Below are 142779 nucleotides of genomic sequence, written 5' to 3'. Positions count from 1 at the left end.
TCCCAAGCAGATGCTCTTGAAAAGGGTTGAATTCACCAATTCTTTTGGTAAAATTATTTTCTTTTGATTGTACTGGTACAAGACAATTGCCAGAATATGACTAAAAAAAAACAATGGAAAACTAAGAACCATCATGTTAGTGTGGTTGGAAAGGCTGTCACCTGCATTAACAACACTGAGCAGTGGCAGAGTAGGAGGCTCCATCCAAAATCCTAGAAATGCTCAAAAAGCATACTCAACTCCCCAGATATATGAAGGAAACATCTATATTTTCGGCCTGACCACTCACAGATAGAGAGAACAAGGGACTTTTAATTGACAGAGCGTGCAGCAACCAGACTTAAGCAAAGAGCAGCTCATAAAAGGTGAAACAGTTAGATTCATAACCAGGATGAAAGGCAAAGGGAGGAGAGTGAACCAAACAGCCTTGTAACTCCAGTAACTTTTACGGTCTTGGGCAAATCTAGTGGGCAGTCTTCCAACCACAGACAGAGCAAAGACAGGGTAAGCAAAGGGACTGCTGCCAGAAAATGTGGTGTCATAAATACGGGGAGCCTGCCCATATACAGGGGACACAAACTACAGAGAAAACTCCCTGAATGCCATGATGAAAAAATATATACAAACAAAGAAATTGAAGGAACAAGAAACAAGCAGGCATCCAAGAGGTGGGTTTTTGAACTTACATTATCTCTGTGTGGCACAAAATGGCAAAGGAAACCACCAACCACAAAACACACAAATGAAAACAAATGTCATAAAATGGTTCAGGTTGGAAGGGATCTTAAAGATCATCTAACTCCAACGCCCCTGCCTTAGGCTGGACGCCACCCACTAGATCAGGTTAGCCAAGGCCCCATCCAGCCTAGCCTTGAACACCTCCAGGGGTGGGGCATCCACAGCTTCTCTGGGCAACTTGTGCCAGTGCCTCACTTCCCTTACAGTGAAGAATTTCCTCCTAATGTCTACTCTAAATCTATCTTTTAGTTTAAGACCATTCCCCCTTGTCCTATCATTATCTACACCAGTAAAGAGACCTTCTCCATTTCTTTTATAAGACCCCTTAAGTACTGAAAAGTTGCAATGAGGTCTCCCTGGAGCCTTCTCTTACCCAGGCTGAACAGCCCCAGCTCTCTCAGCCTTTCTTTGTAGAAGAGGTGCTCCAGCCCTCTGCTCATCTTTGTAGCCCTCCTCTGGACTCACCCTAACAGGTCCACATCTTTCTTGTGCTGGGGGCCCCAGGCCTGGACTCCAGGTGGGACCTCACAAGGGCAGAGCAGAGAGGCACAATCCTCTCCATCCATCTGCTAGCCACCCCTCTGTTGATGCAGCCCATGACGCAGTTGGCCCTCTGGGCTGCAAGCATGCACTGTTGGCTCATGTTGAGTTTTTTGTCCACCAGAAACCTCAAGTCCTTCTCCACAGGGCTGCTCTCAGTGAGTTCTTCTTCCAGGCTGTGCTCATGTCTGGGATAGCCCCAGGGCAGGTGCAACACCTAACACCTGGACTTGTTGAACCTCATTACGTTCATGTGGGCCCAATTCTCCAGTCTGTCCAGGTCCCTTTGGATGGCATCCCTTCCTTCTGGTGTCTCAACCTCACCACTCAGCTTGGTGTCATCTGAAAACTTGATGATGGTGCACTCAATCCTGAGTCTGTGTCATTGATGAAGATACTGAAAAGCAGGTCCCAAGATAGATCCCTGAAGGACACCACTCATCACCAGTCTCCACCTGGACAGGGAGCCATTGACCACCATGCTCTGGGTGGGGCTATTGAGCCAATTCCTTATCCATCAGATGGTCTACCCTTCAAATCCATATCTTTACAGGTTAGGATGTCATGCGAAACCATGTCAGAGGCCTTACAGAAGTCCAAGTAGATGACATGAGTCGGTCTTCCCATTTTGACTGATACAGTTACTCCATCATAGAAGGCCACCAGCCTGGTCAGGCATGATTTACCCTTGGTTGTTTCAGATCACCTCCTTGTCCTGCATGTGCCTGAACATTGCCTTCAGGAGGATTCATTCCATGATCTTGCCAGGTACAGAGGTGAGGCTCACCAGTCTGTAGTTCCTCAGGTCTTCCTTTCGATCCTTTTTAAAAATGGGAGCGATGTTTCCTTTTTTCCAGTCACTGAGGACTCCATCTGACTGCCATGATTTTTCAAATATGATGGAGAGGGGCTTGGCGACTACATCAGCCAAGTCTCTCAGGACTCTGGGATGCATGTCATCAGGGCCCATAGACCTGTAGTTGTGAAGTTGTGTCAGGAGGTCCTGTACTTGCTCTTTGCTTAGAGTGGGAGTGACTCTGCTCCCCCAGCCCCAGCCTAGAGGTTCAGGGACTTGAGAGATGTGGGTAGCCTGACCACTAGTGAAGACTGAGGTGAAGAAATTAAGTACTTCTTCCTTGTCAGTGAGCTCAATGTCCATAAAATGTCCATAAAGCTTGGTGGAGTACCAGGTGCAAGAGAAGGGCAGAAGTCATGAATATACTTGAAGCCAAAGGCCAAAAGCTGGACAGATCCTGGAACATGGCTCAGCGTGATATGCTACAAAGGCACCCTGAGCCTTTTTCAAAGAAAGAAAGTGAAATTGCAGCAAAACAAATCAAATCAAAATCATATGATGGGATGTTCACAAAAACAAAAAACATAACAAACAAAAACAAAAACAAACAAACAAAAAATAGGTGTAATTGAAGGAGAAGAGACAGGTTGAGATTTCAGGTAGAGAGCAAGAAAAACAAAGCCTCTACTTTTATGAAAATATATGACCCTAGCAACCCCTGAAACCAAAAGAAATGCTTCTCTTGTAGACAATTGGCAAACTGAATCTATAGCAGGAGGAACTAAATCTTCTGTTCCATCAAGGCAGCAAGAAGGCTAGTAAATTACCATGATGTTGTTTTTTTTTGATGGACTGGGATGTCTTCCAGACTTGTTACATGTGATGATAGATAAAACAGTTTGGCTGTTGTAGAATCTGACTCCCAGAAAATCAATTCCATTACAAGAGCAAAACAGCTAACAATGGGAGCCACAAAGAGAATGGAAAAGGAGATAGTATTGTCACAGAAGCCAAGAGTTGGACGAGTAGTATGGTACTCACTGAGAAACCAGGCAAGTTATTTGCAAGAGACCCACTTGCTTCAAACAAAGCAATAAAAAGAGCTCAGCATCAAAGGCTGAAGGAGAAATATAAACTGACATGACATCAGCAAAATATGTTGTCAACCAGAGCCAAGAGTGGATATTAATAAATGTCATTGGAGCTACTTCACCATATTTGGGATGTCATCAGGTTGATAGAAATGGCAAAGAATGACATTTGGGGTAAAAGCTGAGGGCAAGACTTTCAGTGTTACCAGAAAGATGCACAAACGATTCTTAAGAAGTTGCTTCACAGCGGGTGATGTTTTGGCAGCATAGATGCAATGATAGATTGGTGAAGGCTTCTGTGAAGCATAGCAGAAATCCCCACAGTCTGCTGGGAGCACCCATGGAAGTGGAAATGCAGCCAGGAGTGGTGTTGCATGCAGAAGCCCTCTGGTTTCTGGCCTTCTGGCAAGGTCTGTGACCCAATCTTGGGAAGTCAGCAGTAATAAAACAGATACCTACACTGAAGAGATTCAGTTGGTTTAGAGATTATCCAAATTTGTAAACTAATTACACTTCTCTCTTCTACCCTCCTATTTTTTTTTCTGTGTAAGTAATCTTTTATGATTACTGTTATACAAATGTGGCATATGGCTACCTCAACATGATGTAGCCATCTCATACCTCAGATGCAGCTTACCCATCTCAAAATACTGGGACGTGTACAGAAAGGTGTGACAGAGGCTGCAGAAGTGACAGTAAGTGGCTTCTGTATTGAAAGTCAAACTGGAACAGGGTCTTGCATGACCATGTACACGTGGAAATTACATGACAAGTTCATCCAACATGTCCAAGCATGGGAAGGAGGTAACCATGAATGACTAGATAACTTTTTAAAAAGTCATTACTATCAGCATCTGAAAGATTTCAACACATGCTATTGATATCAAAGCTGGCATTTAAACATGTACTTGAGAAGACTGAGATGTGCCTAGCTGGCTTCTTTTCTGAAAGAACGTTGTAACACGAAGCATGGCAGCTCACCAAAAATATGACATCATCAAATTGAAAGAAACATAGACAGCTGAATGACACAGAAAGCATCAATCAAGGTAGTTATGAGGCAACTTCAAGACAGAGGTTAGAAGGAGTCTGAGAACAAGTCCTATAAAACAGCTAATTGCAAGTGCTCCTGCCAGTCATTCTGCTGGGAGGGTGAATGCTCAGAATGAGGCATGATCTGTCTCTGAGGATGGGTGAGATGGGATGAGTGGACCATGACAACATCATATGTAAAAGGAGTCATATCACAGAAAAAGTTTTTCTAATGGACACTTTTGATGCACTCTGGAGAAAAAGCTGGGAAAGCAGAGATGCTGCAGCCAGCTTGACCATAAGACCTTGTGATCACTTCTGATGTATGTGGGAAAATTATAAGGCAATTAAAATAAATCCCCTCCCTAGCAGACCTGGGAGCATTGCAGGGATGGAATTTTTCATTGCAGCCATCCATTGTGTGTCCAATAAATACTGCTGTGCTCAGACTCCTGGGGACCAGAGACACAGGCAATGCAATTGTAGTGACTGTCCTGGACAATGCAAGGAAGATTCAGCTGGCTGAAGTCTCATGGTGTAGTTTCACAGGGGAAATCCAGGTTACTCAAAACTCCTTACAAATTACCCGTGTCTGGGAATTCTCTTGCATCCAATAACCACACGTGGAAGAGGGCTAGAAATGTTTTTTCATGTCTAACAGAGATTTGTGATTACTTGGGCCCAGCTTGCCACTTGCCCAGAATATTTCACTGAAGGCTCACAAGCTGTCAAATGAAAAGCAGTTATAGTTACTAAGATTCATTTAAAGTGCAAATAAATAAATAAATAAACAAATAATAATCAAAGACTCCTCCAAACATGTGGAAAACTCTTTTTGAAAGACTGTGAAACTCAGTGTTGCAAATTCCATCACTGCTCCAGCCACTGGGATGTGCATGAAGAACAGACAGAGAGGAAGAGGCAAGCAGGGGGGACTGTGTCTCCCACCAGGAGTGGTCTGAATGGGACCCTCCCCATCCCAGGGGGGAAACTTTGTCTAGGCTAGCCCATGGTAAGTCCCCTTCCCTGGGCTTGTGCTGATGCCTCTCCAGTCAGAGCACCAGCAAGAGGCGTCCAGAGGGTGCTTGCCCTCTCTTCCCATTTTAGCTTGCTGAGGTCACTTAGCTTTTCTCTTGATTTTTTTCTTTTTCTTTTCTTCCTCCCTATTTCTCTCTCTCTCTCTCTCTCTCTTTTATTATTTATTTATTTATTTTATTATTTTTCCTGAGGGGTGGGAACAATTACTTTTGCTATGAATGGACAGCAGAAAATCAATGGGAACAGTGCCCATAGGGGAAAGGCAGGCTGTAGGATAACCCCTCAGACATTCTCCCATCCTTGACTGCTCCAGCTCAGTATCCTGACTTAGATGTACATCTACTTTTTCTTTCTTTTTTTTTTTTTCTTTCTTTCTTTTTTTTTTTTTTCCAGGTACTTGTCCAGTATCCCCTTGAGCCCCTGTAAACCTTCGCTAGTTACTGCCTTGGCACATTCTTGTTTTATGCTCAAACACCGAGTGAAACCTTAAGTTTTTGCTTGATTCCTCTATGTGGGGAGTTGTAAAACAGCCTTTTCAGTGGAGAAAATCCTTGAAGTGGCTCAAGGCTCATGGTGTGTAGCTGCATTAATTTATAGAAAAGTCCTTGGTGAAGACAAGAAAAATAAAACACTCTAGATTTTTCATTTTATCAGATCGTTATACCAGCAGCTTCTCTTCAGATTTAGATCCTATCCCCACTAAGGAGAGTTTTAAAACTTTATACACTGAAGAGAAAGTTATATTCAAGTATAATCAAATGGCATTAATAGCTTCCATTTGATTTTTTTTTTTTTTCAGTGCTCCTGGACATGCATCTCATATTGATTTTTTTCTGAGAAGTCCTGAACTATCTGCTATGGAGGTGTCTGTTTACCACGTTGACCACCACTCGCCATCCATTGGCAGATGAAGCCCATCCCTAAATTCACCTAGGGCAAGGTTCTTTCCTTCCACTGCTGCTCTTGAGGGGGATTTGGTGCCACCCTCAGAGGGAGTGAACGTTAACGAGCCAGAAACGGCTGCCATCACAGGCGAGTGATATTGATTTGGGTTCATGACACAGGGATGTTAATAACTAGACAGGGGCAGAACCACTTTTTTTTTTTTTTTCTCCTCAACCTGTGGGAATTTCTAAGCTTTTGCAATTTTTCTGTATCTCATGTCAAGGCAGCAAGTTGAAATACTGAAAGCCCAGCCAAATCCTATCTCACTTCTTCCTTCTCGATCACGTTGTTCTAAATGCCTTTCAATTTCCGATGCATTTTTCCTCTTATTTTTTTCCCTCCAACTGCTACTGTAATATCCACCTTGCGTGACACAGCAAATGTCTAACTATTTCAAAACAAAACAAAATAAAACATTTGAATGAGATGTCTCAACAATATAAAAAGGCTTCTCCAAATATTTCAAGGCAAGAAACTCTTCTTATAAATGAAGAGATGGGTGCAATCAAGTGGGGACATGCTGAACCCCCTGCAGCCCTGGGCATCTTGTTGTCACCAGAGATCATGCTGTGGTTCTAGAAAGTCCTCTGACCTCCTGAGTACTCAGGGCCACTGCTTTGGAGAATTTTTTCAGTGACACCAGAAGCAGCAGTTTAACAGCGGATCTGTTTAATGGACATTTCTTCTATGACATCTCGCACACCAATGCAAGTTAAGGTAAATGCACCCAGATAGAATCAACCCATGTCTACTCTGTGTAAAATAGCATCTATCCATTTCCCATGCCTGCAGACTTTATTCAGCTCTGCAAGATAGATGCAACCAGCTGGACCAGAATTGTGATATTTGTGAATTGACATGGTCGAGTTTTTAAGCAAGCTCCATTCCTACCAGAGTCCTAAAAGAGTGAAACCATCCTGTGAGATAAGAAAAAGGAATGATAGCAAAAAAAAGACAAAAAAAAAAAAAAAAAAGACAAAAAAAAAAAAAGACAGAGACTGGAGACTCAGTATAATACTGATAGAATAAAAATGGTTTTGTGTACTGATGTCTTGGCTGAGTGCTGTGGCTTAGTGTTTGGGATGGGAAAGTGCTTGGTCTTGCATCTCTGGCTACCTGCAATAGTGCATGATGGTCTCCTGAGGTGCTTAGCAGAGTTTTAATTTGTTTGCTCAGAACAATTTATCTACCATTTTTGAACCTTACACACGCAAGGTTTCAGCAATTAAAACATTAAAAACCATTCCACCTCCCTGTTTCATTCCAATGTTGAAAGAAAAGATACCTCATATGCATTATTGAACATTGAAGACAAGCATAGAATTGAAAAACAGACAAGCCAGAACTAAACAAAATATACTTGGCAGCATACCAGTTATGCTCTTGCTCAGCTCAAAAAAAGCCTGGCTGAAATTGCCCTGTGATACCCAACTCGTGCTATTCACCATTTAGAAATCACAACCCAAGGAAGATCTTTGGCAGTGTTTTGTCAGCAGATAAGTTGGCTAAACATTAACCTCTTTTTTTTTGCAATCCCTAATCAGACGTTTCCATTCATACGACTGCTCTGTACTCTGAACCTTGAGTTAATGTGTCTCTGTTTTACAGGAAAGCTTTGCTCATGTCGCTTTTGGGCTCTGCAGACTTCCCAATGTGACCTCCTGCACCCAGCTCCGGAGGGAACACGATGCTGCCCCCACTTAGGTCACGTTAGTTAACAAGTTCGACTCAGATCCAACGGTTAGCTTGTAAAGCACGACTTGTGGCTTCCAACTGAAGATGACCATCCTGAAAGACTTTTACAGAGTGACAGGAAGCACAATTCTGAATTTCACAAGAGATGCACAAAGATTTTGCCAAATCCCTATACAGGAGAAAAGCAAGCCTGAAACAGATTGTTTGTCTCAGAAAGCAGACCCTGCCAGCAAAGCACCTACAAGCCCTCAAGAGTCTTCCATTAAAAATCAAATTGAAAACTAGACATTATGCACTGCAGCTTTTCTGGGTTGTAAGCTAATGTGGTATTTACTTTTTTATTTATTTTTAAAAAATAAGTAAGAGAGAAATATTAGCTCAATGTTGTAATTTTGTGGTACTAAGTGTCAAAAATGAAGCAGAAATAAAAGACATAATGGCATCCAAAGTGCTCGGTTTGCACAGCAAAGGTTGCATTTTCATTTCAGCAGTTTAGGATTGTTTGATGATTTCTGGGTCAAGCAGCACTGGTGCAGTTGAGCTGGTTGCTGGGCTGGTGCAGGGTGCAAGGATATAAAATATTCCCATAGAGCAGATCCTGGGCTCCCTGGTTCATTCTGGCACCCAGCCAGCAGCACAGGGTGAGGAAGAGAAGAGGACTGGAAGGCTGAAGACCAACTAATAATATCCTTGGTCTGTGCTGGCCTGCCTGGCATCCACGATGGTCTGTTGTCAGGCCTGGGCCAGCACACCCCAGGCAACGTGGTCACCGTCCCCTCTTTCCCTCCCCAATTCTGCTGTGAGTACTTGGGGCAGCTGTTTTGCTTTTGGTATCACGGATATTGGGACTAAAGCCCTTCGGGTTTAAGTGTGCTGCTGCAGACTTAGCCCGTCTTCTTGATGTCCTGGGAACCTCACTTTGCAATGCTTTTCTTCAGCTCCGGTTAGTCATTTTATTTTCCAGAGGAGAAAAAATAGCTGTGTCACAATTCAGTAAACCATCCCTATCCCACACAACACTTCATCACATACTTAACTGTAACTTTAGCACTGACCTGAATGAGATCTGAGCACAGACTCCTCTTGCTGTCCATGCTAAATCGTTTTCCCAAACAAGGACTGGCAGAAGGATCAATCCTGAGCTGAACTGGGGCTTTGCCAGCTTTTATTTCTTAGAGCTCAGCTGTTTTTTTGCTGTTGTTTAGGTTAAAACAAACAAACAAACAAAAATCCAACAGCATTGCAAGAACTTATTTTACAACACAAGAAAAAATGTATTTTTTCTGCTCTGCCATAACTCAGTAACAATGGAAGCGATGAAACTCACTACAAGGATTTATATCTGGCTGGAAGGCAGAGATGAACATTTTCAGCTCAAAAAGTGAATGTTCTTTAGACTCACAAAAGGTGAAAGCTCAGGGTGACAAGTGAGGCTGCCTTGTGGTCTCGCTGCAGGCCTGCTAGCAGCCTTCATGCAAAAGCTCCTGGGTAAAATAAGTTCTACTTACACACATTCTCTGGCAGTACACTTTTTTTGTAGAGGTCCTGCGAACATAAGATCACCAGTACACAGTTTACATTTATTTTTCCAGTGGTAGAGCTCCAAGCACATCTCTAACATGAAACAAGTAAGGGATAGCAGCAGAGTACAGGGTCAAATCCATCTCCATATTAAAAATGCAGCACTCGTGATTGCATTAGCTTTGGCTTGGTACTTGTAAAGACAGCATTTTTGGTTGTGTTACAGTTGTGGCGAGGATGGGCTCTCCACCAGCTCTCAGCAACCACAGCTCTCACCTGGGGATGTGCATTTCAGAGCTGTGCAAGGAGCAGCAGTAACAGAGAACCCCCCCCACCCCTCTTCCCACATCCTTTGCACATGCACTGCACCATTGAGGCAGAGCACTTGCTGCAGCACTGCTGACAGCAAGCTGCTTGTGGGTCTGTTGCACCCCTGCTCCTCTTGCTGGCACAAATCCTGGCTCAGTGGGCTGGGTCCCTGCCATGGAGCCCTGCAGCCTCTTCAGCTGCTGGTTCCTAAGGTGCTGCCCATGCTGGGGGGTTGCCTGGAGGCACTGAGCTCCTCCAAATTCCTCCTGTCATGCCTTGCTGACACCAGCTCTCCCCTTTCAGACCTCTAGAAAGCCTGCCTACAGCCTCTGTCATCCAGGGAGGTGGATCTGCTTCTTTGTGGGATCTCTTCATGTTCCTTTAAGAGGCTGGGTAAATAATTTCCTCCTCAGAAACCGTTCTGCAGCTTTACTTCTAAATCCCCTGTGACTCACTGCCCTCATGAACAGATTTCTTTAACCATTTTTTATGTCAGATACGATCTAAATTATATTTACATGTGTCCTAGGCTTCTGCTATGTAAAGGATTTCCAACATATTGAAGCGGAGCCTGATGACTGCTTAGGACTAAGCAGTATTATCTGATTTTTTTTTTTAATTTATTTTTTTAATAGTGTCTCAAGAATAGTAATCATACATTACTCTGCAGTAAAGCCATTATATAATGACCCATCTGTGGGAGAAGAATTCTCATGAACCTAGTGGTAACAAGGCGACCCATTTTAGCTGCTCGTCCCTTCCACGTGAAGTGGAAGTGCATGGCTGTGTTGCCCAGAATTGTCTCTCTAGAATTGCTGGTGAGAAGGAGAACCCTGTGGGTGGAGAATGGTTTGCTTGAATAGCACTTAGTAGGGATAGGCTGCATTGTTACAAATATCTGTAGCTGCTTAGATTTACCTCTCTGGTCACTGAGGGATCACAGAAGCAAATAGTGTCATTTGCAATCACAGGCTCCATCACTCTCCATGTGGGAGGGGACAGCGCAATTTTCACCAAACATCCTTTTACCCCAAGCTAAGAACTGTGTACAACTGATCAATAGCTTGGAAAGTAAAACACATCTCTTATGCAAATTAATAAAATCTCAAACCGAAGGATAAGCACAAAGGGTCAGTCTGTGATGTCCTTATGGGCAGAGAACAGCACTAAATGCGGTTCAGTGGAAACAAATAGTGGACACAAGGGACTATGGGTTAGCCAGTGTCAGTAAAGTACCACAGTCATATGAAATCACAAGAAAGAGAAAGAGAAAGAGAAAGAAGGGTCAAGTGAAGGGGATATCTGATATAGATTTGCCAGAGCTGTGTGGAACTGGGTGAGTTTTCCTCAGCAAAGGTGAGAGAAGCACTTTTTTAGGTATTTGGTGCTTGGCACGGTGACTGCCTTCTCTCCACAGACTGTCACAAAGACATCCCATTTTAGATGTACCCATCTGAAGCTATACAATATATTGCTATATTTGTTATCTGTACACGTGTGATACATAGCTGTGTGGTAGCTAAGTACTAGAGACTATATGTGACTACATGTTACTTGCTCTACAGTGGCCAGAATAACAGGTAGAATATCAGCAATAATAATGTAAAGAAGTTTTCCTCCTTCTCTGTGAGGTGCTTTTTGAGTTGGCTGCACTTCCTGGTGATCATAAGATTTTGGTTTGTTTGTTCTGGGGGGTATTTTTTGTTCTGAAAGTTCCCTCACTTGGCTTGCAGGTATGATTTATAGCTTGCTTTGTTTTTATGCAAGAGCAATTATTCATTTCCTTTTTGCATGAAAACTTTCATCTCCTCTTTTGTTCCTGCTTTCCTCTTCAGGATTGCAGTTTCAGATTCAAGAGGTCCTAGCAATAATGGTAAAATCTGCTGGTGGGAAGTTAGAAGACACAGAACATGAGGGCTAGATGCAGACTGCAGTGCTGATGGGGAAAATCAGCCAAGTGAACAACACCCATGATCCCACACCCACTGCTATGTGAGCCAGATATAAAGGTGGGGGTGAGGGGGCTGTCTGGTGTGTCTCCCCCTGGATGTGCATCTTCCCAGCAGGAGGCCTGAGGGTGATCGCTTGCAGGGCCTGATCCTTGTTCTGTTTGAGGAGCTTATTCTCTTTAACCATGAGGAGACTTAGAGCAAGCTTTCAGTACGTAAACAGTGAGTGATGTTAATCTCACCCGTGTTTATTTCACACTAAACTGTCTTCCTTCATTTTGCATGTCAAAGACAGACATCCTCCATTTCTATCCAACTTGGTGTGCCCCACCTGCAACTGCCAGCATTGCCCCAGACGTGACTGATGCCTTGAGAAGCCTTCTGAAGCTGAGTCCACAAGCTTTGCCACAAAGCATAAACTCTGATTTATCTCTGTGACCATGCACAACTGCAAATACAATAGCCTGTGACAAAAATAACCTCCTAGAACCCAGCCACAGCTTTTAATTCTGCAGTCATTTCTGAAGCATGAGGCACAGATATTCACTGTTCTGTTGCTGAGAGGTGGGTTTGGAGGTCAGTGTGTCCACCTGGGTGACAGCATACACAGCCCAGCAGAAAAGAACATTTTATCTTCCTCTAAGGCAAAATCCCCAAGTGAAAAAAGCAAAGAAGAGACCTAGAAGGATAGATCTAGGACATGCAATTGAAGGTGAGCTTGTCTGTAATAGCTTCAGAAGCATTCCCCAAACTTCTCAGCCTATGGAAAGTGCTTATGGATGCTTCAGGTTGGATGTGACAGACCTTAGCACTTGTCACACACCGTTGTTAGTGGTGAGGTATTAGCAGCTGCATGGAATGAATTTTTGTATTGACACAAAGCAGCTCCCTAGCCTGCTGCTTACAAGGCAGTTTGCAAAGCATACATCTGCAGCATCCCTGCACAAGAACAGGAGTTCTCCCATTTCCACAGCTGAGGAAATCGCATCACAGAGAGGCTGAGTGATTTTCCTTCAGTCACGCAAAGTCAGAAACAGCACAGGGACATCTGATTCATCTCCCTGGCTCAAGCCATCAGATAGCAGTCCTTGGGATGAAGAAAGCGTGCAGCATTTTCAGTAGTAGGTCGTAATTTCTCTACCACAGGGTAGATTGCAAGGCTGTTAGTAAATGGTATTTGTAAACTATAAAGGACACCATTTTAAGAGGCTAACAGTAAGTGAACCATCATTGTTAAATGATCGCTACAGTCTCCGCTCTTCTTGGTACTGGCATCATCACCGTGATCCACTTTGCCTTTCTGAAACTGTGCCATTTTTATCTCTTCTTGTCTCTAAGAATTCCTGCCACAGGTCATGCATGTAGATTTCTTGGTTTAGATAAATATTTTTTCTGGGGCTGTAGAGAATAGATGCACCAGTCAACTCTTACTCCCTACCTACGTGCTTCCAACTGCCTACTAATCCTGCCACGACTCAGCACAATAGGGCACACAGTCCCAATAAAGACCAAGATTTGACTGACCAAGATTTGCCTAACCAAGTTCTTTAATAAAATTAGAGAATTGTATAGAATATTTGAGAACTGTGTTGAATAGAAAGAATAGAAACAGAAATTGTATAGAATATTTGAGAACTGTATATAAAATGATGTCATCCTTTTTCCTTAAATACTCAGTTTGAGACAGATTTAAAACAAAAGATGTGGTGGGACATAAAAAAGAATCCCAAACCCATGACCTAAATAAGGAAATAAAGAGAAATAAGTAGTGCAAGGAGTGTTTTTAATAATGTAGGGATTCAGTTCTTCAAGCAGAAAGAAGCTTAATCGATTTTTAAATATTTAAACTAGGAAATCTACTGTAGAAAACTTTTCAGATAATTAATTCCATTAAAAAAGAAAACAAAAAAAAACCAAAAAAAAACTCAACAAACAAACAAACAAGCCCCAAACCCAACCACATTACCAGAGCTGTGGGTGCACTGGAAAGCTGGAATAATTTAAACCTGGTCTTGTAAGGGAGTCACGGAAGGCTCCTGACCACTTTCTGGGCCATTGCTTCCTCACACTTCCTGGCTTCCACTCTCTTCTAATTCTGTTGCCAGCTATACTTCTACCATTAGGATTAAAAATTTCAGTCTCCAAAACTCATAGTAGTTTCCCTGGGCTCCTAAGAGAACAAGACTATGACACTTATTTTGCATTCACTGGGAGTGGATCATGGAACAAGATTATGGCTTGTGGAGCTGCAAGCAGCTCTTTCTGACCCTATGCATATAGCTGTGCCTGGCATAGCTATATGCCCCTGGCATTTTCCACAGATATGTGGAAATCTCTGCAAAATTAGCTATTCATATCAGAAGTAGGCAAGGATGAGACTCATTGCTGTTTCTTTCTTATCCTCAAGCAAGAGGGGCACTCATGTCCAGTGTCCTAAGTACAGACTCACCTTGCAGAAGAGGCTATAACAGACATCATTGGAGCCAGTTTTGGTGATGAGAGACCATACTCTGAAGACCCTCTGGCACAAGAAGTAACAGCAACAGTCCTTCCACTCTGAGGTCCACCCTCCTCTTCATATTTTGCTTTCATTTCCCATTCAGCATACTAATAAGGAAAACATGGACACAATTTGATTACAAATAGTGGCTTTTATTCACACATATACATGTGTGCTCTGAGGAGACTCTGTTTATTTCTGTAGCATAAGAAAAAGAAGTCAAGATCCAAGGCTAGTAAAAGGAGTTCAATGCCTTAATTTTGTACCATCAGAATAACCATCCCAAGAAACCGTAACTTTCCTGGAGGAATGATTTTCTTTCCTGTATGATTTTCTATGGCAAGTCTTTCGATTACAAGGTGAAAGATTTTAAGGAAGCTGAAATGACATTACTCATCCATCAAATATAACGCCATTTGTCTTGCAATCAGTGCATTCAGGAACCTTCCTTGCTTGCTAAAAATTTCTGCTGGGGCTGGTTATTTTGGAGGATGAAGTCATCTACATTAGGCATATGCAAAATGATGAAGTCATCCACATTTCTCTGAGCCCTTTGCTTCGCCACCCTGTGGCACATCTGCTGCATGGTGAGAGCGAGGAACAGTTGGCACTAGCAGAAGAAAAGACGCATGTACGCTGCAGTATGAATGCTTCTGTTTGCCTGGGAGGCTCACTTCCTTCTGCTTGCTTCCAGATGTGGGGTGTTAAATGTGTTTTGGGGCCATTACAAGCTAGGCACTCAGCACTCAAAGCTCTTCAGCTGAGTCTAATGTTCATCTAATGCTCAGTCTTCACCTCAGGCAAAAGGGCCTGAGGAGCCAGACACCCTGCTGAATTATAATGTTTTGATGCTGCTGGAGCAAACTCCATTGATGAACAGACAGACAGTGAGGTTGTTTGCTCTTCTAAGTGTTTGTTACCCAGGTATTTATTGCTTCACTTGGTCTTTGTTCAGAGTTAAACCACACCCCGTTATTTTGGTGCTCATCCGAAGTACTGTCACTCAAAAGTTTCATTGCCAACCCTTTGAACAATTTCTGAACTGAGATGACTGTTAAATCCCATGAGCAAGCATGAATATTTTCTTCTAGACTATAGGTAGATGCTAACCTGCAATTGCTACCAAAAGTGTTGTAACACCACAAGTTGGCCTCAGGGCCTTGCGTAGTGGTCAAAAGATTTAAAAGAAAATATTTCTCTGGTTAGTTCATAATCACATTACTCACAAGTGCTTTGGAGCCAAACATAATTTATAGCCAAGTGCAAAAAGTGCTTCCAGGAGATGCCAAGCTTCTGTTTCGGAGACCCAGTGAGCCGCTTTCCTCATGGCGGTGTTGACAAACTCTGTCAGTAATGGTGCTCGTAGGTATTTTTCATCAGCTATGGCTGGAATGGGTTTGACTTACATGTGGTGACTCTGATTTCTTTCAGCACTTCTATGATGCCTGACTCTGCTAATGTGCTGAAATCTGGGAGACGGGGAAATATATCCCCTGGTGTGCTTTCTGTGCGGTCCCTCCCATGTTGAGAGGGCTTCTCCAGTGCCAGGTATGCCTGGTGAATATGTTTACCAGTCCATGACAGCGTGCGAAGCTGATTTCTGGGGGAATGGGAGAGGGCTGTGGAGTGGATTTGGAGGTCGGGAGGGACTGGAGTGTTGGAAAAAGTTTAACTGCTGCAAAGGCAGAACAAATATCTCCTTGCCTTCACACATCCACCACGAAGAATTTTGGGAAAAATTGGAGGATTTTATTTTTTTTCTGCATGAATGGTTTTGGGACAGCTTGCACTCCAGTGATAGCAATCCTGGTTGGTATGTAGCTATAATTCCCTATCAGCTTTTAGGTACCAGTGTTCAAGGAAGGGGGTGGCATTCCCACAGGTTGCACTTCAGCTATGCAGCAACCAAAGGGCATGTGGTAGGCTGGAGATGGAAGAAGAGGTTAACACACAGAAAAGATGTGTTGCTCTGCTGAGTTTTAGGGCACAAAGGGAGTAGTGTTATATCATAAAATGAATTTATATCCCCTCATTCATTCTTCCTGGAGTATAAAACACCCTAAATGTCTCTGCGCTTCTCATCTTATTGACAAGTATATAAAGAAGAACAGCAAATGATTAAAAGAGACCTGGTGTACTAAATAAATACCCCTCCCCCCAAATAAATAAATATGCTTGTGTGTGTATGATCTAAAAATGCTTTGGAATTGTTTTACAATAAACCAAATTAATTCTTTAGTATGATGCATTGGTATGTGAGGTTCTTAGCTTATCTGCTGTTGGAGATTTTATACTGCCTACCCCAACGTTATGAATACCAATCCTTTCTGAGTACCAGAGGAAGTCTGGGTACCTACTTGTTTAAGTATTTGCAGCACAAGCTGTTGGACTTATCTGGACATGTAGGTTGCTTCAGTTTTCCACTCATAGACTGAAAAGATCCATAACTAGACCACAAGAGTTTAATGAAAGGATAAAGTGTGTGTGGGGAAACACATTATAAATGAGATTTAGAACTTGTGTTTGAGAGCACCCAAACAGAAAAGCTGCACAAGCACATTGATTACAGTTACTGAGTTTGTGTTTCTCACCATAAACACAGCCTTTAAGACACCTTTCACTAAAGAGTGGCTTTCACAGTAATGCTCACCATCCTACTGTTCCTGTGCTTTTGTAGAAGAGGCTCTAGTCAGCCATTATAATGCCATACTTCATCTCTGTTGGACCTGATCAAGCCTTCAGTGTATGCAGTACAGCCTCAAAAACAAATTCCTACCTTCTGCTTGGCCCAAATGTGATCTTTCCCATGTGATCAGAAAGATAAGCTCAGTTCTCCTTCAGCAGGCTGGCCTTTAGGCTGTTCATCCTGTATCTTCTCCCCCTGCAACTGCTCTTTGCTGCCGGCTGTGCAGGTGAGTGAAAGGCCCCATATTTCAGAGACCCAGCACAACTAGTGCTGAATAACTTCCTCAGTGTAATCAATAAATGCCAATAAAGCAATGCATGTGTTTGCAGTATATGCTGTTACCTTCTGAACAATAAAACTTCCATTCTGTTGAGTATTGTATTCTTTCGAAATCAGGTCATGTTTAACTAACTAAATTGTAGTAATTCCATCATGAATTTGCATTCAGAAATAGCTGTGTCCTTAGCAGATTGGTGGCTCCTAAACTGGCTGTGTTATAACAAAGAAGAAAACCCAGACGTCTTTGATAGCAGAGAGGGTGAGTGATCACAGAATTCAGTAGAAAGGTGGAGCAGCCTGACTGTTATAAGGCAGAGAGACTCAAAGGTTAAATATCCATACCTGTGAGTTGGAGATTGCAGAGTTGCCTGCCATCAGTAAACATCCCTGTTTTTAAGGGAGGAATTTGAAGGATAAACTACTCACTGAAGGATTATTGGGCAGGTGGCTGAGGGTTTAACATATTTTTGGAAGAGGACAAGATGCCCCTTTGGGCATCTGTGTTTAACAGAGAGAGTGCTCTCTCTGAGCAGTGCTGGGGAGAGGAACACATCTACTGGAGAAAGGGTCTGTAGGTAGCTGTAGGCATAGGGTTTAGAAGAGCAACTCAAAATGATTGTGTAGGCAGGAGAGGCAGTTTCTGGAAGGAAATCCCAGGTTCAAGAAGAGAGGAAGCATTAGAGGAGTGATGGAAGCCTGTTTCCCTCAGCACTGGCACAGCAAGCAGTGAGCAAGCAGAGACGGGCTCTGTACAAAAGGAACAATTTTGGCTCTGTCACCAGCCTGTGCATGTGACTACAGACAAATCATTTTCTCTTTCCTGTGCTTTTTTCTTCTTCACATTGTGGAAATGCATCTGGCTGCAGGTTTGCATGGCTCCTTGCATGGGAGAGCCTCAGGTTTTCTGGGGCCTTCTGGCACCATGACAACTAACTATTACCTAATTACTACAGAAATAATAGAAAGGAGGCCAGGTCCAAGTACAGATACAGGCTCCTGACTGAAAGGCCTAGAAAATGCAGGTAGTACCGCAGAGGTAAAACTCAAAATGCCCATGGCCTGTACTAGTAAGGAGGAGTGCTCACCTGCTTTGAAACCTCTGGGTCTCCTTCCCTTTTTCTGTTTATTTCCCTCTTTCCATTCCTCTTACATTTTGCCTTGATTTTTATAGCTATCAGCTGACATCCAGCAGCTAAAATCTACACGTGTCATTTCCATCTACTGCTTGCACATTGCTTCAAACTGCCTCTCTAGCCCTGTTTCCATGGAAATGGAAACTAGCAGCGTGACCATAAAATAAGAGAAAATCATCAACAGAGAGCAGTCTAATACCTTTATCTTACTTCTGCTTAGTGGCAGCAATAAGGCAAATGATTTCTATCTAGTTCTATTTCCAGTGGTGGATCTCAAAGTACTTTCCAAACATAACTGTAGTTAGCTCAAAACATCCCTGAGGCAAATATTACTCCTATTTTATACCAGGCAAACAGACTTTTTAGACTTGAAGCTCCCTCCCCAGGTATATGCAGAGTCTTTGTTTCAGTCTGGGCAATTTAAGCACTGCACAACAGTGATGCATCTGACATGACAGGACCACGATAACGTGTTCAGTAATAGACACTATGGCTTCACGTCAAATCCCTTTCCCCCAAGAGCAATCTTCTTCCTAGATGTAGAAGGAAGCAAGAAGAACTTTCTTGGCTTCCTGGAATTAGAGATTCAAATTTAATAACACCAAAAATAACAAAACAAACAAAGAAAAGAGTATCTGGCTTTCGTTCCCATTTTCATTCTCAGAAAAAAATGAGATCAGTGAATAGCAAAACCTTTCAACCACCTTTAAAAACAATTGCTTATACCTTACGTCTGACCTTCTCACTTCCATTTCCATGGAAACAGAGAAGAAAAAGATGCAATAGAGTGGGGCAGAAAACAGCAAGGCAAGTATATGTTATAGTTCTCATGACTAGCCTCCAGTTTCAGGCTGGGTACATTTTAATCAGGGAGGTTTGAAATCTGATAGATATCTGCAGGTGGATCTCTGCAGTCTGAATCTTCACCAGCTAGTCAGATCTCACCTTTCACACTGCTCATATCACAATAAACTTCATTCATCAATAAGTCTTGGCAGCTAGGTCCTCGGTCACAACTAGGCCCTAGTGGAACAAATGCAGTGCAGCAGGTACATACGAGCAATGAAGTCTTAAACCAAGTCATGGATATACTGAAAATAATCCTGTTTGCCTGTCCATCAACCATTGCTTTACCTGTGCAGTTCTGTATTTCCAGTGGACCAAACATGTTGCTCTCATTTCATATGCCAGCTGCTATATGGGTTTCTTCACTTTCTGGGGTGATACAAGCATTGTAGTGGATGATCTTATCATTGTTGATAGTATCATGGATTAATGGTACCTCAATGGCACTTTTTCCTGTGGGTATTTGTTATATTTGCCCTCAGTGAAAATTTGCATGCACATCAACATGTCCATGTGAGGAAGCAGACTTGAGATGTAGGTTTCCCAGGTTGAAGAAGGCTCCCAGCTTCCCCTCTTTATCAGAGCTATGAGACAAGGGAAAGGGTCAATATGAGGAAGGGCTCAACATGACAGAAAATTCCAGAGCAATCTGTAATATGCAGCTGGAAACATTTAAATGGATCTTACCAAAAGGAAAAAACAAGGAAGGAAAAGTTTTCCAGAAATTTTTGCTGGTGTGGAGGTGGCCCACAAGGCTGTGTGCATGACGGGACACTTCTGCACAGACTGACAGCTGCAGAGGTCTGCCGGGGTTTGGCAGTTTGCCTGTGGGCATCATATTGCAGGGTAAATCAGCCGGGAAGCTTCCAACGACATCCTTCTAAATGAGGTGTATCCCCCAGGCAAGTGTTCAGTTATACAGAGAGAGAAAAGTGGGATGCTGGCTGTTAGGGCCTCACACAGTTCAGCAGAGCTCACTCTCATGAAAGACTCCTTGAGCAGGAAGCCTGTGTGTGCAGCCTTTAACCAATGCCATTGTTTTGAGATGCCGTAATTCTTCATTACAGCTGCTTTTGAAAAACTTCGGGTGCTCCTCTGCCCTCACTGTGGATCAGGCAGCCAGAAAATGGGGGGAAAATGCTCTGCAGCCAACAGCAGGCAGCTGTCGATAGTTCCGGTTAAAACACCCAAAGGAGCTCAGAAAAGGAGACTGAAGGATCTCAGTTTGCGAAGGGAAGCTGATGAAGACAAGGTAGGGGGAAAGATTCAGGGAAAGAAAAAACACTTACAGGAGTCCTGCTGGCAGGAGGGGTAGGGGAGAGCAGGTCACAGAGTATCGTCAGTCTTGCAACATACTTATTGGGAAAATGCAAATAAAGGGTAAATGAGGGGCAGTTGTGGTCTGGTTGTGGATATCCTGGAAGCAGACAAATAGGCCGACTTCGATACGTTATTAACCGGAATTATTCATTCCACCTGGATGATTAGCAAGTCTGCTTATGCCTGTAGCCCATTTGGTATTTCTTTACAGATCTCACAGGTAAATGCAGAATTGGTTACTTAGGTAAGGCATTTTGATAAAGGAACAAGGTAAACTAGCCAACTTGCTTACAATGGCTGCCTGCCCAAGGGCACTTGACACAGATTACGTTACACAAAGAAATAATTCAGATGTGACTCTGAAACAACCACATGACTACCACTGAACCTTTATTAGAAACCTTGTTAATTGTTTACATGTGCAATTGAAAAGTCTGTACTTCATTTTGGCGTGAGCAGAGCCAGTATATTCTCCTTGAACTTTACTCGGATAAGTCTGAGTTTATACTAAGGAAAGCAGATATACCTTGATCCATAGAGCTAAGAAGTTTTGGTGGGGTAGACTTAAACTGCAGAGAGCTAAGAGGTGGTGTTCTAGTCCAGCAAAGGAAAGCAGGAACTGCCTTACTCACTGGCTAATTTATTTATCTTCAGATATTGCATGGAAAGGGAATTGCTGTCCTGGGAGAACCTTTCATTTCTGGCACTTGAGAACGGTCAGGACAAGCCTGGTCAGAAAAGAGGTGCAGCTTTAAAACTTAACTCTTTTTTGAACTATTATTATTATTATTATTATTATTATTATTATTATTATTATTATTATTATTATTATTTCATTCTGCCCCATCTAACTTTTCAGTAACATGAGATCATGCCAATGCTGGCAGATTTTTTGCCTTGCCCAATGGAAACAGAGCCTGTAAGCCAAGGCACCCAGAGGTTCTTCTGAGACAGAGAAAATGAAGCTCTGCTTTTGGTCATCGTGATCATCTGCCCTGTGCCTGCTGGACCTGCACATACCTCCATGAGGGCATGACTCACCCAGAAGCTTGTCTTGTGATCCAGGCTCTCAGGGAGGCTTCTCATCCTGAATTACTCATGTTGGTCCTCCCACCATTATCACAGCTCCACAGCTCCACTCCAGATGTGTTTCCTTCGTTTTTGTAACTCACGCACAGTTACACTGTGCAGGCTCCATCGTCAACAGCAACAGAATTTTTAACTTGGTTATGAGTCTTTTTTATTTTTCATAAAAATAAAATAATAAAAATAAATTAATTAATTTTAAGAATAATTTGTTTCAGTCTGGAACACCAAATTCTCCACATACAAGAGATGAGTATATGTGACTGATAATGGCTCCTCTGCTTCCTAGCCTCCCCACTCCTCGCTCTGTGCCCATCTTCCTGCTAAACACATCTCCGCTTTTACACCAGTGGTCCTTTCCAGGTCATGTTCCCTTTGTCTGCCTTAGGAGGGGTCACAAAAATGCAGATGCCAAAGGGGGGAAGGCTGACCCTTAGGATGCCACCTTCCCTTCAATCTTTTTTAACGCCACAGAGGCAATGTTTACCTCCAGATCTGGACAGGGACACCTCTGCACTGTTTTAGGGGAGAATGGACCTCATTGCCACACACAGCTGAGAGTCAGTCCTGCAGGGAATGTGTGTCCTGTGGTGTGGGTCCTAGAGGGAAGCTGTCCTTTTCCTGTTAGGTCACCCCACGGCCATGCTTTATGCATGGTTTGGCCAGCTATGGACAGAACCCTGTCTTTGAAGGCTGTCAGACCTAAGCCCTAGCTTTCTTCCATGGCCTGAAATTCATTCATCAACATAGTAAAGAAGGCATACAGTGAAGAAAAGTATGTTAAATTTGAAGACATTTTTGATTGAATCCTCTTTTGGAAGCAACATGGCTTGTTTACTGGAGACAGACATTCAGAGGAGGGCATCGCCTCCTTCCTGAGACAACCCTGCTCATCCCTGGGCTGCACAAGCTCCTTTTAGACCTGTCTTGCTGTCAGACAGAGGAGCTCGGTTTTAACTTCTCCAAATCTCAGTGCCTCCAGGATGCTGTGGTGCAGCATGATGTGGTACTGCTGGGAGATGGCAGCAGAGAACCTCTGGCCATGCCCTGCTCAGAGAGCATAGCCATCAGATGCCAAGGGGGACAGGGCTGTGGGGCCATCCATCTCCTCAAAGAGACAACAGCAGCCTGCTTGCTCTGCCTTTCCTGGTGGTGTGGTTGGGAAAGTAACCTTGGAAATGCACTTAATTTTCGCAGGTATTACCTTCTGCTTCCAAACATTCTTCAAGAATCTTATCAGCAGTGCTGGATGGTTTTTGCGCTGAGCTGAATTGCCAAAGTAGCTATTTAGCTGGGTTGTGACTCAAAAGATCTGGCATCTATTCAATGCTCTGCCACCAAGTTCATCTGCGGGCACAAGCAAATCCCTCCTTCCTGCTGTAATGCAGAGGGGTGAACCGACAGAGATGTGGGGGGATTTAATTAACTAATGTTTTGCTTGTTCAGATACAGAAATCACCACAGTCCCTGAACACTCCGAGAGGAAGGGGAGCCAGTGGGAAACACTGGCTGTGCAGCCAGGACTGTGCAGCCCCAAGAGCTGAGAAAAGGAAGAAATATGCTTCTAGAAAGTTTCAGACAGTGCTGCAGCTACCCAAAGCCTCTGCAAATGCTTTAGCATTTATCAGGCCAGAGGATTTATCAAACCAATAATTAAGTTTATGTAAAAATAAGCAAGCAAATTGATATTCCAGTTTTGGTAAGATTGGCTGACACAAGACCCAGGTTTAAATGCACACCTCCTCAGTTGCCCTTCAGTCAATACATGCAAAGACCCTTGTTCCTTTTCTCCTGTTGTCCCAAAAGGCCACTGAGTACTGGAGAGCTTAGACAGCCAGAGAAACCTCAATAGAGTGAAGTGATAAGGAAAGTGAGAAAAGGGCCTTGTGAGGCCCCACCTGGAGTGCTGCATTCAGCTTTGGAGCCCCCAGCATGAGGAGGATGGGGTCCAGAGGAGGGCTACAAAGATAATCAGAGTGCTGGAGTACCTCTTATACGAAGACAGGCTGAGAGAGCTGGGGCTGTTCAGCCTGGAGAAGAGAAGGCTCCAGGGAGACCTCATTGCAGCTTTTTAGTACTTAAAGGGGGCTTATAAAAAACACGGAGATTGACTTTTTGCTCAATCTGATAATGACAGAACAAGGGGGAATGGTTTTAAAATAAAAGAGGGGAGATTTAGGTTAGATGTTAGGAGGAAATTCATCACTCAGAAGGTGGTGAGGCCCTGGCACAGGCTGCCCAAAAAAGCTGTGGATGCCCCATCCCTGGAGGCGCTGGAGGACAGGTTAGATGAGGCCCTGAGCAACCTGGTCTAGTGGGTGGTGTCCCTGCCCATGGCAGGGAGTTGGAACTAGATTAACTTCAAGGTCCCTTCCAACCCAAGACATTCTATGATTCTGTGAATGTAGACACATTACTTATTGTCTTTGAGAAAGCATCTTCAAAGTCTTGCTCTGACTCTCCATGAAATGAATCAGAGCTGTTCTCTCACCTCTCCAGCCTCAGACTGCTTACAAATGCTGACCAAGCAGTTTCAGCAGTGGGCACAGAGCTGACAGCATTGTCTGAGAACACACACTAAAGACAGTTCCAGCAGAGTAATTCTCTACTCTGCAGAAGATGTTGTGGGCAGGACTCCCAAACATGGCCAAAGACGCAGGACTGAACTACAGACAAACTGCTTCAGATACTCTTGAGCATTATTATCCTTCCAGGGAGTCCAGCCTGACTCCAGCGGTATTACAGAAAACAGGATTTCAGCACCAGGTATATAGACTTGGCCAAGGGAACAAGAAGCTTTTGCTACATTTGGATGGACCTGTTAATTCCAAATGCTTTCAGGGGAGGAAAGACACCTTCAAATAGACTCTTGCAGATGATTCAATGGATATTAGACTAACCAAGAAAGTCAGGAAATATTTTGCGCTGGAAGTGTGCTATAACTTAAAGCAGCCTCCCAAAAGTTTACATATTCCTCAAACTGTAATTTTTTCTTTCAGAACACAACATTTGTGTATAACATTTTTTGTGCGATTAAGGGTTGAGGGCACTTAGAGTCATTTTTAACAGGTTCCCTTTTCTTGTGACTTCTGAACCAAGGCAACCAGTGCAAAAGGTTCCACCAAGCCCTACCCAGACAAGCATTCCCTTCCTCTCATATCTCCACTCCGTCTCCGTGACCCTCACTATCAGAGTTTAATTGTCTATGCCTTCTTGCTCACCAGCCTAGTCTCCAGGAACAGGGGAAGTCTCCTTACCTCACCGTTTGCTAAACCCCACATATTGGCATTGATTGTATTCTAGGAGGTTGCTTACAAGTTGTGCCAGCACTGGCATTTTTTCACAGCATATCCTGTTTTAGCAGCTTTTTCATTCATTGCCCTGCCCATTTTTCTCCTCTCCTACTCCTCCACTCGCCAGCCTCCACTCCAGAGAACACTGTCTAATAAATAAAACATAGCAGTTGAAAATTTTTACTTAAAAACACAATCTATGTTGAAATTAAAACAGGATGGCCATTGGAAAGCCCTAGTACTTATATAGTATTTTTCCTATATCATGTTTTGCTAGTTCTTTCTTCTTTTTTAATTAATTAATTAATTAATTAATTATTTTTCTTTTTCCCCATCATGTTAATCACAGTGGACTGTGTTCAATAATAACAATGAATAACAATGACATGGAAATGGTTTTGGACATAGTAGGACACAAAGAAGTTAAACCATGCTATCCTGAAAGGAGTGTCATGGTTTTTAAAACTTACCGATTGTCTCTTATTTAAGTCTTTCGTTGATTAGAACCACCAGAATAAATGAATTACCAGATTTTGTGCACTTGGTCCTTCAGTAGATGTCCTGTCACTTTCAGAAAACACATTTTTGCCTGAAGGTATTCAGTTGCATGAATAACCTATTAACCCACAGAACATGAGGCTGGGCCAAGGTGAAACATCCACGTAACATTTCATTTTTGAGAGCATATCTTTCTTCCATTCTTCTTGGCTGTACTACTAGTCCCAGATATATTTATTTTTTTTCTTCTTCAATCCAGTGACAAAGAGAAAAATAAGCGATAGTATTTTTTCATCTCTTCCATGAATTTCTATGAATTACCTTGCCATAATCCTATTTCTCCTTTGTACAATAAACCAGCTGCTCTGATTCTGTTTGTGTACACATGATGTTAGGAAAAAAACAGTCAGCTCCAGACTCAGTTGTGGCCTCTCTGATTATGTTCTGATGGAGTCAGAGCATAGTTCAGACTCCATCCACTCCAACAAGGTGGAAATGAGGGGAAAATCATCAATGAAAGGCATTTTTGAAATTTGGCATGCTATTAAGTGGATTTAAGTCCACGGTGTTTCATAACATCAGGATTATCAAAACATATTATATTGATAGATTATGAGGAAGGAGAGGTAAACATGGTTTAACTAGTGAAACACCTCTGTCACCAAAGTGGAATAGCACTCAACAGACTCAGCATGATGTTGAAGGTTATTTTTTCAGTGCAAGCTGAGTCTAAATAGGCCCTCCCTGCTGCTGTAATCTGTATTAGTTGGCCACAGATTTTTCAAAGAAGATGAAACACTATTCGGTCCTGAATTTCACGTTTATTAAAAGATTTCATCTTCTCCTGTGTAATGTTTGCATCACAACACAAATCATCAGCTTGCTTTGACCCTGACACCATTTTATAGGCTTAATAATAATAAATCTATGTCCTGAAATAGTTTCTGCAGATTACAGCAATCAATCAAAATTCAGGGAGCCTTAAACCATTAATGTCATCGGCAATGATCCAGCACCCTGGGAATCCATCTAAATCAGCCATCATTACTGAAAATGCTCCTTAAGAGCCTTAAGATAAAGGTAGTATTTGGGAGCATAAATTGCAGTTCTATTTTTATCAGCCATTGAGAGATGATTTTCATAGTTGTTTTTTTTTTACTCTTTTTTTTTGTGTGTATCTGTTTTGAACAAGACAAAACCAGAACAATTCTTTCTTTTGCCTCATGCAGCTCTTTTGGTTATTGTAATAGAAAAATAAAGGCAATACATGGTAGATTGTTTTACTAGAGTTAAACCAAAGTATTTGCTATGTAAAGGAGTTTCTAGACTTTTTGAAGGAAAAGGAAATATATGCCATCTTATGCCCTTTGTGCACTGCATATTGTAACAGTCCTGGTTCAAGGCAGTGCTCCTCAAGGAAGGTCTGACCAGTTTATGGGGCTACAGATATTGACAGATCTGGTAACTTCACACTGTGGAGTTTATTGACATGGAGAAACAGTACAAGAGGACAAAGCAACAAAGCAACTTCACTGAGAGATATATCTGCCTTTTTGTCTTATGATTTTCTGTAGCCATCTATTAACAGGCTACCTGAAAGCACATCAGGCAAAATCAGTGGCAATAGTGAGATGTTGCAGAACTCAGATACTTTTTTTTTTTTTAACAGGTAAAATTCTCTTTATTTTGCAGTTTTCAGTTTCTGTGTAGTTTTAATTAAAAAGAAATGTGTTTGTATGTGATTTTATTTATTTGCTCATTTTTCCTTGTCTGTTGGGGTTGAAGTATTCTAGTAAAACAGAAGGGAGGCATGTAAGCACACAACCACATCTTGATCACATCAGTATAGGCACTGTGATCAGCATTGTCCTGAGAGCAGCCATCACATTAGAAAGATCAGAGCTCTGTCACTACTAGGGATGGTTTCAAGATGCTGTTGATGATTAGGCCTGGCCTCCCAAATTGACTAGAAGCTAGCTGATCCCCCTGCAGCCTAAACCGTAATGGAAGATATTGGGAAGCAACTTGGGCAGTTCAGCAGACTCAATCTTCATCAATCTGTATCTCAGCAGAGATTGATCTAGATAACTATAAAATATACTAGCAAACTCAAAGTCAGAGGAATAATTTTTAAGTCATGTTGGTACAGATAGGAATCAGCTAATTGGTTTGTCCCTGTCAGAAGAAATCTCTGAAAAGGGAACAACTTTTTTTTTTTTTTTTTTTCCAGTGGCCTAATTTATCCACAGGTTTAGTTGCCATTCTGTTGTTCATGCCATTATTTTTTCCCAAAACAGAGCAAAAATGAAGTTACTGCATGGATGATTTTGAATCAATACCTAAAAGAAAAGAAAAGAAAAAGAACACAAAGCCCTGCCTCAGAAAGCATGTTGTGTGTTTCTCTAAAAAGCAGCTTATTTTTCAGCTAATTCAAAGGAGATATATCTACAGACAAGTTTTCAGCCTCCCGTTTCATACTGAAAAATGGACTGTGTAAGAGATTAACCTTCTCATTCCCTACTTGTAAGGAGTACTTGAGTCTCACTTGGTGGTTCCTTGTTATTGCAACTGCTATAATTCCCTTGATAAGAGATTAGCTGCTGTTCTGCACTTGAAATATGACATTGACATTGTTCTCTGATAATGGTTCAAACCAAGCTTCAGGTATCTAGGGAAAAAGATTTCCACAGCTGACTCATTCCTAGTGAGAATTCTCTAAACTTTGCTCCCCATCACCACATATAAAATTTTGGTCCCACCAGAAGCATGCCAGGGTCCCTTCCCCGAAGCTTGATTATAGCCTGCAGAGTCTATGCAGTAGAGAAAGCTAGGTGTAATGGAAAACAACCAGACATTATTTCTCATCTGTTTTGTGAGTTAACGTGAGAATAATCTATGAAAATCATAATCTAAAGAGCATGCAGCTAAATAACCTTCTCTTGTTCTCCCCTTAACCTTGTATTTCCTAAAATGATACACTTGACCTTTTACGTCTTTTAAGTTTGATAGCAATATCTTTCAAAAACAGACAGGCAACTATGACCTTGACAATGTCAAATAATTTTATCTACCATTAGATGCCAGTCCTTCTCATTTAACTGATTTGCATTCGGGACTGCAGCTCTCCCTGAGCTAGGTGGCTGTTAATGGGGCCTGCTGCTGTGGCTGGTGATGCAATGAGCTATAAATGCAACCTTTTATTTTAGCTTTTACTATGCAAGTAAAACCAGTTACTGTAAAAGCTGTTTGGGAAAATCAGTAACAAAGACCATCAATTGAATAATGTGGCCCAACCTATGTCTGAAACTTTGCTACAGAAATTGCAGTTAAAGACTCAGGATGGGGACCAAAAAATACCTAAGGCCACGACTTTGAAGGTGGATAACTACTACTTTCATGGAGTAGAAGAACAAGCAACAATGTTCTTAGGTTATTTTCTGAGGTTATTTCCCATGCATACTAAACTGGGCTAACAAGGAAAAGCACATGAGAAGGAGCCATGTCGTTTCTTGGGGTTCATGAAAATTCACCACTACCGTGATTTGGGGGATGTTTTAGGCTCCATCTTTCTGCTGCTACCCATTTGAGAGGTAGGACAAATGCATATTACTCTGGGTTCTTCCTCTTTTGCATTTCTGTTTGTCAGTCAGGGCTTGTTTCAGTCTCTGTTCTATGGACTTAACAAATGGTTATGAAATCAGTATGTGAAGAGGTGTTAAGGTGCAGGAACATGCCATATCTGATCCCAAGACAACGATGAAATAGAATCACAGGATCACAGCACAGTTCAGGTTCGAAGGGACCTCTGGAGTTCACCTGGTCCAGCCTCCCTGCTCAAGGAGGGACTCCCAGAGCAGGTTGCCCAAGACCATGTCCAGTTGGCTTTTGACGATCTCCAAGGAGGAAACCCCCCAGCCTCTCTGGGAAACCTGTGCCAGTGCTCCATCACCTGCACAGTGAAGAAGTTCAAAGGGACCCTCCCATGTTCCAGTTTGTGCCCATTGTCTCTTGTCCTCTCACTGGGCACCGTGAGGCTTCTCTTTGAGCTTCTACAGATGTGAAGTCTTGAGGGACTCGAAATAAAGAGCAGTGCACAGAAAGGGCACTGGGATACACAACCATTATTCCTGCATACAAGTGCTAAGTCCTTCGTATCTGTTACAGTTGGAAGACAAAAACACCCACAGACCTGGGCAGTAACAGAACTCAGGGATGTGTCAGATAATGACCTAATCCACAAATGAGGTTAAAACCAGCTTCTTTCTGAGTTGTGTTTTATCTTCAGCAGAACAAGCAAAGGTTAATGAAATACCTATATTCTCCAAACAGGTTTGGAAAGATGTAAATCCCTGGAACCTCTTGGGAAGAACATTTGGACTCTGAACAGCTAACTCTTGACACAGTATCCCTACTCTCAAAGGAGTGTTATCTTATCATGGAGAACTGCTAATTTGCCCTGAGTTGTATTTCTATACAATCTAAACAGGAAGAGACTATTTCAGATCTGGGATGTCTGGTGTGTGGATTCCCTGTAATTACCAGCATTTAGTCTTTTGCTTAACCTTTGGCCTTCCAGTTCTGACTGCCTGCTTCTGTAAATCTGAGGGTTTTGATCTGTGAGCCCAACTTGCAAACTGAGAGATTGACATCAGCACAACAAGGGAGAAAAGACCAGCAGGATCACCTGTATGCACAGGATATTATATGGCATAGACAGTCCTTCTGGCAACTAACTCTGTTCCAGAGATTTCTAACTGTATTGGTTCTTTTGAGGAGCAGCCCAGATTCTGTCACACTGCACTCTGTTGAAATTACGTAAGAGAGATTTGTTATATCGGTGACTGTGTATATTACATCCAGCACATGAATTAGATCACGATCTTACGGATCTACATCTGATCTTTACAAATACTTAAATGTATTCAAGAGTATATTGCATGTAGTTAGCCATATACATACAATGTCTCTAAGAGCAGAACCTTAATTATTGGATACATTTAGCTCTGTCCTACATTCTTTCTGATTTATACCATAAAGCAAGTGTTAGTAAAAACTAACAATCACGTGGCCTTTCTGGAGATTAATGAAGCCAAATGAGTATAGAAAGACCTGCCTTAAAAGTATATGTTTCTTCCTAAACAAAATACCTGATCTTTCTAGGTTTGGACTAGTTTAATCTCAGCAGATTTCAGTTTCCAAATTTAAAAGTTCTACAACCTAAAATATTAAAAACTAGGGGAGGGCCCAGATCTGCTGGTGCCAGCACCATTGTGAAGCTATGCCATAAGGCACTCATTCACTAAATGTGCATGGCACGGCCTTGTGTCTCCTGAAGGTTAACAAGCCCTCAGGAATATCAAGTACCCTCTGTGGGAGCTGCTAGAGATGTGAGGTCTTAAGGGACTTCAAACAAAGCATACAGTTCTCAAATGGTGCTGGGGTACACAATAATTATTCCTATCTACAGCCACTAAGCCCTTCAAATCTGCTACAGCTGTAAGATAAAGCAAACTGGTAGGGTGTGTTGAAGAGAAAAAAAATGGAAAGTGGGCAAAAAGATAAGCATAGTCATGCAAATATGTGCACAGGAAAATGCTTCAGATCTCCTGGAGGCTTTTCTGCTCCTAACCTGAAAACCCAAATCTCTTCCTCAGGGAGCTGGTATTCTGTCTTAGCCTTTCTGACTATTTCCTTACTGGTTGAGGCCCAGAGAGAAAACGAAGTAGGTAGAGGTATGCTGGTGACCTGAGAGAGCAGTATTTACAGTATGTGTTTTATGGAGGCGATAGCTTAAATTCTTTTACTGCTTATGAGGTTATTTCTGAAAATGGAGGGAAGGATTACTACTTTAATTACCATTCTGTTGAACATCTGAAAAGGGCATTTGACCGTCTCCTAACTGTCCAGGAGGAACTGCTGGTTGTCCCTGGATTTTCAAGAGATTAGGCAAGCTCTCTGGTGACTGATATTCCACAGAACTGAGGAGGAGAGTTAAGTTCACTAATGAACAGCAGGATTAAATTATTTCCCAGAAAATATAAATCAGATCTTGCATTAAAGATTGTTATAAGTATCTCTTAGCCTTTCTTTTCTGTGTAGATGTGTCATTCTCATGAGGTTGAGGTGGAGTCTGGGTAGGTAAGAGTACAGGATAGTGTTGCCTCTGCAGCTGAAGAGTAACAGTCCATAGCCAGAAAATATTTCAAGCATTTAGACTTGATGCTGTGATGAGGATCAGTGTACCCAAGGACTAATGAGGCCTAAAGAACAGATTGGCTATAACAGCGAAACAACTTTCTTCGTCTCTTTTTGTATCCACATTATTCTAGATGTAATGGGAAGCAACCTCAAAGAGTCACTGCTCTGAAGTGTCTAATAAAATTTCTTAGTCACGCAGTTTGAAATGTGAAGTTTTTTCCTCCTTCAAGATAAAGTATCAAGTGGAAGCATTGTCTGTATTGTGGATGATGAATTCTGAGTGCAGTGAGGGAGCAGCACTGACAACCGCTCAGTGGAGTGTTTCTGAAAACTAGCTGTGGTTTTGAGTCACTAATTGTACAGCAAACCTGTGCTTGGCCTGGCGTTATGCATAGCTATTAGCTGAGATGTAACAGAGAAATGTATTCCATTCAGCATTTTATTTTTTAGGGCTTGCCAAATGTTGTGTAATTCCCAGTGGTGATAAATGGTTTTGAATCCCAAGAAGCCAACGTGTTCAGAAGGTGCTCAGTACTTCTCCTCTGGGGAGGCTGAGCTAACAGGCTCATTGCAAATCAAGTCCCAGAGCAGTGCAGGTAGGGAAGTGCATATCTGCAGGTGGGCAGAGGCTGAAAGGTCTTTAATCCCCTGATCAATATCAGCCCAGGCAAACTCATTTGCAGTACTGGGATAATGTACCACATTTCTGTTTTACTTGAATAAGTTTGTACAAGAAATAAATTTCCCTATTTTTCCTAATGTGCATGGCAGATTGATACGGGTAAACAGATTCAGGGGTTTGCTTCCTGGGTGCTGATTTCAAACCCAGATTGAGAGCTAAGACTCAGCTTTTTCATGGATTTAGACTCAGTTCAAGAAAGAGATGAGGACATGGTGGATTGTTCCTGATTCAGACCCAGGGTTTCTAAACATACAGGTGAAGTGGGGCATTGTCACTGCTGTAAACCTATCTCAAGCATACAGCATGATACAGATTTTCTGCAATCCGAAGACTTCTAGCAGATTATGATGTTTGTTGCTGCTGTGGTTCAGTTTCTCTTTGAAGTAAATAGCATTAATAACACAATATTGAAGCTAATAAAACAATTTCTTAGTCCATACTGGAATGATATCCCATGTTTACAGGGCAGTTCCCCAGCCATGCCCCATGAAGCATCCTCTTCCATGAGAGAGATTTTTCTGTGCTAGCCCTTTGGGTTCAGTTACCTCTGTTGCATTCCTTATGCTTGTGTTCACATGAACTCCTCCTCCACACAGCCCTCCTCGCCCCCCCCCCCCCTACACACACACACACCAGAGGATCTTCCTGAATGCTTTCTTTGAAAATCTAACCAAAAAATTATCAAGAGCAAAGACTCTCCCAGTCTTTCCTGTTACTCATAGCTTTAAAATATCTAAGCAGTTTATTTTAAACCACTGCTTGGTCTAATTCTGTCCCTAATCAAATTATTCTGCTGTTAGCTATTCCATCGGTAATCCTCACAAAATTGTTTCTTAGCTAAGCTGATTTGTAACAAATTCTCCTCCACAGGCTTATTTCTAGGGCCAGAGCTCTTGGTCCCTCCATCCTGACCCTGAGCTTTTAAAGTCTTGAACATTTCCTCTTGGGGTTGTGTTGCCTTGAAGTAGACAAGTCAAGGTGATGCTACTCTGCTGAATGGCTCCACAAGCAAAGCCTGCTTCACATGACTTCAAAGGCCATTTGCAACAGTCCTTGAGTTCCTCCTATACCACAGAGATCACTGTAAAGCTATCCACTGAGGCACCATAATCCACCAGTTGGGATGCTTCTTTTTTGCTACATCAGCAGCAATCACTTCTTTCATGAGAGTAAATGAAAGATAAATAATGTTCCTATTTGGTGGGAGAAAACTCAGAGGGAAGAGAAATCAGTCTTCTGCTCACCAGAATGGCTAATTGCTAATAAGCTTCTGTCTCTGAGTCAGTTTAAGAGCAAAAAGCATCTTTTTCACAGTGTAGTGGAGTAGTCTCACCATGATGCTGATAGATACTTGGAACAGGACTTTTTCAAGTGAGATCTCTTGTTAGTGCTATTAAAGTAGATAAATAGTGCCTATTAGGGTATATAAATAATTAAATGGATTTCTGAGTAGGATCTTGAACCCTGTTCTCCTATATTCCTGGTGAGAGATCTAGACACTGGGCCATCATATCCCTCCTAATTGCCTGTGCTTGCTCTGGGACTGTGAATGTTTAATTACTTCTACAAAGGTGAATAACTCCTACAGAAGAGGTTGGTATTTATGGGGTCTAGTGGTGATAATGGTTGCTGAGCTTACTGTGTAGTTAATATTACAATGCTGTTTCAGAAGTGCAGTGTCCTTGGTCATTTCTCCCATACACTACAAATAGATGTTTGATGATTATAAGGTCTATGGAAATTGGTCTTGCTAACATTCAGAGCTTTTTCTTTTTTTTTTTTTTTTTTTTCTTTTGTGTGTATAATTTTTCACTTTTCATTTCATATAGATTGGGTGTTGTCTCATGCCTTTGCTGAAACAGACAAAAAGAAGAAATTTGACAAATTGCAATGACAAACTTGCACTGGGTAATTTAGTACACACTCAGATAAATTCCTGCTTGCCTAATATATTGTGCTTGTCAGTTGTAATACTCAGCTGGCTGCAAGAAAAGAGGGGAAAAAAAAAAAAAAAGCAAAAAGAAAGAATCTGAGGACAGGATAGCCCATTTGTATTCCCAGGGAGGGATGAATTTGTTTTTGGTGTAAGAATGTTTTGGATGAATTGCGTCCATTTCTCCCCAGCACGACCCAGACTGAAGAGGTAAAAGTCATCAGTGAGGTTCCTGTGCACAGCCTGGTCTGACAGGCAAAAAGCTTCTGCATAGCTTCCTGCCAATTAACTCATACTCTCTCACAAGGCCAAAAATAAAGTAAAATGCCTGTAAGGCTACTGAATTAAACTGAGTAATAAAATAGGACAAAGTGGATAAGAACCATGTTACATAGTCTCTCATACGACAGTCATTCAGCTAGTGGCTCTTACAACTTCCAGCTGGGGCTTCATGTACCACCAAACAGGAAGAATTGGAATATTTGCCTTAAAAATGGCCCAGAATTAGATATAGTTTGGTCTCAGCATGACTCTTTAACTAAACAACAGGTTTATCAATGTCATGATTTACTTCCTCTTTCTTTCTTTCTTTCTTTCTTTCTTTCTTTCTTTCTTTCTTTCTTTCTTTCTTTCTTTCTTTCTTTCTTTCTTTCTTTCTTTCTTTCTTTCTTTCTTTCTTTCTTTCTTTCTTTCTTTCTTTCTTTCTTTCTTTCGTTCTTTCTTTCTTTCGTTCTTTCTTTCGTTCTTTCGTTCTTTCGTTCTTTCGTTCTTTCGTTCTTTCGTTCTTTCGTTCTTTCGTTCTTTCGTTCTTTCGTTCTTTCGTTCGTTCTTTCATTTGTTCGTTCATTCGTTCTCTTGTTCTCTCGTTCTCTCGTTCTTTCCTTCTTTCTTTCTCTCCTTTCTTTCTCTCCTTCTTTCATTCCCTCTCTCCTTTTTCTCTCCTTCTTTCTTTCCCTCTCTCTTTCTCTCTCTTTCTCTCTTTCTTTCTCTCTCTTTCTTTTGCTCTTTCTTTTGCTTTTTCACTCTTTTGCTCATTCTTTTGCTCATTCTTTCATTCTTTCATTCTCTCCTCTCTTTATCTCTCCTTCCTTCCTTCCTTCCTTCCTTCCTTCCTTCCTTCCTTCCTTTCTTCCTTCCTTCCTTCCTTCCTTCCTTCCTTCCTTCCTTCCTTCCTTCCTTCCTTCCTTCCTTCCTTCCTTCCTTCCTGTGTACAGAGAGTCCACTTAACTAGAACTTCTTAAAGTAACACAGAATGACAAAATAGGCAAATGTCAGGAGGTAATAGAAATTTCAAAATGCACCAGATGGAAATGTAATGCCTCACCTATGCTAATCCAGGGATGAACAGGGTGATTCTGATATGTTCCTAGGGCTTTTGCATTCTTCCTTCAACTCCAAGATGAAATTTACAATTATGGCTGAACACCAGATAAAAATGAGAAAAAAAAATCCCCTCAAAAGAGGAAGCCTCCTTAAGTGATTAGAAACTAGAAGGACTCAATTATCAGGAAAATATTTGTAACAATGGGAATGTTATTTTCATGCAACATGAGTTCTGAATATATGTGCAGGCAATTACCCAATCTATTATAGGCCACTGCATATTGGATGGCAGCTACCGAACTCTTGGCTTCAACATGTTTGTATAGAACAGTACCTTAATTCTTCTTCCCCTTTCTGTTAATGGGAAGAACAGCAGCTGGGAGGAACATTTGCTGTAGGCAGAGTGTAGACTGCATTAAGGATCAAACATTTAAGCAGAACATTTCAACAGGGATGCAGAACCCATTTAGATTTCAGCTGTGAACATGTTTAATCTTGTTTAAAACTGAGCCTCTTAGAATGTCTATGCAAAAGCAGGGAAATACTAGAAATTAAGCTTCTGTTTCCTTTTGAAGCAAAAGATCATAAGATCACAGTAAGAATATCCCCTTATTTGTTTGTGTTGACAAATAGTTACCATAATTTTAGTACATGTAGCTATGGTACTGTTCACCCCAGAGTTAAAATGTGAGGCTCACATCCTCCTGTGGAGATGGAATTCTGCCAGATTGTCTAAAACTTTTATTAGATCAGTTACGAGATCCGGGACACTTAAAAAATAGAAAAATAATATACATGAGGCATGAATAAGAATCAAAATTCTGGAAAAAAGCCAAAGTAGAACAACACCCCACGTTTTTGAAGGCAGGAGCCTAAATAGGGATGTGGAGCTGACCATTGCAGCTGAAGCTGTAATAGGACTAATCCTCAAATACTTAAAAAATTTGGAATTCAGGTCTGAATTATTTCAATAACTTTTTTCTTTTAATGATCTTATAGTTCCCTTAATAACAGCTTCCTTGGTTATCATTGCTTCCATTCTCAAAAAGCACAAGAAAACACAATATAAAAACACAGGGCAGGCAGTATACATATTGAATCAGTGGTAAATGTGTCTTAATGCCTATCTGCAGCTATGACCTGTAGCAGATTATTTGAAAATGAGTATAAATATAGTGTACACTAGCACTTGTCTTGACCATATTTCAGCTTTCAGCTAGACACAGTTTAAGGATTTCACTGCCTGGCAGTTGTAGCAGCATTTTTTGCCCAGTACTCCTAATGGATCTGTTTGTCATGAATTTGTCTAATCAATCATTGGTGTTCACAGTTCCCTGGGTCAAAGAATTTCACAGTTCAGCTATGTATTCATAGTCATTTGTTTTAAACCAACCACCTGTTAAGTCAGTTTGATGCCCATGGACCTTGTGCTTTGAGAAGCAGTAACTAAACTTTCTGTTTGCCTTCTCTGTCTTTCAGAAACAGTTGTACCTCTGTCACATCTCTTCCTCATCCTCTTCTCCACACTGAAGTATAACAGTCCCGCTAATCTCCCCACTCCGCAAAGCCAGTACACACCTTCAGCCACCTTTGTCATCCTATATAGGTAGCTTTGCTGTTTCATTATCTGCTTTTCAGGATGAGGGAGACCACAACCACATGTAATCTAAGATTTCCACTATGCTGAAACAGCCAAGTTGCTTACCAAATTCTGAATCACTCTTCTTTGGGCTGGGCATTATACAAAGGCTTCTAACAGATTATTGTGTGATAAAGCAACAGGCTTAGGTGTGAATCTCCATTGCCAACACGAGAAAAATAGGTAGGTACAGGACTTCTGTGCTGTGGCAGTAGCAGTTAGTGACTTGTCCTATATACCTGTCTACAATTAAAAAAGAAAGAAAGGAAGAAAGAAAGAAAAAAAAAAGAAAAAAGAAAAAAAATATAACTTTATACATTGCAGTTTTAGAAGAGGAAATGTACACCTCCCTTTGCCACTAACGAAGAAACTGCTTCCTCCCTGCCAACTCCCAGTTGTCTGCACAATGAAACAGCAACAGAAAGAAATGAACTTTCCTGATTCAGGTGACCATCACAAGCATGTATTTTCTTTTCTCCAGACTCAGTGAATGTGCTTTCATATCAACTGTTTGTCCTACCCTGAAACTGACTGCTGATGACAAGGCAAACCAAGCATCCAATTTGACTGCCAGTTTGGACTGTGCCTCCTTGCCCCGAGGTGATTTTTTAGACAGGCAAATGAACATGCAGAAGAATGTTTAAAAAAAAAAAAAAAAAGCTAAGGACATCATTGTGAGAACAATATTTAATCAAAGTTTATAGCTCAAATACAATGGACAAAGAGATCAAGAAACTCAGGTATCTGTAAGAATTGCCAGGCTCTTTAAGTGGGAGATGCAAGTTCTATTTTCCACTGCAAATACCATTCAGATGCACTGGGTGCATGCAGTCAGGCATACAAAGGAAAGAGATTTCTATGACACCAGTACAAAAACTCTCCATGGGAGCTTGTGGCAGCACAATTAAATGAGGCTGATAATTTACACTTTCTCACTTACAAATGCAGTATCATCAGTACTAGATAAATTATTGAAAAAGTTGTCAAATAAATTGCCTCATGGATATGATCACCATTTTGCTGGTTGAACAGCATTTAAACAGCTGTTCCTTCAGTGCCCTCCAAAAGGGATTATTTGAGAGAAGTTTTAATGTGACTCTTCTTTCACTTAACTTTCTTTAACGTATACCCTTGGTATAATTCTATTACCCCCTCAGGATTTTTATGCTTTACTTCTACTCCCAAGTAAATGATAGGAGAAAACTCTCCTATTCTGTGCAATGTATGCCTTCAAGACTAGGAGGCCAGAACAGTGATTTCTGTTCATTTGCATTTAATAAGATTGGTAAAGAAAGCAGAAACAATTTTAAAATATTTCAGCTTAGCAAGTAGGGGTTGGCTAATCAGTGAGTGGCAAGCCTGAATGCCAGCCAAATCTACCCATAGGAATTGGAGATAATTCTGGTGAGATTCCTGTGCTGGGATTAGATGAGTCAGTGAACCTAAAGAGATTTTAGGCGCATGCTGCACCATCATATGTATTAGTCCATTTCTAGTTCACAGAAATTTGTACTGGGGTTGGAGTATGCTGGAAGGAGGGGGTTTGAAACAGAAGACCCAAGGGTCTTTCTTTTCTGTTTTGCAACTTCCAATCTGTTAAAAGTTAGTTAAGCCATGGCATGTTTTCAGAGACATAAAAGCTTCTAACATATTTGTTGGCATCTTCATTGCTGCTGTGTTCAAATGCTCCTTTTTTCTGATTCAAAAAGCTAGGCAATATTGAACTTTTCAGTAAAAATGAGCCAAAATAAAAATGAAGATCTAACATACCTTTGAGATCTGTTTGGATAAAGCAGAGTTATGAAAACACCAGTCAAGTCTGGTTTCTGCGTTACAGTCAGATCTGGATGGGTTTGGTTTCCTGTTCTGTTTTTAAGTTGTATCTGTTCAAAGCAGAGTCTGTGATTTCTGTAAATGCATGAGATGGTTTCTCATGGCTGAAAATCCTCCCAGACTTTGGTCTTTTAGAATCCCAAGCCAGACTCGCATCACAGACCAATTAGGCCTTGAAAGGTGAGTGTTGACCTAAAAGTAGTTCTGATCTAGATGTCAATTTTTGAGCTGTAATACTTGGTAAAGGACCACGAAATCAAACTGCTTAGAGGAAAAACAACACTATCTTTACTGCTACACAATTACCTATCTCATCTTAAGTCTGTTCAGTTTTCAAGAAGCTTGGGTTAACAATTGAAGTAAGGACGTAAACTCAGTCTTCACTTGCTTCTGGTGAGTACCATAATGACTGGGCTTACTAAATTTTGTTTATTTATTTATTAATGTCAGTGAATATTTTTGTTCCTACAGAGTCAAACCACCAGTGGATTGAAGCTAATTCTTTAGTCAGGTGGAGAAAGCATTCACCTAGGATGCCTGATGTCTGACTTTAGCCGGTGCTCAATGGAGAGTCTCCTAAAGCTCACATATGCTAAGCGACGGCAAGCATGATCATTGTTGGCCAACATGCTGTATTAGATGGAAAATGGAGTCCTGCCTTTCATTTTGAACACTGAAGAAAGTCTGCTGAAATGATAATTCTTGTCAGGGTTTCATATCAAACAAGTCAGGGTTTTTAAGGAGAACTGTCCTTGCTGGACTATCCTTGATCAACCATAGTATATGTGCATGCTGAGCCTTACATTCCTGGCCTCTTTCAAGGGCCAAGATTAGATTATTTGTTAGGAATGGATGGAGAATGACAGTATCCCATTGGAGAGTGGGCCATTTATCTGACATAGGAATGTAGCTATGTATTATCAACTGTGTCAGTACTAACAAATACACCAATAACTTTGTACTGATAAAGACGCTGGGCTGGAAAATTAGGCTCTTAATGATCTGTAGAGCAAAATTAAAAAGATAAATAAATCCAAGCTTTTAGATGACTGTTTGAATAGAAAAGCTAATCATTAACAATGTTGTCATATTTCTGCACCTTGTCTCCTTCCCTTTGCGTTCACATAGGTCTAGGAATTTGATCGTCCGAAAACTGGCAGCTCAGGAAAATGTTGGAAGAAAAGCTTTTTTTTTTTTTTTATATATATATCTCAAGCTTTTTTTTTTTTTTTTTATATCTCACAGTCCCTCTCTCTCAGTGGGAGCCAGTTCTCAAAACTCCAGAGCCAGGTTTGTTTCAGAAGTTACAGAGGTGAAAGCTTGCAGAGAGACATCAGATATAAAGTATCTGCTGGGACTGATAGCCACAGGTACCCATTATTTTTTGGTGGGGAGCCTACAGTCAGCTAGTTCAGCTTCATGACCGTAGAGATTGAGCTGACACTAAAAAAAAAAAAAAATAAAAAAATAAAAAAATAAAAAAATAAAAAAGAAGCCATCTGCCTAGCTTCTTTTGATTTTTTTTTTTTTATTATTATTTTTTTATCTAGAAAGTTTTGAAGGTAGCAGCACAAAGAAGAAACCTTTTTTTTTTTTTCATAGACTTGCTTTAAAGCAAGGGCTACATGCATATTACCAAATCCAGCAGCACTTTTTTGAGTTTCTGAGTTTGAGAATGTTCTTCAGGTGTGTTCTGATTGTGTGTGAGAGCAAAAGTTAACAACTATGTTCCCTTGCAGCCACACTGCTACAGAACACAACCTAGGTGTCTGTGTATGTGCATAGGCAGCTTTGATCTGGTTTGGCTAGTTCCCCTGTGAGTGTCTGGAATATCAAGATTTGAATACAGTTAAAAAGACACTACTCTTTGCTTTTGGTTGGAGATGAAACAAGAAAACCTGATCTAGGAATTCCAGATACTTGCAAGAAGGATGGGACACGGTGATAGAGTTGTGGTAGATTCATTTTCCAAAATCCAGAACATCTTTTCTGGGAAACTCCTACAGCAGTTAGTTTCACTTGCACTTTTTACTTTACAGAAGCATGGATTTCCTAGGCTCATTACAAAGTCTGGGGCAGTTGCCACTTTTCACTAATTTTACACCATTTTTACACTTTTTTTTCCCCTATTTTTTCACTAATTTTACACCATTTTAAATGGACAAATTAAATTTGAAAACATGGGGAGGTAGTGTTTTGAAATAAGGACTGTTCATTTGTGCAGCCTGGCTAAGAAGCTGACTATGTACTCAAGTAGTCAGCTTGTCTTCAGAGCCAAGGCCATGTTACTGGTTGTGTTTAGCTACGTGCAATGCCAAGCACGCCCAGGTGTGCCCACAGATCCTGCAGTCGCAGTGTCTGCAGTGTAGACATGGTACGGGAGCATGTGCATTCACATTACTATAGATGTTCTAAAAAGCAAGGGGGGAAAACCAGGTTTTTGAGTAGCCACAGCTACAGCATTCCCCAGTTATAATCAATAAAAAGAGCTCTCGTGAAGCGTCCTGTTAGAGGGTGTGCTCTTCTGCATGTGACAGTGAAAGGAAGATTATTGTGAAAACAAGTTCGTATAGGGACATTAATGGCAATTTCCTCCCCTCTTCTGAAATCAGCTATTTTGAACCAGCATTACCGAGGAACTGTTACACAGAGCAAGCCAAGAGCGTGCATAAGCGCCCTTGTGAGTGCCTTGCTCTAACAGGCGACAGCATGAGCCCAGCCCCTGGCCGCACCCTGCTGGAAGCCCATGTGGCCCAGCCAGATAAGAGTCATTTTCTCCAAGGCGAGGTCTTGCTTGGCTGTGCCTGCCAGGAATAGTGCGGGAAATTGACCATGACAAGATTTCGGTTTCAGTAACGGTGTTAGCAGTGAGACACATCAAGACATTTTGAAACAGCAGCGTCATTTAGTTGTGTGTCTTTGTGCACCAGTTGGCATTTTTTAAATCACTTTATTCCCTCTCTCCCTATGAAATACTCACAGCCCTGCAGGAAGGTGGCTGTGTAGACGTATTCACCTGCCAACTCAGTCTGTACTCATGTAGGATTGTTCTCTTGTCCAGAAACCTGAAGGGCTTACCATAAACAGGTGCAATGCTGTGAACCAGTTCTGAGAGTCTTGTTCACATGCCCTGAGGACTCCTGGTGCTCATGGGTTGCCTGACAATCCAGGACTTTCTTGTTTACATTGCCTGTTATCAGTAGAACAACAGCAGTTTGCACAACAGCTTCTCCTCTTTCATCTCAAGTCTCCTGAAGCTTCTTTCCCAAATGTTGTTCCTGCCTCAGAACATAATCCCACATGTCACTGCACCTGCTGAAACCCATGGGGCTTTGCAAGGTCAGGTCTCCCATTTCACTGGATAGGGACACTCTCTATGCCAGAACTTTCTTAGCAGATCACTTGCTGATGAAAGGTTTGGTTTAACTGACCTGGGGCATGCATGCATGTAGTGCTACAGCCAAAAAAATACCATAGGGCCTGCTGTCTTCTCGATTTTTCTATATAGTAGATGAATGGGGAATCCCACCAGCTCTCCTGCCTTGCTGCAGAGCTCAGCGTGCCTGGGAAGTAACTTGCCTGAAATCATTCCTATCTTAGTTTTCTTGTCAAAATATCCCACCCTGTGATCCTGGCTGTGGATCAAATGGAAGGAAAGATCGTCAAGTTCCATAAGTTTCCCCTGGATAAGAAAGGAAATGCAAATGTGGTGACTAACAAACTGATCTCACTTGGAAAAACCAGCAGCATCTCCATCCATGCCTTTTCAGCTGATCACATGGCTGGCAAGAAATCAAATGATTCCCTAGAAGATAGGTCTCCGGCTTTCAGGCAGACTGGCGGTCAGTTGGGCCTGCGGATGCCAAGGGCAAGCCTCAGTAAGACAGACCGCAGGCAGGGTCAGGGCTTGCTCTGCATCTGGCAGAGAAGCTGGAAGTATTCTGGCATTACTGCTCATCCACCTTCCTCTGTGTGTAACCCAGCATTAGGGAGGATGCTGCCCAGCATGGTTTTGACCCCGTTACCTTCATAATTATTATGAAAGACCCTAATTCTGCAAACCAACTGAACTTCTCATCCCAAATTAGTTGTTCCTTATCATTACGCGTAGGAGCAGAAGATACCACAGCTGGTACTGGAAAGATTGAAATTGAACTGCAGAGAAGAGATTGAGTTCATCTAACTTTAGCCGCCTCCAAGCTGCATCTCTCACGTCAGCCATTTGCCTGGGCTCCCCCTCCAGTCAATGGAGTGACTCCAGAGCATGATTCACCACGGCCTAAGAATAGAGCCTGAGGTAGGTGGGGTGAATCACCCTCGGGAATTGCCTGTCTCTCTCTGTGAAGAGAGCTTTGCCAGATGGCTTTGATGACAACTCTTTCTTTTAGGTGCTTAAAATTAGAGATGAATCCCACCTCAAAATGTTCAACCTCCATGCCTTCTTGAAACAGAGAAGAGCCAGAGATAGAGCTGCAAGTGAGCACGCAAATTTGCCACTGTTTTTAAATGGCAGCCTTTACCCCACAGAAAAATAACCCTGCATGGGTTTTAAAGGGAAGGTGAAAGACATCTGTGGCCCCAGCACAGTGCAGATGGCATCCTGCCCAGAGGACATGGTGAGAGGCACAAGGCTGTTTCCTTCGCCTCTGCCTTCTAGTATGGTGTGGCTGGCTACAGCTGCTGGACTTGCATTCTTATCATATTTTCATATCATGCTCTCTCAGGTCTTCACTCCCATCCAGCTTCACAACGTACAAGCTGCCAAGAGCTGCTTTACCTGTCTTTTAATTAGGTAAAGCAATAGGCCTGAGGGCACAATGAAAACCTTCATCAGTATGAAGCACTGGACAGGTGAGTGTGGTGTACCACCCTACCACACAAAACAGCCACGCATTTCCCTTCTAACAAGTCACAAAACATGGACTCAGCGTGGCTCTTCTACCCAACACCCTGTGGAGAAATCTGCTCAAGTACATAGGGTGGTTGCCAGATGAAGAAAATAGGGAAGAAGGATTAATCTAGCTAGCACCTTTCACGGAGCATTTGTGTTACACCAAGAACAAGATTCGTGGGGGAAAAAAAAAGTAACCCAGGTAAGGCAATGAACATTTATAGAGGAAGAAATGTTCTCAGGAGTGAATTCATTATGTTTCTTCTCAGGCTAGAGTTTTCTAAAGATTTAGGAATACCAGATATATGAAAGTGAAATCATCATCTGACAACTATATTCGTGCCTGGTTTTGTCAATATTGTTTGTTCAGGGACTTGAGGACAGGAGGTTTTAGATCCTTTTGTGCGTTACCTGTTAAATTTTTCTTCTATCAATATTTGCACATGTTTAAATTGGTGGCTTAAACTCCTTTCTTAGTATGCAAGGGTGATTTCTTCGTGCTAGAAAGAATGGAGTGAGAAGATATATTAATGTAATAGTATTCAGGTAGGGAATAGAGCCTGGCACAGCTGTGGATAAAAATGCTGCTTTTTCAAAGAATTATCAGGACCTTTCTGGTCATCTGATTGCTGTTCAGAGGTTAAAGTGCTGGTCCCCACAAAGATTATCCAAAGTTTGAATAGCTGCTGATTGATTGATACCTGTTTACCTAAAAAGTCCCTACAGAGCTTCTATTTTTGGCAGTCTATGTATTTGAGGACATAGGTCCCCAGCAAGACTTTAAAAAAAAAAAAAAAAAAAAAAAAGGACACACCGGAACCATGTTCTCAGTACAGCTCCCACAGTTAATGTTTTTTCTTGTTTCAAATGCATTAAGGAAAAGCTCTGTGCCTTTCGTACAACCCAGGTCTGACTGGAAAGTGTGTCTGACTCCATGTCCCTGCAGGCAAAGCAGAATGAGTTGTTTTTTTTGCCTCATTTCCAGCCTGTGGTGCAGGCAGGACGCCACCATTTACAACTTCCTTAGTCTCCACCCTCTAAACAAGGGCCCCTGTAGAGGTGCTGGCCTTGCTGCCATGCTGGCTGGGGCCAGTCTCAGCTTTGGATGTGCAGAACATAGAGGGGAGGAAGAGGACGGTGTCTGCCACATCTCCTGGGTGGAGGCAGAGGTGGTCCTGTTTGGGCTTGGCGGGACATGGTGGGCTGTGTTGGGTGTCTCTGAAATGTAATCCTCTCCAGGAACATGCTAATACACCCCATGGCTGTCAGGGGCCCTCAGAGGACTCCTGTGAACCAGAATGGCCCTTCTGGTGTGGGGGTGTAAAGGAGGGCCGCCATCCTGAGTAGCCCTCAAGGCAGAGCAAGCCTGTGCCACCCATTTTGTGCCTGGCTGCCCACCGGCAGCTAAGTGGTGCCTGCATTTGTCTTGTGTTCCACCTGTGTGGGGAGGAGGCATTGCCTGAGTCCTTCGAGGCCTGTAGTAGCCTAGAGTGAGAAGCCTAAAATTTCCTTTTCCAATTTTGAATCAAAGAGACGTGTGAGAAGTTACTCATAACATAGGACTTCACGTGAGTCAAGCAGCTCCACAGGAAAAAGAGGATGAAAAGTATTCCTAAGCCTTTAAAAAAAAGTCAGCCACGTGTAGCTGCAGAGATGGATTCAAACAGTTTTTCACATTCTTTATGAAAAATGGCCATCAAGCTTCAGGAAGAAAGCAGAGAGAAAAAGTAGGAGTGTGTTTGTCTGCAGACAACAAAAATAGAATGACATTTTTGCAAACTATTTTTTTCCAGTCTGCCAAGTGTGATTTCTATACAATGTATGATACAGGCTAGAAAGCCGCTGGTCCGTGGATTTCTGCAGATTATGATCAATCAATCATAATTTCTCTCAGTCGCTGATGATGGAAGATGTGTGATTCATGACCATAACCGTATTTTTAGATGTAGACCTCTCTGGCTACAGGATCTTGTGTTGCTTAGCATATGCCCTGAGAGCAGGAACAAGATAAATGTGGTGTCTATTTAAAAGAATCAGATTACTAATTGAGAAGAACTGCAATGCATATGTTAATCAGAGATCTAACCGCACTTTCTATCAAGTGAACTAAAAATATTGTAATAGCCTTTAGTCTGTGCTTCTTGCAAGAAAGGCCAGTGATGACGTAATTTTTAGTAATTGCTTTAAGCCTGTAGTACCTGGGTACCTCGATCTTGGAGTATTATGTGACTGCAGTGAGCAACACGTGGGCAGATTTTGGAATGGAAACCTTGTGAACAGGAATCTCTTTCTGCTTTTAGAGGGACTGGCTGGCTTCCTTGGAGGACCTCTCCTGGGGCAAGATATGGATGTGCCTGAAACATGAAAATACTGTATGCCAGCAATGAGTGAAAGAAAACAATGCTCGGAATCAGCCTTGCCCGATCTGCCTCTCCATTCTCCCCCTTCTTCATTGTTACCTTGGTTTTCAATATCAGGGGTAGTCATGATGCTGGTAAATTACCTCTGGTACAAAGGTTGACAGGCTTGCTTCATGGAAATCAATGACAAAACTCATTCTAATTTCAGATGAAACAGCACTTCATCTGCAGTATAAAACACAAATGCACTGCTTTTGCAAGAGTATAAGATTAGCAGAACTGTCATTTTGGCAATATTTGGTACAAGACTATTTTGGAGCTACTCAGCTACTTCTTCAGTTCAATCCATAAGATGGCTGAGAGTGAGCTGAAATCATTTTCTCCCTAGTTCCCTTTAATAATACGAACACTTGGGTCTCATTTTCAAAGTAGTTCACATATAGAGACAGGAAGCATCAGCAAAGGATTCTGGTAAATGGACATCTCAGTCCTCACTGAAGCCTCAGAAACTGAAATGCAGTTTCAAAACAACCTTTATTCTGCTTGAAGACTTATTACAATTTTTAAAGCAACTTAAAAACAAGACACAGCTCCATCAACTCTATAGCTTGAACAAAATCTCAAGGAGGCATGTTTTCACTGTTGCCTTGTGAAGGCAATTTACAACCGACTTTACCCTCCACCTCCTCAATGACCATTTTGAAACAAAGTAATCTTAATGTTTTAAAGACATTTAACAGAACAGAGCTTTATTTTTAAAAACAATAATAAAAAAAAAATAGCAGCATCTTGGGCAGCTAATGCAGTCTCATTAGGACAAGTGCAATGTAACGTTACCCACTCCTCCAGTCCAGTTTAGTTTTCCACTGCAGTAAATACAACATGATTCCACATAAAATGTTGCATTTTGGAACCTTGTCCTATGGGAGGCATTTTGCTTTGTGCTGCCCATTTCTAAAGTGACCCTGAAAAAAATACTATCAGGATTCACTTTCCCAACTTAATACCATGCATAGCAAAAGCACTGTGTGAAAATCGGCAAAGTTTTCCCCATTAGAAGCATTTGCATGTTTTCCCAAGCATTATTATTTCATTGCCAATTACAAGACAAAGCCATTTCTTTACTACAGAACAGTTGACACCAAATAGAAAATTTTAAGATTTGGTTTTACAGTTTGATAAGATTTTTCTAGATAAATGAACCATACAGACAAGCTTTTTTTTTTTTTTTTTTTTTTTTTTTTTAGAAAAAAAAACAACAACAACACAGAAACTCAGTCTTCTAACTGTATTTGGAAACATGCTGCACCCACAAAGGTCTAGTGCATGTGTGTGTCTTTACACAAAATTAATATCACTTACTGAATTCAGCAAAATGATCACGTTTGGTGAAAATGCACCTATACTGAGATCTATTCATACATAAACACAGCAAGTGTGTGCGCATATGCACTGATGCACACATGAATATCCCCAAAACTGGAAATCCCAATTTCAACTTACGGAAATCAGAAGCTCCTAATTTTCCCTGTGGGTGTTGGTTCTCTGTGTTATGCCTCATACTTTACAAAAGCCTTGCAAAAGTGCTGCTGCAGTGCAGCATAACTCAGGGATTTAAAATAAAAAATTCCCCAAACCAAAAAAACATACCAAAACAATTCCCACCCTTGTATCATATTAGGTGGAAAAAGTATACGTCAATAGAAACACAGAAAAGCATTGCGTTTCTTCAGTTATATCCACATGCTTTTTTTTTTTTCTGTATATATTAGTCTGTTTGAGATCAAATCAAAACTGGAGTGAACAATATGGTACATTAAGGACAAACAACTCTGCAGTGAATAGGGCCTTTGGCAGGATGCAGCTCTGTGCATTAAGGAGGGAGGGAAATGCAGAGGCCACACAATACCCAGGTACCAAAGAAACCCCACTCATGCCCACTTTGGGGGCGTAAGTGATCCTTGTGAATTGCACAGACCCTGTGTAGGCAGAACTTCCCCTAACGAAGCCCTAAAAGCATTTATCCCCATAACATAGTGCTTATTTCTCATTGTTGCTTGTGCAATAAAAGCAAGTGCCAAATTTGCACGCACACTATTTTTTCTCTGCTACAACCACAGATGAAGTGAAGTAGTACAGCACAACAGGAACAAATGATATCCCGTACTGGGCTGGGCATGCTAAGGATATGGCCCACTGACATAGCAGAGGTTTTCTTAATATGAGGAAAATTAGATCCAAATGCCTTAACTACGATGAAATTTCTTGAGAAATACTAAGTGAAACATCCATTCAGATTACATATATTTTGCCTATAGAGAAAAAAATACGATTTTACTCTTAAAGTATTTAACATTCAAAAATTAATATATGTCTGAAGAATACCTTGGATTGCTACAAGTGTTAAATTGTTGTATATTGAGCTAATTTGTAATGTCAAGCCCAGTAGTATGACTGTCATGCTAGAGTAATTGTTGCTTTTCATAGTAAAAACCAGTTATTAGAAAACCAAATTTAAATGGTCCTATTTGAGAGGCCTGAAAGGAGGGTGGAACAAGGAATGGAAGGGATGAAGACTAAACTTCTATTTAGAAAATAAAAAAATCAGAATAATTTTGAAAATGATGACTATCCTGAAACATTTATGTTGGTTGTATCTTGTTTCCTGATATAGATTCTAGAGAGAAAATACATCTATAGGAAAGCAAAGACAACCCACCAAAAAAGCACAAAATCCACATAATTAAAGAAAAAACCAAAGCTTTACAGTCTCAGAAATGAAGGGATAATGTAAAAAATAGAAGATAATATAAAAACTACTGGAGACTGGCAAATTCCTCATTATTTCCAATAGCTTACTAAGTACTGAATGCTTGGAATCAAAATACATGCATCTCTAAAGCAGAGTTATTATGAGACAACTCCATGGGACCTACTCTTTTGATTGTGTGTGCAAGTCCCTTAAATAGTAATGGGTTTCCCTGTGCATCTTCGGGGAAGAATAAGTTCATCTTAATTTCGTCACAACTTGTCCAATTTTATATGAACTTCATTACTTTATCAATTTGCAATGCATGAATTTCTGCAATGGTCATGGCAAAAAATATATAACAACAATAACCACTGCAAGCCACCCACAGTGAATTGTCCCAGAATTACTACTAAGTTTGCTTTAGTGGGATTCATGTATTTGTTTCCTTTAAACAAACCATAATTCTGTAAGTCTCTAGTGCCTGAAACTATGAAAATGTTCACTTTGATGAACATTTGATGAGTTTGTAGACTCAGTCTACAAACTTATGAAAATCCAAAATATTAACTATGAAAGCCTAATCATTTTTCAGAACAGAGGTTTTCCAGTCTTACTTAGCCCTATGTTGTATCCAATTGTTCTGAGTACAGGTGGGAGATTTCTTTAAAAATACTAGTATGATAAACAAATCCAGGCAACAGTTTAGAGAAACTTCCTTCATATGAAATGAAAATACCTTGACATGCTGACAAAAATTCTGCCACAGTAGGTCAAGATGTCATTTATTTACTGTGAAGTGTGGATTCATTCTGAAATCCAACCTATCTACTCCAGTAGCTAAATTTTTCTGTTTTTCTGCAGTCATTATCAGAGAAGGATACATAATTTTTTCATCTTTCAAATACAAAGACAATCATGACAGAAGTTCAAAATGCTTCAAAAGCAAACATAGCAAGGTACCGTACTCTAAAGGTATCTCTGAAACAATATTGTTGGACTCAATGATATTTTGTAATGTTCATATATTTTTATTGAATAAAGCAGCTTTGAAGCTTATCAGGCACTGCCCAACAAAATATTTAGTCAAAAAAAAAAAAAGATGAACTTTTTAAACTTTGAGCTAGTAGCTCAATATTCTATACAAAGAAAATTGTAAAATATTTCATAGTTTTAATTCTGAAGCCAACTCTTGCTGGCTTCCTGTACATTAAAAAAAAAAAAAAAAAAGAAAAAACAGAAAATGTCAAAAGAATAACAAAAAGTAATCATCAAGAAAAGTATTCTCAGGCAAAAGAAAGAAAGACAAAAGAAGGCAAGGAAAGAAGAAAAACAAGCTTAACCTGTAGACATGCTCAAGAGAAGACTACAGCCTAAAGAAAATTTAGTATTGCATAGCATGGTCTAAGAATTCAGCTTTCAGCAAACAGAAAGGGGAAAAGAGAAGCAGTTTGGTATTGATAGTTTCCATCAATGATAGTTAGTCATCCAATATGTACATTATTAAAGACTGTATGCCATTGAAAGTCCTGTTTTCTTCAGTCTTAAATATATTCTTAAAACAGGATTTTTAAACGTCTAAGCAAAACACTTCCTGGCACTTCACTGTTACAATTCCTCCAAACAACATACTGTAACTGAAGTCCTTTTAAAGTGTCCCTTATAAATGAAAGTGCCATTCTGCTACATATCATTCACCAGAAACCAAAAAATCCACAATGCTGTGTGTCTGGATCCACTGAGTGCAGCAACATCAAATCCAAGCCAGGTTGTGACCAAGAAATTCCAGTAACCAAATGACAAAGACCTCTTACACCTTGTGTCTGCAGAATCCAACGTTCTAGCTGGTAAAGCTTCAGAAGTGGTCGTAAACAAGCACCATGGTTAAAGGCCTCTATGTCCCTGCTGGGAGATCAGGTTAGGATTTCTCTCTCTTGTGTTTTTCTTTTCTCAATTAAAAAAAAAGCACTTCAGATTAGAAACATACATTCACAGCTTAATACTGTGATCTTTCCGACTGCAGTTGTGAAGGAAAGCTCTAGTCCCATCTCTGAAGACAGATAGCTTTGATACTGCAGCTCAAATTCTTGAGTAAGGCTGAAAGGAGCCTGCTCTCTCCAGAGGCCTCAATGTTGTCAAATCTTTTCTTTAGAAAAAAACCAAACACCCAGAGTATTAAGATCTTCATCGCCTCTGCTGTGCATATACTGGGTAGGCTAGTGTGACATTGAGAGAGTCATTGTGCTGCACAAGTGATGTGTGTTGATAATGTAGCACCAGTTCTTTGAGAGAGTTGTACAAGTTATATGGCTCTGCAAATCCATACCCAGTAGGTGTTTTGTTTATCACACAGTGCTTAACTTCTCCATCCACCCTAAAGAAAAAACAAACAAACAAACAACAGTTTTTAGTTTGTCAGTACAGTAAAATTAAGCTAGAAAATAAAGTACTGGCAATAAATCTTAAAACACTAGTCACTACATAGGATTCCTTCTATAGTCTTCTGTGGTGGGAAAATGGTAACAGCCTAGGTTTAACCCAAATTCCCAGGTGTTGCTTAAGGATGCAGGAGTTAGGCAGGACTTAGTAGCTGTAGATAAATGAGTTACTCCATGCTCTACTTTCCCTTGTTTTCAGTGAGCCTCATCTGTGCGAGCAGCACAGGTTTGAGCTGTGTAGAAAATGGAGCTGCAATAAGAATGGCCTCATGACTTGTTGTCTGCTTCTAAGCAGAAAGATCCAATGGGATCCACACACGTGCAAGTGTGCATGTACCCCTTGCTCAAGGTAGGTGCCTCAAATGCATCATTCGCATTTAGGGTACGTACACAACAGAGCAGGCATAGCAGCCTTGCTTGCTGCTCTCTCGAACCAGGAATGTTCCATCTCGCTTTCCCCGCAGCAGATTTTCAGCTTGGCTTCTGTTGATATTTCCCACGTTCCATGTTCTCTCATCATGATGGGGCAAGTCTTCATCATCATCTACCATAGAGTATTGGCTGTCAAGATATGACAAAAGATGTTTGTGAAACACGTTGCAGAGCAAAAACCATGAATATGCTGGTCCCCCTTTCATATCACCTGGAAAAGCTTGGTTAGTAGGTTGTCTCCCTGGTAGAACTAGAGGCATAAACCATGTAATACTACAACATTTCACCTGCTGAACAGAAATAAAAGTTCTGGTCCTTGTTTCTTTTAAAAATACTCATGTAGATGTGAAGATGGACATAAAAGGATGCTGTTTTATCTATCAGAATCTGCTGTGAGGATTTCAGCACTTCTACCATTGCTCACTGTTCTGGTATACTGCAAACCCACCAAAATCAATATCCTTTGAGACAGCTTCATTTCTAAAGATCAGAACACTTGGTCAGCAGTGAAAAATCATGCAATGTATTGATTGCATCTGCTGCCTGGGAGAGCTATGAGCAGTTGTACAGGTAGATAGATAAATTATTCATAGGGTAGATGGCTTTGTGGAAAGGTTGGAATAGTAGTGTTCTCCTTCCTTATGAGATTATGAAAAAAGCACGTTATATAGGACCTTCTTTACCAAAGCTGCCACCAACTACAAAGCTGATTCAGAGTTTCACAGAACCCTCTGAGTTAAACCCACTGTGAAAGAAGATGTCTGGTTCAGCTATGGGGACACCACTTTGATACTCTACAGTTCCAAAGTTCCCTATTTGCCCAGCAGCCTGCACTGGTCAGCTTTGCCTTTGCTGCTCTGCTTACAATCAGTTGTTCTGAAGAGTATCAGAGTAGTCTACCATGATCAGCAATTTCACACATTTTAATTTTTCAGGAAAAAACAAGGGTTCTTTTGTTTCAGATGACCTGCTATCCAGCTCCCTTATCCCATCGTACTTCTTTGCCCTGCAAGATATTCTTATGCATTCAGTTTTAGCTCTATTTTCAGCACCTAGAGAAAGAGACTCCTATTTTTACTGCTGCTTTTTATACTCATTTTTTTCTGTTTTACTTTAGAGAAAAAGTCAAATTCTCAAAATTTAATTTGCCTGCAGAAACCTGAGCACTTAACAGATTCACTGACAGGGAGAGTCAGAGAGACAGAGAAAAGGAAGATTTTCTTTAAACAGTTTCACTTATTATTTTGATGCTATGTTATAACCACAGCCTGGCATTGCACTTTCTGTCTAACTGATGAGTGTGCCAGTGGAAACAAGTGCCTACATATTCTCTATTAGATCTTCTCTGAGCAGAGCTAAGACTGAGTGAACAACATGGCTTTAAAATGTGTATGCCATATTTATTCCCTTCTTCTACCAATGTAGCCGCAGCAGTTGCACAATTTCCAGGGTAACAGCAGGAGACTCAGCAAACCAAGCCAAATTAAAATAGACCACTAATGTGGACAAAACTAGAATGTAAAACCAGAAAACAGTCATTGTCAATCTGCTGTTTTTGCTATATGTTCAGTCATGCAGTGTAGAAGGCATGCACAGGAGACTACACAAGCAGAAAATGTTGATACAAATATTACTCAGACCACTTGGTTTTTCTACTTGTTCACTCTTCGCTGCTTACTATTTTTATCTGTGAATTTAAGGCACTTTGATACTATTTTGCAGCTTGCTTCTGTTTAAAATTTGGTTTATATTTGCTTTTTGCTGTTTTTTTGTTTTTTCTTTTCTTTTTTTTTTCTTTCTTTCTTTTTTTTTTTTTTCCAGGAATGAAGCAAAAAGCAAAACTATTCAGTGGCCAGGCCCCAGCTATAACCTATACTAAAACTGAATTGCTGAAATGATGGAATACTATCCTGCCATTTCCCAGAAAGACTGATTAGAGCATAAAAATGGAGAAGGACCGCTCTTCAGCATACACAATTTTATCACCTTCAATAGCAATGTGATACACTGATGTGGGCACCACTATACTAGATAGCACCGTGGTATCAACATATGTAATAGGGAAACAGCCCACCTGTGCCTAAGAGACCTTCTGAACAATTTATTTATTCCTATGACATCCCTCCAAGATACCAACACCTTATAATCTTCATGTTGCTGGTAAGAATAAAGACACAGGTTAAGTTGCAGTGCTTTGCTATAGTAACCTGATTACACACTTCCTTGAGTAATGGCTGAGTAGGGGGTGAGAGGGAGTCCTTTCTGATACCTGTGTTATGTAGGCTGCCCTGCGTTAACAGTGAACATTGTTACAAGAGACCTAGAAGAGATTCCCTCTGGGTGGGTCTAGAATTAAATATGGTCAATCTCACTTTTGTGCAAGCTGATAGGAAATACCAGGAATATTTAAATCTCTTAATACTCACTCTTCTGTATTTTCATTTCCAAGCCATTCATTTAGCTTCTTTTGCCGAACACCTTTCTGAGTCAGCCACCTGGATAATAATACCAAATAAAATTAATTATTAGTTTCAGAAGTTTGGTGCCAATAAATAAATATATTTGTAGTATATTATTATTATATTATACTATTACTATATTACGTTATTATATATATGTTTATATATATATATATATTTGTGAATTCATAATGATACTTACATCAAGTATTGGTCTCTTGTCTTCCTCAGCTGTATGAGGTCTGGCTTAATGCTGTTCATACGCTTGTCTATCTCTCTATATTCAGCGGCTTGCTTCTTTAAATCCTCTTCTAATCTACGCCTGCTGTCCACAATTTCACTTATTCGAGACTTCAGTTTTTCATAGTTGTGCATAATTCTGAATGGAACAATGTGGTATGTTATACTCTGATAATGTCGTATTCATAACTTTGTCTGCTATTTTCTCATAAAGACTTTTAAGAGAACAGATTATTTCTCTAAATGTAGCTTCATGCTTTACAAGTTTACATCAACCCCATTTGAAGTTTGCTTTGCTTACAACTGAACAACTTTAACCTTGACATCTTGTTTTAATTTTAGGCAGATTTATACTTTGCATCATTTCTTTCTTCAAAATGATACAACTTGAAATACACATACTGACCTTTGTATTTCTTTTTCATTTCCTTCGCGTTTAAATTTTTCAATGTATTCCTTACTGTATCTCTCCTGCGTCTGGCACTGCTCTTCAAATATTTTTATTGTTTCATTAAATGCTTCAATAGCTGTTCTTTTCATTTGAATTTCCTGAAAATAAAATAGTTGTTTAAATTACAGTTGTTATCAAACAGAGTGGATGATTTATTGGCTTGTATCATGGAGACATTTCAGTATATTCTAACAGAATGACTTCAATATCCCATTACCAGAATGCATCCTGTCTGCAGAGCTTTACAAAACAGAGGAGACAGGCCTCTGCAAAAGACAACCATGATGAGGCTTTCTGGGAAAGAAAAACTGCTAGAAAAAGAACTAGTTACAAGCTCTCTTTTGTGTAAATAAGTTTTTTATAAATTCTTGTTCTGAAGATTACCCTTATGGCAATGCACTTTGCGCTTTGTATCAGCTAATGTCCTTAGAAGTTCAGTTGACTCTCTGAAATAAAATTTTAATTTATTGGGGTGGACTGGTCTCCAGAGGTCATTTGATCCATCTTTCTGTCCCCACATGGCTAGTCCAGGGCTAACTCTTTGAAACAATTAACTTCAAGTTGCCTACACCCCTCAACCTTTCTTCAATTATGTTCAGATTGTAGGGGTGTAAAACTGCACAAATTCACCAAAACCTCAAGACTTGGCTAATAATTGGATAAGGTGAAAGAAGGACAGTGGGAGCTTTTCATTCCTGCAGAATGTCATCATTCTGCCCATATCTACATGTCATCATTCCACCCCGTATCAGTGAAACCAGACCTTTACAAAACTAGTATCAAAACAGAATGCTTCCTTACAGAGGTGTCTTGGAAACCTTAACTCGCCCTGATGAGGCCAGTATGCAGATGTGTTTGTAAATCAAGGTGCTTGCTTTGGATGTGTGCGTCGGTCTTGAGCACAGAGTTAGGTTGTAGGTGGTGATTGTTAAAACATGAGTAAGCAATTCCACTATACTGAGCAAGCACATAAGGTACATTTTCCTCTTTTGGGCAATTGTAGTTGTGGTGGAACAGAGGAGGAGGAAAGAAGAAAATAGCAACATGAATTTAATAACAGTCTTCTAAATCCACATTAGTCTTCCGTTCACCTTTTGGCTTCAAATCTATTTTACCTGAGATGTTCTTGTGTAGTCTTCATAGAGTCTGTCATATTCTCGGCTTTTTTCTTGGAACTGGGTATTATATTCATGTAATTTCTTTCCCACTGCTTCAATGCTGTCCTCTTTTACCACTTGATCCTGGGATGGTGAACAGAAGAAAAGATACTTGGTGAAAAAAAACAATACACTGCACAGATTTCCAGACTGCTTAAAAATGCCCAGATATTTACATGGTAAACGTGACACCTCTTTTATCAATATAGAGGTATGATATATTATATGCACAATATGCAAGTCAAAATAAAACTAAATGACAAAAAGCAATTTTCTATTGCAAGTGTGCAGCTTAATAATAAAAATTATATATTTCATCAGCACTGAGTGGGGTATTTAGTAACTTATTTCTTAATAATGCTTCTGCAGTATTTAAAATTTTAATTATTTATATGCAATTTATGCTGCTGGTTTTAAACAAAAATATCCACTTTTATACCCACTTTATTTTTTCAAATATTAACAGAGCTGAAATTCTTTGTAATAAATGTCTCCCCAGTCTGCGATAATTTCTTTGTAATTAAGTGGAACACAAAGAAAATAGACTAAATTACCTGCTGGTACTTAGACACTGGATACAGTAATTTTACATCCAGTTTAGGATTGTACTGGGCTAGAGATTCATTCCTGTAGTGGTTTATTAGCTCAACCACAGAGTTGAAAGTTAACGGGTCAGAAAAGCCGTACTTCCCATCTCGGTGAAATATTTTGATTAATTTGTTATTTCCTCCTTTCCTGCAAGTAAAGTTTGTTGAAAAGTTAGGCATACTTCTACTACTATTTCCGAAAGAAGGTGGTATTTTAAAGGCAGTATTGTAGGTATTACAGACCTACTGTAACTATCTTACCTTAGTGTAAGTGTGTAGTCCCCATGCATTTTGGTTGAAGCATCTCGTACCAAAAAGGTACCATCTGCAGTGTCTCGAAGCTTCTCATTCACTTCTTCTCTAAAATGAAAGCAAAAGTAACTAATCATTTCAGCTTCTTCTCACTCATTTATCCTTTCACCGTGCTCTAAATTCTTGTTTTAAAATAGCTTTTTTTTTTTTTTTTGTAAGCCTTCTTGATCTCCACATAAATAAACACAGTTATTTAATAACTTATTTAGAATTACTAGTGAACAACTGGGATACAAAAACGATATATTCTATGTCTTCTCACTGCTGGAATGAAATTATATTCGTGCAGAGGTCTTCTGCTTGTTCATACAAGCCTGCACAATTCGAGCAGCCAGTGCTGGTCTAATGTACCTATATATAGTACGTTAAAAATGTTGCTAATACATAGCACTTGTTAGTCTGGCTTGTTAACTGTTGTGCCTACAGTTGAGGATCTGGATGAAAGACAAGAAAAAAAAATACTTATTTCTTGGTGTTGTCTTTTCATACTACTATTTCATGCTAGCATTTCATATAGCAGCCTTAAAACAACAGAACAATCACCAAATCATTTCACATATTACATTCTAATGGACTGCCAGTAACTTTTTAGTCATGTTTGGAATAAAAACAACTGTGATATGTTTCTGTTGGAAAATATCCTAAAAATTGCTCTTAGAGCTATAATTTTTCTATACTTAAGCAGAATACATACAGAGAAAAACAGAGCAAGAATATAAAGCCATACATGAGAAATACGTGTCTTGAGATGTTTTACCTTGAGATATCTCCCCAGTACCATTCAGCATCTTGTAATGACATGTTGTTATTCATGCCGTTGTTAGTTACAGTATTAGGTTTCGGTGGCTTAGGAGGCAGTGCTGCAGATAAAGGGAGAAAAAGTTGAGCATAACTCATTGAAAACATGACCATATATTCCTTGAAATCACACATTACTATATGAATGAGAAAAAAAAAAGGAATAGTTACAAAACAGTATTTTCCACCTCTGACAGTATTTAAATGAAGAATCAAGAATTTTACTGAAAAAAATACAATTCAACAAAAAGGATGTACTGCTTCAAGAAAGTATGTTAATCTTGCAATAATATATTTTAAGCAAAATATAACACTTTACTCATCTCCTCTCCCTGTGAGGAAAGCATTTGGGAAAAAAAATCTAAAGTTTGCTATTACCTTCTTCGACTATCTTCAGGTAACTATAAATAATAAAACAGGTAAGATTTCATTTTGTTTTCTCCTATGTGACGATCTTACACTAATATTGCTGTTTTCTCACCTATAAGCTGAGTAATAAAAAACGCAAACCCACAGCAATACTGTATGTTTTAATACAAAGAATTACGTTTCCATGATCCTCTGCATTCTGTGCAATCGTTTGCAAAAAAAAACAACACCCACTTTGAGAAACCCATCTGTGACCCAAATATCCTTTGTGTTAATCTTAGTATTCTACAGAATAAATTGTCTTCCAAATGCCAGGACTGATTAAAAAACACATCCCCTTTTCTCAATGTCAAAGCTGCATACGTATGCCAGTGGGTGCCGGAGGAAGATACTGCAGCACTCCTGACTTACTAGAAAGGGGGACTACATTGGGATCAGGATTAAAAATCAACCCAGCTCTTTAGTTCTCTAGTAAGTACAACATTTCTTATGAACATCTCTATACATATATAATGACCAGCTACAAAATACAATGTTTTTAAAGCTGCAATGAATATAAAGAGAGCATAACATTTTTATACATTATGAAAAAAAAATTATGTGATATTAGGTATGCAGTTAATACTGTTAGATTTTAAAATCTGTTTTTCCTAAAGCAACCCAAACCATTGAATTGTAACCACTGATTCAGGAAACATAAGTGTTATTACAGCATCTCTTTTTAGCTACAGTGTGGAAGACAGCAAAATAGCAAAATAAAAGAAATGATATTTTTTAATGATATAATAGTAGAGATAGAACTACATATGACAGAAAAAAAATCAAAACAGAAACAGGTAAATTCAGTAAAAAAAACATTTAAGTAAGCAGACAGGTATTTCTACAGGTTATGATTCTATTTGCTATAACCATGCACAAAAACACAACTTAATTCTAATTTGTATCAATGACAAAGTAAATAAATCCTACATATCCATTAAGTATTTTTCATCAGATATCGTAAAGACCAAGAGGAATTAAGTCTTCCATAATAAGACTGCAGTTTTACCTGGTGGATCCATTTCTATGTAAAACATCAAGTCTGTGCCACAATTTATATCTGTCTTAGGATATTCTATATCCAGTTCTTCCATATTCCAAACAGTATTGTACATTTGTATGAGTTTCACTCAGTAAGCTCAGATACAAGAAAAGAGTCAGGCTCTCTTTGTAATGGTGTCTTGGAATTCATTTTAAAACCTATAAGGGGCTGCACTGTAACCTATTACATCATAATCCTCAGCCAATCATGTCAAAATAATGTCACCAGACCACTCCTGTTTCATCATTTTGTTCTACATTAATCTTAGAACAATTTCAGTTTCAGAAAGAGCCTACGTTTAGCAGAATAGCAATATAAACCCGGTTTTTCAAGCAAAAAGCCGGAGCAGGCTCTCCTTGTGCACCCTTATTTCCATTCCATTTTCCTGACTTTGCAGCATGGTACAGTCCAATCCTGGCAGGATGACAAAAGGCTGATATGCTGCAGCACGTAGCTCTTACACACACGCGCACACAACACATGCATGCTCACACACAGTGCAGCTCCCTTTGCAGAGAGGTAGGTCACTTCTCAGATTCATTCTCCTACTCAGATGCCTGTAGTTTACCACTGAAAAAGCTTTAAAAGGCTTGTGTGCATGTTAAAGATGCAAAAGAGAAAAAGAGCATAGCCATTATATACCCATTACACACGTACATACTTAGGCTACATACATTACATAAATTACAATGCATACATTATTTATCCACAGAATGAAATATAGATTAGGTTTTTAAACGGTACAGGGTTCTATATTTTAATATGCACACAGATCTGATGTACCTAATATTATTATATAAATTGTGCTTACTGCAGAGATGCCAGCCCCGTTTCATTCTGTAATAAAATACAATTCCAATTGATCTGGATTAACTCATTTTGAAATCTAAAAATCAAATATTGTAGTCTTACATTCACCAGACTTTTCTGCACCATGCAAGAAAGTCAAAACTGAGCACGATCTTGAAACATGATTTTGCTGAACATAAAAAGCCAGTCTGTCAGGACACAAGATTCAGTCTGCCTTTTCACACTGTTTCTCTACCCTGCTCTAATCAAGATATTTATCAAGTTAATTGTTTTAAAAAACAAGAGTCCTTCTCAGTGTCTTCTTCTGAACTTGACTTTATGCCACCAGCATACTTGTACTATTCGGAAACTGTCTCTCTAAGCCCCCCCATCACTGGCTGCACCGCTCTCAGACCTCTTGGAAGAAGCATGCACAGAACAGACTATTGATTCCAGAGCAGAACGCTATGTAAAGCAATCTAAATGCTTTATACTCGCTATAATCTATGGGGGCAGAAAACCAGATACCAAAAATAACCACAACAAAGAGTAACTGTAGCAACTATCTGTGCCTACATCAGGAGGAATCCTGGTGCAGCTGAAGTGTGCTCTATCTCACAAACACCCATTAAAAAATTAACACAGTTTATACCCGTCCCAAATATTTCACACGTATCTACCCTCCCGCTGTGCTACTCACCAGCTCACCCCATTAGACAAGCACTAACATATAACAACATGTCTGGAGAACCAACAGTTAACAAAAAAATACATGCTAGTTTGCTCTCTGTATTAACAAGCTGAAATTCATTTTGAAATAGACTCCCATCCCTGTTTAGGTAGACATGCTCCAAAGATTCCTTCCATTTCCAAAATGAAACAGGATACTTGAACTCATCCCAGACACAAGTCCAAACACTGAGCTTGGAGGTTTAGCCCACCTGCTACCTAAACAGTTGAGTTGCCAAGGTAATTATTTAAATTAGTATAAAGATTTCCTACCAAGACTATATTGCTGCATTTAGGTCTAATGTGGAATCGGTAAGATTTTTTTTATTCTGTTGAATAAGGTCTTTCAGGAGAAATTACTTCTCCCGGGTTTCAGTGGTGGCTGAGTTCTGGGCTGCCCGTGCTCGTATAACCAGGTTAGTGCTCGGCGCGGACTAGCCTAGCTTGCGGGCAGGAAAAGACAGGCGGCAGATAGGCATTTCCCCACTCCCTGAGTAATCTGCAGGCACTTGACCTTCACTCACCTATTTTAAGACCGTGAAACCTCTACCTGGTAATGGGTTATATTGAAATACCTCCACAAGGTGACGAACAAAACAGAAAGAAATTCAAGAGAAATTCAAAATCACTTACTTTGTACATTATGCATCGCAAACGGTCGGCCTTGTAATACAGCCTGAAAACATAATCCAATAACCTGAAATATTAATTGGCTTCCTCTTATAAAAATCTTTAAGAAAAAAAAAACAACAACAACAAAAAAAAAAAAAAAAAAAAAACACACACAAAACTTCTTTTACTAGGAAGCTTTGCTGAAACAACTAAGCAAAAGATAATTCTGAAAAAGAAGACTGTTTTCCAACCAACGTTCCACAAAAATCTCTAAAAAGCTGCAATGTGCAATGAGAAAACCCCAGCCTTCTCTCTCTTCTTAACTGCTGACAGCTCTGTGCTGTGCAGAAGGTATCCACTTACTCTGGTTCATCATTAAAAAGTGAACCTGACTTTAGTACTGTAACAAAAAAAAAAAAATCACCACCCTCGGTAGCTTGCACGTCTCTCAGAGATAAAGATCTCAGTTTCATGATTAACTTGGGCAGGTTCAAATATTTGCTGAGCCAGGGATTTCAAGCGGGGGAGGGGGAGCCAGATTCAAAGTAAAAGTTGTCATCAGCCAACAAGTGGCCAATGCAAGGCTAACTTTCTCATTTTAGCTAAGTAAATGAGAAGACCATTGTAAGCGGCCTTAAAATAGTCTGTGTAACTGGCTGGTGAATACAGTTTTAAAGTCAAGAAAAGCACCAAGAACAGCTAAATGCAGGAAGTGGCTAGCTTTCTGCAGAGAAAAAAAAAAAAAAAAAAAAAAAAAGAGATTCAAAATCTTCCTTGAAAAGAGCTGCATCTCTCAGATCAGCTATGTGCAAGCAAAATAGCCTGCTTGCAAACACAGCATCACCTCCTACACTGGATCACAAATATATGTGTTGCTTGAAGACCCCCTAGAACAAGGCCGTGAACCGTTTTACCCATATCCTGAAACCTGAAAATAGTAGAGAAAACACCTGTCCATATTCATAGTGTTTGCTAGTATGTCAGGTTTGTTCATTTCCCACAGGCTGGTGGGAAAAGTGACTGTCCAGGGAGGGAGCAGCCTAGGTAAAATATATTTTCCTTGCCTTAGATCTGACTTGCTAAAGGAATGGAGCAGCAAAAGACTGCTCCCCTTTGCCTACAGAAGTTAATTTCTTTGCCAGCTATAGTTTTACAACGAAATAATTCCAAAGTGAAAGGACAAGCAGACCATGAGACCATAGATTCAGAGAAGGGACTGAAGGGGATTAATATTTTCTTCCCACTTGATGGTAACAGTGAGCACTGCTAGTACCAGCGGTCCTCGAGCTTAGCTCATGCTCTTTACGGCAGTCAAACAGCACTGAAGTTTCACCCCCAAACTCTCCACCTAGCAAAATCCCCACATGCTACAAAATACCACACCTACCGAAAGCCACTTGTAGTTCACAATGAAATCACAAATATCTTCAGTACAATTTTGATGTTTTGCCGTCGATGGATTAGTTTCACCTAATAGAAATCCCTCACTTTCCTAGTCTTAGCCTGTGCCTACCTGAACAATTGTCAGGTCTATATGCAATTTAAAGTAGCACACTCATAAAAGAATAGCCTACTTCAAATGCAGGCAGTAACCTGTGTTTCTGAACTCATGACAGCACAGAGCAAGACAAGAGGTAAAATCCAACTTCTGACGGTAACTGATACACCTCCTATTTACTGTTAAAAGCTACAGATGGGCTTAATAATTTTTTTTTTTTTTTTTTTTTTTAATAGGACTGCAGCACAGATGCATATTCTCAAAGAACATAAGACATCCCAAAGCCGGGGTCACTTAATTGCTTATCATTTCAAAACACACAGTTACACAGGCTGAGATGAAAGATAAGACTGTTCCTAAGTCCATTTGTTTTTTTGATCCTAGTGCCTTGTGCAAAAATGAGTGCCTAATCATCCTGCAGAAAGAATCATGTGTTTTGTCAAAAAAAATTAGATCTCGACATCCACACACCTGCATTTTCATATAATTGCACCATCTTAACTTTTATTTGCATTTAAATTTCAACAACTTGAAATGTACCCATTGAATGTATAGATTTGCATTTGCAGAAAGGCAGCAGTGTACTACTTTTTACACTCTTAAGCAAAAAAAAAGTTCTTCTATCAGTTAAGTTTCTACAAAAGAATGTGTGAAGAAGAAGAACTGATCAGATTCCACAACTCTGTATATACAAATATACATGCAAACATACAAATATACATGCACACACGTATTAATATATAAACGGTTGTGATAATCCCACATATTTAACCAAATACTTTCAACTTGGTAGTGAGAAATGTAACGTATGCCCCAATGTCAAAGTCTAAAGCAAGAATTCAGAATAGCTAGGGCTGGCAATTACCGATACATTTTGCTGTCCGTTAGACCAAGTATGAGGCCTGACTTTTATTAGCTTAGAAGGGGAGCCCTCTGCCGGGTGAGGAGCCAATGCGCAATAGCCAGTGTGAAATCAGTTCTCCCACGGATGGACTGCCTTGCACACACTCCAAAACACGCTCTGCACTGCCAACAGCACAGCCAAGCCTGTGGTATGATGCAGAAAAGTCCTGACATGATGAAGAAAGGTTCTGGCAAGGGATAGGATTTGCACATCCTCCTCCACTGAGCCCCGAGGTGCTGCAGACAGGACTACAGGCTAAGCCTGACCACCACAGGCCAGGGCAGCTTTGTGACAAAATTCCAGGGGAACAGGACCAGCACTGATACTCCTCTGCTCTGGTTATTGTGCTGCCAAGCTTGCTGATATTTTGTTTAGCTGAAAGCAAAGTGCCAGCTTTTTGGCAGTGCTGCCAGGATCCTCACTCAGTCCCCAGCAAGTGAGCCGTTAGGTGGTCTCATTACCTCACCTCTTACCTGTGACACAGCAAGTAGTAAAACCTACTTCATGCTTAAAACCTGCAGTATTTTACAGCAATAAAAGAGGACAGGCAGTCTGGACAAAGCGGCTCGAGGTCAGTAGGCATGCAGGCCATTACAGGCTCCAAATCACATGTACCAGACAGCAAGCAGCTCCTAACAGCCACTGCAGATTCCTCAGCGTCCCTCCACCCCAGCAGGACCCTGATCAACCCATGTTCTTCCCAAGAACTTCCAGTAAATCTCCCATACCGCTACCTGTCTCTACCAACCAGAAGGGTAGATGGCTGGCTACCCGACCATCCAGGCACTAGCTGGTCAGAATGCCATGCCAGCAACTCTACCATGTCTTCATATGCTGCACACAAAAGAACGGCATGTATTTTAACTTTGGTGTTTTAACTTTGCAGAGTGCTTAATGTTATTGTAATTCACAAAAAAAAAAAAAAAAAATTACTGAGTTTGTGATGAACATTGTAACAGGGAACAAAAAAAATCAGTCTGGCTTTGTGCAATAGAAAAAAATAAAAATCAAGTAATGGCCTAACATTAACTCCCGCTTTTGTACTATGGTGTGCATAGCACCACGTTAGTAGCTATAAGATGTCCAATTTAAGATGCTGGTCCAATCTACATACTTTCTATTGTGTTGAGGCAAGAAGGATAATAAGTGAGTGATGTGATAAGAAAAAGGCCCGCAGCTGTGCAAAAGTCTCTTCCCTATTCAGACATCTCCAGCCTTGCATATAATGTACCTATTCACTGCTTAAGACACCACTAGAACTTCATGCACAATTCATTTTAGACTGAATGTTTTCATGCAGGCCTAAGAATAACAGGAAGAAAAAGAAAAAAGAAAGAGAAAAAAGAAAAAGAAAAAAGAAAAAAGAAAAGAGGATGCTATCACTTCAGTCTGTGAAAAATAAAAGACACCTGGCTACATCAGTTTACCTGTAATTGCCCAATCCTCATTACACCATTTTCAACAAAATTGTTTCTGTTTAAAACCTCTTAAGTTCTGTATTTCTCAATTTCTATTACAGATCATCATTCTCAGAACACTTACATGAAAAAAAAAATCTCCTTCCTAAGCATCTTCAATTATTACAATGTCTCTAAATGGAAATTCAAGACACTGCAGTCAATAATCTTGAAGCTGATAATTTTGAAAAATACATCTTATCATCCTCTATAAGAACTATAAAAAACACAGCACTTCAGATGATCAGGTCACTGAACAATTAAGGTGTTGAATGCAGTCTTGTGTCCTAATTCTGTAGGCTTATGAAGCATTCTATAAAAATTCAAGTTTTGAAAAGTATTTGAGCACTTTACAGGTCTAAGAGCAGAGACTAGTTAACCACAAAGTTTGAAAATTTGTAATTTTTTTTCAGCGTATTAATAGATATGCAAATGTTCTACTAAAAAACATACCATTGCTGGGGATGGACTGTGAAACACACACATAAGGAGATCTATTTTTGTAACAGATCATATGAAAAATCCCAGAAGGACCCTCAAAATAGACAATTGTATTACAAAACATTAATTAATTCAGATGAAATATTAAAAACAAACATTTGTTTTTCATGATTAATGCAGTGTCATGATTTTAATGGTTAATGAAATGTCAAACCCTATAAATCTGATTGATACAGCCACATTCCTTCAAGTACTCTAACGATACTTTCAGGATGACTACACTTCGTGTCCTCATCAGTAGCTCTAACATCAACACCTTTCAGTTTTATATTTTCCTCATAGGAAGTGTTTCAGAGCTATATGTAACTAAGTGATCTCTTAAGTGCAACTTAAGAAACTCTCTCTTCTGACCCCAACTGTGTAATGCCCCACCCAACCACTGCCTCAAGCCATGTAAATTTACATATCCAAAAGTATTTGCAAACACATCATTTCAAAAAATGCTTTTATCAAGCTCTGTAGAATATAGAGGTTTCAAGAATGCATTTTGCTTTTTAAGGCTTATAACACATGGCAAAGATATGCCCATTCTTTAACAATAAGCAGTTATTTGCTGCTTAATAAGGTAAGACAAGTAGTCGTTAAAAGTTTGGACTCTGCTGGTTGTTATGAAACATTAGGAAGGGAAATACAGTGTCTCTAGAAATGTCTCCTCAACTATTTTGAGAAAAATGAAGAAAACCAATGAACTATACATTAGCTGAAAAGGCATGTACATTAACTGTTAGGGGAAGGTTCCTAACTGAGTTAGGAAGGTTGGAAAAACCTTTCAATCAAAGTAGTAGGAACAGAAGTCTTTGTTTTAACCACTTAAAATTAACCTTTATTAGTTGAGGAAGGGGCTTATACAATGAACCTACCAGACATACTAGCGATAATGCTTTTTTGTTGTTGTTGCTGTCTTTCTGCTGCTGTATTCCAGCTCTTCAAAACATAAGCAGCCCTACAAATCCTACTGCCATGAACTTTACCTTGTACTGTCAATAGAGGTGGGAGAGCTATAGCATGCCCAGGGTGCTATTCACTATGGCCCCATCCTTTGCTTAGATATTCTTGTTAATAAGCTGTAAAAGGAATTACCTCAAGCTAACATACTAAGTCCCCCTGCATTAATAATTTCCTTTGCACACAGTAAGCAACTCTGCCTTCCTCCTACCAAATATTTGGTTTAAAATCAGGGATTTTTGCATAAGTTAGCAGTGTGTTTTACTGTTTGTCAACTAAATTAGATGCTAACTCATGGAATCAAAACAAGTGCAATCTAATTTTCTTGAATGGGGTTTTAATATTTTCTGCACAGTTTATTGATACTGATTAATAAATCTTTTGAGTCTCTGGATTAAAATAATAAATATATGTAAATAAAGGGGAAAATTTCAGTTTCTTCAGATGATCTCTTTGGGGTATTGTTCAAGAAAATTTGTCTGGGAGTGGAGTGGCAGTTAACTAAAATCTTCAGAATATACTCCTCCCACCCCTACCACTGTATGATACACATTCTATTGGTTTACAAAAAGTTCCTATTTTTTAATGAAAAAGAAAGGAACACCATGAGGCTGTAGAAAACATGGATACTAAACTGATTTTAATGCAAAAGAGTTTCTTATAAAACAAATGTTGCACATCACTACGGAAAATATAAACAAGTTGGTTCTGTAATTATCTACTCTTGCATTGCTTGATTTGAAAAACAATGAACACTTACTGTCCTTAAACATAAACTTTAATATTAAAGAAAATAACACCATAAAACTTTTAAAATTAGGAATTTTTACCTGGTACAGGCTGTCTCTCATTCCATTCACTTGTGATTAAAACCTCTAGGATCTTTATGTGGTGTTCAGTATTATCAGAGCTGCAAGAGATGGATTAGACAGTAAGAAACAGGAAAAAGACAGAAGTTTACTTTAGTGTTATTCAAAAGAATCAGAAAAAATACAATAACGCTAGTAAAAAATAACGTGACATAAAATAATAACGTACCTTGCTATCTGGAATTTGAAAAGCAGAGGGCTGAAAATTTCAGCTAGAGACCTTGCATTCAGGAGGTTTTTGCTGGAGGCTTGACAAAGTCTGAGGAAATGTTTGAGCAAATATTGGAGTGTGAGCCAATACTGGGGAGGTATATTTGGAGATCTGATGAGTTTCTTCAGCAACTGAGCATATTCCTCTGAGCTCTGGACTTCTGCAAGCAAACAGATAAAAAGCTCTTGATATCAGAAAAAGAAAATTTAACAAGTAAAATGTAACTATATATGACTCTTTTGCAAGCATCAATCTTACAGAAAAATAATAAAAATTATGTCCTTTGTGAGTGCTGCAAGACTTGTTTCTTCTTTTGAAAAAAGTGAAATGCTCAGGGAAAAGTAAAGAACAAGTATTTAAAAGTCAAATGGAAACAGATATGCATTTTGGTAAAAACCACAATGTGTTCAGAGTGTACTGGTAGAAGTCTGTCTTGTGTTTAGCGTCACACATGATTGGGTAATTCTGAGATGCACAAGATAAGTCTCACAGGTGCTGTTCTAACTTTGAAGGTTACCAGTAGCAATATCCTGTCCTGGGACATATAACAGAATACTAGGCCCACGAGCTGAAAGCCTGTAAGTTGTGATTGTTTGAAACGACCACTATGGATGATGACTCTTGCACGCCTGCATTTGTCACTTCATAATCTGTTAACTCCCAACATACTGCAGAACACCATGACCTCTAATACATTTACTTTGTCAGCACTGATAAAAAGTTAAAAATTAGCTTTCTGCACACAGATAAGTCCTTGATTTTTCCCCCACAGTTTTTCTATAGTCATTCTACCTCCTAAAATGCAGAGAACTGGGCTATCCCTATATTTTGCATTATGTTAACTTAAACGGGTAAGTAAATAATGCCTGTCTAGATCTGAACTGAAACAGCTTCCACCAAAAGCAATGAAAGTATCTTTTTTTTTTTTTGAGATGCTGCCAGGTTGTTCAGAATCTTCCGTGTTCTGTGGGGGACAGCTGGATCACTGGGTGCTCACAATCCTAACAAAAGCTCCTTTGTTTGACATTTGAAATAATTCAGTGTTCATACCTTGAGCTACAGAAATCATGTCACTGTAAACAGCTGCTGGAATGATGGGATTTGGCAGGTCCAGGAGATATCTCTTGAGAGCATCTGATAAAGTGTGTACATCAAAAGTCTCTAAATCCAATGAAGAGGCATCTAAAGGGAAAGAGCAACATACTTTTTAGACATTAGAAATTGGAAGAAATGTACAGGTTTGTGATATGAACTCTTTATACCAAGCCAAAACTGCTAATTAATATCTGGTTTATGGGGAACAACTCAAAAGACATAATGGAAGACACCAATATGCATCTTTGACATGAGGAATATACAGTGCTCAACACTATGTCCAGGCCTTTGGCATCCGATGAACCAAATGACTATCACAGCTTGCGTAGCCTTCTGTCATGTACAGTGCAGGGCTGACCTCATAATAATGGTAGTGACTTGCTGGATGTTGGCAATGTTGTGGAACATCAGAATATTTTTAACAGGTCTCTGTTTTACCTGTAAATATTTTGTGTAAGAAGTAAGTATTAATCAAGGCTTTGCTCAAATGCAGGTTCTCCGCTGGCAGCTCCTTCTATTATGACTGGGAGCTTGATTAACAACTTGGGGCCCCATGTCTGTAAATATTTATGTGAGTAAGTGGAAACAAATAGACACGTGCAAAACTTGGTGCTTGGTGCACCATCAGTTGGGATTTATCTTGTAAAACCTGGTATCCTTCCAGCATAGTTATGACTCGAGCTAAGGTCTGAGAGTGCCACTAATTCTTAGCACTGAAGCAAGGAATATCAACAGCAAAAATAAAAATAGGAAAACACAGAAATGCTTAGTGTGAGCAAGATTGGCTTTCCTCCTAAAACATGAAAATCTGCTGCAGTAAAGTCTCAAATGTTTACAAAAAGATGCATGTTTGGTACAAGAATTCAAATATTCAAACCAGTGCTGACTGACTTTCCAGAGTAGCCAAGTCCCCTGTAAAATAACTCTTGAGCCTATTTGGCCAGCTTAAACCAAACTCAGCAGGAAGGTAGAGGACACAGTTATAAAGTGTGCCTACACATACTGTAAAATAAGGCATCCGAGAGAGTAGTGAAACACTTAGTGGTCCTCCTTCCCCTTCTTCTTTTCCCCAAAGGAAAGCTTGCAGTAGGAGCTCAATCTTTGTCAGACACCAAAGAATCCACTTGAGAAAATTATGATGGAAAAACTTGTAGCGTGGCTATGAATTCCACAAAAGCAATGAAGCATCAGAGAATCCAACCACAAATTTCTACAAAACAGTTTTCAATAGTTCTGTTGCTCACGGGATGTTTATTTCATAATTCATGTTAAGTCCTGATTCTCTCAGTGTTGACCCATTCTCTGAAGTACATCCCAAATTATTATAATGAATACACGAGTAAAAATAAACTTGTGGTACTCTGCAACTCTTTGGGTGTGAAGTCATAAACAGATCTTAACTATTCTGTCTGCTGAGCTGGCCAGATGCAAATCAGTTTTGATTTTGGAGCTAAGTAGCACTGTGTTGAAGCTACCAGGCAGTTATCCAAATTAATATGCAGAGCATTGTAACCATAAGCAGAACAGCACATTAATGCTGTTCATGGTTCAGAAAACAAAGCTGACTTGCACACTGATAGATCAAGAGAGCAGGCAGAGGAAATCGGGTCTGCTTGTATCCATGTATCTGGACGCCTACTGCACTGTCTCTGTCCTGGAAGACTCTGATAGTATGTTAAAGAGAACAGAGAAAGAGATTGTTACTGAAGGGTAAAGTCCTGATTTCCCTTCCTCAAACCTAATTACATTTTAAAGAATACACGTAAACCACAAGTTTTTGATCTTAGGAGATAGACAAACCTTTCATAAAAGTGCACATTAGTTTCAAGGCTTAACAAGGGATCCAAATAAATTAAGAAATGTACCCATTTTGTTACTGTAAATAATATAATTAGAATAGTAAAAATAAGGTTTAGGCAGCTAGCACCACAAGCAGATCTCCTGTCTCTGCTTTCATGCATGTACTTCTCTCCCACCACAATCAGTAGAGGACTAGATGCTCTTTTGATTTGAAGGAATGGTCAACTCATAGTATCATCTCTTGTTCATTTTACTAATAGTTGTAATTACTAAAACTGATGAGAGCTAATTTACAGTATGAGTTGCTTGCTTAGTCTGTTTGCCAATACGGCATGTAGCCAGTTTCCTTTCCTAGCTCTTATATTTCTGTGCTCTTTCATGCAAGAGGAAGCTCACAACACATGTTGCACCCCAGCTTGCAAAGGCACGGTCAAGCACTCCTGCTACAATAGCTCCTCATCTCTCACAGTGCAACTGACTTTTGTCACGCCAGTATATTCTGGCATGAAAAAAAAAATAGTACCAAAGAGAAGGAAGTATATTTCAGTGAAGTTGAATGGGTATGTGGTGTTAGTGGTGTAACTGCATTTTACTGTCCAAAGCCTGAGAACCCAGGCTACTGCAGCAACATAGATCAATTCTCGATTTCCCCTCCAGCATCATCTCTGTACTAGGCAAGCAACATTCAGCTATTGCCTCTCACCACACCAAAAAAAAAAAAAAAAGCATGCACAGGACTGCATGTAAACAATTGGCCATTTGTTTACAAAATATTAACCGGTAGCCTTACAGGAATAGTGCATCTTTCCCTTGCCTCTTAAAACAAACAAACAACTCCCCACCCTCACCATCACCCCCCCTACTTTTTTTTTTTTTTTTTTTCTGAGCAGCTAGACTTTTAGTCCTTGAATAAGCAAGTGGTCAAGAAATTATTAAAATCACTATTATTGAGAAAAGAACCATACAATGAAAAAAAAAAGACAACCCGCAAAAGCAAATAAATACTTTTCATATTAAGTGTAAACTTTACTAAGCTTTTTTTTTTTTTTTTTTTTTTTTAACTGATATTTGCCTGTTTAGTATTATATTATCCAGAATCAGATCATACATGCTGAGTAGGGGACCAAATAAAATGGTATCAGTGTGACCACAAAATCCATCTAGTGCTTTAAGGAAGAAAGCTGTACTTACCACATTCAAGAATTTGTCTTAATTCTGCTGAGCTGCTTGAGCCTTGTGTTACATACAAAGTTGAGCACTCCAGACCTTCAAAACAAAATCGATGGCATACATAAATATTCCAGTGACTGTTGCCATGAGACAACATACTTCTGTTTTCTTCAAATAAATGCCTACAGTATAAATTAGCAACATTCTCCCACCACCACCCTCCTACTGAATGTGATTGCTTTTCAAGGCTCTAAACCACTTCTTTATACATGCTAACTGATGGATCTGCAGACAGAGCTGAACGCTGAAGCTCAGAGATCCCAACAGCCCCCCATTCTTGGCATAATGCTCCACAAGAAGACCACAGAAGGCCAGGACTAGGAAACAGAGGCACATATCCCAGGGAAGAAAACAGCCTGCAGGAGCAGCATGGGAGCCTGATCTTCTTTTATACTCTACGTGAACGTATCTACTCATCGAAACAGGTAAATTCTTCTTTTAGGTAAATAGAAGTAAGAAGCCCGAGTTATGCCACTGCAGGAATGGGACATGGACATGACAAAAGTTCTGACATTTCCAAGTTAATGTCAAAGACTTAACTGAGGCTTAAAAGCATGCTCAACTTTTGCCACCCTATGTGGTTAGCAGTGACAGACAGTATGGAACAGGCAAGTCTTAGGCTGCTGTTGACTATTTGTAGAGCCTGAAACCTCAGTGTATAAAGAGGTACGTCATTGGTGAGAGAAAATGTCTGTATATGCCCCATAATATGTCTGGCTTACACAAGTAACAAAAAGCATTGGTAGATCACTCTTCAGCCTACCTTTCTTTTCAATTGTCTCCACTATCTTGATGAGGATTGGTGGAGCAACATCAGGAGGTGAAAACTGCTCTGTAAGATCTGGAAGTGAAAAAGCTGCAAAAGAAAAAAGAAGAAAAAAAAAAAAAGAAAAATAAGCCAAGGTACAGCTGAATTCAATTTCTATTTATGAAAATAATGACGCATAATGAAACCTGCTAATATTTAAGCACGGAACACATTCGTCTTATCAGCTGTAAAAGACTGTGCAAACATCCCACTTGTCAGGCCTAAATGAGAACACTCCATAATTTACCAGAAAGCTGTAAAAATGATGACGACTGTATTTTTACAGCATTTTCTTTCAGAGATTTCAATCAGTGCTAGATTCACCCTGCATATCACACAAGAAAAGAAAATATAATAAAAGTTTGCCACTTATGGAAGGACAGAAATACAATGCAGGAAAAAAAAGAAAAATTTTGTTCCTGAAGCATTTACATCCACTGTGCACCAGATGAGGGAGCTAAACACATCACCATTTGGGAGCTGCTGATCCACTAGGTAAACGTGCAAAAGCACGGAATAGCAGGAGAAACAAATGTTCATATTCGTATAAAAGCTAAGTGATATGTGTATGTATATAAATATATACTTCATTTTTCAAGCTTAATTGTATTAACAGCATAGTTTTACTGAAGCAGGAATTTTCTTTTCTACAATAACCAGTTAAGAATAAGTAGCAGTCTAATCAGAAAGAAACATTTTGTCAATTCAAATAAACCTGCATACTGATTCTGTACAGTCAGTTTTCATGCAACGTGATTTCTTCACTAAGACAACATACAAATTAATGTTTTGGCGCTATGATGTAAGGGATGATCTATCTCTAAATGCATAATTTTAACCAAAAGAATATTTTCAATGTTTTAGACAGGTTCTGGTGAATTCCTGGAAAGCAAAAACATTTATATAAAGATATTATTAAACAGCTGCCAAAAACATCTGGCATTCTTTGATGGGTTATGATTAATAAACAAAGCTTAATCATTGAAGTAAAAGTTGCCAGTTGCCTAAGTGATGGTGATCTCTGGACAATTAAATTCATCGTGGACAGATTGAGAACAACACTTAAACACACATACACCTACCTCTGCATGCACATTAACACACCATATTTCTAGAAGCCTGAAACTGAACTGAATTGTTATAATAATTAAATAGGAGGAGGAAAAAAAGAAGAAGAAGAAACAATAGGAGAAATATGAATACCAAGTTTTTATTGAAAATATTTTAGATAAGCAAAAAATTAAATACACCACAACTGAGAGAGCAGGCAATTCTGGCTGAGACCTTACCCTAGTTTGGAAGCATCAATGACATATCTTTTTAAAAATGCAAACAATTTAGAAGTGCAAAAGACAGGAAGTAAGTTACAGAAGAAATCTGGAAGTGAAGAAAATAGAGGAATGAAAGACAATTTACATAATATTTACAAACTAGGAGTAGAAGTAGATTGTACTGGTACACTGAGACATGCTACTTGCAAAAGGAATCAGAATTATGGTATGAAAATGATGAAATACTTTCCAGTCCATTCATAACTGAAAAGGACATTAGAAAAATATCTGCTAGTTTAAACAGCTTAATTTAGGATGCCCAGAAAATGAGCATTCAGGAGTCCCAAAGAGTTGCCTCAGCAGATTTCTGGCCTGATGTTACTTTTTCACAACTCCTGGAACATCAGAACAACTCCTGGGGATCAACGGAGTTCTAATGCTCTACCCGTACCCTGAAAAGACAAGATGACCCTGATGACTACACACTAATTAAATTGGGCAAATCTTGGGCAAAATAGAGAAACGCTTGATATATGAGATTATTATGATAAAACAATAAAAGGCTGCACTGTAAATAAGGACTGTCTGCATACCTTTTAGAGGATAGGTTTTATTAAAAAACACACACATTACTTCCTTCCTTGATGGGATCATAGAAAAAAAAATGCAAATGAGTTGACAAACTCTAAAGTTTTGTCAGATAGCAGGCTTAGAACAACCCTGCAATTAAAGCCTACATACAAAGTGTGCGCTCTGTAGGTGAAGCCAACCAGCAGATCTCCAGGTGTAGTTATTAATGTAGAACAAACTACTCATGGAGGCACAGATTTCTTCATCTCTTCACATTGTTAAACCACTTCCAGGTGCCTTTTCGAACACATCCTTTATCTTAACATCATGTCTGCTTTATCAAACCCAAGTTGGGTTCAAATGCAAGACTTCACAGTCCAAGCAGCCTCTCCTGAGTCATGCTGAAATAAAGGCCATCTGATTTGTAAAACTGATATCAAATAATTCTTTTCAACCCCAAACTACGAGTCCATCTTATAGTCAAGGCAAATCTACTGAAAGAATAAATGAATTACTAGATCAGAAATGTATCAATGGGTGTTCTACAAAAACACTCCAAGTATGACATACTAATAGAGTCACAGAAACCTAAGGGCATAAAATGCATCCCTAACATGGTAGCAAAACAGAAGTATGTTTTAAGAACAGAGTTTGCATAGTTTTAATTACAAAAATAATTTTCTGCTCCCTTAGATAGCCAGTTACCTTACTCCTTCTTAAGTAACATCAGAGTAATTGCATCATCTCTGAACAAAGATAACATCTCATAACTCCAGCTGGAGGCAGCAGTTCTGTCTAAACTGAAATTGAGCAAGAAAAGGAGAGATGAATAGGGAGAAAGAGATAGAAGGAAGTCAGTCTGACAGACACTATTCAGCTGTCATCCTTTGTTTCAGGCAGCAGAGATGACTATGCTTTCTCACACTAACCAAAATATGCCTTGAAATGATGGCAAGGGATATACTGCAAATGGCCATAAACAAGGTGTATTTAGAAAAAATAATTCTATTTCTCACTAGATTTAGATTTTTGTACAGGACGGATGAATTAGGATTGATAAACAAAGCTCAAACATTAAAGTAAAATCCAAGCAAACAAAAAGGGAAAATCTAATGTCAAGGGAAGATTTCAGTTCATGGGAAGACACTGCAGTTAAGAAAGACTATGGAACACAGTTTGTCCCCAAGGGACAGAAAGAATGGGGTGGATGTATACCTTAACCAGATTACTTGAACAGAGAATGCCTCTGCATCTCCACGCTTTTCATTTACACTTTAAAGAGGGTCTTAGCTTATAAACTAAATTTCTTCCCTAATCTGTTACTGAATCTCTTTGTTTCACAGTATCCTTAGATCAATAATATTCTTAGACGATGACAATGAAAAGCTTTTGGAAGCACTTACCTTTGCCATTATGTAAAATCTACAATAAGTCTACAGAACATGTGCACATAGAGCAAACATTGCATTGGTTAAAATAAAATACTTCCTACACTGGAAAAATATCAAAAATAGTAATAAAATATAAAAATAGAAACCAGGATTTCTGATTTCTTCTCTTCTTCCCTATATCCCATGCCAATTCTCCAAAAGCGGAAATTTTTATCCATTAGAGACCTTGCTGAACTTTTAAATATGAAGAGAGCCTTTAAAATAATGAAAATCTACTCCATAAATACATAAGCTACAGAATACTTATGACTTTGACTAAAAATCCAGGATAATCACCTCTCTGTTAATGCTAAGAATACATTAGTGAGTACAAGATCAATAGCAAAAAGACACACATGAACATGAAAAAAAAGTTACTTTCAGCACAGTAATGACAGAACAATACCTCTAAACAATACAGTTATAGTGCTCAACAACATTGAATAAATCCTCACTTTATAAGCATGGAGGAGATATTAACAAATGAATATTACTTAACCCCCCACATATTCTAGTATTTCTTACTCATTACTGTCATTTCCCATATTATAGCATCATATTTCCTACATTATAGCATCATATTGTCTTGTACTTTAAATTCCCAAAATTTTGCACAAAATAGAAAATTATGTCCATTTTAAGCCGAAGATCTCGCAAAACACACATCTGTTAGAAAAAAAGAAGACTCAGCAGTATTTGCAGAACTGAAGCCAGTTTGCAACATCTACACAAAAGACAGCCAAATTTGGGAAGTGCCCTTCATTTTCAAAATGATTATAAGAAATGGCAGAGGCTAACCTGAAGAAAACCACAGCTCATTTTGGAAAAACAATTTGAATCCTGTAGCCAGAACACAAGGCATCCTTAAAGAAGTCCTAATTCTAGGTTAGATTATCTAGAAGAAAATATAGCATGCATATTCAGATATTTCCAGTGGAAAAGGAAAACTTTTCAGATAGGTCACTTTTAGTAAAAGAGGAAGATAATAAATTCTGACATGCAATCTTCATTTAGTACCTGATTTCAAAAGTATCTTTTGCTTTGAAGCATGCTGTAGCACAGCACAGAGGTTTGGAGAACCAAATCCAGTCTTAAGAATCTGAGCAACTTTGTAGATCCCTTTACTACAATCCAGTATCAGTTTTTCGCTTAGAGCAATCATTTTTTTTTTCCCAAAATCCTGTGCTTTATTTTTTTTGAAATCCCACTGTCTCCAAAATAATAAGATTCTGAAAAGCTGTCATACAGTTTTCGTGTCTTCTTTCTAGTCACAAGCCTGGTACTAGGTCTCCAGATAGTAAGGAAGCTTCTGATGACACACGATAAAAGCTGGATTTTCCACTAGCTCTATTTTTACCTTGCCACAGTGAGAACCAATGAGAAGAACCACAAGTCAGGGTTCTCTCCAATCTGTGAACTCTTCACTCTCCCTGATACAGACAGGCCTGAACAGCACTAAGGCAACCGCAACGTGTGGGAGATGAGAGCATACCTTACGTTCAAGGGTTGCCAACACAGCTACAAAGTGCAAGATGAAACCAGCCCGCAGCTGCACCTTTTGGAAGGCTTCTCAGTAAAAAGAGATATTTTAGAGTTAGTACCTGGCAAGGACAAGTGGAAATTTAAAGCTGGAATTTGGCTTCAGAAGTTTCTGAGCCAAATCTTTCGTTACTGTTGGAAGAAGAATGAAAATGAATACATTAAAAAAAAAAAAGTAAAAAAGTTACATTAAAAAAAAAAAGTTACATTAAAATGTACCAACACAAACCATGTAAGGAAGTTCAATTTCTGGATATTTTACAGGAACTATATACTAACATTACTTGAATTTAGCTTTGAATCAAGACTACTCCATCTTTCTTCTTTTTTTTTTTTTTTTTTTTTTTTTTCCCAGAAATGGCATTTAAAGTTGTTTATACATACTGCATTTGATGACAACACGACTGTACATAAAAGCGTAGTATTTGACAGCACAGGTCTTAAGATGATCATAACTGGCTTATGTGTGTGCAGATACATTCTTTATATGTGTATCCACCTACTTAGTAAAGTATGCAGTCACAAGATTTTCACATATCCATGTTTGAAAGTCATTCAGTATGTCCAAACATGAATGCTTTAACCAGCACTAAGTACTGTGCATGGGGAAAGTACTTCACCATTATCAGATATTTTCCCTGAAAGAGAATCTGAATTTCAGTGAGGATCCTGGCAGCCTGGCATTGCTGCAGAGCTGTTCAGGCAGTGGCATGTATTAAGGGAGCCTGGTGTACTTGGTGTACTGTGTGTCCTTCCTGCTAGCAGTCCTCAGGGTGGAGAGACAGCAGTGTATTAAGGGCTCTCATGAAAAGCCCCATCTGTGGAAACCAGAGTGCAGGTCATGTAACACTGGGAAGCACCAGGAGTGCCTCTGCAAGGTTGGTCAGGTGGCCTGGTGCTTCTCAGACACCTTGGTAGTGGCTGCTCCAGACAGAGCCTCACTTGGCCGTCTCTGCCCCTCAGCACCCACCTCCATCAGCAGGGGACGAAAGGCTACGTGAACCTCACAGCCCATCAGGGAATGAAATTAGCCTGACTGACACAAAATCCATAACTTTTAGTGTGGGGGCATTTCATGGCCCCTTGTACGTTTTGTTACAGTCTTAGGAAGCAACAGTTTTTGTAGAAACATTTGGTAGAACAAGTATGAGGGATCTGTGCTTTAAGTTCAAGCAAGACAGAAGAAGACTAGTCTGGCATTACAAATAAATACCACAGAGAAATTCACTCTGAGGACAGTAACCTTGCCTCAGCACCTGTAATTTTAGAGAGCTTAATGACATTTACCAAAAGAACAAACAAATACAGTATTTAGAACTGCCCACCTGTTATTAGCAAAAGGTTTTGACTGGACAGGGATGAAAGACAAGAAGGTGAGAGTGAAGACAAAGAAGTTTATGTCATTGTGTGTCATAGATAAATCAAGCACTACAATAGACAGTAAATTCAGCTGCAACTGTTGGAAGAATAAAAGACCTCCCCTTGGGCCCCTTCTGACCTAGGATGATTCAGGTTTGACTGCAATTAAATTCTCCTAGGGGCTGAAAACACCATTGAAAATGGCAGGAGTGCTCAACCACCTTTTCCAGTACTCATTTAATTAGAAATATTTCAAAAATATTAATGGGAAAATATGAGAGTTTTAAACTTCAGTGAATTTGACACGTCATTATGAGTGGCTTAGTAAGTCTGTCTACTATTACTTGCCTTTTATTTTTATCAGATGTCGTCAATCAGGCAGACTCTGTGAACTCAGAATACCACAGAAGCCATGGCTGATAGAGGAGACTACATCCAAGAGAAATGAAGAGAGACGAAGATTATCTGAGTACTAGAAAAAGAAAAGGTCTTTCCCACTAACGCTATCAGCCTTCAGGCTCACAAGAAGCCCATCTTAATGTAGGCTGAAAAATGTCTGCAAGTCAAGATTTATTACCGTATGAATGAACTCAAAGCTCTGAAAAGGAATGGAGAAATAGTGTCTGCTGGTGACCTTACGTGACTGAATTACAACTGGGAAGCTTGATGGAAATACTGCTGATTCTAAAGCCCCATCAGAAAATTCTTCTATAATATGCAGCCAGCCCAGTTTACTTCTTCCATTTGTCAGCAGGTGTTGACTACATGCTAGAAGACAGTGACAACTTAATTCAGATGTTGTCTGCTAATGGTATGTTGAAGATACTAGCCTCAGTGAAAATACAGAGCTGTACAGGAAAAACAGTTTACCATATCAATGGTCAGTCCTCTTTTTCCTTCATCTACAATGGATAAACACTCAAATAAAGCAGAATGCCTTTTCTAGGGCGTCTCAATGGTAACAATTAACTCATGGATAAACAATACTCTGCTAATATTCTTTTGGACTTCAGTCACTTTTTAAAGCATTCGTATTTCTTCTGTGATCCTACATCAGACACATAGGGGGACAAGAATTTTTTGAAGGGATTTATTCCAAAAGATAACTGCTGTAATTCTTACCAACGTGACCTTCTGAACTTCAATCCATCCCTACACACTGATCAATCACAAAGCCAGAATTTACAGAAACCTAATGTGAGGTATGTACCAACAAACACCCCTTATAAGCTTGAAAATTCAGGGCATTTCAGACTGATACTTGTAGAAAAAATGTGTAAGTTGTAATATATGGTACTTAACAGAATAAGGCCATCCAGTCATTTCTTCAGGAAAACAATTATATGTATAGCATGACAGGGGCATTTATAGTCCAACCCACTGAATCTACAAGGGTTAGAATAAAAACTGAATGTTACTTCATTTTTTTCCTGGCTAGACATAATATATGGAAAAAGACATAGTTACCTGTATAAATCAATGCTGTAACTGACACAAGTCACATACTTTGCTTAGATACTTTCCAGGGTTATCAGCACATATATGCAAGCAATGATCTGATTGATAAAAAATCATGTGCATGGTGATTACGCAGGAAGTTTGGGGAGCTGGGAGAACAAACTCCTCTCTTCATCCGCTTTTATAATGTCACAGCAGCTGCACTAAAGAGAATAAGGGGCAACTGTTGGGAAAAGAAACAACCCAGGGCACATACAGATTAGTACAAGAAACTCATCTATAAACAGTAGATGGCAGAACTAGACAGAATAAAACTTTGATTTTACATAGGAAGCCATATTTTATAATTTACCAATTCTCTAGAAAGAAATCTGGGGTCTCCTTACCCTTCTCTGACACAAGAAAATCAATACTTGTCAGAGAGCTGTTGCATTAATCATTAAAAAAAACACATCTAAGACAAAACAGAATGAAAGTTCAGACAGAAAGAAAGAAACGACAGGCTGTGTCTGACTTGAGGAAAACTCAGCTGCACAAATGTGCAGAAAATATAAAGCCTCCAAGTAACAGCAGTGTAGAATACTATATTCCTTCATAATAGTTTAATACTTCTAATAGTGACTGCTAATCATGTTTCACACCTATTAATTTAATGTTTCATAAAGCCCTACTTGTATGATCTGTTGAAAGGGAAGTGATACTGTCTGTACTGGGCAGGAATTCTGTACATAATATTCCATCAGATTAAACCTCAGTAACTTTATGAATTATGAGCTGTCAGGCACTTTTCTCATCTGCGGCAGAATATACTTCTTAGAAATAGGAGCTATAAATAAGACAACAGATGTTCTTTGTTGGCTTCAACTGAAGCACAGATAATTTTTAAAAAGCAGACCGTAGTTAGGACCTGTAAAAACAGTATTTTGCTTCCCTCTATGGGTGAATTTTTGCAGTACTCCTTTTTAAACTATAACTGAGCATTTGAAATGGCTGCAACTATTTCCAATTAGTATTAGCAAAATTAGAGAAACAGGAAGCCCTGTTCTAGGGAAAAACTACACAGCTTAAGAAAAAAATATTACGTAGAACATAATCTGTCCTGCAGTTCACTGCACTGTAATGTCATATACAATGCTTGAACTGCTTTGCAAAAGAAAACTCCTTACAAACTGAAGGAAATGGGAAAAGTACTTGTTTATTCAACTGTCTTTCAAAGTGTTGCCAGGCAAGCAGAAACAGTAAAATAAGAAATAACCAAGAATGCAGTAAAATAAGATGTCTTTCTGCTTCTAAGTAGAGGAAGGCACACAGTGAGCTTAAAAGCCCACACCAAGCACTGCTGGAGGTATGCACCAAGCGGGCAAGGAGTGGGGTCCCTCACTACCAGTCTGGGAGAGGTGCATCTCACCTCCTTCCAGCCCTACAGAGCACAAAACATGGCTAAAGGCTTCCCACACCTCTCCCAGGGCTTGCAGGCTGATGACTATTTCCATCTTACCCTTATTTCTCTCAGATCACCCTGTGACTCACAGGAGCACAGCAGGTAGCAGGGTTCTCACAGCCCCTAACTATCAGCTGTATAAGTGAAGGAGCTTTCTAATACTTCTAAACTGAGCAAGCCAGCAGTCCTCTGAGTGTTATTCTCAACACAGCAAAAGAAAACATTTTAAGGAGTAAACACCTACTCTTCATGTCCTGTTGATGCCTGCAGGTTCCCCACTGGTAGTTTGCAGTTAGAGAGATACTGGCAGATTAGAGTTAAAATATGGTGTGAGTACCCAGTTACCACACCCCGATAAGCAAGGTATAAGATCACAGAGGTGACAGTAATGAGAGCAAGGTACAGGGAAGACCAGCTAAGTACAAAACACTGCCTTTTTCAACAAGAGAGGATCCTGTACATTCCCTCCTCCTTCAGGATGGCAGTTCCATGGCTAGAACAGAGCTGAGCTCTGGGAAAAAAAAAAAAAAAAAAAAAAAATATATATATATATATATATATGAATATTATATATATATAAAATCAGCAATTCTGCCCAATTCTCCTCAGAGATACTCAATGCCAATGAAAAACTGTGCATTCCAGCTTCTGTCAGTGCTTTTGTTTGAAACCAAACACAACACCATGAAGGAAAAGCTATGACACGGAATATGCAAGCATACTGTATCTAAGCATGGGTGTGAGGACAAAGTGTGTTCCACCAACATCTGCATCTCGTGACCTACTTAACTGGTTCCCTGTGCAACTTGCAGGGTTATTATTGTCATTAAACATCCAGATTGCAGCAGTAATACCTAGAAGTCCTTATCAGAATCGGAACAAACCTGTGATAGTTCTGTTCAAACAAAGCCTCCCTTATGATTAGCTAAGCAATCTCTTAGAATTCATACCAGTTGCTCTACTAACCTTCCTGCAAACTCTACCTCCTCTTTCCCAAAGATAAGAAAGCCCTGGAGTTCTACTAACTTCTGCATTTTGGTCCTTTTTTTTTTTTTTTTTTTTAATAAACAGTGAAATCCTTGCAAAAGTGTATTTTAAATAGGGTATATGTAAGTTAATACATTTACACAGTATTTTGCTCTACAAAAAGGTTCCATCTGCTGCCTGTTATATGTCACAGAGAGAAAGATAGCTAAATTTAAAAAGTACTGAGATCAAAACATCAAGCACTAAAAACAGGACAGCTACAACGTAAGGTAGTATGTGACATTTCAGTTCTTCTTTTGACATTATGTTAACCTTTTTCCCATGAAATTACTCTGCTTGTTTCAGCACACAATGTTTAGTGTGCAAGGAATAGAACCGAGCTGAATAGTTGAGGTACTTATTACCTTGAGCATTATCCAGATTGTGAAAGAACACTTGGTCTTCTAGTAGGCTCCTATTCTCCCATTTACTTCCCCCATCAAACGCAAGTCCTCTATTATTTCATGTCCAACTCAGCTTTCCATGAAAGAGTACTTTGTTCCACAACTTGTTTTCTAACTCTTCAGAGCAAGTGAGGAAGGAAATACATACTCGGTTCCTGGAAACTTTTGTCATTCACAAGAGAGAGACAGCTGCCCATCTTTTAAGGGAAGGAATGCTGAGGGCCATGTCCAGAAGCACTTGAAAATTTTGGTTCTGGCCAGCCACCACCATCTTCTACCTTTTCTGGGCAAGGCTGTGGAGAGTGTGATGGTAAGATGACTTCAGTGACCTCCATGACAAAAAACTTTACAGATACTGCCAAGTTCCCATGCTGGTCTTCTCAGGCATTTGGCCCTTTTCACCTAAAAAAGCAGATATGTTTCCTTCAAAATAGCTGGGCAGTTACCTACTAAATTTACTCAGTTCTCTTCCCATATAATCATGATGGTTAGTAGTGGTGCTCCAGCAGCATCTCCTCTTTGTAACAGGAGCAGGACTGCTGGATGGACATTCAGTATGAAATACTTGGGGAACTGGAAATCTCTCCAGAATGATCTGTCTCGCCTGTAACGGATCCTTGTTCCTTACTGCTGTTTCTTTCATATTTTTTGGTTTTACTACCATGATTTATTTATTTATTTATGCAAGGCTATCACTGGTTTGTGGTAATGACTCTACCTGAGAAGCATATTATAAAATACTCTTTCTATTCAGTAATCAGAATACATTTAACTTCAGGACAGCATTTTATTTTGCTCTGAAAGAATATTTTGCCACCTTCTTTTTCTGTGAAGAAACTAAGGTAGGAGGACACAATAAATCACTCTCTATCTATAGGCAAGCAATGTAGAGGAAAAGAATAAGCTCTTCATTACTGAAAGAAAAAGATAATGTGTATTACTGTGCTTGAGAAGTCAAGTTGTTTAGATCTGGAAGATTTACATAAAAGTACTGGCAGAAACTGCTGACAGATAAAAGCCAAAACAGTTCCTTCATCTTGGGAATTATGGGAAACATAAGTACACAGAAAGTTAAAAATAATGAGTGTACAGCAGTCACACAGAAGAAAAAGCAAACAATGGTAAAAGTAATCCAGCATCAGAAGCTTTTTTTTTTTTTATTCTGGAAACTAACATATTTCAAATCAAGTCTTTTCCCTCCTTAAAAAAAAAAAAAAAAAAAAAAAAAAGTTTAGGGCTCTATCTGAAAGGCAATCTTTTAAGAAAGTAAAACTGGGTTAATCCTTACAGCCATTAAACTATTTGCTGATCTGACACAGATACAGAAACAACAACTTTATTCCTGAACTGTATCTACAGAGAGTTAATCCCACATTTGTCTTTAATTTCAGATGAAGAAGAAAATTCTCAGGCTTTATAATAATAGATTCTCTGACCCATATCATACACCTGTCTAGGTTTCTCTCCATAGTGATGTTAATGTTGATTTCTCATCCCCACTATATGTTACACAGTTGAGATGCTATACAAGATGGATGTCATGGAATATGAAGTACAAGCACTTACTGAATGAACTTAAAGACCTCTTTTTCATAAATCACTGTTTGTTCCCACTGCACTAACTTTAATTTAGATCTTAGCAGTTAAAGCTGTGAACTAATTTCACGGATCTTTACAAAGCAGTCAGGGTCTCAACTGGCTGGTTAACTGCAACAGGACAAAGAACTTTATTTGTGTACTGTCTAGCACATGATGTTGCAGAAATTCATACAGTGTAAAATTTATTTATGGGAAGTGTTAAAAAATTGATAAGAACAACAAAGATAGTGTAAATGAAAAGCTATCATGAAAAACTGGCCGTGCTATTTTACATTACATTTTACATTATCTGCAAAGATTGAAGTCAAGGGTAAGAAGGTATGGAAAAGGATTTCAGATTGCATTGGTAGTTTTCCTTTTGGAAAAAAAAAAAAAAAAAAAAAAAAAAAAAAAAAAAAAAAGCAATAGGCAAAGCCTGTCTTTAAGAAAACCCTTAGAATAAGCTACACATTGAACTCTGATAAAACCTTGTGCAACCTCCATGAAAGCCCACAGCATTAAAGCATTTCTTAAGGTCTATAAGGTCTAAATCAAAGAAATGTGTCTCTTTTGAAAATAAGTAGTATCATGGGAAGGAGCGAGGATGAAGGAGGAGTAGATCAGGCTGAAATAACTGCAAAAACAATCTCTACATGGTCTTGGAAAGCCTAAACTGGAGAAGAGCTCAGCAAAGAAAAATAAATAAATAAATACATCTGGTTACAAGCTGACACGTCTCCTATAATTTTAACTCATGTGCTTAAATGAAAGCTGCTGTTCCAGAGAAGATGCCAGGGAGGCAGAAGCTCACTTTATGTCCTCTGCAAAGACTCAAGCAGCACTCTGACCCCCCTGCTTCCCTTCCTTTCCTCGCTGCTGCCACTGGACGTTTTCTATTTTCTCTAGAGAAACTTCATGGGGAGAAGGATCAGGCCTTATGCTGTCACTGAACTTAGGGGAGTACCCAGTATATAAATGAGCGCTACAGTAATATGCTGCATAGCTAAGTGCTGCAAGTATACCATGTTTCTATGAGTCACACACACACACAAAGAAAAAAAAGTAAAAAAAAGTTTTTCCACCATCCTCATCCTGGCCATGAAGTTAGCTGCTCTTCTGACACATCCGTATCTGAAAATATAATAGCACTATCAATACTTCTATCTGCATTCTCATATAGGTACAGAGAGCCATTAAAGCAACAATCACTCGTAAGAAACGGGTGGAGGTTTGTGAATCTGAAAGTCTTTTGGCTGGATGGAATATGCCTTCTTCCACACTGGCCAGCAAAAACTGGGAACTATTCTGCCAAAAGGCCAGGCATACCTTGGTTGTTTTCCTGCTATCGTACCAAGTTGAAAGAAAAAAAAAAGTAACAAAAATAAAAAGGAACTCTTACACGTCTGTTTCTGTTACTGTGCTCCAGAGGAATCCCTTCATCGTCATCTTGCCAAAGAAAGAACCAGAGTTACCTTTATTTGACCCTAAATAGAAAAACACACCTCTTCCCCTTTTTATTTTGCATTTTTAAAGGAAAGAATATCAATGATTTTTTTTTTTTTTTAATGTGGGCCATGCCAAGAAGCGAAAGGATGGCTCACTTGATTCCCAAATGGAGAATCCTTCCAGAAAACTAGTTCCCTGTCGAGAACAGAAGGAAGAGGAACGCATACATTTTAAACTGACCTAATTTTTTTAACAGGCTTATGACTCCCTGTTTTTGAGGGTACTTCACACAACTTGCCTGCTACATCCGAACAAGCATCTTTCTACCTATTCCTCCTTCTATTTTTTCCCTTGCAAACTTGGGAATGCATCTCTAAAAACTTGCATCATAATTAGCTCAGCCATGGTATCTTCTTTACTGAGGCACCTACAAGACAAAGCTCCTCGAAAATAGTAAGTGGAGCAGACAGCTGGTGTAACTCACCTAAGCCTTACTACCACCAAGTATGTAATTCCTGCAGGACTAAGAATCCCTTCACAGGAGCCCGTCACCTCCCAGAGGGTTCTAATATTTCATGCTAAACATGTCATGAATGTGCCATTAATAGCCTGTTTAAGAGAGATCAGTTTGAGCAATCATCTAAATCTAGGTCTTGTTTAAAGGGAAACACTTTTTTTTTTTTTTTCTAAGCAGCACATTTCTTGATTTCTCAGGGGAGCCAGCCCTGCAGCTTCTCTTTTTCTTGCATTTCAGTACAACAGTCAACCTTCCACCAGTCAGCATCTCAAACACTGTTCTCAAACTGGGAAGTCTTAGGAGACAAAGCAAAGCAACTGGTTATTCTCATGGTATTCAGTCGGGAAAAAATAATGCAAAGCACTAAGTGAATAATGCAAAGCACTCTGATATGTGCTGCCAGAGGTTGCAAAGGGACCTGACTGGAGGGAGAAAGTGTGAAGCCATAGGTGTAGACTCCTCTGGATGCACATATACTCAACTTGCTGAGTTTCTGTTTCCAAAACCCTGGAGGAATCCAAAGAGCTATGTAAAGATTGTTTTTTGTTGTTGTTGTTGTTGTTGGTTTTTTTTGGTTTTTTTGTTTGTTTTTTCCCCTGCAAAATAGCTGCAAGTTACGTATCATAAAATTGCAGGCAGAAATTTACATATACTGAGAGTCAATACTGTATCCATACATCAAGCCTATCAAGACTAAGAGCAAATTTCCTGGGTGCTGAAATGTCGACTGATGCCATCATCTGACCAGGCTTTGTAAAGGAAGCTGCCTTTTTCTTTTCTTTCTTTATTTTTTTTTAAATTATTTTTTTTTCACTTTAATTTGAAACAAGATAATAAGCATGGACTAAAGATTTCTGACAGGCCACAAACGGCTGACCAAATCACATTTAACGTGACAGAAAACTCTAGATTTCCTAAAATATTACATTTGTCCTAAAATGAGAGAACTTCATGCTTTTACTTCTGAATGGCTATCAACTTGAGCCCAATAGAACAAATTGGAACCACATTGAAGTCTACTTTTCTTGCTTGCTTTATAGCTTCACCATGCTTTATGCACATTACATGTTCTCTCTTTCTCTCTCAGCATTTGGTCTCTTTTTCCTTCTGGCATTCTGTAATCCTGCCAACCAACGAGCTTTGCTTTTAATAAGTAGATCTGCCAACTTAAACACCAGTCTCCTAAGGCAATCAAATAATGAAACACACATGTATGTACTTGCACGTAATCTGTCAAATACCTCTATAGCCCACTACAAACGATTTTTGCAATACGGGGTTTTCATAGGAGCATGCTTTCATATACCCTTGGTTTTCAAAGATCAAATGGAGTGGTTCTTCGCAGTCCTGTGTCTTGTTTGTACATACAAATGTAATGGCCTGCAGATTACATATCACTATCTACAAGGCACACGAGATATGAAAAAGTAAGAATAAAGGATGTGCAGGCAACTTCCTACGAAATACACATATTTTCAATTTTTCCATCTTGGTATACAGGTCTTGCACAACATATCACAGATTCCTCCACAGCAGAACACTCTTTCCATGTCTTTTGTGTGTCTGGTGAATTAATGAACAACCAGTCAAGAATACGTTACCTACCTCCTGAATTGCTCATCTATCATCTGCATTGACACTCTCTTAATTTCTACCTTCTAAACTAGTATTTCCCCAAGAGAAATCTAATATATGTTGCTAGTAATAGAGTTATCCAGGAAAAAAACTTTGTCACACTGGGATGAAGTTGCATTGCCATGCTTCTTGATTAAATAAGGCCACAGTTTACAGCATGTCAGAATAGCGAAGGTAGCAAAAATATCTTTTAAGTATTCAAGTTATTGACTGGTATTAGAAAAGTAGTATTAGCTTTCAAGTACTATAATTTCCCACACAACTCTTGGCATAATTTGGAAAAATTCCTACATTGTTTCCATTAATCACAACTACAATACAATGAAAAAAAGCAAAACTACTGGACATACATCATAAAAATGTAAAGCAAAAGGTATTTAAAATGTGCATGGCTCTAACGTACATATTTTAGTTACAAAACATGCTCTACATTTACAATGAAGTGCTGAGAATTTGAAACTTGAAATTCTCAGAATCAGGAAAAAATTGAGATACCACTAAATATCACCACATCTGTTCAGTGTGAGTGCTCACATTCTAGTAATTTTTTTGCTTTTGATGCTTATGCTTGGATTCCAGCTGGTGAAGCTGGATGATGCAGGGAGAGGTACGCCAGTAAAATTTGATTGCTCTGAAGAAATCCTCTCAGACTCCCAGTACTCAGCAGCTGAAGCCAGCAGTGGAGCGAGTAGACAGTACTTGTTCCTTTTGACAAACGAAGCCTTACACTATCAAACCTAAAACAGTTCTGGTTCTTGGTTTTAGTTATCTTAATGAACATTTAACCTAAATTTTATTTGAGTTCTGTCCCCAGAATCGGCTTTTTGCAATGACTCCCTATTATGAGAAGACTACACTTAAAACCTTAAAATATCTTAAAACGGTAGTTATTTTTTCCTCCTTATTTTTGGGCTGCCTTATTCCTCACAGGAATTATGATGCTACTTTTACTCACAACAGTGTCTTGAAGGTGACTTAGTATCTGTGAAGCTCTGTGAAGGTATTATCAGCAATGCCACTGGAACGGGCACACGAGGCAATGAGGAAATCTGTATCTAGAGAGGAGAATACTGTGAAGAAAAGAGGGCTTAAGACCACAAACTAACAACCAGAATGAAGCAATTCTCTTCCAGTGAAGACCTCTAAAATGAGCAGAGCAAGCATGAGAGGGAAAAGGGATCAAGGAGCTATGCAATTAAAAACTGTATCAGACTTCACACACTCTAATGAGCTGTAATTACAGGTACAAACACAAGTTTTAAATGCATAGTTTTGCAATCTTAATGATATCCTCATACAGTGTGCAATTCACTGTATACATGCACATGCACCATGGTAATAAAACTCCGTATTTATTTTAAATGTGAGAATTTGTTACAATAACAGGATATTGAATTAAAAATGCCACCATACCATTTTCTCTCTTTTAAGAAACCCTCATTACTGTCACACTAGTTACCCAAACAAGCAGCCCTGAGAAAAAAATAGCCTTGCCAAAGCAGCATGGAACAAATTTTTCACTTGTGTTAGGGAAGATGACTGAATATAACGGAAGAAGATAGCCGGGTGAAAAAAATCTCTACACTGTCATCACCAAATACTACTAAGTGTCCATCCCCTGTCCTCCCTCCAAATTAAGACATTTTTACTACTAAATTTGCAACTCTTTTTATAATGGACATACAAAGAGTATGTCCATACAAAGAGTATGTCCATTATAAAAAGTAAATATCTAAACTAATATCACCTCTATTAAGTATGTACTATAGGGAGGAGTCTGGACACGTTAGGAACATGCTTAAAATTACCTAGAAGTTACGAGCTTGATGCAGGAACTACTAGTGAAATTCAATGCCCTGTGTTTGTAGAGGAAGCTCAGACAAGATGATCATAGTAGTATTTAGGCTCCATCTCTTCAAAATCCGTGAAAGTACAGTCAGAGAATGTCCTTCTTTACAGCAGTGCTCACTGTGTGCATGCATGTTCATATTATATGCAATTTGGTATACTGAAAAAAGATAATTTATGCAGAACAGAGCTAGCATAATTATAGCAATTGTACTCCAAACCCTAAAGGCAATGGGAATTTTGTCCAAGAGAAATGATAGAAAGAACTGTGGGATTTGTCCCACTGCTACTAAACCCTGACTGTAGGTCTGACCCTGTGCCTTCTGAAGTCAAAATTGGTTTTGCCACCAGTTTAAAGGAAAGCAGAGTAGGAGCCTGCTGCTTCTTGTAAGAACAAGTCTTTTAAGTAAATAAAAAAGTATAATATTTACAAGAACAGCAGTACTTTAAAATAATCTCATTTTTAGTTTGCATCCAAAGGGATTTTGAATAAAACTCTTTAATACTCTGCTTAGAAGAGAACAGCTCTCATTAACAAGCATGGGCATGTTACATCTAAACTACCAGACAATCTACCACAGCATTTGATTGACTGGGTGTTTAGATCAAACAGACAATGAACAGAAAAAAAATAAAAAAACATTCTCATCTTATTGGTGTGTTCTTTCCGTGTCATAATAAAACCCTAGATATTTGTCTTAGAGGAAACATCTGGAGAAGAAGCACAACAGTTGGTAACTGTCTTCCCCTTTTTTGCTGAACTGTACATGCAACTCAATGTCCTGTGTCTTAAGTCACTGGGGGGAAGCACCCCAACGTGCTACCCTTTTCAGTCCAAGTTTTAGTATCAGGGACAGAAGAGACTTTTCACTAGCTCTAGGAGACTAGTACAGTCCCAAGCAGTGGTCAGTTACGTACAACAGATGAGTGCCAAATGTTCCTCTATTGGACAGTCAGAATCCTCCCAGAAGCCAGAGCACAGCTGAAAGAAGCAGGACTTCATGCTAGTTGCCCTGTAGTAAACACTGTTAAAAGTCGTGACTTACTATAAGAAAGCAAAACAAACAAACAAAAAAGTGTCCTGATACTAATGGGATTATGAAAATCTCTGGTTTTACATATAAGACTGCAGCTTAGACAGGCTAACAAAAGGTCTTGGAGTTGTCAGCACTAAGTCTGAACCCAAGAGGAAGTTAGAAAAGCATGAAAGTGGTGGGGAATGCACATTGATCTTTCAACCAACGGTAATAAATTATAAATTCAGCAGAGCAAAGAGAATTCATACCCCTGTGCACTTGAGGACCCCTAACTAAGTGAACAGAGGTCCTTTATCCCCAGATATTTGATATGAAAGTTTTGCTACTGACTGTTTTGAATATGAGTTCCTTAACACTTTCTCTATTGAACAGGCCAGACTGTGGGGGCCTTTGTTCTCAGAACTGGCTTACACTGGAACAAAAGGCCTCCCTAAATCTTTCTTTCCATAAGAAAATTGCTTATGTAGGCTAACGAGCAACTATGTTATTCTGGCTTTGGAACAACTGAATAGATTTGGACTGGCAAGAATATAGTCTACATTATACTCAAACATCTGTACAGATTCAACTCCAAAGTACCCAAGATAACTCATTTCAAAATGTCAAGGGATGACTTTTTCTGATGGTTTTCTCAAGGGAAAGAGTATATTGCAAATAATGCAATAAATATGAAACAAAGAATGAAAGACTGTGTTACAGTCAGAGGCACAGAGCAACCAAATACGAAGCCAAGAACTTGATGTTTCTGTGGAGCTCCCAAATGGCACCAGCCCATCACAGAAGAGCTATACATCACCCACACATGGACAGCTCTGGGACCTGTGCTTCATGGAGCCAGGAGACCATGGGAGCAGAGCACACCTTGCTGCATCCCACCCATATCTTGAGGGCTTGCAGCTCTTTGCAGACCAAGGCAGGTTAGAGACCCCTCGGGCATACACCACCAAGTAGGAGGAAAGCAGGAAATCACAGAAGGCTTTGCAATTGCCTCTGTGAGTCCTCACCTGCACCAAGCAGCTGTATCACGGTGAGGAAACAATTCGTGGCTACATCTGCAAGCAAAACAGACATTTTCACTTCTCCATTCAAACGCAGCACATTAAAAATTAAGAATTAGCAACAGAGGACTTGAATGTGTCATCATGGTGTTACACACCATGTGAAAGTAGGAAAAAGACCGCAAATCTTTGCCCTTAACTGTTTATTTCTGGAATGTTTCTGGGTAGAAGGATAATGAAACCAGACACAGCTGTGCAACCTTATCTATCACTGTGTATAATTAGTGGTTTCTTTCATTAATTCCCCAATTAAAGTGCTTTGGTCTACCTCCAGCCAAAAGCAGCTCAGGAAGAGAGGCTTGGAAATGAAATAGTAACTTCACAAACTAAAAGGCCTGCCCTTGACACAGACTTTGAGAGGAAGGCATAATACTCTTTGAAACATGGGTCTATCCTGTGTGATACCATTTAGAAGTCCTTCACCAAGACTAGTCCTCCATGCTCATCAGTCCCCTACAAAATGTTGTCCAAGTGAGATGAGGAGATCGAGGATGAAATCAGTGACAGCACTCTCTTGTACCCTAGCAAATAAATTTCACTCTTATATTTGTAAACAAGACATATAGAACTCATACGGCCATGCCTCCTGGGAGGTATGTTTCCTCCTTGGACTACAGAGATCACTTTGCACTATACTCCCTTCTTTCCCATCTAGCACAGGAGTGCTGGATCATGCTGCATCAGATGTATTCAGTCCTACGGGAGAGAAGGAGCAAGGAAGAGGCTCATGAACTACATCAATCTGATGTGCTCAACCGAAAATCTGGCTATCCGGCAGTACCTTTACATTTTTGAGTATGCATGTTTTTTTTTGAAGGAAACATCAAATGGTAGGAAGGGTTAAATGCACATCTGGTCTTCCAGAATAGAGTAACAAACAAAAAAAAAATATCAGTCTAGTTTAAGCCTTGCTCCTCTGTTGCCCAGAGCTGAATGGCACAGAACAGAACTATCTGCCTTCCTTCAGCAGGTCTGCCTGCTACAGGAACGTCTTCCCATCCTGGACACTACTGAGTGACCTGCCAGCATGGATGGAAACCTGCATGTTTAGACCTAAAATGGGTAGATCTCCCTTCTTGTCCTCGATATCCATGGTCTCTACTGAAAAAGCAACCTCAGACATTAGCCTCTGGGAAATGTTCTAGCCCAGCAAATGATGCCAAGCACATATGAATGCATCCAGTGAATTATACAAGCAAATTGTTCGACTGCTAGCTGAACTGTTACAGACCTTTTCCACCTTTCATGCCATAGCATGCCACAGTAGTTTTGAAGTACAAGATAGTCCTAAGAGATATTCTGAAGAGTACAAACCATACGCAATCACATCTTCCCCTAGCACATGGTAGTAGCATGCTTTGGAAACTCTGTCCTAGGGACTTTTGATTTTGGATCTTTATTACCTAATATGGTATCAGCCTAAATATCATTTTCACATGTTGTCTTAAATGTAAGCTATGCATTCCTTTTAAAAAGTAGAAAATAAATAAAGAATACTGTTTGAATGCTGCTCTCCTAGACTGTTGCATACAGCATTCAATTAAGACTGAACAAAAAGCAGTGAAGTTAGTACAGAAATTTATACCAGCAAACGCTTTACCAAGAGACTCCAGGCAATGTTCAAGAATGTGAAAATTTCTGTAGCAAAGTGCAAAAAAGAAACACATACCTAACAAGAAAGCAAAACAAAATAAAACCAAAAATAAATATTGTCACTGATGAAAATAAAAAGTAGGATTGTTTTTAAACATATACTTTGCTAAAAGCATGAACAGAAGTTATTAAGTTTTAACCACAGTTATTGCTTCAAAAAAACAAAAACCGATTTTCTCTTTAAGTTCTCTTAAGTACTTAAGAGTCTCACCAAATTATTCTCAGGACTTAAAATCCTTCTCCAGTTGAATTCCTTTTTAAAATCCTGTAATTCCCCTCATCATTCTTAGCTATTAAAATAAAGCAGTTCTTTGTATGGTAGCCTTCAGATTGATTTCACGGATGTTCATCATGGAAAGTAGCCTTGGAGCAAGACACAGATGTGAAAGAGTGCATAGCCAGCTGTAGTTACAACACCCGTGTTCTTTCACACAAGAAAATCTGGATGTGTATATGGCATCACACAACTATTTAAGTGGGCATGGCTGTTTGCTCGGGGTGCAGAATGATCCATTCTTGGCAAATATATAGCAGCATGTGTTGCTGAAACTCACAAACTGATATTATCATATGCAAACCTAAGTAAGAACTATTTCCTAAGCAGTGGTGTTTTTTTTTCAGATGTTCCTGGATCACAGCTAAAAGAACAGATTGAGATAATTCCAGTTGAGAGGAGTAGGCTACTTCACCTTTGCCTGGTTTTGTATCTTGCCCCAGGAAGATTCATGTCATCAAGAGGTATTAAAATACTCAATCTGTATTATAGAAGGTAAAAAATTCCAGCAGAATCACTCAGCAAGACGCCCCTTTTGTAACTATAGAAAGGTGTATCAAAATGAGTGCAATAAAAAACGATGAATTTCTTATAGCAACAGAATAGTACTGTATTGCTTCCAGTTTCTTAAAATATGTGAGGAAAGGCAGTATTTTTAAAGCAATTGATACAGCTGGGAAGAAAAAAAAAAAAAAAAAAAAAAGACATTTCAGCCACACAATTCAGATCTGAAGTCATCCCCAAGGAACATGAGGAGCTTCTGTGTGCCCCAAGTAATATAATTTTTCTCCAGAAATAGCAATTGGTAAGTAAAATAAAACATTTTTTTCCCACACAACATGGAAGACAGTGGTTGTGAAGCTCCTTCCTTCCTCGTGCTTCCTTCCTCCTCTACCAGCAGGTGGGGCCAAGCATCAACCATGAACTTGCCCAGGTCTCAATGTGAACACTAACCAGCATTTTTAAGTCCAGCTCTGGGCTCACTGTGGCGCTCACAAAAACTATTTTGTTTACTATCACCCTGCTCTTACCACTGAGAAAAAAAAAAAAAAAAAGCTTTGTCTCACTTCAATACAGCTTGCAAAATATTTGTTTTCATTAGTGGTAAAACCAGGTGGCGAGAGCTTTGTTTTCAGAGATGCACCGATCTAGCAGTTTGAAATTTGCCTCATACACTGAGAAACGCGACCACAAAGAAGCTGGTGAATTTTTCTGGAAGGAACTTGCCCCATTTCTCACTGCAAGTGGAAAATCAACCAGCTTTGAAAGTTTGTGACCGTAGGGCATTCCGACGACTGCAGCCAAACAAAGGCTTGCTCTCTAACTGGGCTTTTTAGGCTGAGTCCAAGGGCTCTGGATTGAGTGGCAAATACATTTACCAAATGAGATAGTGACTCATCACTTCACCCCATAATTTCCTTTTTCCATGTGCCTGAATCAGGAGAGATGACTATTCTCTTCCCAGCTGAGGCTCCAGGTTCGCTGCGCTCCAGTTACTATTGTCCCCCTACTTTACAAATGTAAATAATTTTCAGAAATTCAATCTCTCTGCTGGCTCTATAGCAAAATTAAATGCAGAAACAAATTCTACAGCATATTCAGTTCAACTGTGCACAAACGGTTTTCTGCTCTCTGTCAGTTTGGATCCTTGTCAGACATTGCATAACCCGGTCTTTGAAAGAAAGAGTTTCCAAATGTTCTGTCATTATCTTTGTCTAAGTCGCTGATCAGTATCTGTTCAAGGAGAAAAGTAAGGAGGGCTGCTGTTTTTTTGTTTGTTTGTTTTAAATTTATGGTATAGTTTCATCATAAGGAGGAAGAGCTTCTGATTATTTTTAGGCTCTAAAACAGCTCAAATGGTATGAAGTGTCAGCAAACACAACCCTTTTAAGTTACACAGGAAGTCGCAGGAAGCTCCAAAACATCAAAATAGAAAAACTTCACATGAAGCTCTCTTTAGCCTTCTGCAAACTGGCCTTCATTTAAAAGTGAGAATTGAACATTCCAAATGAAATCTGAAAGTATTTATGTCAATTAATCAAAGCTTTACTCACCAAAGTCTGTTTAAAATCAGCTTTCAGAAACGTGGTAGAGAAGCAACACTAAGAAACAAAGTACACAGCCATATCAGCCTGAATAAAAGTTCAGAAAACTCAGCTGGACTCAGAACAAATTATGCATTTTTTGTTTTCAAAAGTTGTTTTCAAAAGCCCTATAGAGCTGCAATGTAAAAAAAAAAAAAAAAAAAAAAAGGCAAAGAAAAGAACCTCAAGACAAAAAGAAGAATTTGTCGTATCAAGTCTCAGTCACATCAACTTCAGGGTCTCTGGAGGAGGGTGTAAAGGCGAACCTGTGCTGGGTTTCCACACTTGAAGTGCCTTGACCCCTCCCAGTGGCGGCCATTCATCCTGCCTTGGTGGGAGATGGAGCCAGGGAAAAAATCGAGAGCCTCACACCAACCACACAAATTAAGTCTGCCTTTTGGTAGCTCTGACCCGCACCAAGCCTAAAACTGAAAGGTGCTAGAGACTTCCTGAGCCCCCTTATTTTCATATCTTTTCAGATGCAATTAAAAAAAAAAACACCCACCAACAAAAACAAACTCAGACTAAATGTACTTCTTCATTGACAAACTTAAGGGGAAGGCAGACAAAAATTCAATGGTCCTAGAATTTCCTTCTAGTATCCTCACTTCTGGTTTGATCAGTTTGTTCCAGCAATTTAAATGGGTTCTTGATAAAATAAAAATCTGGAGAAAGATTTGACCTAGGTGTTAGAATAAGTAAGTTAATGTTTTAGCAGAATTTGACACCATCAGTAGTTTCATTTGCTTTCGAATTAGCTTCTAATATTTAAAAGATCTTTCTATTTATAATCGAGACTGACAGCATAAGACAAGCCTGATGAACAGCTCTGCCCACGTTACCAGCCCCATTAATGTCTATGCTTGTTTAGGTGCCTGCAGGTGCTTGCATCTGAGTGCTTGTTGCACTGTGAACACTGGCAGCATTTTGCCTAAATATTGCAAGTTTGATCTAAAACAAAAGAATCTGAACACTGGTGAGCAGCTGACCACACCTGAAAAGGCTAGGAAAAAAACATTCAGAATAAATACTGAAGTATTAAAGATTAATGAAATTATTAGAAAGTAATTTCTTTTGAAAATATATACGCATTCGGTAAAATTAAAAGAACTTGCACAATTAAATATAAATTCTTAAAATCTCCAGTTCAGTTTCTGATATTCTTATCCACCACATACACACATAGGTATGTACAGAATTGACTCTTCACAGACTGACAAAAGTATACAGATTACAAATAACTAAGATACATTTAAGAAGTCTGTTTCCAGTTCCCCATTAATTTGTCATTTTGATACACAACAGTTTCAAATCATCAAGCACTGAAAATATAAACTTGACTGTATTTGGTCAAGCAAGTTTCATACTACGCATTAATTTATTTGAAATACGCTCCCAGGGTGTAGAGACAAGTATCATCCTGGGAAGAATCTTTTGGCCCACTGCCCATGACATTGGCTGCCGGACAATATTAACTGCGCTATTCCCTGCACCATAGAAACAGAAACAGCATAGCACCCTGAAAGTCAGATGTACATTGATCTATTATTATTGTCTTTAACTGAACTACATTTCCTTCTGCACCTCTGATGTCATCATAAACACCATTTTTTTGTATTAATTTGCTCAATTAAAAATTCTACCTTCTTTATTTATTTTTAGTAACATTCTCTCTGTGCACTTCTCATATCTGTTCTAATATTTGAAGCATTCTCTGTCTTAGTTCTTTACTACAAAAAGAGCTGTGAAGACACTTCAAATTAGTTTTCCCAATTTCTTTTAAATGACTTTAAAATTAAATACATGATTTTAAAAATAATTACACCTATCTCTTGAGCCATCTTGAGTTCAAATTTCTGTTTCCCCTACTTCTTGTTGAGGAAGGTCTAATCCCTGCTGCTAAAGTATTAGCGAGTGTGCCTAGCCATTTACATGGAGTTCGGAATCTTAAATTCAAAAAAGGTATGGGAACTTACATATATATTAATTAGAAAAATACATGGTTGTAAACTCATTCTTAAAAATGTTGGAACATGACAGGATCATGCATGCAGACTTTATCTGAGGTTAAGGTTCCCAGTTAAGTTAGCACATTTTCTTGCTTCAAATCCCCACAGTCCCAAAATATTAAGAACAAGCACATGTAAATAGTGCTCTGTTCTCAAGGCAATAAAATTCAGATTACAAGAGAACTAGTCACTGAGGCTCTGGGCAGTGTCTAATCCCACGGAAGCAGAAGAGGGTACATTTCAGCAGAGCTCCCCAAAACCTGCAGCAGGGTTTCACAGGGGAGCAATTCCCAGCAGCCAAAGCTTCTAGAAATACCTGTTATGAACACAAACCCAAGGCAGGCTCAGAAATTGAGATTAACACCAGGACTTCTTATTGCAGTGCTTTGGCCAGTTCACAGCATGGAGCTGAGAACGGGAGCACCAAGCAAGCATGAGCACAGAGCCCAGGCGAGTTACAAAGCACTACTGGAAGTTCAAGGCATTGAATGCATCAAAGCCTCAGGTGATGGTTACCTCACTGCAGCAGGCACATGTGAAGAAATCAGAATTTCCTTCCACCCTCTGCCTCTCCAAATGACCTGGCTGTGCTGAGCTGTGTATCCATAGAGCAATGGTTATCCTGCAGCTACATGTGATGGAGGCAACCACCTCAGCAGGTGGGTTAAGAGAGAAAGAAAACCTTATCTGATCAGCACATGCTAATATCTAAATCAGGGAATTATCAAAGAAGTTTTCTTTCAAATGCAAATATCCCATTTTCCGAAGCAATCAAGTAAGAAACCGTGAGACTTGTGTGGCCAGAGGCTGAGGGTTCGAGGACAGTATGACCTAAAATGCCACCACACACCCTTCTGGCTTCTGTCCGGGTGTACATACATCATTGTTAGAATGAAGGCATTATAGACTTACAAGCTATTCTCAAGTGTTTGAGGATATTGCTGTGCTGAACAGTTTAGGTCTACTCCTTATTAAGTCCCTACCAACATGGAAACACTTCTTCCAGGTTTCTACTTTGTTGCCACATACAATTTTCTGTATTTCTGCTCTTACCTCTGTTGATTATCAATACAGCTAAATACAAGATTTTAACAGGTGATGTTGCAAACGTTTTTATTGAGGCAAGTAGTGACGATACCATTCAGGACCATGGTGTCGCTGCGAGAATAAGCCACACATTGTCACTTGTATTTCCTATGGCTAGAAATAACGAGAATTTAAAGCATTAAATGTTGAAGTAATATGAATCACTCTAGATTTTTGAGAAGTGAAAGGCCAATGTAAAATCCATTCTAAGCCAAATGTGGCTTGTTTGTATGTAAAACTCTAATATCTCAGCATCAGTCAATAATGCAGACAAATCACTCTGATGAAGGTTTTTTCATTTTGTTTTTAAATCTATAGCTTTTCCAATTCCTGTTATGTCTTTTTTCTACTAGCAGGAGAATTCTAATCAAGTTCTGTCTGTGCTCTGTCCAACATACTGCTGCAAATGTAGGTTAGAATGCAATTTATGTTTAAACAAAGGAAGATATTTCCTTTGTTTATATAAGTGCTATTTTAATCCTGCATGCCCTACCCTGAAACAGACAAAATTAAATATGAATTTCTCTTTATCATCACTCTATTGTTCATTTTTAAATACCTACTCTTACTTTTAATGCCACATGAAAACCTCTGTGACAAAGTACATAAACAGCATGTTCCTATCAAATCTTCTGCTGTTGGCAAGAGAGTCATGTGCAATTTTTTACCACCAGATTCACCAAGAAATTTCTTAGCAGTGAGTTTGATGAACCACTGAAGGAAACGCGTCCATCAGCTTCTTGGAAACATAAAATCAACAGTAACTGCTCGTTCTCCATTTAAGCCTTTGCAGTGGTGAATGTTAAGTATACCTTTACACCTGTAAGATGTAGCTCACAGTAAGGCACTGCAGCAACCAGTAACTGAGGCAAAGCACTTGAGATCACAAAGTATATGAGCTATGTATTAAAAGCATGCATAATTCTTCATTGACTGAAATGAGGCAGGCACTAAAAAAGCCTGATGAGCACGTGCTATACACACATATATACAGTCATGTAAGGCACTGAAACAAGAATATCTGAAAAATGTGAAAGACAAACACGCACACACACACCTTCTGAGAACAGTACTAACCTTGTTGCTCAGTCTCTGCTTCAGCTTTTGCAGGACTTGGTGCGACAGGAAGGGGTCGAGGAGGACGAGGCTTTGGAGTTGGGGGAGATATTTTTTTTCTTCCAATGTACTCTACGTAAGTTCCTGGGAAATCCCCCCTCTCCCCTGTGGTTTCATTAAAGCCATTTAACCAACCAATCTCATCAGGCTTGGCTTCTTCCCCTTCACTGAATCCAAGTGCTAGTAAGGTACCTTTATTCACAGTTAATATATCTCCTAAGTGCAAGTCAATGTCTTCTTCTCTCTCTTTCTTGTAGTCATATAAAGCTCTGTATTGATATCCTTCAGCACTCATCTTGGCAAATGGTTTAACATTCAAAAGTGTTACTAAACAGTATCAAAATGCAATTGTCCAGTTATTTTTATGTACAGGTAGATTCAAGATGTACTAAATGTGATAATAAAAATGTCAATAGCAATGTCTAAGTAATAAAATCCACCAGAGAATCAAAAAGCACCAGGATCTACCATTTCACTACTGATGGTTCTAATTCATGCATTTATTATAAGTCAATGTCTGTTGCAGAAGAATGTGTTCCACTTCTTCTATGTCTAGCAGAATTCTTCCAGTTAGTTCCTTTTCTGAGCTTGCTGGCAATTCTGGGTCTCCATACTCAAGTTCAGCTGATTGTTGCAGCCAGTCACACCTTCTTCTGATGAACTTGCCATAGACTGCACACGTACCTTAAATATTCTGCCACGGAACTCTGCATGCATGCTCTTCCTGTGAAGAGAAGAAAAAACTGGTATAGTCATTTCAAATTCTCCAGATGCTTGCAAACTTAAGATTCTGCTCATGTTTTAAGCTTTCTGTAACCCTGGAAGGGATTGTGTGTCCCCCAAAAGAGCCCAGAACAACACTCAAAAAAATGCATCACACACACACACACAAATCCGTCAACTAATGCTCACGCTTTCATAAAGGATATGTTCTAATGACTTGAACCAAATTTCCATCCCTGCAGTACGAGGCATGCTGCTTCATACTGCCTGCTTCCTTCTTGGTGGCTTATTGCTACTGAAGGCTCTGAGAGAGAGAGGGCTAAGCCCTCGAGGTATCCCTGCCAGAGCAGTATCTAACCTGGCAGGAAGGTTTCACTCGTAATCTCCCAAAAGACACACAGCCGCAACCCCTGCCCACAAAAGATCTGCCAGGACAGAGGTGGAGCTTGCTGTAATTAGTGCTGACGCACCCGGTGCTGGGGTACTCGACCTCCTGCTGCCAAGGCAGAAACCATGCAACAACCTCCAACTCAAAAACTGTATCCCCAAAAGCTATGGGAGGGAGGGGTCTTTTTGTAACATGCGAGGGAAACAAAATGTCTGAAATGCCTTTACTAGATGGGTACCATCCTTGTCTTCTTAAAAAAGGGGGGCTTCTCCACTCCCCCACCATCCAGGTGTTATTTAATGTGTTTACAGTAAAACACTGAAAAAGCAACCAGCAACTGAAATGGGCACACCCAGACCACCTAAGCAGCGCTAGCAGGAGGAAGGTATCAGGGTGTATGCTTAAATTACACTACAGGCAAGAGACTACAGGCCTAAGCGTTTGACTCAAGGTTGCCTGACTTTAAAGGGAAAACATGATTAAAAAAAATTAAATTTAGAAAACAGTAGTTTAAAGACATATAGAACAGTGAAAGTTTTCTAAACATTACTTCAACTGTTACTCATTTTCATCTACTTAAAAAGTCAAGCCCAATCATAACTCGAAACACCATCCTGGGAACCAGAAAGTGCTAACTATTCAAAAGTGCATTGAAACTCCTAAACTGCAGCTGAATAAAAGACCTGAGGGGGCTACGTAATACCAGTAGGTAAAATATTAACTGCACACTGTATACTTAATGCCACAGAAGGCAGATTTTTTTATTTTATTTTATTTTTTTTAAGTAGCACTCTCTTTCACACTGTAAAGGGACAAGAGAAGACAGGGCTGGAATAGTGAACCTCTGACAGCAATTTTCCACACTGTTTTCTCTAACGTCTCGGTCATCAAGCCACTGGAAAAGCACTATTCAAAAAGCTAAAAAGCGCTTATAAGAACTGATATGGGCTTCCCTTTTCAGTGCATGGCCTGATCCCTAGTTTGTATGGGGCTCCTCTTCAGTCCATCAGGTCTAAATATAATTCCCTGCAGGTTGTTACGCAACATCTCTTGTAACAGAAGACATAAGAAAGTCTTGCAAGTTCTTGAAGAACTTCCCTATCATCCACTGCAACCAGTTTTGCTGTAGGAAAGAATATTCTGAGTCTGAATTAGACTTCTCATTAAAAAAAAAAAAAAAGCCTACACACATGTATTTATTCAAAAATTTTTCCAATCTATCCACAAGAACTAGGCATCCAGCTACCACCAAAATTTTAATGAGAAATTTCTGTAGCCACTTCTGAACACCCAAACTATGTGCCTTAGCACACATACTATCAAGCATCACAGACTCCAAAATTAACACAAAGAGAATTTCACTGATATTTATTTCGCTTTTTCTATCAGAAGAAAGTGCACAGACATTAAATTGAAAGGAAAAAAAAGGGGGGGGGAGGGAGGACAGGGGACGATGACAAATCTACTGCACAACTATCAATTAAATTGTACAGAAGTCTTTTCAAAAGCATGGGTTCCTCTCACAGAGCAAGGAAACAAAAGACACTTTCACACCTTGGATTTCAATGTTGGGGCTAATCTAAATGTTTCCAATCAAAACCAAGAATGCACAGCAAAACCTGCTAGAAAATTACCACTTCTACTACATTAAATATTCCGAAATATTTATTCTTTTTAAGAAAGGTTCAACAAGTGCTCTGCTACAACTACTCATTTTACTCCTACTGCCTACAGGCATTTTGGCTGTTAACCAAATAAGTCTTCTAAACACTGCATAATTTAACTGACTTGACCTACTCCTCTGATCTTTTATTATCAAATGTATCATAGCAACTTTATGGTCAGATATTTAAGATGAATACTTGTACATCTTGCACTTGATCTGACAATGCAGAATTTGTCATGCTGTAAGAAAATGTCTGTGACAGTTTTGAAGCATATCTTTAAAAATAACTCAAAACCTAGATCGGAGAGAACAAAAGGTGCAATTTAGTTGCATGCTAGAACAACTCAATGCAGTGTTGGCAGCAAAGCTTCCCAAAACCCATCCTCCCCGGGACGCAGAACTGCAGCACTGGTATGTACAAAGCGCCCGGCACCACTCTTGGTACAGTGTCCCCCACATCTGTCTCCTGACTGACCTACTGTGCACGTACCGTTTTATATTCTCAATACCTCTCAAGTCTGGGGATGGAGTGTGGCTCAGACCCTGTGAACCTTGCAGACAGCCCTAAAGCACATGGATGAGCAAGTTGTATTTTCTCCATAGCAGCCTGGTAACACTGCAGTGTCTCCAAACAGCCCTCTTTGATAGTTCTTCATTTTCTGCTCTGTTAAGATTCTGTATAAACAGACTCCCTTTACTCCAAGTGGACTTACATGGTCTCTACCCTCAGACATTTTGAGTCAAACTGATTTAAGCTGATTACTCTTAAAATAAATAGCTCGGAGACATCTTAAGTAGATGGGAAAAAACAAACCAAACACTTTAGGCAAGAAACATTGTTGTATTTGAGATGATGCATTACTGGATTTCCAGTTGGCGGGTGGAATGGAAAAGGAGGAAGAAGCATTGTAAGAGAATCAAATGCTCATTTGTTTTATATTTACTGTCTAAGAGCTTGATCCCAAAGAAAGATTCCCAACTTCAGGCAGAATTCTGGTCTCTCAACAGAATGGTTTATGTTGTGCATATCAGCAGCTACGAACTTTGACATTCACCAGAAAGTTGCAAGAGGTTCACGTAAATTTAAACAGAAAAGGAAGGGGACATGAAAGTGTCCCCTCTACCCCTCTTTCTATCCCTGTTAAGAACGATGGCTGGCTTCAACCCCACTGGCATTCCTCTGGGGACTGAGAAGAAAACCAACTTCTACTCGGTGAACCCACGCCACTGCCAGCCCAACCAGAGGGGCGTCTGTGGGTGTTACCAGTCCTGCACCCCTGGATCAGACAGCGAAGATTTTCTTTAAAATTAGTGAATTTACTAACCGCAGCTTTTCGTATTGTCACCTCTCTCTGACACTTGTGATCCCTCTAACGCTTACTCCAAAGATTTCCAGTAACTCCCCTCGCACAGGTACCGTGGGGTTTGGCGATTTGGAAGTTCAGGTACTGCACGTCGGGGCGGCACTGAAGCAACGGCAACCTGCGTGCCAGCGGGGGAGCCGGCTGGCCGGCGGGCTGCTCTCCCCGCTAGGTGTCCGCACACCTGTAACTCTGCAACTCCAGCCTCGGCTGCCCCTCCACTGCGATGCTGCCGTGCTCCGAGGGGCGACAACCCGAGGGGCGAGCACCACCCGGGCGCGCGATGCTCTGCAGGACAGCGAGGTCCGCGGTATCAGTATGCCTAACACTTCATTGTTTAAGCCCTTATACAACTTCCAGCCTTAGAGAGGGAGTTTCTAAGCCCGTGGGCTCTCTGAACTCCGCAAGCCCGAAGCAAGAAGCGCGTTTCCTCGGCCGCAACACAGCGCACGTCCCGCTCCCAAGCCCTCACGGGGGCTGCACGGCCACGCGAGCGGGGGGGCTCCAGCTACGGCCCCGCTCGCGGCTCGGGGACGGAGCCGCCCCGGGAGAGCGCCGGCAGCGCCCCGCCGGGGGGCAGCCCCGCCGCCTGCCGGCCTCACCCCGCGCCCCGGCACCGCCGGCGGAGCCCAAGCAGGAAGCGCCGGGCCGGGCCCCGCCGCCGGGAGCAGCTCCGCCGCCGCCGCCACCGCCACCGCCGGGGCTCGGCGCCGCCCGCACGGCCACACGGGGCGGGGGGGGGGACAGGCGGCGGGCGAGGCGGCGGCACCCCGCTCCGCTTTACCTCGCAGCAGCAGCAGCAGAAGCAGCAACAGCGGCGGCGGCGCCTCCCTCCCTTCTCCGGGGCAGCCGCCGCCGCGTCGCTCCGCTCCTCCGCAGCCCGTCTGCTCCGTCCCGTGCCGAGCCGAGCCGAGCCGAGCCGTGCCGAGCCGAGCCGCTCCCCGCTTCCCCCGGCCGCGCTCGCCGACCCAGTGCCGGGCTGCGCGCTGCCCGCCGCCGCCGCTGCCTCCGCTCCGCCTTCGAGCCGCCCGGCGGCCGCCCCCTGCCTGACGGCGGCCGAGGGGCGGTGCCGCTGCCTCGCCGCCGCCCGCCGGGCCCCCGGGAGCCGCTGCCGCCCGGCTGGGGCTCGCCGAGGGGCTCGGGGTGTCGCCCTCGAGGGGCTCCTCCCGCTCTGCGCTGCCCGCCGCTCGCCAACCTGCGGCCGCCCCGAGCCGTCGGGGGCCCGGCGACCTTGCCAAGCGCCCGGCAGCCCCGGCCTGGCGAGGGCAGAGGCGAATGGGCGGGGGTGGCGGCTGTCTGAAGCAGCCCAGATCTGGGGGGTGATAGCGTTAATTGCCCTGCCGCGGTGCCAAAGTCTGCCGGGCTCCGTGCGGGGCAGAATGAAATGACATATTCCCTGCCCCAAGGAGTTCACAATCTGAAGTGGATCTGAGAGCGCCAGGGTGTGACACGGCACCGCGGGGTTGCCGCAGCAGAAATGTTGCTGTTGGGGTGTGCGCACTGTGTTCGGGCAGGCCTGTGTTTATCTCTAGATGCGTACATATGTTAGCGTGAGTCAGGCCTTGTAGGTGTCGCTGTGAAAGGGGAGAAAGTGATTTAGGCCCAGGGGTAACACACGCAGGGAGCCGAGTGCAAGGACGGCCATGCACGAGGCAGCCTCATCAAGAACAGTCCCATGGGATGGCAAACACAAGTACCCAGCTTCACGCGACCAAAAGCAGCAACATGAGAGATATGCAGACCTTCAAAAGTAAAAACGAGACATCTGTGATGCAAATGGGCACTTGCTGTGGTCAAGGGTTCGGTAAAGCACAGAGCTCGAACCAGCCAACTCCGTGAGGAGATGGCTTTTGCAGCTGTACTCACCAGGGGTTGTAGGAAGACAATCTGGGTGTTAAAGAGGTGCGAATAAAGATGGTCATGAGTATGAAGGAAGAACATGAGGACACAGGCAAGAGGTTTACTTGCCAGGACAGACTGCAGGGATCAGGCCTTATGTGTGGGAAACAGACTGGTGAAGTCTTCTCCAGCCCGAGGTCTTACGATGGAAAGAGAAGTATGAATTGGCCAGGGGGGAAGGGAAGAGAGCCTGGCTTTCATTTAGCGACTGGGCAAGTTAGCTTATGGTCTGATCACAGGCAGCTTAGAAAAGAAGTGAGAACAGTTTTACTACAACACACTGTGACAAGTTCTTGTGAGGTACAGCAGAGGTAGTGTGCATTTCTGAAATCTTCTTGCTTTTGGAGGTATTTTTGCTGAAAATGTTCTAAGCCAAGAAATTTGGTTGTACTGAGTGTGGAGAAGAAATTGAAATCTCTTATCAGCTATAGTTCCTTTAAAGCATACTCCTCTGTGGCCTCTTCTTTATGTTTTGGAGTCATTTTTTTTATTTTTATGATTTTTTTTCCCTATTGAGTTCCTAACTTTTCATGCTTCCAAGAGGCACTGGAATATTTCCTGACTCCCATTAATCCTTTCTGCATCAGTTCATTAGGGCTCAATTCACTTCAGATCTGCAGATGAGAGAAGATGACAACTCCTAAGCCCTCAGAGTAGCAGCACGGATCTGACCACACAAGGGTGTGACAGCACTGCAAGGCTGCAGCCACGGGGTTGCAGGATCCACTCCCTGGGAAACAGTAAAAATGCTCTCATTAGCCTATCTGGCAATCGAAGCACACAGAACACCTTTTAAACTAAACAGTCCATTTGGAATACGGACTGGTGTTTGCATGTAAGCAAGAGCATTGCTGTAATTTAATTACTAAATAGTAAAGTGGAAGGTTGTTGAGGGAAGTGACGGCTCTCTTCTCTTACATTTTTTTTCGTGGGATTGAAAATGCAGGCAGAAGTAGAGCTCAGAAAGAATGTTCCATTTCTTCTGTCCAGACTCCTGTCTCTGGCATTTGCTGTTGCTGAGGGCAAAAACAGCATGGATTTTGAAGGGGATTAGACAGACGGGCTGGTTGAAATGCCAGTCCCGGGCACTGGCCTGACAATGGGTATTTAAGGGAACTAAAAGCCTCTTGAGTAATGGTTCCCAACTGATGCAGCTCGACTTGTCCCACAGGTGAAAGGCAGAGCTGGAGTTGGTGGCTGTGCTCCCTCCCTGCTGGCATGGCATCCCTCACTGCAGGGAAAGCCTCCAGGGCAGGGTCAAATGGGCCTCCCTCCTTCTTCCCTTCTCTAGCAGCCGAGCATGCTTTCCTTACCACATTTCCTCCCTGAACTTGACTCTTGAGTTCACCTGAGGCACCTGGCTTGCTTCTTTTTCTTTGTTAAGCAAGGAGAGAAAGGAACCCAGAAGGGAGAAAGCAGGCAGTGCTTACTGTTGGGCCTGGTGTGACTTCTCTACCAAGGTCACTCCAGCTCTGTTTCACCCCCTTCCCCACAGACCCCAGCATTATGCCATTGTCTTCAGGGATCATTTCCCGAGTGTAATCTTGGTAGTTGAAGGCTATGCAATGAGGTTTGCACTAAGAATGTTACAAAGCAGTACTTTGGTGTAAGGCTGGATATGTATGGGAGGAGGATTCATAAGTTCAAAGCCTGGGTCCTTTTTCAGTCAGCTGCTTTCCAGGAGGTCTTGAGGACTGCATAAAGCTTTTATATGTAAAGCTTATAGTGGGAGTAATGCACCTAGGCATGCTTGATTAGGTACAGATTTCTTGAGAAGAATATTTCTTGACTGGAAGTTACTGGCAAAATGTAACCATGAATGTTTGTCAATCAGTGGAAAGAAGAAAAAACAGAAAGGTGAAATATAGGTGGAGGACAGGATTATGAAGGTACAAGCCATAAAGGCTTCTGCTTGCTAAGGAAGACAACTTTAGTCTCCATCCATTTCTGCCAGAGGCTGCATCGGAGAATGCAATATGAAAATGAGCATTTATTTTTATTTTTTATTTATTTTATTTTATTTTAAATTTTCAGTTGATTTGAGCCTTTACATCTTACCCCTGGGCAAGCTTTCTGTATTAAAGGTCAGGCATTACTGGAGGGAATCTACCCTGGATGTTCACTTTCCTGTACCAGAAAAGAGGGTTCAGCTTGATCTTAAGAAATACTGAAGTATGGAGATTGAGAAGAGAGGAAAAAATGCAAACAGTCAACAGAGTATCTGTGGGGAAAATAGACTTCCCAGGGCATCAGATCTGTGTCAGCATAACTGGCAAATTCAATTTTTCTTCTCTGATTGCACATTTTAAGTAGGGAGATTTCCTTCTTTTTCTTCCAAGATATGAAGGCAAATCCATTTGTAAGGTAAGATACCTAGTTCAGTGGATTTTCTCAGTGCTGAATGTGATCTCTTGGGATAGTGTGGGCAAGGGTAGACAAGACAGTGCAGGGGACTTTTGAAATCTACCTTAGGTGTGACAAATGCTGATGACATATGTCATTTACTAAATTAGAGCGGTCCTGTGACTCCTGACATAACACCATACCATCTTGTAGCAGTGGAGTTTCAGCTAGCTGATTTGAACAGTGATGTTGAAAAGGAATCAATGTTTATAATCTTTCATGCTCCTCAAGATGAAAATGAATTCACACGGTGTAAGTGTGAAGTTCTATTAGCACAGTTTGCTAAGTGACTCATGTAAAATTCCCAAAGGAGTGACCATAGTTAGTGTAGGCATGAATTAAATGCAAAATAAATAAAATGGATCACAAGAAGGACAAGTACCAATGCCTGAAAACTGCGCTGTTTTTCTGTCATAGCTAGCACAAAGAAAACATTGCTGCCCAAAACTGTTTTTAACTGTGTTTCAGAAGATGAAACAGTAGCATGAAACACAAGTTACTTCACTGCTTCAGAGAACTTTAGCATATAAAGGGAAAGAATAAGCTAAAAATAAGATAGAGGAATCTAGTAAAGAGAGAGGCAAAGCTCGCTATAATACTAAAAATCAGAGAAGTAAGCCTGACAGCCTTCACATTAAAACGGGAAGGAAGCAGATTAACAGCGTGCCAGTCATGTTGGACATAGCAGAGCAATTTGATTTGCATTTTATTTCATTTCTGTGGGAAGGTTAAAATGGGTTCTACTTGGCCAAAAACCTGACGTCATCAATAAATGTCCATATCTGAGTTAATCAGCCAAATCTCCATTTACAGACATTTCCAGTTTGTGATTCACTTATGAGGTGAATGCTATGGTGGGCATCTACAGGTTTGGTTCATTCTTAATATACAGAGTGACTGAGGAGGTGGAGAGATCTCCATTGCTGAAGGTTTTTAGGGGCAGTCTGGTCAAACAGCGTCCTGGCTTAGATTCTGGTTGTCCTGCCTTGGCCAGAGAGATGGAATAGATGACCACTGGAGTACTTTTATCATTCTGAAAGTGCATGCACTTATTAATTTTCTGAAGAAGACACAAACCCTGACAAATCATACTTTCTCTTAATTAAACTTTTCCACCAGCAATCCACGTGGCCCAAAAATCACTCATTTGGCCCCACTTGATATTCGAAAACCAGAATACTGTAGCTGTGAAAGCAGAAGGCCATACCTTTGCAATTTTATCTATTAGCAAGCAGTTCCTCCAGTCTGCTTTGGAACACATTTCTAAAACACAGAATTAGTGAAAAATGAGATTTCTGTGCACAAAGCACAGCCAGAAAGTATTTTATGTTCATTAGAAGTCTTCAAAATATTTTGCTTAAAATAGCCACTATTTAGTGGCTATTTATTTTAATCTGAAAGTTAATTTTAAATGTATTTTTTCTCTAGTCTCATAATTTTGACTGGTATGAAAATTTTCATGTTGCTGAGAAGCCTTTTTAAATCTAACAGAATTATTTTTTCAGATCTACAGGCTATTAAGACAAATAAATAGACAATGTTTTTCCATCTTTGAAGCAGAACATAATTGATAAAATAGCATTATAAATATCATATCTGCAAATGCAACATCTGTGTTTATCTTTCAGCCATATAAAATTACATAAACATAGATTCTGCTTTTTATGAAATCTATGAGTAATTCCTCCTCTGCTCTTTCAGTGCTTGTACGCTAAGTGATAGAAAAGTGCAGCCTTGACAGCCGTGCAAGACTCATGTCTTCTGTGTAGACAAGTGCTGCAGCATGAACAGAAATCGTGGAAGTTTTCATGTGCGCTGTAGCATTTGTGCACCTGATGTTGATCAGCATTGTCCAAATACAACCACCAGGAATGATAAGACCCCCGTGAGTAATAACGTATCAAAATATCCCTGGCTATCTGTAGATGTGTTTTCTGTTGAGATTGTTTCCCTAAAGATGCCTTTTGTAGGTTTCAGCATTGACATCATATCCTAGGGAAATTTGCATCCTGCAGTAGTGAGCTCATTCTGAGAAGTAGATGGAGTCTAAATTAGGCAGGGACCATCTAGTCATGCTGCATCAGCTTCTACAGAATAAGAATTGTCTTAGTTTCTTCCAATAACATCAAAGTGGAAGAGATCACATGTTATTACCAATCATCTGGGATATCCTGGACCCTTAAATCAATTATTCATGAGAGTCACTGATCACAGTAAGTCTCTGTATGGGTACTTGATAGATGGCACCTTCCTTTCTTTTGCAAAGAGCTGAAGATGTAAGACCAAGCCTTGGAAAGCTTGCCAATTTCAATGTGTTGTTGTAGAGCCTGCAAATTTCACTGCAATATGGGCATGAATAATCCAAATTCTGCCAGGCAGGAACATGTGCTGTTGCTCCTACATAAAATACATCTTGAGTGACATCTTTAACAATTACAGTACTGGGAAGCAAATATAAAATTAGGGCTCATCCTGCGAAGCTTGTAGGAGTTTAGGGCCAGGAGAAAAGCATATTCAGTTTTCTTTTGCTGGTTGGGCTAGTAAGGTACTTCTTTTTTATTGTAGCATTAAACAAATGAATCTATTGTTTAATCTGATGGGCCAGAGCTATCATTTTTCTAAACTGTGGTTTGAAATTGCAATATGATTAATTAGCTAAATCATGGTATTCTGTAGCAAACTAATTGCACAGCAACAAGGCTTCTGCCTGCACAGCATGACAGCTGTCATTCTAGCAAGCCCCAAATGATCACGTAGGTGCTGCGAAGTGCACCTCAGAAAGAGAGCCTCCCTTAAGTCTCCATTAATTGAGAAGGCTGAGAACATTTGCCTCTCTTTTTTTTCAAGTGAGAATACATGGCAGAAAACTGCTTTATGTTTCTACTTGCTTCCTACTATTTCTCCAGTAGGATCAGCAGAGCAATATTAAAAGTGGCAGTTCCACCTTGCTGCTACAGGGCAGTGTGATTCATCGTGGGTCTCCCCAGTGCACATGCATACCAACACACATGTACATGCAATTGCTCCTTTTCTGTGCTTGTCATCTGCCTGTGTTGTTTTATAGCAACAGCATTGTTTCTGCACAACAAGAAAATATGTCTTATTGTAAAAATGTTACGAAACTATTAAATAAATATCAATGTAAAACAAGTGATTATATGATAAGTTAGTGTTTGGAACCCATTTTTGTTTGCATGACCTAACTTTCAAAGTTATTTCCATAAGGACAATTATTTGTTATATGCTATTAGGACACCTTTTTAAGAATATAAAATGTAGGATTTGACAAATACATTTGAGTTAGTGTGTTTCATTATAAACTTAACAGTTTAGGAATTACTTTCTTTGAAAAAAATAATAGAAAAAATAAGAAATTTATTCTGGGAACAGAGTGGAGCTAAGAACTTTAAGAGCTTATATCAAAACAATTCCATCAGGTATTTGCTAAACTGAAAAAAAAAAAAAGCCAACCAAAGAAGCCCTTTGTTACTAGCTGAACAAGAAAATGCTATCCTTGGTGTTCAGTTGTCATCTTCACCCTATCTACAAGCCTCAGAGTAACAGAATAATGTAATGTTTTTACATTTAACAAAAGTGGTAAAACCTCCTCCCATTCTGACTTTATCTGTTAAACCACAAAGAAAAGGGGGGGGAATACCACAGTTTTAAAGTAAGGTTTTGGGGTCTAAGGAGAAGAATGGAAATTCAAAGATAAGGGTGGTAGTTTCTGCTTATTACCCACCAATTTGTACATTGTTGCTGCACATTTCATGTAAGAACAAGGATTTCACTTCTAGTTTTGGCAATGCAATGCATTTTGGAAAAGGAGAACTTTCCAGTAGCATTTAAAAGAAAGTGAACTGGACTTAGAACAGAGCCATGTCATTTCTGTCAGTATTTGTTAACTAGTGTAAAGGCTTAGGGTTTAGTTGTTTTTGTTTGTTTGTTCTTGGATGGGAAAGGGTTTGGACTGCAAACAAAAATCAGTGGCTGGTGCAAGATATCAGGATCCCCTCCGATCATGATGAAGTCAGTTAAGTGGCCTGGAGGAGGGTTTGTTCTGTCACTGTCCTTGTTTGTCTGTGCCAGTTCCCTGAAGCAGAAACGATGTTATGAAGTGCAGTTTATTCATGCAGCTTGCTGCTGAAAAGAGATCCCTTGATATGATTCAACTGTGGTTTGTGGTAGGGTCACCAGCATCATAAGAGATGGGACTGCCCTCTGGCCTGTTTCCTGAAGCATTGCTTTTTAAAGCAAAGGAATTTGGGGAACTTGTACTTCATCAGCTGTGTCATATCATAAGTCAGATCTCACAGGGATCTTGTGACAGCCTTGAAGATGTAAGAAATAGCCTGAAGTCAGTACAGAAATGGATTGAGACAGCAGCCAACATAAAAAAGTTGTGAATGTGACACACAAAAAAATGTTTGACTTTCATAAATTCTTCTAGAGCTAAAGATTTAGAAGAAGCAGAAGATGATGATGGCTTGGGTATAGGAAATAAAAACCAAAATGTATTGGCTGTGGGAACAGTTTGATATGGTGAAGTGCACTGCAGGAGCCATCATGGTTAAACGCAGCATGGAAGAATTGCTGGTACAGCAAACCTTTTCTCGGGAGATCACGAGAGGAAGTGCTGTTAGGACAGCGTGACATGTTCTGAAACTCTGTTCCAGAGTCTGTTGTAGGAGTCTGTTCTTGGATTGTGACAACTGAAAACTGGGGACTGGATGCAAGGACTAGACTACAGGAAGCAAATCCCACATCTCAGTTTGCCCCACAGGACCTGAGGACTACGTCCCCTCCAACCTGAGGCCAGAAGGCAGAAAGTTGTGGTCCAGGGAGGCTCGTATCTCTGCAAGGGGGAGGCTTCTCCTGGTGTTTGTACACTTGCACAGAGACCTTTACGAGCCGCAGTAATTTAGATATTCATTCACAAATGCATTGTTACCCAGAGAAACTCCAGGTTGGGTGGTCCTATGATATACCTTGGCTGAGTTAGCTTCCTTGGTACAGATGCAACTGGCTCTTGGTTGCTGTTAATAAAAGCAACACGGAAGAAGCTGGAGCACAAAAATGTGGCTAATACAAACCAGATGGAAACTGAGTTATAGGAACATGTGTGGTAGATACACCTGTGAGAGAAGCTGTAAGCAGCTGCTCTTCTAGTGTTTCTGCTTTCAGCAGAGAAAGGCAGAGGGGGCTTGAGTGAGCAGTGTGTTGTGTTGTACATGCTGCAGGATGGTGCTGTGCTCCATGGCCGGGGGAAGGAAGGGCCTGCTGAATTCACAGCCCAGTATCCATCCCAGTTTTCAATCACTGAAAGTTTCCCCTATGTCTAATTTTTTTTTTTTTTTTTTTTTTTTTTTTTTTTTTTTTTTTTTGATTGCTCTTGGTCTACAGAATAATGCAGGGAACATTAGAAATAGCATTTCAGCTCTTTTACCATGGAATAGTGAGCTGAAAAAAAAAAAAAGCATTCAAAGGAGGAGTCAAAGAGTTTACAGATACACTGCACGCTGAGAGTCCTACCTTATTTTGAGTTGGAACATATCACATATTCTGGATTTTTAATAAAGTGTGGCATTTCCATATAAGGTCTGTGGCTATATAATACAAATTTGATTTTATTCCACCATTTCTAGTGGTAACAAGGACAGGCTGGATAGATGTCTGATCTCTGTATCTGGGCCCCATATAATAATACATGTATAACAGCTAAAATGGAAATTAAGTAATTCCAGTAAACCCGGTGAGCTTATTTCCTGCACAGTGCTATATTTCATACAATATCAGCACTGCATAGAATCTTAGTGAGTCTTGGCAAGAAAAAGCTGAAGAGAGATAATTTTTGGAGGTATTCTGAAATAGATTTTACTTCCTATGCCAGTGTTCTTTCTGAAGCTTCAGTATTCACATGAGAATCATATCTCTCTCTATAAAGACAGCAGGATTTTCAGTGCGTTGCCCTGGCTATCTCAAGTCAAAGGAGATCTACTCAAGATTTCTTATGCTGAGTGATGAAGGCACTGTGAGTCTAGGAAAAGAGAGAAGTTCTCCTTCATTACCATTTCCAACTAAAAAGACAGTTTCCTTCAGTAGCTTTGCTGTAGGGCTGTCTTCAGTGCAACAGATGTGACCACAAGACTTTAAACTGTCTTGTGCCCTGTGGATAGATGTACCAGTGAGATCTTAGCCCCAGCTCTACTTGTCTTTGGAGCAGACACTGAAAAAACTGTCTACTTCTGGAGAGCTGTGTGGCAAGAGGTGGGCAAAGGACTTGAATCAGATTCCATTCCAATGATATTGATAATTGATGTGATTGCACTGTGGAAAACCAGTTCCCCCTCCGTGCCCAGCACAGAAACTGCCTATGTCATGCCCTGTCCTGGAAACTGTTGCTGTGCAATTTCCTTTGGAGGCTTCGTTCTCCCTGTTAAATGATGTAGGGTTTGACTAACAAAAGTGGCCTTGAATCAGTGGTGCAGTTTGGTAGGGCAGGGAAGTGTGGTAGCCCTCAGAGTTGTTGCTAAGTGTAGGCAGTCAGTTTTAAGACCAAGCTGCAGATTTTCTTGATGCCTAAATCCTGAGACTCAGTGCTTTCCCTGCAATTAGACTCCAGGTAGTGGGAGTAATATCTGCTACATAACTGCATTAAGCTGCATTAAACAACACACGGGTCCACTGGAGAAGAGCAGAACAAAGGTGAGAGACCCGCTAAGAGTCTGCATAGTTGGTCTGTAGCAGTTGAGCTCACCCTTGGCATGCTAACTTCATCCTTCACCTGACCTATAGCAGCAGAATAAGCATACAAATTCTTTCTTGCCATAGGTGCCAGTGGAATATAGATCTGGGGTGGTGAGTCTAATGTTTTTGCCAATTCAGCAGTCTTGGATTCTCACCTGCCTTTGGTTATTCTGTAATCTGAGTATAAATGGTCGTGCATGCAATCTGTTCTGTCCACCCGACCTGGCCATAGCGGTGTACTGGAGCCCTCTCACCTGCAGAAGAGCCAGACAAGATCCTGATGTGGTACAGTGATGGATCACCAACTCAATCCAGTAGGAGTCTGATTCATGAATAATAAGAAAAAAAAGAGCTTTATACGTGATAGCTTTAATGTGTGAATATAATTTTTAATTCATAGAACTGATTGTTTTCAGAGGCAGACGCAGCCTTCTGCATCATGCCACAAAGTTGCTGACTAGTATTTTATTTATGTGTCCACTACTTTGGATGATAACTTTGAGTGGAATACATTCCAGCGAGCATTACTTAAAATTTCAGGACATACCCTACATGTGAAAAGACATACTATTCCTTAGATAACCACTGCAATAGCCAGTCCCACAAAAGAACCAAATCCCATGGTCCCATGTCCTTCTTTCAAGTCCTCATGAAGCCCACTTGAAAATTCTCACCTGAGGTGAACCAGCATGCATTTATTTATCATAGAATCATTAAGGCTGGAAATGACCATCTGGTCCAACCATCCCCCTACCACCAATGTCACTCATTAAACCACGTCCCTAAGCACCATATCCAACCTTTCCATAAACACCCCTGGGGACGGTGATGTCCTGGGCAACCTGTTCCAATGCCTGACTACTCTTTCTGAGGAGAAATGTCTCCTAATTCCCAACCTGAACCTCCCCTGACACCATTGAGGCCATTCCCTCTAGTCCTATCACTGGTTATCTGTAAGAAGAGGCTGAACCCCAGCTCCCCACACCTTCCTTTCAGGTAGTTGTAGAGAGCAATGAGGTCTCCCCTGAGCCTTCTCTTTCCCAGACTAAACACCCCCAGCTCCCTCAGCTGCTCCCCATGGGACTTGCGTTCCAGGCCCTTCACCAGCTTCGTAGCCCTACTCTGGACACACTCCAGGGCCTCGATGTCCTTCTGGCAGTGAGGGGCCCAAAACTGAACACTGTACTTGTGGTGTGGCCTCACCGGAGCAGAGTACAGGGGAACAACTTGTATTTATGCCATGGGGTGATTTATTTATCTGGGTTCATTGCTAGTAGCAGGGTGTGATGCAGATGGGTCTGTTTAAAGGATTCCCTTTCTGCAATGTTATGAATTTAAAGTGTTACTTTGACAAGTGACTTGTCATAATTATTCATCTTGTCAATAGATTTCATTGCCATTTATCATTGGGCTACCAGACATGTTTCTTAACTAGTCACAAGTGCACATTGCCATATTCCTGTGTCTGCCAATAAAAATACTCTGCTCTATATGAGGAAAGAAAATGTGGTCTTAGTTATAAGCCGTATATAACACAGAAATATTACCTTAAATACCTTGATCCATTTTTATACTACCATATAGGAAAATTAAGTCTTCAGCAAATCCTTTTTTTGTATTAGGAGATATTTCTAAGAAGAATTATTCCCTCAAATAAATCTCCCTGTTAAGTTCTAATAATGCTCCTGGTAGAATCCACTTTATATATTTGAGTGCTAACATTTACAGTACATTTTCTCATTTGTTTTTAAGCCATGCTCAAATTAGCAATTAACTAAAATAGTTGCTTTTGTAAATGGAGTATAAGAATATTTAATAATTTATATTTTTCTGATTCCAGAGTGCAACAGTGTGAAAATGAATGACTAATTTGTTGTTGATATGGGAAGAAATTTTAATCTTTAATAAGAACATCTTGGCTGCGGGTGTGCTTATCTATGAGAAAGAGAGCTGGAATTCTTCAGTGGGAAATGTATGAATATTATCTGAGACAGTGTTGAAAGTAAAAATAATTGAGTAAGGAGCTAGTTACAATTTCCTCTTCTGTGTCTAGGATTTTTATCAGCCACTTTCCAAGCAAATTATTAGCCCATATGGAACCTAGTAGCATTTCTGAAACATAACCATTCATTTATTCTTTGAACATTTATAGGATTGAACCGTTACAGAATTCACAGATTCCATTGGTACAAATAAGCTCAGAGGGATTTTTTTTTTTTTTCGCCTAGAGAATTTGTGGATGTCCCATCCTTGGAGATGTTCAAAGCCAGGTTGAATGGGGCCTTGGCCAGCCTTTTCTAGTGGGTGGCATCCCCGCCTACGGCAGGGGTGTTGGAACTATATGATCTTTAAGGTCCCTCCAACCCAAGCCAATATAAATATTATATTTTATATTAAAATATAATATTCTATTATATTTTGGCTCATCTTTTCATTAATATTCATAAAAACAGGATTTCATTATCAGAATAAGCAACCCTGCTCTTCTAGTTGGGATTTCAGAGGACCTGTGTGCTTATCACCTTCTAGGGCCATTTCCTTGTGTCCTGAAGTTCAGTTTGTGCTTCCATTTAAAGATGTGCAGCATGGATGTAAGCACAGACAATGGTGATTACAGAGTCAAATGGGTGCTGTGTCCTCACCAGTAACACTCCTTGGTGCGATATCCTAAGGATATTTTTCTGTATTCTTCCTTTGCATAGGTGTAGCTGAGACAAAGAAAAGAGGCAGGAGACCCTGGTCAGCACCAGCAGTCTTGGTTCTCGTTTTCAGGTGTGTGACCCAGAACCCCTCTCCAACATGTGTATTTCCAATAAACAAATAAAACATGTTGGTGTAGTATCTACTGCCCAAATAACTCAGTGAAACATAGTATGTAGAGGCTAATGAATTTAAAGGTCTGTACTGTGCCACACTATTTTGTTACTACTGTTGATGTACTAGTGATCAGTAAAGAAATAGAGGGTACTGCAAAGAAACCTTCCTAACAGAAAACAAGAAGGATGGCATGGCCTCCCCGCCACTGTGAATGCGTGTACACACACACACACACATGCACACATGCTACACCCATGTACCGCCCTGGCACCTACCTCATTCCCCAGGTGCAGCGCTGCATTGCCTTCACTCTTAGCAGTTTTCATTCTCGCACCCTCCCATTGTGTACGTCACTCCTTTGTTCAGACAAGGAGACAAAACAACTGAATGTGCTGTCGAACCCATGGACAGTATCAGCTGGCAAAGTGAAATGGTCATTGTCTTAGGCAGAAATAGTGACTTGTGTCCTGTTAGTCCCCTTTTTTGGCACGTGTTTTAGCTGCTGCCTCCCTGTTCTTCTCTTGGTTACCAAATCTCAAGACACTAATTTTACCTTACAATTCCTGCCCTGAAGAACAGGATGCCTTTCTTTCTGCTTAAACAGTACCAAAGATCACAAAACTTCAGTCTGGACAAGCCTTCTGAATGGTATTGTATTACAAGTAAAAAAAGACTGCTACTTTAGCTAACTGACAGAATAACTCCAGTAGTTGAGGAACATTTCCTTTATTTTTGTATTTTGTACTTTGGATATGGTGACAAAATGTAGACTTTGCAGATCCACAGGTGTAGTGGCTCATAAAAAGTCATTTCTTGATTCTTTTCCTTACATTTATCTTCTTTTGTCTAGGTGAGGGCAAGAGTGGGAATGGAGATTGATAAGAGCAAGGAGCGCAAAGACAAAGTAACATAAAGGGAAAATAAACTGTCTTGAAGAAATATGTTCAGGGGTCTTAGGCTATTGCTTTTCCTGTTTTTGGCCTTGTCATTTTATTTGAGACAGAATGATCTCGTTAGCTTTCTATGACTGACTCTTTTGTTTCTCTTTGGGAAATGATACAACTGGAAATTAAAACCATTTCAGACAGAAAATACTAACAATTGCAGTGACATAGATTTTTATCCTGTCTTTACTTGTTTTCTTTGGGGGAGGGGGGGAGGAGGGGAAAGGCTGAGAGAGAAAATCTGTTATTGTCTTCTTGTGGTCAAATACCTCTTGTTCTATAATTACTTGGCTTTAGACTTAATCCTTCTCTTAACTGATTTCATAGCATTTCCTATTTTCATTGCAGAAATGTAGAAAAACACTTCAGTACCTTTGCCATTTTTTCTAATACACTTTCAGTTATGGTAGATTGTAGACAAAGTGGGGATGAAAAGGATTATACTTCTGGTTAATGATCTTCATGCCCAAATGGATCCATATAGAGTGTTCTCAGTGCCTTCAAACAACAGCATAATAGGTGTTTCTTACATGCTTATATTTGTGGTAACATTTCATGTTCCTGTAGACATTACTAAAAACTTTTCTTGATATGTCACTCCAATTTAGCTTCATTTCAGTCAAGTCACATCCCTTTGTGACTACAACAGAAAACTTTCTCTCTGATTTTGTTTTTATTTTCAGGAGTGCTACTCTAAGAACTTCTGCTGTGCCAAATGGACATGCATGAAGATCTATAAATTCAAGGAATGTATGGTCCTAAGCATGCCAGAATTCAGATACCACAAAATACTGAGAGTGACAACTTGAACTGTGCAGAAATTATTTATTAGGTGTTTGTGATCTTTCAGCAGAAGTACAGGAGGAAAAATGGTGTATGCTGACTCTTCTATGGGACAGATATTTTATTTTTTTGTAAGAATTGATCATTTCAATATATAGCTATTCTGTGGATTTCCTTATAATGACTGTAGAGACGAAGGAGGATGAGATCCAGATAGGGAGAGAAAGTAGAGTACAAAAAGTCCAGTTCTTACTGCAAATGAGCTACCTTGCCTCCCTCCTTCCTCCCTACATATACCATAGTGATATGCAACTGCTTCAAGTTGTTAAAGGGAATTTCCCTAGCAAATGGGGAAAGGAATTATTAAGCTTCATTTTCTTTCATTTCCTCCTAAAACTTTGGTGTCTGATTGGAAATGAAAAGCCTTAAACTGCTTTTTTTTTTTTTTTTCTTTTTTTTCTTTTTTTCTTTTTCTTTTTCTTCTTGCATTTACCTGGAAAGTGGCATCCCAGCATGTACTGCACACAAGCACATATACTAACATTGCTGCTCCCCTGCTGGTTTTCCTTTGCAGAGTGGATGCTATTGTTGGCTACAGACTCAAATGTCATCTGGGTTTGGATTCTTCCAGCTTATGATTTCATCTTCGCAAATGCTGAGTTTCAGAAGTCTGTTTATATGCTCTGTAAACTGAAATGTTCAGTCTGAAATAGTTTCAGACATTAAACTCTAATCAAAACATTTTATGGTTGAATTATGCCTGCTTCCACTGTTATAAAATTTCTACTAATAAAATTAGATTTTAATATTTTAGATTAAATGCCTAAAGTTTGCTTGTTCATATTCCTTCACCTGGACAAGCTGCCATCTCCAGGGAGCAGGACCTACGATTCTGAAAGGTACATGTTATTTCTATGACAGATCAAACAAAATAACTACATCAGTGTTGCCATTTCCATGAAAGGCTTAATGGTGGGGAATTTGCTAATTTAAGTCAGGTGCAACCTTTAATTTGGTAGCTACCTTTGGAGATCATGTAAGTCCTTTAAATTCCAGTATAGTTGCCTTTGTCTGATGTTACAAAATGAGGCGGTCAGAGATCCTTTGAATTGCAGTGGGCAAAAAAGGTGACGGGAAACAGTTCTGCCCACTTGGAGATTCATCCAAGTCCTACTATAAGGACTGGAAAGACACCCATTGACTTCACTGGGAACTGGATGAGGCTCTAAACGTCAATAAAATCAAAGAAGTCTCACAGTGAATCGGCCTATCTGGCACACATTAAAAAAAACGATTGTAAATTTTGAAAATGAGTCTTCTTGCAACGTAGGCCAATTGGTCAGCTGCAAACTTGGCACAGCTGTGAAGCATGTGTCCTGGGCAGTCCGCAGGAACACGATGTTCTTTCTCACTTCTGAGAGCTATGGAGACAGAAAAAAAAAAGGACTCAACCCAATGCTGAAGACTAAATGCTGAAATAATGGAGCTAAATAATGAAATTAACAAATGATATGAAAAGGTAATGCTTCTTTTGGAAGAAACTAACAAAACCCCCCAAAGTTGAAATATTTTACAGGCAAGTGTTCTGCTTCATTCTGTGTCTTGGAAAAAAATAACAAAATTCAGAGAATTTTCTGGCAGAAGCTGATGGAATTTGACCTTTATATCAATGCACTGTAGAAATCAGGCAGAATTCCTGAAAAAAAAAAAAAAAAAAAAAAAAATAAGCATGTAATTTTCATCCTTTAACCATCTGTGGGGGGAGTGAAACTCATCCAAAGAGAGGGGAAGCTCCTGAGCCCCAGGCATCCAAACTGCTATGCAGAACTGTCGCTGTTCTGTCTTCAAGTAGAAGTTTGATTTTGCGGCACAAACTCATTTCTGATGCTTTTTAAAGCCTTGTGCAGTGGTTGCAAACTCCAGAAAGAAAATGTAGACTGCTAACTGCATACAGACACAAGAGCAAAAATGGCAGTTGAATATTGTGGTTGATGTAATGTGCAAAGAGAGCACAACACATGCACACTTAGGCTTGAAAGCAGCCACTGCAAAACTGGTTTTGATTGCCTTGATTTCCCACAAAGGAAGCTTCTCATGCTTAGAAAGCAGGAGTAATGTCATTAATGGCAATGGAGCTACACCACAATAAAAGAAATGTGAGGTTCAGTATCTGTACCATGCTGCTAAGCCATAATCTCAGGAGACCTTAAGTCTAGCATTCTTACAGCTCAGCATTCTGCAATTACATAGCAAAAGATACTTCAGAATTGTTTCTTTTAAGCCATTCAAGGAAGATTGCACTGGTAAAGCAACATGTCACAGTATATATGATTATTAAATAAATATCCCCATGACCTAGATGCCTGCTTTTCTGCTACAATAGCACCTTTCCAAGGACAATGAAATCCTGAGAACTCTACTGCAGTTGCTAAAGGGACTTGAGTATTTGTTTTTTAAACAAAGGTATTAAACAATCACTATTTAAAAAACAAGTCTGTGCAATTTAAAATTAACATTTTAATTTTTTAATTTGGGGATTTTAGAACCCCAAAGTTTCTTCTGCCTTTTGCTTTGCTTTTTACTTCCATCCGTTCTTTGTGATCTGGAGTAGTCATCCTCATCCTCTGCTTTTCTGCTGGCTCCAAGTGACTTTGTGACTCTGTTCCGTAGAGACTGAACCTGGCTAGCAAAGAAAAACATATGAAAAGATTGTTTAAAATATCATTTTAGAGCTCCAATTTTCACTAATTCAACATCTCTTTCAGTGATAGAAATTGACCTCTAGTAGCTTAAATTGACTCACGGCTATTAATGGTCCATTTCCACCTCTGTTTCTATGGAAATGGATGCCAGTCTGGTGAGGGGGAAATGATTTTAAACATATACTTCATAAAAGCTGTCATGTACCTGATGTCCTTTTTCCCTAAAATCTGACTCAGAAAGGTTTCTGGTAGCAACAACAAAGCACTGCTCACTGGTTTCAGCTGTTAGTGCAGTACTGGGCACCAAACTCATTTTTCAAACAAATGCAAAACAAAATACCAAGTCCACTGGCTTCTAGATCATGTTTGTCATTGTCTTGCATCCTGTGTAATAATTCACTCTATAAGAAAGTATGCATAAAATGCTGTGGAAATAGGATGGGAGAAGCACTTCCAAAGTGAGATAAGATGACTTCACTCCTGCATTAAGTATTCCTGTAAAGAACAAGGCAGAATGTGAAGGAAAGGTGGGGAAGAAAAAATGGCATTTTTAAAATATCTGCTCTTAAAGGGAGCATAGGCTTTGTTAGACACCTTGGCTCTCCAGAGAGGCTTTACAAGTAAGGAAAGGACATTGGCTTCCAGCAATATTTCTTTATTTTATTTTATTTTATTTTATTTTATTTTATTTTATTTTATTTTATTTTATTTTATTTTATTTTATTTTATTTTATTTTATTTTATTTTATTTTATTTTATTTTATTTTATTTTATTATTTTATTTTATTTTATTTTATTTTATTTTATTTTATTTTATTTTATTTTATTTTATTTTTATTTATTTTCAGTTTTGTGGTTGAGGTTCTGTTTGATTCAACACACACAAGTTTTGCTCTTGTGTAAATGAAATCAAAATTGGTCCAAAATGTATAGACGAAGTGTGAAAGGCCTTCTCATCCCCCTTCTTCTCTCCTTTTACTATTTTTTTATATTTCCAGAAGAAGCTTATAAAACTGATTATGCTTCACTGAAGTCCATCTCTCTGATCCATTTATATGCATGCACATGTGACCTTGGTCTCATATGAAATAAATACTGAGAAAGGATAAAATGGATGAGTATTTGCACAGATTAATAAAAGAGAAATAAAAGTCGCTCTTCCACTTTTCTAATTAATTACTCTGGCATAGAGCGTGGAGGTAGAGAACACCTGTCCTAGCATGTGTGCTATTTCAGCAGATTCTGGAAAATTGCCACACTGTTGTTTTCATGACTCTGTGATGGGTTGTCTCATTGGTTATCACCTGCACTTAGGTTATTTGAGTCAGATGTAATCTAACATGCAACATGCGTGTTTAATATCTGTAACTGGGTGTACTGTAGAGTCTCAACAATGTGGCTCCTGATAGATTTAACATACAGAGCATTTTGCATAGACCATGACCACAGATTCCACATGTGGTTCTCATCATCCATAGCTCTGGCCTTCATGCCTCTCTCATCTCACCCTTAGTCCATTCATGTCATTGATCAAGTGGCAGCATATTTCATTGAAAACAGAGTGCTGACCAGTTTATAACTGGTTTGAGCAGCTGCCTTTACATAGATCTTAATGTAAAGATATCTATTTGACAATATGTCACAATAATTTTCTCTGGAAAAGATCTTTGTCCTGGAATAGTTCTCATCTGGAAGAAAGGTGCACTGTTTTGTGGCAAGTTTGGATTTTCAGAATCATTGAAAATGAATGGAGAAATAACTCTTTCCTTGTATATTTATTTTTTTTTAATTATTCTTTTGGAAGTGGGTTAAGAAAAACAACCTTGATTTCCCCCCCCCCCTCACCCATGAATCCCCAACCCTGGCAAAATGCTTTGTTGCTGTCTGAGGTAATGTTTCTTTTCACATGCTACAGCCCCTTGTGAGATCACACTTCTCTTGCTGAGCTGCTAGGATATGTCACAAGAATTCCTGATCATTGTACAACAGAGAAAACTGAAGTCCCAGGGCATGAACATACTTAACATCTATCAGATCAATCAAATTTGGCAATGGTGAGAAAAGGAAAGATTCAGCTGAAAACCAACAACATATTTACATTATTTTGAAAAAAATTATTAGTTGGAAAAAACAAAAACAACAACAACAAAAAACAGTTTTCTGTTGACAAGAACTTTGAAAAAAAAAAAAAACACAACTCCTCTCAACCAGTCATTTCTGAAAGGCTAACACTCTGCTGATGGCAAAGTATTTGGTTGCTAACTTTTGTACAGATGGCTGCATAACATTCACAGAAGGAATGATTCTAGGAGCCAGTTTTTCAAATGTCATCTTCTACATATGTAAGTGCAAATGGGTCCCTGCATATCACTTGTGCATGCAAATGCTAGACCTAGCATTTGCACATCAAGTGCAGATCGGCTTCGGGCATTATCCTACAGATGGACAGATAAGGTGTGAATTGCATTTGTTCAAAGCTACAAATCCCTTTAAAAAGGTGGTCTCCGGATTTGTCTACTCCCAGCAACTCTGTGCTGCTGAGGTAAACAGAGATACTCCCACACATTTTTGTGGAGAGAGCCTTTTCTTCCTCATGGTATGCTCTTACTACTCTGTTTTCCATAGATCTGCTAAACTTTGGTGAGGCTTTGCATAGCAGAAAGCTGGACAAATTTTTAAATTATTATTGGAGAGGGCAGCCAGTAATTACCTGCTTACCTCTGCGAAAGGCTTGGCAGGAAGGAAATATACTAGGTCCATATTAGGAGCCTGGGTTATTTAAAAAAAAAAAAAAAGTTATCTTTGACTTTGTATCTATCACTAATGATGCATCTTTCGGAAGTTACCTTATTTGTGTTTCTGATTAAATATAGTTACTGTAGGATGCAAGTCTTATTTTTTCAGTCTACTTATTGCTGAAAATAGCCACCATAATAACTAAGGCTGAGAAATTTTAGGTCAGATTCTCAGCAAGCCTAAACTGGCTCCATTGACTTCTATACAGAATATTCAGTCATAGACTGAAAATAAACAGCTTAATCAGGGCTCAGAATAATTTGGGATAGTGTTAAACTGCTAATAGGCTGCTATACATAGACGTGCAACCACATATGTGTTAACTGGACATGCATCAGATATCACATTGAAAGTTTTATCAGTGCTTCGCTGAGCAATAGAGAAGTAGCAAGGTTTCACTCTTACTTATGGGAGTAGCTGCAGTTCTTCAAATAGTGTCACTTTAAATGTGTAACATAAGAAATTCCCTTTTGCCTGACTGATTTTTCTCAGTATTTTTATTTCAATGGAAAATGTCACAGATGTTTTCTCTGTCTAAGCACAACTCTTTCCATGGCTTCTTTCTGAATGTGATGAGAAAAGGGAGACACAGAACATTATTTTAGTTTTCCTTATTTATAGATATTTATTGTTAGCCTTGCTTCAGTATTCTTGGTCTTTTTTAAGATACTCAGTTAACTGTGTCTTAGTTCATTTGCTGGCTGTTTGACACCAATAATGTTAACACAGGTAAAATAAAGTTCATGAAAAGTATTGTCTTTCCAAAAAAAAATAAAAAAAAATTAGCAAATTCTCTGCCAGTCTAATGATATTACTTTGGGGGACTTGATGTGACACACTTGATTTTCTAGTTAAAGGTAAATCTTCTAGTAAGAGGTGAGCTGAATGATACAGTACTGCAGTTTAACTAGTAAGCCATATGTATGTGTGTGTGTATATATATATATATATTAATCATATATATATATATACACAGTTAGGGACATATATAAACACCCATGAAGAAAAAAAAAAGTGCAACTTTCATTTGGATTCAGTAGGAACACAATTCAGATTAGTAGTAGTTTTCTGAGTAAAGGCAATGCAATTGTTTTTACCAGATTTAGCTTTTTGTGCGTGCATGGCTAACTTCAAAAGATAGAGTCACAGACCAGCAGGCCTGAAATAGCATACTGTGAGCAAAGTTTTCCTAGTTGTAACGTGACAACCAACAAAGTGTACAGTTATCAGGCTGGACGTAATGACAGCTAAAACAGCTGTTTGTCTTCTGAATGAAAGGAATGAAACGAGCAAAATGAACATTTCCTCCCTGTCCTACTCCCCACACAAAAAGATTCAGAAAAAAAAGGGGGGGGGCGGAGGTGTAGGGGAAAGCCTTGGGATATTCTTCTTCCCCTTTGAACTTAAATCCTCAAGGCTGGTTTATCCTGTCATTCAATTTCTGTAGCCATCTGTATAGTGAATATCATGTAATCCTCAGAAAAGAAGTAGAGAAACTGGGCCTAACCTTGGCTAATTTATATTTTTGGTAAGAAATGGACCTAAGGAGCAATGCAGGACAGTTAGTGTTAAGAGATGAACTTTGTGTTTTACTGTATCATCCTTTCCAGAAAGTGGAATTTGTTGTGGGTGCAATTCAGTTTTCAGCACCTGTGAGTAACATTTCTTTCTGCCGTTCTCCCTAAAGGCTTATCCTGCTGTGCCTTTTACTGACCATGGAAGACAAGCCTCTGCCATGAACAGTGAAGGAATATTTCTCCTGCTTTAAAATGAAATAGTGGACTAGATAATCTCTTGACATGCATTTCCTATCCCATTTTCTCTGTATTATTGCAGGCAGTGTCACGGTAATCACAGTTTTATTTGAATGATGGAAAAGTAAAATTATGCTTAATTAAAATTAAAGTCCTGTTTAATCGTCATTCAGTAATTCACTAGTCAGAAAGAAAAACACAGTTGGAAATAAAATTGTCCCTGTCTCTGCTTGGATCAATATAACGCTCTTGAGGAAAAAAAAAATTAATTAAAATTATTCCATGATGTGAATATGTTGCTTCTTCTTTCTCCAGTTCAAATCCTACTTTAGGTTTCTTTTGCTCTGCCATGCCAGTGATAGATGACTGATGAATTAATAATTGACTTATATTTGCTGCTAAGTAAATTTAAGAGCAGTTTCTGTTATTACGTGGAACAGTGTGGCAGGCCTTAATTCTGTGCTGGACATTTAATTTCCAAGGCAAGAGATTCATTTCAGATGTTTTAGTCCACCTTTCGCTTACAGAATATGGGCATCTTCTTGTGAAGCCTCTACAAAAATGGAACTGTATGCAAGTACTGACAGCTATTCAGAAGGGACAACAAACTAACACGAATTATTCCTGAAATCACCAAATGCCAAGATCAGTTTTCATAAAACCTTCCAAATTTACTGGATGTTAAATACCAGTAGTAGACACAAAGCAGGCAGCATTCTGCAGACAGACATGCTCTCAGAACGCAAAGGCCATTCCTCCTCCTTCCAGTGCTGTTGATACGTATGGTGGCTATATGAACACTGAAGTTTCACAGGCATTTCAGTGTGTATAGCCTTTCCATACACCTCTGAGCACAGGGTTTCTTATAGACAGCTCTTGAAATGGCAGGGGTCCTTGATAAATAGTTACCATCCAGATTTTGTGCATTTAAGTTCTTTGACTCACAGTTAGCTATTAAAGGCTTCAGGAGGGTATCAGGACTACATTTGTGGTAAAGTGTGGAAGAATGACGTTCTGAGATAAATGTGATAACTCCCAAAGAAAGGTTGGTGAGGATCTATAGGCTGTTATACGCACTCTTTAAATATGAAGAAGAAAATAATGCTGCAGCCTAAAATTTGAGCTGAGTAAAATGAGCACCGGTTAATTCTTCCTTGTTGGGTAAGGTGTTGCAGACTGGGGCATAAATACAGGAATGGAAATTTTATAGTTAGGTATGGAAATGTGGAAGGGGAGAGACTGTAGATAATGACTGAAAATATTTCCTCTGTGACTTGAAGGTACAGGAGAAACACAACATTTTGTTCTTGAATTATTAGGTGGATTTCAGCATAGTTGTGAGAGAGAAACAAACAAACAAACAAACAAACAAACAGAAGATTTATGTTTCAACTGGGATCAGCCTCATCCTATACTAAGAGCAACCACAAATACCACTTCTTAAATTTTTAGTACTGATTTTTATTACCTGACTACTCTTGATGTGCATTGTTCATATTCAGACACTAATTTTAACATTCTTCTATGCCTGTGTCCTCTCATGTACATTTTGCTGCATTATGCCCCTAACTGAAAAGCAAACAGTTCTGTCCTGCATCTGATACCATCTCCTCTTTAAGAAGATACCACCCCTCATTCAGTGGCATTACTTTACAGCCACTGTGCTCACTCCAAAAACATCAGTCTCCTTTTCTGTACTCCTGCAGCTCTTTGGAACTTGTTCCTGGGAGTGGAATGCAGACTAATAAAATTTCAGAGTATGTGAGGTTTATAAATAAATTAAAATACTCTCATCTGAAATACTTAGAAGGACTTAATGTTTGCCAACACTAACTGCAGGCATGCAGTTATATACTACTTACCATCTCTTTATGACACTGTGACTTCTTTAAACAGTCTATTCCCCTGTAGTCCAAGCTGCTGCTGTAAAACTTTCTCTGCTCACAGCATTCATTGTTCTGCATTTTAGTAAATATTTATCCAATTTGTAGATGCTGCCTGGAGCCAGACAGGTGAGAAAATGCTTACAGTAGACTTCAGTTTTCCCACAGATCTTTCTGGTACATGTTACTTTCATTGCCTATGTTCAGCTTTAAATGCATTTCAGTCAAAGAGAAGTAAAAGAAATGCATATATCCAATTTCTATTGAGCCTTCTCACCTAAATCTGCAAATTTTCTGACAGTGAAGCAGGTCTGCTACTCTTTGTATGTGAATCGCCATTCCACAACTATTTCAGCATTGTAAGAAGAGTTTATGGCTTTGGAAATAGAAAAAAGAGGCCAATTTGCATATGTAATAATCACTGAATGATAAGTGGGATTTTTATGGTGCTACAGGTTGGATAAAGAGAAAGCCTCTTTCTTATAGGACCACTTTTTTTTTTTTTTTTTTTTTTTTTTTTTTTCCTAATTTTGTACCAAAGCTTTTTTAAAAAATAATCAAATAAACAATTTTCAGCTACAAAAGTCATACAACCAGTTTACTTGAATTGTTTTGCTTTTCTGAGCATGATTATAGATTCTACTTTATAAAGTCTTCAAGATCCTGTTGCAGGGCATAGGCAAGCCACTGGATCTGGAAGTGTGGGGGGCTGGACACATGTACAGGCTGTGCTGCCTGGCAGGTTTCAGGGTACAGGAAGATGTAAATCCTGTTTACCCAGCCCTTGTGCTCAGAGGGAAGCATTTTTACAAGAAACAGATTTTTCTCTAATCTGAATTGATCAATACACCTCAGTGCACTTTCAAACGCGTTTCAGCAGCAATGGAACGAGACTGAATCTTAGCTCCCACTGCAGGGCATCCTACAGCTCAATCCACTGCTGCCAGTGTTTCTGACTCAGATTTGCTACTGTTTCATAAGCAGATACTTTTTTTTTTTTTTTTTTTTTTTTTTTTTTTTTTTAACTTTGGCTTTGATCCCGTCTTCAGGAGTTTCCATTTTCAGTCCGCAGCAGAAGGCTGCCTCAAAACACATTCAGCTTTCAGGACACGTAGAATGTGTGAATCCATCAAACTTGTCAGGTGGAAGAATGGGGCTTTGATAGGTTTATACAGATGCTAGAAATACAACTTATAGAAAAAGTTGCTTGCATTTTAAAATTTTATTTGAAAAATATCTATGCTTTATTGGCACTAAAAAATAAAATTAGTTTAGAATTAGAATTTCAAAGCGAAGCAGACCAATGCTTCTTCCTTTCTGCAACACAGCGACTGTAAGTTTATGGAGTTTTCTCTACTAGAGACACATATGGCAATACGAGATGTACTAACCAACCAAGTAGAAGATGGCTTTTTATGTGCTTACTCTCCGATTGAGTTTGGAAACATTCCCAATACAAATATAATGGCCAGAGGCCAGCAGCACAGCTAATCAAGAGGGTGGGAATCAGACTCTAGAATGAAATGAGACAAAACATGCAGAATTTCTTATGGAATGATTTCTTAAACCCCAAAGGGTTTTCTTTTTTATCACTGTGGTAGTTTCAGGGTTATCAAAATACTTAATTGCAATTTGGATTTTTTTTTTTTCCTAAATGTAAAATAGGATATTTTTTAATAAGAAATCCAGTTGTTACAATAGAAAACTGTAGAAACATAATGAATTCCAAATGAAGTGTTTTGCTTTTATTGAGTTAGCATGTTTTGGTAGCAAATAAATCCATGAAGAAGTTTCATATCTTCTGTAATAGCCACTGTACTGGTAGTCATTTTTGTCTTATACACCCTAAAAGCCAGAGGCACAAATATGCCTGCTGTTTAGCATCTCTCTCTCTCTCAATCTCTCTCTCTTTTTTTTTTTTTTTTTTCTTTTTCCTGGATCAGAGTACTTACAAGTGTTTGCATCTGTAAATAACAAGCTCCGAAAAGCATAATTTCCTCCATTTTATACATTGATTACTACCTTAGCTGGAGTAACTTTTTAAAGTCAAACTGTAGGGGTATTTAGAAGCTCACCTTTCACTTCACTGTCACTGGTATCACTGACACCACAGCAAAATGGTGCAGAAGGAGAGACATTCCCTCAGCAATACCAAACACCAGGCTTCCCAACTGCAGTGATTTTTTTAATGGTGTATTTGCCCTGTGTAGCACCAGTTATCAGAATTAATTTCTTACAAAATGGTTAAGAAGTTCTACAACAAGTAAGTCTCTCTCTCCCTGCAGTGTGGATGTTTCCAGTGTCTAAACCCCTGTTTGTAATGGCAAGAGAACTCCCGTTGTCTGCAAGGTGTGAAACGTGTGTCTTCCCTTTGCAATTAATCAGAATGGTGGACAGAAAGTGTAAGTAGTCATAGAGAACCTGACTCGTTTGTTTGCAGGCAGAGCTCCGAAGTGCAACTACAGAAGTTGGAGCTGGGGAATGGAGGTTCAGGGTCCAGTCCCCACCCACTGAAGTCATTGGCGAGCATCCCATTGCTGTTGGAGGCAGTACAGCTAGACACCATCCAGTACACTTTGTATCTTATTAACTTTCCCAGCTGAATGAGTAACAATGAATGGCTTGAGTCCCTAGCTTAGTCAGTTCTGAGGTAATGTCCCAAATTAGCTTGCTCCTCAACCTTGTCCATAGATAAGTAAGGAACTGCTACATCAAATTCAGTCTCCATGAATGACACTTTGGGGCTTGAATCTACAGGACCTACATGGCTAAGTGGATGAATGTATGTATCTTGACACAAATCCCAGATCGCAGATACTTACATACATTACTTAGTTACTTACAGGTCTGGGTTTCTGGGCCTAAATCAACCGAACTGGGAGTTGCAGCAAAATCCCTGTATGTGAGTAAGGCACAAAGCCTATGCCAAATAGGTTATTGAAGTTTGCATCCTTTGTACAGCTGACTTTAGTGTTTGCATACCTTCTCTACCCTGACCAAAACCAGAAGACACCCTTTTTAATATGCGTGGAGATAACTGAATCAATCCAGCAGCATCACTTCTGAATTAGGTTGTTAACACATGTCAAATCCACATTAACTGTTTTGTCAGTGGTTAGAAGTAATGGCAGTTGAACACCAAAATAACTTTGAGATTCAGGTATAAGATTCATAGCATGTTTTCTTTTAGACCTTTGTCCCTTATCCCAGTGCAGATCAAGTGAGTATTTTTTGTTTAATACTCAGTTTGTTACTTCTTCACAGTACTTTGAAACTACTTCAGATCTTGCACTAGAGATAACAAATTAAGTTGCTTATTGCCAGAAAAATGTTTTATGTTTTCTAAGCCCAAAGATATTGACCAAAAGAAGACCTGATTGAAAGTTTTCTATCCATATTGCTTTCACATGCTCTTTTCACCATCTGTAATGTAAATGACATTTGGGCAAATGTCATTAACCCCTCTTTTCTTCAAGAAACTTCTGAAAGCTGACTGATAAGAGTATATCTGAAATTTTTAGTTGCTTTGTTTTTCATATGATGGCATTTTAAGTAGATCTTTGATTACAAAATAACCCCAAAACCAAAATACAATTTGCTTATCACACGTCTAAACCAACATAGCTCTTCCTACCTTCTTCCAAATATTTCACTCATTTTTATTTATTTTCAAGATGTTACAAAAAATCTAGTAACCCAATATTGTCAGCTTCTCACCATTCCCTGTCTGCTTAATGTACTTCTTAATGCAGAATTGCAAAAACAGCATGAATAATGCATTGCCTCGGCTAGGCATTGCTTTATAATTTCTTGGTGACTTGCAATATAGTTCATCAGCATCATATGTTCCTTATTTATTTATTTATTTATTTATTTGTAGTAATAGTAGTTACACAGGCTTTGGGGTGTTCTCTGTGAAAATCATTGATTTTTTTTTCCTGTAAAAGGGTTCATCATAAAATCACAGCACGGTTTGCATTAGAAAGGACCTTAAAGAACACCCTGTTTCACCCCCCTGCCATGGGCAGGGACACCTCTCACCAGACCAGGTTGCCCAGAGCCCCATCCAGCCTGGCCCTGAACACTTCCAGAGATGGGACACCCACAGCTTCTCTGGGCAACCTATGCCAGGGCCTCATAACCCACTGAGTGAAGAATTTTATCCACCGCTTCTTGATACAAGTGCAAAATGGATTTTGGAAATGCACAGAACAATGCAATGAGGTTTATTAGCCATTAGAAGTGCTTAGCATTCATTTTAGCAGGGAGCAGAATAACAATGTGAGAATTGTTCAGGCAGAAATGGATGGAATACAAAGTGTTCCTCCTCACTTCATGTCACACATAAATTATTAACATTTCTAAAAATTTATCTCTCCCTCAGTCATCTCCTGTTAATGCAAGAATGATATTATATTTTTCTAATGCTTTCCTTTTATGTAGTCCATAGTAAGGGTCTTAGCTGTCAAAATAGGAGGATTGTGCCAGCAGATGATTGCAGGTACAGTGAATTTCCCTCCTTTGTAGAATGACCCAAGTTCTCAGATCTATTCTGTGTTGCATAATGTTGACTCCAATACCCAACTCAGAACACAATTCAGAAAGTACAAAGCATGCCCTAATCCTGAACTTTCAGCTGAATAGTAAAGTAACCTTCCATTCTCCTTCTTCCCTGTACACTTTATTCTCTCCTCTCCCTTGCCCTCCCCCTTTCTCTTTCCCTCCCCTCCCCAAAAAAACAAACCAATCCTAACCTCGTAAAGCTATCAATTCCTTCACCACACCAAGTGACAGGTCCACATGTTTGAACAGAAGCCTGTTGCAGGGTGAGGCTTTTCATGCCTGCAGTGTGCCCAGCAGTACTTGCAAAGCAAGGTGTCAAACCCAACTGATAATGCACAGTGAGTGCTTTTGCCATGTCCTAGCAACTTCCTTCCATGCTCAAGTCACTGGTTTTGTTTAGATCCGTGCCTTACTTTATCTGGAATTTTTCTTGCTGCTGTGGAGCTGATAATGTTTTTTACAAACAGTGTTGTTTAGCAGACAACTTGAGCTGGGACCTAGAAACCTAGGAGTCAGTCTCCACTGAACGGTTTCAGGGAGTCTCTCCCTGCTCTACATCTCATGAGTAGATAAATTACACAAAGTTCCTTCATCGGGTACTCAGGCATGGATGATGAAAATTTCTGCAGAGAGCTCCCAACTGGAATTGGCCTCACATGCATCAAGGTAAGGCAATTCTGGATTTAATCACTTCTGCTAAATTTCAGTTTGCTGTTTGGCAGCGTACTGCACAGAGCCAAAAGCAATGCCCTCCTCCCCAAGGCATTTTGATGTTTTGTTCTCCTCGTGTGCCAGCTGTGACAATACCCAAGATGCAACACTTCTCATTTTGTGGGTTTCCTATCGACAGCCAGCAGCTGCCCACTGGCCTTGGAGCACACCTCAGCAGCAGGCAGCCACGTGGCTCCACTCGAGTCCCGGTGCTTATCTCAACTGGCTGCAACGGCAGCTGGTTTCCCAATCCAGCTGCAATCAAACGGGTCGTTGATCAGGTATTATAATAGTGTACATGGCAGTTAATGGCTGGGGGATGCTACAAATGCTGCTTTTTTTTTTTCTTCTTCTTCTTCTTTTTTTTTTCTTTTTTCTAAATCCTTGTGGTAGCTGTGGAACAGGGCAAGGCCATTGTTCCCGAAATGTTGTGAACCCTGGCCTATAGCTCCATCCTGCTTTCCACATTTCCTGCTGCTTCCCCAGGTCTCCACACTGGATCCTGGCACCCACCCTCTGGATCATCCCTCTTCTTCTGCTCTTTGCTCTTATTCCACTCTGGTAGTAATTGTTGCTTGATCCTTTTCCTCTGCTGGGCTTGTTCTTTTAAAGCTTTCTGTAGGATTAGATGTATTTCTCTCTGTCCTATAAGGAAGTGTAATTAGTTCCCAAAACAGTCTTAAATAAGAACATTTATTGTCTTTAAAGGCAGTTGTGGAGATCAGATTTCTCACTTGAGTAAAAGTTGTCGTTCACATAAACCACCCGAGTCTTTCTGTACCACCCTACTGTCCAGTACCACAGCATGCAGACAGGTACCCACATGGTCTGTGCCATAGGCTGAGGGCTTGCAGCCCAGCCTCATGCTATTCATGAGCCTTCCTAGTCTCCTAGTAAGATAATAGAAAAGTTTTGTCCATTTCATTTTTACCTATGTTCCCCAGCATGCTGAATGTGTAGGCTCTGATCTCGTTTCATGTGTCTGCAGAAGCACTTGCTGAGGACTCATGGTGGCCACTGAAGCTTTTGCTGAAGTGTTTATTCAGCCACAGTATATTTGAAGCCAAAAAGACAGCTTAGGTCCCAAAGGGAGTGAGTAAGAAGGACCCTTATTAGTGGAGGTGGGAGCAGGCCACATATGCAGGACTTTTTATTTTTATTTTACTGGGAGGTTGCACACTGGTCTTGCTGTAATTATTCCAGGCAGAACTGCAATAAAATCAAAATGCCAGTAGTATTATGATAAATTTTGCAGGAATAATTACAGATACCATTTGCAACTGCATCCACTCTGTTGTGAATATCTCCCAGTCCATGCCTCTGAGCCTTGTATGAGCCCCATATCAAGGCCAAACACAGACTGTGATGAGCACAACTCCTCTCTTTCCCATTCCAGCTCTTACAATATACCTCTGGCAGGAGTTATGCTATTCTCCTGGTAGATGCCAGCCTGTGGAATTTATCAATGTTAGCATTTGCTTTCTAATCTGCCTTGTGGCATGGCACGGTTGGGTGAAAAGCATGACATACCTCTTCTACAGCTGGATACAAAGCTATCTGAAGCAGGCTGCCAACAGAACCATCATCCTAAAAAGTTTATCAGGCTGTTGCTTGCAATTGTAGCATGATGTGACTTGCTATGGACCAGTGCTGCACACCAGCTAAGAGCCAGTTGCAGCTGAGTAGTCAAATTCTTTCCAGCCTCAACCATTCCATGACTCTGTGATCTCTGGTCTTTGTTTATCTTACCCATGAGTAGAAGAAGAAACCTACTTGTGCATTTTACCCAACGCATGAGTAGAAGAGGGAACATTCTTCTACTGTTCTTAGGAAATGTCTTCATCCATTCTCCTCTTAAGAAATCACCCCCAGAAGACATCCTACACAGCAGTCTAGTCATAGTCCACTAGTATCTTTGGTCTTTGTGGGAAATTAGCAGTCTGCTTCTGCAGGACTAGTTCATTAAAAAAACTGATTGTTCTGACTTTGTTACGGGATCTCCTCTGTAACAATCTCGTGTTGAAGAGATGATTGCTATATGCTACCTCCCCTATTTGCGCAATCATAAATGTAAATATCCTTGTGTTCGTCTCCATCTGCTTTGGTAAGAGTAGTAATATTCCTGAATAACAAAACTGTAAGATCCCATAATTTTTTCCATCCATACAGAAAAAAACCTGTTGTCCATGTTCCTTCCTACTGAGTTAGCAGAAAGTCACAGCAAGTTAAGAACACTCTTTATGGATATTTTTGTTCTAGGAAAAAATAGGAAACATAAAAATCTATAGAAACTCTGTCATTACTGTGTAAGATAAAACCATATCCTTTGAATTTCACCAGGAGCAGCTTTCTGCTTTCTCTCACTTTCTGATGTCACAGGCTGCTTCCTGGGAGGCTAATGAGCACCAGCTGATTGTGACCTTTCCCAGCTGACCCTTGTCCCTTCGGTCTGTATCCCTTTCACCCTGGTTATGCCATGGCAACAGAACTGAACTCATCCACCCTGTGCCATATTTGAAATCCTGCTATTAGATAACAGCATTAAAAACACCACCACCAGCAGCCTTCCAGTAAATGAGCCACAGATAAACTTTTAATTAATATCTTTGTCTCTAAAGGCAAGAGTCTGATTACACATGGAGCGAGAACATGCAATTGTTGCAAATGCAGCTGAGAAATTAGTGTATGAGTACAATACATTGTATGAGTACAATACATTGATGATAAAGGTTCCTGTTGCTTGTGCTAAACTAGACATTGTCATGGAATATTATTATATACTTCCTATAACACATGTGGTAACCATAACATGCTGGAAGAGAGCTGTATCTATTTTGGTCATCCTTTGTGCTTGACAGCTCTCAAGGTGACACCACATTATTCTTCTGATCTTACGGATTCCCATGGAGCTGCTTATCAAATGTTGATCTGAAACATGTGAGAAGAGTTTCTCTTTAGGTAACGCAGTCAGACAGCATATGGAAGTTAGACTACATGTAGCTCATGTTTTTCCTATGAAATCAAATTCATTAAGGGATTATCCAAAACCCTGAAGTATCTGAGTTACAGGTGTTTGACCTGTGATGAAAATACGCTGAGAGTACATATGGCCAGCCAGCTTCCTTCAAAAAGAGTGAAGGCTGACACATTTCTTGAGTGAAAGTACTATATCTAGAATAACGCAGTCATGAAAGTATGTCCAGTTAATATTTTCAGAGAACAGAAGTGGTGTAAATGTTGGACCCTCTGAGGAAGCTTACGTCTGAGCAAAACTTCATGCCTTTCAGAGGTCATCTGTGACAAATGCTAGGAGCTGTGCACATGTGGCCCTAAATATATTTCAGAGTAGAAAGGAGTTTCAACAAGCAAGAGGTAAAACTTTCACCTCAAAATATTCATCATGTAACAAACTGCATATCTAACAGCAATAAATGTTTGGTGTTTCACATTTATGCAGTATGAGATGCTGTACTGGTTCTGGCTGGGATGGAGTTAACTTTCCCTGCAGTGGCCATACAGTGCTGTGCTCTGCACCGGTAGCTAGAACTGCATTGGTATCAGTCCAGTGTCCTTATCTCTACCCATGATTTTTTCTTTCCATCATACTTTCTTCTCCGCCCCGTCTTCTGAGGACAGGCAGCGAGAGGGCAGTTGTGGTGGAGTCTGGCTGCCCAGAAGGTTCAACCACCACAGCTGCTTTGAGAGACAGCTACAAAATTTCACCCACATGTGGTAAGATTACTGATATAGGGTGAGGATTAAAGCTGCATTAACACAGAAAAACAACACACACCATTGTCATTCATTGGCAACTTATTGATAACTAGAAATGGTTTGTGTCAGGACTTCGAAGGGACCTCAGATTTTTAGTAATGCTAGCCAGCTCAGACCATGGCCCTGTATAGCACAGTGCACTGCGGTCAGCTAGGAGATGGATCTTTCCCAGTTTGATATCTCTGAATATTTTTCAGCACTGCTTGAACAAGATGTATATAGCACAAACTGTTCTGACATACGACTGTGAGGTAGGTGTTTCTTTTGTTTCTTTCCTAGAGAATACTAACAACCTCACAACAGTAAAGGAAGTTAGTATTTTTAGGAAATAGCAGAGTTAATTTGAAGGTTAGTGAGGAAAGGAGTATTGGTCATTAAAGACAGAGCAAACATAAGAAATGAAGAACTGGTCTCAGAACTCAAGATCAATATGAGATGCTAAGTCATGTGAGAGGTAATGTCATCTAATTGGTTGTCTGAAATGAAAATGAAATCACCCTAAAAACATGCAAGGCAATCTGAGATAAAAAGAAATGAGAATAAGGTATGGTTTTATGTAGTTTTTTTTCTAGAACTTCTCAGAAATTTCCAACATGATCTTCTTTTGTTATTTAAAAACATTAAATTTAGAGCATGGAATCATATCATAGGAAAGTACTGGTCTGGGAATCCATGAACTTTTCCTACAAGGTATGCTGCAAAAGTTGCCTGACGGAGAGATTTCTCTCAGAAGATTGACAGTTTCCTTACTGTATGCCTGGCCACCCACCTGTAATGCAGCCTTAGCTTCATGACCTAAGTATAAAGGGGTTGGCACCCCTGGAAGTGCCCTTCCTGTGTGCTGCCCTCGTGAGCAGCAGGCCGAGGGGTTTGCTAGGTGGATTAGAGATATCTGAAATCAAATGCTTGATGTGATTTCAAAATAAAATGCCATGGAAATTCCCCCTTTCCAAAAAGCTTTGGAATTTCTGAAGACATTTTGGAACCAGGTAGTACATCTTTCCCTTTGCATTTTATGATATTCAATGGAAAACAAATTATTTCATCAGCTCTAGCGCTTATGCAATGGAACTGCCAATGCTCCTTCACTCTCGTTAGCAACAAAATGGAGTTGTATCAGAAAATCAGCATGGCAGGGTTAGCACTACAGGCCTTGCTTGACTTCACATAGCTTGCCTGTATTGTACTGTAGCATTTTGTTTCCACTTTTCACTTAATTTTTTTACTTAATATGCATTGGTAATGTCAGATTTAAAACCTTCCTGAGAAGTGAACGCAGAACCATTGGCAAGCAATTAGTAAACACAAGAAAAGACAAAGGCACCAGAATAGGAAAAATGTGAATTGTTCAGGATAAATGTAGGCCAGGAAGAGAAGATGCTTTTGAAAGTATGCTTTGATGGTTTAACTCACTTAAATCTTTCACCCTTTAACAGACAGTGTATTTTTAAGTCTCAAGCAAAACATTTTTCCTAGATTTGTTTATGGAGATTTAGAGAACAAAAGGTAAGGGGGGGTTCAATGACTGAACTTTTCTGGATGGGAAGCGAGGAAGAGAACTAAATATTACTAAATCAGATTAAAAAACTAATAACTACAAGAACAACAACAAACACAGAAGAATCTCACAGATTTAAATACTGACACTTTAAATATGGAAACAAACTAAGTGAAATGTAAAATGCTATGTGAACATAGTTACAGCTGGCAGCTCTCCCCTAAATTGTTTACATAACCAATGACATGGTCCTATTTTGGTTAGAAAAGCAGAAACCTTTGCAAACTCTAGTAGTTCTTTACGGCAAAATCATACAATCCATATCATAACACGTTGTGATCTGATTAGTTATGAATGTATGGAGGTTCTTCCTTCATTAAAGCAAGGTTATTTTCCTGTTTGTATGCACACTGAGCACCTGGGAACATCCCTATTCTTTCAGCATCTCTCTGGTAGGTTAGACTTCTGACTTGACAAATCTGATACAAATATTATTGAGTGATAAAAGAGTGTCAGCAAAGATCTTTGCTTCTGCAATATTGCAATTTTGATTCCTATTGTAATGCAATATTAAGCAATGGATGTTCTACAGGCAGCAATGCATTTCACTGCTGTACAAAATGTAGATCACAACTGTGATGGCTTTTCATCGTTTTTGGCTGTAAAGAATGTTAGAAGCTTGGGCTGAAGGTTATGGGTCTAAAATAAATTCTTCTTTTTCAAAGTAAAAAGAAAACCTAGATCAGTAATTAAATCAAGAGACTTTCAATGTCAGCCTGTCTCCTGTCCTTCCTGTTGCCAAACTGTACTGTGTTACATTCATGAAGGAAAGAGTAATCTCTTCTACTAATATTCAGGCTTTGTCAAACAGACTGTAAGCAATACAGATGTTGCAAAGGGCATTCACTCCACTCCAATGTGCAAATACTTTTGACATCTGACTGGGACCTGATCTGGAAAAATGGTGTTGGACTAATTCACCTAATTTCATTTTGCCCAAACGTAAAGGGAAACCCAGTGGAACAGACATATCCTACGCATTTCTTTAGCCATGTATGTTTTGCATGAGGAATATGCAACGAAATTAAACTTATGGTCAAAAGAGAAAACAAGGGTATCTTCCTGCTATCTCAGATCCATTCAGTGGTCTTCCTTAAAAGATGTGAGATTTTGTTCAAACAACATTATTACTGTTCCACAGTGAGAGGGTAATTTAGATGCTCATCTATTTTCTATCATCACTAGTAATATCAAGAATGAAGGCATGAAGTTGCTGGCAACTGAAGTATTTGCAGCCATTCTGTGTTGGTGATTCTGTGATTCTGTAATCTTGGTTCTTTTCATGAGCCTGAAAGAAGATTAATTTTACACTCTAGGAAAATATATTTACTCTATTCACTGTGGAAGAATTTTAATGTTCTATACTGCTTAGTTATGATGCTGAAAAAACAGGGCTGTGTTGCCCACACTTGTGATGGAGGATCGAATCAATCTTCTGTGATTCTGGACTTTCAGTTAGAAGTACAAGAAAAAAGGTTGGGTGTTGTTATGACTTCTAATCTTTTGTTGTTTTCAGCTTCAAATCCAGTATCACCGTACATAGATGAAATACGATTCACAAGCTAATAAATGCTTTTGTTTGCTGTTGCTGTCATCCACTGAGCACTCCTGAAGAACAGTGCAAATATAGGCTCTGCATCATATTATTGGCTTTCAAGGCACGAGTGTAGGATTCCTCATAGTGTTAAAGCCTTTCACAGTAAATGTCTATGCTATAAATTTTGATGTGCTTCCCAGCTGAATGGATGCTTTGAGTGGAGACAGACTGGCTGGAGCTAAAGCAGTTAGCTTTGATTTACCTCTTCTCTATTATTCAATCCTATTGAGAATTTTGAGTAGTGATATCAAGGCACGTTGATTGGCTTCAGTTTATAGATCGAAATAAAATGAGTGATGTTTAACCTTGGTCAATACCATGCAACCTTATAATGATATTAGTGGGATGAAGTAATGTGTAGATTTGTAAGACAGAGACAATGAAGTATGATGTTTGCAAATAAATCCATTGACAGATGAGTTTTTCTTATTAATCATTCAGTGTGTGTGTTTTGTGCAAGTCCTTGAGGCGTTTCCAGTGTTAGGGAAATACTTGTGAAGAGTCTGTGTGTGTGTGTGTCATTTCGTAAGCACCATTTAAATTTAGTCTGGTTTGTAATGTTTGGTTTTCATATTTTAGGCATATTCGTGCAGTGCAACTCAGCAGCTTCTTTTCCTAGTGCTAAAGCAGTTCCTGCTCTCCAGCACTCACAGGGTTTTAGTCCCACTTGCTGCCTTTTATTAGCTGTAAATGTAGTGAGAGTTAGTTAGTTAGTTAGTTGCAAGTAGTCCAGAAGAAGTAATTCATTTTCTAAATCACTGCTCCAACACCTTAGGTTCCCCCATAGATACCTGGGTGCTTCTAATATTTCCCTTTATAGGAAACCATACGTATTTAAGGAGTTACGTAATTTCCTTGCTAGTTTTAACTGGCTTCCTAAAAAGCAAAGCATCATTTCTCCTTTCTTCAGCAAGTAATCAGTGATATCAGGGTTACTATCCAGATAATTATTAATGAGGTCGATTAACAGTTTTCAATTCATTAATCCCGTGCAAAAATCCTCTGTTCAGCTACAAATCATGCATGAGCTTTAACTGGTTATCGATACTGACACTTTTAAGGACCATGCAATAAAAAAGGGAATTACTGGTGGGAGTGGGAAGAAAAAGACAGACATGCAAGTGGCCTGAAAAAGATCAGTGGTTCTAAAACCAAGCAAGTCCTTGCCAAAAATATTTCAGGGGGCAGTGTGTTAG

General features: G+C 39.8%; 1 protein-coding gene across 4 annotated transcripts; it reads right to left on the bottom strand.

Annotated features, from left to right (window-relative positions):
- Positions 1 to 46669: 46669 nt before the first annotated feature.
- Positions 46670 to 105681, bottom strand: PIK3R1 (phosphoinositide-3-kinase regulatory subunit 1). Of its 4 annotated transcripts, XM_038170176.2 has the most exons (16): positions 105437 to 105681; positions 100476 to 101238; positions 72631 to 72723; positions 71829 to 71903; positions 68793 to 68924; positions 67701 to 67902; positions 67493 to 67572; positions 57737 to 57839; positions 56929 to 57027; positions 56635 to 56815; positions 56039 to 56164; positions 54879 to 55021; positions 54435 to 54611; positions 54200 to 54268; positions 51732 to 51902; positions 46670 to 51277 (listed from the first exon to the last, which is right to left on the bottom strand). In XM_038170176.2, exons 2-16 carry the CDS (start codon positions 100807 to 100809, stop codon positions 51088 to 51090), a joined length of 2175 nt encoding a protein of 724 aa, XP_038026104.1. In that variant the 5' UTR covers positions 100810 to 101238; positions 105437 to 105681; the 3' UTR covers positions 46670 to 51087. The 4 variants fall into 4 exon arrangements, with proteins under 4 accessions (XP_038026104.1, XP_027301960.1, XP_027301962.1 ...); XM_027446159.3 differs by lacking the exons at positions 100476 to 101238; positions 105437 to 105681 and adding an exon at positions 76964 to 77214; XM_027446161.3 differs by lacking the exons at positions 67493 to 67572; positions 67701 to 67902; positions 68793 to 68924; ... (2 more) ...; positions 100476 to 101238; positions 105437 to 105681 and adding an exon at positions 61379 to 61722.
- Between the last annotated feature and the right edge of the window lie 37098 nt (positions 105682 to 142779).

Source organism: Anas platyrhynchos, chromosome Z (genome assembly GCF_047663525.1).
Source record: "Anas platyrhynchos isolate ZD024472 breed Pekin duck chromosome Z, IASCAAS_PekinDuck_T2T, whole genome shotgun sequence".
Lineage (NCBI taxonomy): Eukaryota > Metazoa > Chordata > Aves > Anseriformes > Anatidae > Anas > Anas platyrhynchos.
Note: the sequence above shows the minus strand (reverse complement) of the source record. Positions and strands in the feature narration are given on the sequence as shown.

What these genes read in the sequence shown, in the direction of transcription:
- PIK3R1 (XM_038170176.2), bottom strand. Translation starts at nt 100,809, where the DNA reads ATGAGTGCTGAAGGATATCAATACAGAGCTTTATATGACTACAAGAAA. An exon ending in CATGATTTCTGTAGCTCAAG is followed by an intron (nt 67,903 to 68,792) that starts GTATGAACACTG and finishes GTTTGCTTGCAG; the next exon opens with AAGTCCAGAGCTCAGAGGAA. An exon ending in TACTGGGGAGATATCTCAAG is followed by an intron (nt 57,028 to 57,736) that starts GTAAAACATCTC and finishes CTTTCATTTTAG; the next exon opens with AGAAGAAGTGAATGAGAAGC.